General features: G+C 44.8%; 1 protein-coding gene across 3 annotated transcripts; it reads right to left on the bottom strand.

The window, feature by feature from the left end:
- Positions 1 to 5,137: 5,137 nt before the first annotated feature.
- Positions 5,138 to 67,486, bottom strand: LOC121269774 (cartilage intermediate layer protein 1-like). Of its 3 annotated transcripts, none has more exons than XM_041174681.1 (9): positions 67,408 to 67,486; positions 66,293 to 66,441; positions 59,821 to 60,090; positions 39,175 to 39,357; positions 31,735 to 31,803; positions 29,336 to 29,650; positions 17,730 to 17,838; positions 10,107 to 10,264; positions 5,138 to 7,905 (listed from the first exon to the last, which is right to left on the bottom strand). In XM_041174681.1, the coding sequence occupies exons 2-9, from the start codon at positions 66,360 to 66,362 to the stop codon at positions 5,516 to 5,518; spliced, it is 3,564 nt and encodes a 1,187-aa protein (XP_041030615.1). In that variant the 5' UTR covers positions 66,363 to 66,441; positions 67,408 to 67,486; the 3' UTR covers positions 5,138 to 5,515. The 3 variants fall into 3 exon arrangements, with proteins under 3 accessions (XP_041030615.1, XP_041030616.1, XP_041030617.1); XM_041174682.1 differs by having other exon boundaries at positions 66,293 to 66,461; positions 67,408 to 67,454; XM_041174683.1 differs by lacking the exon at positions 29,336 to 29,650.
- Positions 67,487 to 116,102: the final 48,616 nt, after the last annotated feature.

Here is a 116,102-nt window from a genome sequence, read left to right as displayed (position 1 = left end):
GTCATCAACAGTGCTATCAAGTGGCACTTGCTTAGCAATAACCTGCCCACTGACGCTCAGTTTGGGTTCTGCCAGGGCCACTCAGCTCCTGACCTCATTACAGCCTTGGTTCAAACATGGACAAAAGAGCTGAACTCCAGAGGTGAGGTGAAAGTGACTGCCCTTGACATCAAGGCAACATTTGACCAAGTGTGGCATCAAGGAGCCCTAGCAAAACTGGAGTCAATGGGAATCAGGGGGAAAACTCTCCACTGGTTGGGGTCATACTTAGCACAAAGGAGGATGGCGGTGGTTGTTGGAGGACAGTCATCTCAGCTCCAGGACATCACAGCAGGAGTTCCTCAAGGTAGTGTACTAGGCCCAATAATCTTCAGCTGCTTCATCAATGACCTTCCTTCCATCATAAGGTCAGAAGTGTGGATGTTCGCTGATGATTGCACAATGTTCAGCACCATTCACAACAACTCCTCCGACACTGAAGTAGTCCAAATACAGTAAAACCTGGACAATATCCAGGCTTGAGCTGACAAGTGGCAAGTAACATTCACATCACAGAAGTGCCAGGCAACGACCATCTCCAATGAGAGAGAATCTAGCTATCGCTCCTTGACCTTCAATGGCATTACCATCACTGAATCCCACACTATCAACATCCTAGGGGTTACCATTGACCAGAAACTGACTCGATCAGCCATTTAAATATTGTGGTTACAAGAGCAGGTCAGAGGCTGGGAATCCTGCAGCAAGTAACTCAGCTCCTCACTCCCCAAAGCCTGTCCACCATCCACAAGGCACAAGTCAGGAGTGTGATGGAATTCTCTCCACTTGCCTGGATGAGTGCAGCTCCCACAACATTTAAGAAGCTTGATACCATCTAGGACAAAGCAGCCCACTTGATTGGCACCACACCCACAAACATTTACTCCCTCCACTGCTGGCACAGTAGCAGCAGTGTGTACCATCAACAAGATGCACTGCAGGAACTCACCAGGCTCCTTTGACACCACCTTCCAAACCTACAACCACTACCATCTAGAAGGACAAGAACAGCAGACACATGGGAAAATCTGGAAGATCCTCTCCAAACCACTCACCATCCTGACTTGGAAATATATCACCATTCCTTCACTGTCACTGGGTCAAAATCCTGGAACTCCCTTCCTAACAGCACTGTGGGTGTACACCACATGGACTGCAGCGGGTCAAGAGGCTGCTCACCACCACCTTCTGAAGGGCATTTAGGGATGGGCAATAAATGCTGGCCTAGCCAGATACGCCCACATCCCATGAACGAATGAAAAAAATCCATGGACAAAGAATTTTTGGTCAATTGTACCTGTGCTGTCTCTTTGAAAGGCCTATTAACTTCAGAAAATAGGAACAGAAGGAGGCCATTTAGCCCCTTGAATCTGTTCCACCATTCAATGAGATCATGGTTGATCTGCAATTTAACTCCACTAGTGCCTTTGCTGCCCATCTCTTATTTTTTTTTGCTGACAAAAATCTATCAATCTCAGGTATAAATTTACAATCTAGCATCAATTGTCTTTTGCGGAAGTGACTCCCAAACATTTACCTCCGTCTGTGTGTAGAAGTGTTCCCTAATTTCACACCTGAAATTTTTGGCTCTAATTTTTAAACTATGGCCCATAATTTCCGCTGGAGCAGCAATTGAGTTGGATTGCCACTGCGCGCATAGCTACTTAGTTTGAAATCCAGCCGCTTCTATCATGCCTGACCTTCCGACACAGGCCAGTCAAGATCTGTGTAGCCCAGCGGGTTCCCAAGGCCTATAGTTCAGTTGAAGGTAAGTTTGCGATGTCCCCTTTCACAGCTTTAGCTGACGTAAAGGAGGTGAGTTTAAAGGTTCGACCACTGAGAAGCCAGGGAGAAGGTAAGTGTATAAGGTAAGTGGTTGGAGCAGGTTTGGTAGGGTGGGTGGTGAGGTAGTCAGTTAGGGGGTCAGGCAGCCAAGTGGTCATGGGTGGGGGGGGGGGGGTAGGTTGGGTGGTCAGTGGGGGGTGGGCCTGGTGGTCAGTGGGTGTGTCAGGTGGTCTGTGGGGGCGCTGTGGGTCAAGGGATCAGTTGGGGGGTTGGTGCTGTCTGTGGTGGGTCAGTAAGGGGTGGGCTGTGTGTTCCGGGGGCGGGGGGTGGGGGGGTGTGGTGGGGAGGGGTGGATCAGGTAGTAAGTGGGGAGTGGATGAGTCAGGTGGTCAGTGGGGAGTGGGTGAGTCAGGTGGTCAGTGGGGGAATGGGTCGGGTGGTTGGGTGTAGTTGCGAGGTCCCATGTGGGTCTGTGGAGGTCAGGGGTCCTGTGGGAGTTGGGGGGGCGGCAGGGATATGCGTGGTGTAGGTTCAGGGCTGTGCAGCGTGGGAGTGGAGGGGTAGTTGGATGTCCCGTGCTGGGTTGGGGAGGTGATTACAATAGCTACCCGGAAGCTAGAAGCAGTTTTAATTTTTCTAACTGTTTCTGGGTAACTATTGCAGTAAGACAGTCAGAATTGTCCGAAGTTTGTGATTCAAATCACATTTCCAATGGTTCCCAGTGCAGGGCAATTGCTCATTGGAAGTTTGAACTTGTGGGGCAATTGCTGTCCAGTCCCTACCTGGGAACTTCGGGGAGGGGGACGGTTTCCCAGCACATCAGTGGGTAGCCCCCCCAGATCCACTACCCTGGAGCTCAGAAACCATGAGCCTATGTCTCCTAGTCCTAGACTCCCCAATAGTGTAAATAGTTTCTCTTTAGCTACTTTATCAGTTCGCTTTAATATCTTGCAAACTTCAAGAAAATCACTTCCTAGACTTCCCAATTCAAGGAAATTCAACACTAGCTTCTGCAATCTCTCCTCATAATTTAACCTTTGGTGTCCAGTTATCATTCTAGTAAATCTATGCTGCTCTCACTCCAATATATTCCTTTCTAAGGTGTGGTGCCCAGAGCTGCTCAACGTAACTCCAGGTGTGGTCTTCCTAGGGTTTTGTGTAACTGAAGCATGACTTCCACCCCCTGTGTATTCTAGTCCTCGAGGTAGAAAGACCATTTCATCAGCCATTTTGATTATTTTTTATACCTGTGTATGACCTCCCAAAGCCTCTTTGAATCCCCACTGTTTCTCATTTTAACATTTAGAAAGTGTCCTGTTCTATCCTTTTGAGGTCCAAAGTGGATGATCTGACATTTTCCTAAATTGAAATCCATTTGTCACAGTTTTGCCCATTCACTTAATCTATCAATATCTTTTTGTAATCTTAGGCTTCCATCTACACTGATTACATATTCCACCTATCTTTGTGTCATTGGCAAATTTGCCTATGTGCCTTTCTATCCCATTATCTAAGTCCTTAATACATAAAGTGCATAGTTGAGGGACCAACACAGAACCTTGTGGAACACCATTAGTCATAAGCTGCCAATTAGTGTACCTGCCCATTATCTCTACTCTCTATCACCTGCTGTTCAGCTAATTTCCTAATAATTTTCCTTCAATTACTTGAGCTTCAGCTTTAGCCAACAGTCTATTGATCTATTTGGTCCCTGGGATGTGGGTTTTCCTATGATGAGAGGCTGAGTAGATTGGACCTATATTCTCTGGAGTTTAGAAGAATTGAGAGGTGATCTCATTGAAACATAGAAGATGCTGAAGTAATTTGATAGGGTGAACGCTGAGAGGTTGTTTCCATTGGTCGGGGAATCTAAAACACGGGGACACAGCCTCAGGATAAGGGGCTGATCATTTAGGATTGAGAGGAGAAATTTCTTCATTCATTACATTAATTTTGGTGAGTTGTGAATCTTTGGAATTCTTTGCCCCAGGGGGTTGTGGATGCTTCATTGTCAAATAGATTTAAGGTTGAGATAAGAGAGATTTTTGGTCTCTCATGGAATCAGGGGATATGGGGAGAGAGTGGGAAAGTGGAGTTGAAACCCAAGATCAGCCACGATCATATTGAATGTGGAGTAGGCTCAAGGGGCCCGAATGGTCTACTCCTATCTCTTGTGTTCTTACAAGGGACTTCCAGAAGGCATTGGATACAATATCCAGAGACATCATCATGTCCACTACTTTAATCACTCTCCAAAAAATTCAATCTGCTTCGTTAGGTGTGACCTACCATTTAAAAATCCACGCTAGATCTCTCTGATTAGCTGAAAATTTTCAAGGTGTTTAATCATTCTATTATTAATTAGAGATTCTAGTAATTTCCTGACATCAGATGTTCAGCTAACTGCTCCATAATTTTCTGTTTTTTCTCCTTCCATCATTCTGAAATAGCAGAGTGACATGCACAATTTTTCAATCTAAAAGAACAAATCCTCAATTGAGAAAACTTTGGATGATTACAGTTGAGGCATCTGTAACAGTCACATTTCCATCCTTTGAAATCTTGGGATGACAACTAATTGATCCTGGGGATTTGTCACTACTTAGTGGCAATCTTTTCCCCATGACTGTTAGTTTGTTTACATTAATTTTGGTGAGTCCCCTGAATCAATGTTAGTTTTCTTGAGATGTCTGGTACTCTGACCTTTTCCTCTACTGTAATAGTGTCACTAAATTATTATGCAGCATGTCCTCTATTTCCTTATTTTCATTGACAATATCACTGTTATTAGTTTTCACTGGACCCACACTGGTCCTGAGCACCCTCTTTTTCCTAATGTAATTGTAAAATTTCTTGGGTGGATTTTGATTCCCTTGCAAGTTTCTTTTCATAATGAATACAATTAGTTCCACTCGCCTGATCTTTTCCAACAGCCTTGCAGATTTTTGCTTTTGAAGTATTTATCCAATCCTCTTTTGAAAGTTACTATCGAATCTGTTTCCTTCAGTCTTTCAGGCAGCGAATTCCAGATCTCAACAATTTGCAGTTGTAAAAAAAAATCTCCCCATGTTACTTCTGGTTATTTTGCCAATTAGCTTAAAATCTGTTTTGTCTGGTTACTGACCTGCCACTGGTTCTCCTTTGTTACTCTATCGCTCATGATTTTGAACACCTGTATTAAATCAGCTGACAACTGTCTCCGTGCTAGAGAAAACAATCTCAGCAATCTCACCACATAACCAAGCCTTTCATCCTTAAATATGATTTTGTTTTGAAATAAATATTGACAAAAGAACAATATGTTAAGCAGATCTAAAATTCAAGCAATTTATTGTATAAAGAGTGCATATTCCAGAATACCAACTATAAGCAGAATACACCATCATGAAAAGAACAAAGATTGGAATAGCTGCAAGCTACAATTTATGCTTAAAGGTGTTTAACTGTGCTTTCAATATAGTTTTGCTATAGTACATTGTAAGTGGTGCAATGTCTACCTGTCCCCAAGGACCTTGATCCAAATGGTAAAGCACTGCTTTCAAATACTGCCCGAAATAAATAGGATTTATATTTATGCATTTTAAAAAGAATTGACTAATCATCTCAGTTCAATGGATAAACAGAATTGAATTCCTTCTTCAGGAAAGGCTGGTTTTGTGACTGGCTAATCACGTTTCTGAAGCTCGTTTGTTTAATCCATGTTACTGAACTGAGGGCTGTTCTGCCATTGCTCTCTGCGTGGTGCTCTCCTCTGTTTCCTTAATCTATTAAATGGACGAAGGCCATACAGATTGTCTCTCTGTCCCCTGCCTCTCTTTCTTTGACCCATCCACATGCTATTCGTCAGTGATTGCCCCGGCGAATTCTGCAGACTCTGGAATACATTCTGCTGACCCGCCTGCCTCTCATTACAGTTGAAGGTCAATGCCACACCTACATTAGACTTCATGACTCTGGAAACATTGTCTGAACTTCCATCAAAACATCTCCCCAGTGCTATTTCCTTGGCTGTCCTTGGATCCTGATCAGTTACTGTGTAGATTCCATAGTTGTGGCCAAGAGGATCGAGTGGAGCCAACATGGTAAACTCACTGGTGTCATTGTTGACAGCAAGAGGAAGATGGTTAACCAGATAGTCCTGTAACATATTGTTCACACTTTCTCTGTGGCAGTCATTTTGAGGGATAATCTTTACTAACGTGCGGTCAATACGTTCTTGGTCATAAAGCATTCCACTGCACTTGAATTCCAAGCAAACGGCAGAGACGCCCAACTGGTCCAGAGCACGAGTACTCCGCACATCTCGAATGCCGTAAATCTTTCCAACTGTCTGAGGATGAGTCCCTCCCATGTTTCGAGATCTCACAGTGATCTCTTGGGGGCCGTTGAGTTTCACCTTTATATAACAAGCTCTGAATTCCAGTGGTCTTGGCCACCAAGCAAGGTAATCTTCTGTCCAACTCATTGGGTCATCCTCATTGAAAGCTACAGTGTTATAATCATATCTATCTCCTTCTACTCTGTAAAATCGGAAATAGCCTGCACTAAATGAAGCCTCTTCACACTCTTTTAAGTTTTCATAAGGGTATATAGGACCATTCATTTCATCTGGAACATTGGGAGTGGGTTTGGCTACGTTAATTTTAAAAGCTGTCTTCTTAACTTTGGTATCTTCATGATCTGATCTTCTATATTGCAGTTTATTTAAGTAAGACTGCTGAACACCTATTGTATTCGAATTCATTCTGGGGGAGGATGCCACTGCCTCAAGTTCTTCTCCTCCTAGAGTTGCCATCACATAGGCGGAGTAAGCATCTGGCTGTTGGTCATCACAGAAAGCTGGCACGCAAGCTCCATTTGAACCAGTAATAACACTGTCAAAACGACCCCAAGCCCTGGGATTAGAGGAAAAGCCTTGCATGGGTTCTACATTAACAAGTGATACAACAACTCCTTCTATCTGATCACTTGACATAAATCGGTCACTTCGAAAGGTTCTGACTTTCACATAGCATCTTCTACTTTCAGGGACATCAAGGTTAAAAAGTCTTCTCTCTCGAATCTCCATATTGCCCACCAGGAAGGTTCTCTCTTCTCGTTTACCTCTTCGGCTTCTAATAAACGTAAAATCACCTTCTTCTTCCCAGAAGCCTGTTTCAGGATTGAGTGACCAGAGCTTCATTTTCTCCAAGTGTTGTGGCATTTTAACCTGTGCTGAGTCCAGAAAAATCTTTACTTGTCCTGCATTGAGGCTTTCCATTGTTGCTTCATCCATAAAATCTAGAGAAAACATGCCGTATGTCCTCAGAGGAAGAACATCACCTTCTTCATTGATGAAATTCAGATCACTCTGAGCTGCTGAAGCTAAAGAAATATCCCTTGGATCCAAGAAAGTTACACTGGCTTTGACTAAGCCCCTGTAGATTTCTCCATTCTGTCTGTAGAAGGAGTTGGGAGGAATCTCCAATTGCGCTACAGGATTTTGGCTTTCTATTTCCCCCAGGGAAATGGAATTGCTAACAGAACAATCCAGAGTGACGGCTGGCCTCTTCCTTAAAAGTTTAACCTCATGAAACACAGAGCCCCCTTTTTTGTTAAAGGGCAGAACCTTTGTTGTGTTCACAAACTTTTGATACCGATCCACAAAAGTGAGCACTAAGCGATCCACATGTGTAGGAACCTGAATGGAGAATGTTCCCCTGTACCCAGTCATACTGATCTTCTTTCCACCCATGAAAATCTGTCCAAACCTCATGGCTTCACCATTATCAGCAGCTATCGCACGACCACGGACAATTGTCCTGGTTTCAATGCACTTTTGACAGCCACAACTGCTGACCACCTTGATGGGAAGTGTGTATTTAGTGCAGGAGATCATCCTTTCCTCCAGTTTCACTGCCCCACAGCAGTGTGCAGTTGTATCTTTGCATCGTAACTCTGGCTCCTGCTCTCCTGCGCAAGTTACTACAGGACATTTGCCCACATTATAATAAAATGATTGAGTCAGATTCTGGTAACAGTCGTAAGGAAGTTGTATTAAGTGACTCTCAGGTTTGGGGTTGCAGGAAGGAGCACCGGGAGCTGTGAAAACAAGAACATTGACATTAAACCTGGGATTTTATTTTATATCACATCGCCATGAAGCATCTCAAAGCATTTCATACTGGATAATTTTTGGTATAGTTGATAAGGTGACACAGGAAGATTCTATAAAAGGTGACTGTGCATTTTTTGAAGATATGCTTTGAGGGAGCAATGCTGGGCATCATCCCATCAGAATTCACTGCTTTCCTTCAGAAAATGCCACAAGGTCTTCGACATCTAGCTGATCACAAAGAGTAGGAAAATGTTTCTATCTAAACTCTGTCAGTACTGCACTGGCATGTCAACCCAGGTTAGCATGCATTGTCCTGGAACCTAATCTTATTACTCAGAGGTGACCTAACTAAGCCAAATAAGCCAAGCAGTCACAAATTTAAATCTCAAAGGCCTTCAAATTTGGCCAGAGGCCATTTCTTGGACATGAGCTGGCCCACTAAGCCACAGAATGGCAGTCAGGAAGCACACACATTGCCACTGGAAGCGTGCCCACCATACTGAGAAAAAGATATTGAGGGCTGAAGCCTGAAGCAGACATTAAGTCCTTGGCACATGTAAATAAGGGGCTGAATGCTTGTTTAAGCCCTCACATCAGGATTAGTTCACGCTGAGGCAGCCAACACCATTTAATGTCAACCCGACCTGGGGAAACATTTCAATGCAGTACAGAGGGAGCGCTGCACAGTTGGAGGGACAGTAAACTGATTGGGCGCTGTCCTGTTGGACAGTCAGTAGTGAGGAAGGGCTGCAGTTGTATTTTTGTTGAACATTTTGAATCATTTCTTCAAATGTTTCCCGCTGTTTATCTAGCATCAAACCTTTTAGTCTATTTTACCACTCAAACACAGCTGGCTCTCCCCTCATACCTATGTAATTGGTTTTGTTTAAGTTTAAGATTCTTGTATGGGACTGGAGTATGTTGCTCTCAAACTCAATACAGAAGCCAATTTTATTATGACCACTCTTCCACAGAGGATATTTTACTGAGATTACTAATTAACTCTGCCTCATTACACAATACTAGAGCTAAAATAGTTTTATCATTAGTTGGTTCCACAATGTATTGTTCCAAGAAAAACTTTGTGAAAACTTTGTACAAACTCATCTTCTAGACTACCTTTGTCTTTACTGAGGGAGTGCTGCACTGTTGGAGGGCCAGTAATGAGGGAGTCTTGCACTGAAAAGAACAATACTGAGGGAGTGCTGCACTGTCAGAAAGTTAGTACTGAGGGAATCCTTAAGTGCTGGAGCCAATGTCACAATGAAGCCCCACCCACCCTCTCAGGTTGGTATAAATGTTACCAACGGCACTATTCAAAGTATATGATTCTGTGAAAACAGGGGAATTTTTTTGGTATCTTGCCCAATATTTGTCCCTCAACTACCAAGTAGAAGGATAAGGGCAGCAGATAGATAGGAACACCACCACCTGGAAGTTCCCCTCCAAGTCACTCACCATCCTGATTTGGAAATATATCACTGTCCCTGGGTCAAAATCCTGGAACTCCCTCCCTAACAGCACTGTGGGTGTACCTACACCATACGGACTGCAGCGGTTCAAGAAGGCAACTCTCCAGCACCTTCTGAAGGGCAACAAATTGCTGGTCTTGCCAGCGAAGCCCACATTCCATGAATAAAATTTTAAAAATCACTAAAACAGATTCTCTGATCCTTACCACATTGTTGATCGTGAGATCTTGCTGTGGTCAAAGTGGCCACCACATTCCATGAACTACACTTCCAAAGTGTAGAAAAGCAACATACTGCAAATGCTGGAAATCCGAAATAAAAACAGAAAATGCTGGACAAACTCACCAGGTCTGGCAGCGTCTGTGGAGAGAGAAACAAAGCTAACGTTCCGAACCCAATATGACTGCCAGGCCTGCTGGATTTTTCCAGCACTTCTGTTTTTACTTCAAAAGTAATTTATTGGCAGTAAGCACTTCAGGATGTGCCAAGGCTGTGAAAGATGCTATATAAATGCAAGTATGTCTGGCCTTCTTTAAAAAACTCTCTGGTCAATTTTTTCACTTGTGCACTAAGTAGAAACATGGGTCTAGATCTATTTCAGGCATTAACCAGCTTACTAAGGTCCCAATATCGGTCATAGGATAACCAAATTCCAGAACTTCTTACAAAATGATCTCCAGCTGTGATAAAAATGTGTTTAATTATTTACTTACCTATCACAGTAAGTGTCGCTGGCTGGGATTTAATAGAACCTGCTGTGTTACTAGCTCGACACATGTATTTCCCAGCATGTTGTGGCTGCAGCTGCTTTAACACAAGTGTACTGTCATATCGATGTGTCTCCACAGGTAGCAAAGAGCCATTATGATACCTGCAAAGATATGAGTGGGAGAGAAAGGAGAGAACCACACAGGATTTAAATGGAACAGACAAACACAATACATTGACTCAGAATTTCCCGCTGACACCTCAGATCTGGAGCAGGTTGGGCAGACATGGAGTCATAGGCCAGAATTTTCCAGTCCCCCTGGACAGGGCTGGTGAGCCATTGAAACCTCCATTCACGTCGGCAGGACTGGAAGATTGCGCTGGTGTGAGGGGCTGGAAAATTCCAGTCATAGAGTCATTTAAAGTAGGCTATTCGGCCCATTGAGTCCATGCCGGCTCTCTAAGGAAGAATCCAGTCAGTCCATTCCCTTGTCCATCCCCATAAATCTGAAAGTTTATTTCCTTATTTCCAATTGGGAATCTGGTTGCAGTGGATTTTTATCTGAGCCATGGTTCGAGCCCACTTTGGGGTTTCCCGACCAATTATTAAGAGCAGCTGGGGTAACACAGAATCTGTCAAAGGAAGTCATGCTTCAATGATACAAAACCCTGGTTAAACCACACCTGGAGTTACATGAGTAGCGCTGGATGCCATACCTTTGGGAGGATACATTGGCCTTGGATGAGTGCAGCATAGATTTACTAGAATGACAGCTGAACTCGGAGGGTTAAATTTTGAGGAGGGATGACACTCCTAGGGATCTATTCCCTAGAATTTAGATGGTTGAGGGCTGATTTGATTGAAATTTTCAAGATATTAAGGGGAACAGATAGAGTGAATAGAGAGAAATTATTCTGATGGTTTGGGAGTCTAGGGCTAGGGAGCAGAGACTAAAAATTACAGCCACAGATTTCAGGAGTTCAATTAGAAAACACTTCTTCACACAAAAGATGATAAAAACCTGTAACTGTCTTCAACAAATGGCAACTGATGCCAGGCCGCTTGTAAATATTGCAACTGAGATTGACAGATTTTTGTTACCTAAAGGTATTAAAGGATTTGGTGTAAAGGCAGGTAAATGGAGTTAGATTGCAGATCAGTCATAATCTCATTTGAATGGCAGAAGGGGCTCAAGTGACTGAATGACCTCCTTCTGTTCCTATGTTTAACATTTCTCAGCTCCATCTCCATCTCAACCACTGAAACCTCCATTCCCTTCTCTGTGACTCCTAGGGGGCAGGATTTTTAGCTCGGTGTGTGGGCACGCGCCTGACCCGCTCGAGCATAAAATAAGGTGTGATGACATCGGACGAGTGTCCCAACGTCATCCCACGCTCGCACGATATTTCAGTCAGCGGGGGCGCACGACAGTCAGAAGCATGTCTGCCGACAATTAAGAGGGCAATTAAGCCCAAAAGTTCTAATTGTTCCCGATTTTTCGTGGTGCGTCCAACCTTAACAGGAATTCAAGGGCAGGATGAGGTTTCTGTCATTAAATTAAAAAAAACGTCTGGACAGAATTTTGATCATTTATATGTTCAGGTGACTTATTCTGTTGCATGGACAATATTTTCCAGATTTTAAAATCTTTCTTTGTTGCTTTTAAACTCTTCAGCTCCCTGAGGCAGCCTTCAGGGAGCTTGCATTCAGCACTCCCCCATGTCTGCGCTGACATCAGCGCCTGTCCTCCTCCTGCCCCCACCCTGGCAGTGTTGAGCTTTCCAGCGCGCATTTCACACTGCCTGGCTGTTAATTGGCCAGCCAGCGTGAAATCGCGGTTGGGGGCCGATCGTGGTCAGTTGCCCAGCTGATTCCGGACCTGCTGACTGCGCCCACCTGCCAAACTGAAAATTCCGCACCTAAATTTGATCGCTTCAACCTCTCTTGAGCTTTCAACCTCCATCACTATAAAGTTCAGCATATAAAACTTGGTTGCCTGCATCCCATCCCACACACATGTTAATTTCTATCATCTCTTATGTTGACTCCTGGTTCCCTGATCTCTCATGTAAAATTCATATCATAGAGTCATAGAGGTCTACAGCACAGAAAAAGGCCCTTCGGCCCATCGAGTCTGCGCTGGTCAAACAAGTACCTAACTATTCTAATCCCATTTTCCAGCACGAGGCCCATATCCTTGTATGCCAAGGCATCGCAAGTGCACATCCAAATACTTCTTCAATGTTATGAGGGTTTCTGCCTCTACCACCCTTTCAGGCTGAGTTCCAGATTCCCACCACTCTCTGGGTGAAAAAATTCTTCCTCACATCCCCTCTAAACCTCCTGCCCCTTACCTTAAATCTATGCCCCCTGGTTATTGATTCCTCCACCAAGGGGAAAAGTTCCTTCCTGTCTACCCTATCTATGCCCCTCAATTTTATACATCTCAATCATGTCCCCTCTCAGTCTCCTCTACTCCAAGGGAAATAACCCCAGTCTATCTAATTTCCCCTCATAACTAAAACTCTCCAGCCCAGGCAACATCCTGGTAAATCTCCTCTGCACTCTCTCTAGTGCAATCACATCCTTCCTATAATGCGGAATCCAGAACTGCACGCAATACTCTAGCTGTGGCCTAACCAGCATTTTATACAGTTCCAGCATAACATCCCTGCTCTTATATTCTATGCCTCAGCTAATAAAGGCAAGTATCCCATACGTCTTCTTAACCACCTTATCTACCTGTCCCACTACCTTAAGGAACCAGTGGACATGCACACCAAGGTCCCTCTGATCCTCAGTACTTCCCAGGGTCCTACCATTCATCATGTATTCCCGTGCCTTGTTTGTCCTGTCCAAGTGCATCACCTCACACTTATCCGGATTAAATTCCATTTACCACTGATCAGCCCGTCCATATCCTCCTCACTATTTACCACCCCACCAATTTTTGTGTCATCTGCAAACTTCCTGATCAACCCTCCTACATTCAAATCTAAATCATTTATGTATACCACAAACAGCAAGGGACCCAACACTGATCCCTGTGGAATCCTGCTGGACACAGGCATCCAGTCACAAAAACACCCCTCGACCATTACCCTCTGCTTCCTGCCACTCAGCCAATTCTGGATCCAATTTGCCAAATTGCCTTGGATCCCAAGGGCTCTCATCTTCGTTATCAGATTGCCATGCGGGACTTTATCACAAACCTTGCTGAAGTCCAAGTAGATTACGACAAATGCATTGCCCTCATCTACACACCTTGTCACCTCTTTGAAAAATTAAATTAAGTTTTTCAGACATGACCTCCCCTTAACAAAACCATGCTGACTGTCCTTGATTAATCCCTGCCTTTCCAAGTGTAGATTAATTCTGTCCCTCAGAATTGCTTCCAATAGTTTCCCTACCACTGAGGTTAGACAGACTGGCCTGTAGTTCCCTGGTTTATCCCTTCCTCCCTTGTTGAAGAACGGTACTGCATTGGCTATCCTCCAGTCATCTGGCACCTCTCCTGTGGCCAGGGAGGTATTGAAAATTATTTCCAGCACCCCTGCTATCTCCTCCCTTGCCTCACTCAGCAGCCTGGGATACATTTCATCCGGGCCTGAAGACTTATCTACTTTTAAGCCCGCCTGACCACTTAGAACCTCCTCCCTTTCTATGCTAATTTCTTTAATTATATCACAGTCCTTCTGCCTGATTTCCATACCCACATTGTCCGTCTCACTTGTGAACACCGACACGCAGTATTCATTTAGAACCCTATCTACATCTTCCGGCTCCACACACAAATTACCACTATGGTCCTTAATGGGCCCTACTCTTTTCCTAGTTATCCTCTTACTCTTAATGTACCTGTAAAACAACTTTGGATTTTACTTTATTTTACTTGACAATGTTTTCTCATGCCCCATTTTTGCTCTCCTAATTTCCTTTTTAAGTTTCCCCCTACACATTCTATACTCCTCTAGGGCTTCCGCTGTTTTGAGCCCTTGGTATCTGCCATAAGTCTCCCTTTTTCTCTTTATCCAATCCAATATATCCCTCGACATTCAAGGTTCCTTGGATTTGTTGGTCCCACCCTTTATCTGGAATATGTTGACCCTGTACTCTCCCTATTTCCTTCTTGAATGAGTCCCACTGTTCTGACACTCATTTATCTAAAAGTAGCTGCTCCCAGTTCACCCTGGCGAAATCATATCTGATCTTAATAAAATCGGCCTTCTCCCAATTTAGAACTCTGATTTCTGGCCCATCCTTGTCCTTTTCCATAACAACCTTGAATCTAATGGAGTTATGATCACTAACTGCAAAATGCTCCCCACTGATACCTATCCGCTTGCCTGGCTTCATTCCCTAAAACTAACTCCAGGACCGCCCCTCCCTCTTGTAGGACCTCTTACATACTGGCTTAAAAAGCTCTTCTGGATTTTCAGAATTCCATTTCCTCTAAACCTATCACACTACGACTAACCCAGTTAATTTCAGGGAAGTTGAAATCCCCCCGCTATTACTGCCCTATTATTTTTATACTTTTGTGAAAATTGCCTACATATCTGCTCTTCTATTTCTCTGACTGTTTGGGGGCCTATAGTACACTCTCAGCAATGTGATTGCTCCTTTATTGTTTTTCCTTTCTACCCATATGGCTTCATTTGAGGAGCTTTCTAAGATGTCATCCCTCCTTACTGCTGTAATTGATTCCTTGATCAATATGCAATATCCTCTCCTCTTTTACCTCCTTCCCTGTTTCACCTGAAGACCCTATATCCTGGAATATTGAGCTGCCAATACTGCCCCTCTCTCAACCATGTTTCTATGACAGCAATGACATCATATTTCTATGTGTTAATTTGTGCCCTCAACTTATCTGTGTCAGACTCCTTGCATTAAAATAAATACCATCCAACCTTGCCAAACTCCCTTGTGCCTTAACTGGCCTATGATTTCTATGCCTTCCAGACTCACTTGCTCTCTCTTCTAATTTTGGCTGTTCATCTCCCCCCTGTGGAACCTCCTTTTGGGATCCCACCCCCCCTGTCAAGTTAGTTTAAACCCTCTCCAACAGCACTAGCAAACCTCCTGGCAAGGATGTTGGCCCCATTGTGGTTCAGGTGCAACCCGTCGCCTTGTACAGGTCCCACCACCCCCAGAAATGGTCCCAATGTCCCAGAAATCTAAAGCCCTCCCTCCTGCACCATTTCTCCAGCCACGCATTCATTTGGACTAACCTCCTATTTCTATACTCACTAGCGCGTGGCACCTGAAGTAATCCAGAGATTACTAACTTTGAGGTCCTTTCTTTAATCCACTTCCCAGCTCCCTAAATTCTGCTGGCAGGACCTCAACCTTCTTTCTGCCTATGTTGTTTGTACCAATATGTACCATGATCCTTGTCTGTTTGCCCTCCCCCTTTAGAATGTTCTGCAGCTGTTCAGTGACATCCTTGAACCTGGCACCAGGGAGTCATGTCTACGGCCTCAGAAACGTCTGTCTGTTCCCCTTACTATCGAGTCTCCTACCACTATTGTTCTTCCCCTCTTTTTCCTCCCCCCTGTGCGGCTGAGACACTCACAATGCGTGGCTGCACTCCCCAGAGGAACCGTCACTCTCACCGTTTTCCAACACAAAAAAATGGTTCTCGAGCGAGATGCACCCTGGGTTTCCTGACTACCTGCCTGACACTTTTCTTCTGACTGATGGTTACCTCTCTGTATGCACTTCTGTAAGCTATGGGGTGACCGTGTTCAAAAACGTGCTATCCATGAAACATTCAGCCTCGCGGATACACCTCAGTGTCTCCAGCTGTTGCTCAATCTCCGAAACTCGGAGCTCAAGTAGCTGCAGCTGGTGGCACTTCCTGCACACGTGGATGGTCAGAGCGCAAGTAGCATCTAGGACTTCCCACATGTTGCAAGCTGCGGTACTGAGCTGCCCTGCCATGCCTCTAGTTGAAAAAAAACCTTACTTTAAGTTATATACAATAAAGACATTAAATTATTTACGTACTTTAAATAAAAACTAGATCTCTTACCTTTCCTTCAGTTAATCTATTTTAAACTGAGAAAAACCTGGAGAAAAATACTTACCCACTACTCACCAATCAGCTCTCACCTTTGTGCTGACGTCACTTTTTGAAGCTTCTCCGCACTTATGCTGGTTCTGATCTCTCCACTGCTCTCTTGTGCTGTCTTGTGATATCATTCATTATTTTCAACAAGAAATGACTGCAGGACACTCTTCCCAGACTGCTTTGCCGTGATGCTGACTGCGGGATGCTCTTCCCAGACTGCTTTGCTGCGATGCTGACTGCAGGACGTTTTTCCCAGACTGCTTTGCTGCGATGTTGACTGCAGGACACTCTTCCCAGACTGCTTTGCTGCGATGCTGACTGCAGGACACTCTTCCCAGACTGCTTCGCCGCGATGCTGACTGCAGGACACTCTTCCCAGACTGCTTTGCCGTGATGCTGACTGCAGGATGTTTTTCCCAGACTGCTTTGCTGCGATGCTGACTGCAGGACACTTCCCAGACTGCTTTGTCACGATGCTGACTGCGGGATGCTCTTCCCAGACTGCTTTGTCACGATGCTGACTGCGGGATGCTCTTCCCAGACTGCTTTGCTGCAATGCTGACTGCAGGACACTCTTCCCAGACTGCTTCGACACGATGCTGACTGCGGGATGCTCTCTGTGGGATGCTCTTCCCAGGCTGCAAGACACTCTTCTCAGCCTTGTCATAGAAACATTACATATCCTTGTCATAGAGACATTAGAACTCAGAAGGAGACCATTCAGCCCATTGAGTCCATGCCAGCTCTCTGCTGAACAATCCAGTTAGTGCCATTCCCCCATTCTATCCCTGCAGCTCTGAAAGTTTATTTCTCTCAAATGCCCATTCAATTTCCTCTTCAATTCATTGATGGTCTTTTTTTTTTATTCATTCTTGGGATGTGGACATTGCTGGCTAAGCCAGCATTTATTGCCTATCCCTCATTGCCCTTGTGAGCAGCAAGTTCCCGGTCATTAAAGAAAATGTGTAAAAAGGTTCTTCCTCACATTTCCCCTGTAACTCTTGCCCAAAACCTTAAATCTGTGTCTCCTAGTCCTTGTACCATTAGCCAATGGGAATTGTTTTTCTTTGTGTACCCTATCTAAACCTGTCACAATATTGTACACCTCTATTCAATCTCCCCTCAATCCCCTTTGCTCCAAAGAAAGCAATCCCAGCTTCTCCAAGGTACCCTTTTGGCTAAGATTGCTCACCCCAGAACCATCCTGGTAAATCTTCTCTGCACCCTGTGTTCAAATCTCTCCATGATCTCACCCCTCCCAATCTCTGTAACCTCCTGACAACTGCCTCCCCACACGACACCTTCCCTCCCCCGCCACCCAATCCCTCCCAATCCAAACTCTTCAATTTTCTGATTTCAGTCTCTAGTGCATCCCCCTGTTCATTTCACCATTAGTGGCTGTGCCTTCAACTAGTAAGTGGCCATGTCCCAGAACAGTAGTTTGAGGAGGGTATTAGCTACAGAGATTGCAGAGATAGGGAGGGAAGAAACCATGAAGCAATTAAAAACCTAAATACGATCATTTTAAGTTTAACTAAAAAGGGTTCTTACCAGAAGTGCTTGTCTGGTGGGGGATTACACTCAACTTTGCAGCAGAAAGTTACACTTTGCCCCTCACGTCTGACTTTGCTCATCAGCTGTTTCCTGATAAACGGCTTTTCTGCACAAAGACCAAGATTTCGCAAAATCAAACAATTCTAATAGGCTGTGTATGATCCTGGAGTGATGGTAGCCTAAGCTACTGGTTACATTAATTGTTTCCTGGTTATATAGATTGGTCTAGGTGACTTTGTACTTATCTTCCAGCCCTTCCCCTGGCCCAACTAAGGAAGTCAAGGACAGTATTAAATTGAAAGAAAAGTCATAAAATACTGCGAAGACGTATGGCAGTCAGAAGATTGGATAAAATATAAAGAAGAGCAAAGAATATTAATAAAGAAGGGAGAAATTGGTGTTTGAGAGAAAGATAGCTAGAAATATGAAGAAGAATTTCCACAAGTATTTAAAAAGGAAAAGAGTAGCTAAAGTAAGTGTCGGTCCCTCAGAGAATGAGACAGGAATTAATAATGGAAAACTAAGAAATGATGGAAAGATTGAACAGGCATTTTGTGCCTTTCTTCACTGTAGATTACACAAAAATCATACCAAGAATAAATGTACCAACAAATTTGAAAAGCTTAGCAGTTAACTGTTCCCTGGTACATTCTCCATGGCAACACTTCTTACCAATTAGAGTCCACTTGCCAACCAATTAGCACCCTCTTCTCATGTAGTATACATTGTTGTTCCCTTCGAAATTTGGCATCTTGTGTCTGCCTGATGAGTGCAAGACAAAAAGCTTTGACAGCATGTCTCGTTTTTCAGCAATACTCAGTTCGGTACTACCAAGTGACTTTGTATACTAAGATCACTGAAAATCAAGAGGTAAAAGGGAGTGCAGAACTTAAAACAATCACAATCATCAAGGAAAGAACTAAAGGCTGATAAGTCCCCAGGTCCTGGTGGCTTTCATCCTAGGGCTTTAAAAGAAGTGGCTGCAGAGATTGTAGATGCATTGGTTCTGATCTTCCAAAATTCCCTAGATTCTGGAAAAGTCCCAGTGGATTGGAAAACTGCAAATGTAACACCTCTATTCAGGAAAAGACAGAGATGGAAAACAGGAAACTATAAGCCAATTAGCCTTTCAAAGGGAAAATACTAGAATCCATTATTAGGATTCAGGCAGAGTTATCATGGTTTTGTGAAAGGGAAATCATGGTTGACTAACTTATCAGAGTTTTCTGAGGAAATAACAATCAAGGTAGTTAAAGGGGAGCCTGTAGATACGGATTTCCAAAAGGCATTAGATAAGGTGCCACACCAAAGATTACTTCACAAAATAAGATCACATGGTGTAGGGGGTAACAAATTAGCATGGATAGAGGATTGGTTAGCTAACAGGGGGCAGAGAGAAGGGGTAAATGGGTCATTTTCAGGTGGAGTACCACAGGGATCAGTGCTGGGTCCTCAAATATTTACAATCTACAGCAATGATTTAAATGAAGGGACTGAGTATGTGGTAGCTAACTCTGCTGATGACACAAAGTCAGGTAGGAAAGTAACCTGAAGAGGACATAAAGGGAGGAATTTTCCAGTCCCACCAAGAGAAAGGCCGGAAAATTCTGGCCAAAGAGCCTACAAATAGATATAGAAAGTTTAAGTGGGTGGGCAAATGGTGCATAATGTGGGAATGTTATGAGACAATAGTTGGTAAAGCTGAACTTAAAAATCCCAGAGGGAAACTATCATAACATATATTTTTAAGTGGTATGTTTGACATGCAACTCTAAATTCAGGAATCAAACCACCAGTTCTCGAGAGATTTTATATTAAGGCTAATCTACACAAGTTAAGTATATACACATGGCTGCAAATTACTACTATCATAACTTTTAACAAATTCCCAAACTAATCTCCATTAAGGCAACAGCAACCCATTGACTGAACCAGACACCAGGCAAAGCATTTTCATCTTACCAATTCAAAATGAGGTCCCTCTCACTTTGGTTCCTGTGGAGACAGTTGTAGGCTTACAAACTGCTTTGATGTTACAATTGCCTCTGCCCTGTACACACGAAAACTGCCATTGGTTATATCCAGTACATCTTATTGAATGTAAATTCTCATTGTATCACCAGCCTCTTTGAATTCCGCCTCTTCTAACAATAAAACCCCTTTCATAGAACCAATTTTATTAGTAATATAATCATATTGCTTGGCCTTTGCTAGCTAGGTGCCAGATTTCACCCCACTTCTTGAATGCTCTATTCAAAAAATGCAAATGCACTCTAACTCTCTTACATCTCAAAATTAGTACGCATCAAAGCACCCAGGCTAGCTGGCTTTAATCCAATTAAGACCCACACACAGACTAAACCTCTATTTTTAAAATATTTTTCAATAATATTATATACATTAATAGCTTCATGACAGGAAAATGTGAACTTGTTCACTTTGGAAGGAAGAATAGAAGAACAGTATATTGTTTAAATAGAGAAAGATTGCAGAACTCTACAGTATAGAGAGATCTGGGTAACCTGGTATATGAATAACAAAAACTTAGTGTGCAGGTACAGCAAGTGATTAGGAAGGCAAAGTGGAATATTGGTGTTCATTGCAAGGAGAATTGAGTATAAAAGTAGGGAAGAGTTTCTGCAACTGCACAGGGTCTTAGTGAGACTGTATCTGGAGTACATAACATATGAATTAGGAGCAGGAGTAGGCCATTCAGCCCCTCGAGCTTGCTCCACCATTCAATAAGACCATGGCTGATCTGATTGTGGCCTTAACGCCACATTCCCTCCTACCCCTGAAAACATTTGACTCCCTTGTTAGTCAAGGGACTCGGCATTAAAAATATTCATTGACCCTGCTTCCACCATGCTCTGGGGAAAAGAGTTCCAAAGATTCATAGCCCTTTGAGAGTTGTTTTTTTCTCATCTCTATCATAAATGACAGTTGTGACAAATTGTGTTCCCTAGTTCCAGCCTCTCCCACAAGGGGAAATATCCTTTCAGCATCCACCCTGTCAAATCCCCTCAGGATCTTATATGGTTCAATAAGATCACCTCTCATTCTTTTGAACTCCAATGGACACAGGCCTATCCAACCTTTCCTCATAGGATAACCCCCCTCATCCCAGGAATCAGTTGAGTGAATCTTCTCTGAACTGCTTCTAACGCATTTATATCGTTAGTTAAATAAGGGAATCAAAACTGTATATAGTACTCCAGATGTGGTCTCGCCAATGCCCTATACAACTGTAGCAAAACATCCCTAATTTTATATTCTAGTCCCCTTGCAATAAATGCCAACATTCTATTTGCCTTCCTAATCACTTGCTGGACCTGCAGACTAACTTTTCCTGATTCATGTACCGGAACACCCAGATCCCTCTGTACCTAGAATTCTGCAATCTTTCTCCATTTAAATAATTTGCTGCTTTTCTATTCTTCCTGCCAAAGTGGGAAAGTTCAAATTTTTGCACATTATACTCTATCAGCCAGATTTATTTCCTACTCACCTAACCTATTTATGTCCCTCTGCAGAATCCTTTGGTCCTCTTCCCTACTTACTTTCCTACCTATTTTTGTTCATCAGCAAATTTAGCAACCATATATTCTGTCTCCTCATCCAAATCATTGATTTAAATTGTAAATAGTTGAGGATCCCTGTGGCAGTCCATTCGTAACACCTTGCCAACCCACAAAAGATCCACTTATTGCTACTCTCCGTTTCCTGTCAGCTAACCAATCCTCTATGCATGATAATATGTTACCCTCCTACACTGTGAGCTCTTATTTTGCATAGTAAACTTTGATCTGGCATCTTGTCAAATGCCTTCTGGAAATCCAAATACAGCACATCCACAGGTTCCCCTTTATCCATGTTGCTCACTACTTTCTCAAAGAACTCCAATAAATTAATCAAACGTAATTTCCCTTTCACAAAACTAGATTGACTCTGCTTTAGTGTATTGAGATTTTCTAAGTACCCAGCTATAATTTCCTTAATAGATTCCAGCAATTTCTCTATGCTAGATGTTAAGCAAACAGACCTGTAATTACCTGTTTTCTGTCTCCTTCCTTTCTTGAATCGAGGAGCCACATTTGCTATTTTCCAATCTGATGGGACCTTTCCAATCTATGGAATTTTGGAAAATTAAAACCAATGCATCTAAAATCTGATTAGCCACTTCTTTTAAGACCATAGGATGAAGTCCATCAGGACCTAGGGACTTGTCGGCTTTTAGTTCTAATAATTTTCTCAGTACCATTTCCCTGTGGATTGCAATTGTTTTAAGTTCCTCTCTCCCTTTCACCTCCACATTCATAATTATTTCTGGGTTGTTATTTGTATCCTCTACAGTGAAGACAAATGCAAATATCTGTTCAATTCACCCACCATTTCCTCATTTTCTAATATTAATTCACAATCCTCACTCTATGGAGGACCAACGCTCACTTTACTTACTCTTTTCCTTTTAAAATACCTGTATAAACTCTTACTACCTGTTTTTATATTTCTAGCTAGCTTTCTCCCATACTCTAAGTTCTCCCTCTTTATTAATCTTTTAGTCAATCTTTGCTGTTCTTTATGTGCTGTCCAGTCTTCTGACCTGCCAGTCATCTTTGCAGGATTATGTTTTATCTTTCAATTTGATACTATCTTTAACTTCTTTAGATAGCCACGGATGGTGTGCCCTTCCCTTAGGTGCCCTTCTCTCTCATTGGAATGTATCTTTTCTGAGTATTCTGAAATATCTCCTTAAATGTCTGCCACTGCATTGCTATTGACCTATCCCTTAACCTAATTTCCCAGTTCACTTTAACTAGCTCTGTCTTCATGCCCTCATAATTTCCCTTATTTAAGCTTAGAACACTAGTCTTAGATCCACTCCTCTCTCCCTCAAACTGGAAGTGAAATTTAATCATTATTATCATTGCTACCTAGGGACACCTTCACCATGAGGTCATTAATTACTCCTGTCTGGTTGCACACTACCAGATCTAGTATAGCCCGCTCTTCTGGTTGGTGCTAAAATATGCTGCTCTTAAAAAAACTGTGCCGAAAACACTCTATGAACTTATCATCCAGGCTGCCTTTCCAAACCTGATTCGTCCAATCTATATGCAAATTAAAATCACCCATGATTATTGCCGTACCTTTCTCACAAGCCCCCAATATTTTTTCCTGCCCCGTCCTACAGTATGGTTACTGTTGGGGGATGCCTATAAACCACTCCCACAAATGACTTTTTACCTTTACTATTTCTCATCTCTACCCAAACTGATTCTACATCTTGATTTCCATAACTAAGGTCTCCACTGTACCAATGTCATCCTTAATTAACAGAACTACCCCTCCATTTTTTCCTAGTTTCATGAATCAAAACCCTTGGGCTGAATTTTGCCCTTGTCAGGCGGGTGGGCCTGGGAGCGGCTGCAAAAGCGACTGCCACCCGCGATCAGACCCCTACGGTGATTTCATGCTGGGGGGCCAGTTAAGACCCGCCCAGCGTGAAACGCGGTTCGTCACTGGCCATGAAGGGCCGAGTGGGGGCAGGGTTCTTTTAGCTGCCGGGTCCAATGGTGACCCAGCAGCCGGTATAAAGAAGGCCCAGGCAGCCCCAGAAAGACTGCCAGGGAAGGATGTCTGGATGCCAGTTGGATAGATGATGCAGTTGAATGCGTCAGCAAATGCCAGGTGAGATGGCAGGTTGGGGGTTTTCTGATGAGTGTCCTGCCATCATCCTGGAGCGGGGGCTGCTTGGAGGGGCACCCTTGTCTCCAGAGATGGAAAGAGGCGGCCACCACACCTCACCAAGAAGGCATGGGAAGAGGTGACAGCCCTGGTGAGCAGCCATAACGTGGTATGGTGCATCTGGTTGCAGTGCCAGAAGCGCTTCAATTACCTGCTGCGCTCAAGAAAGGTGAGAACCATGTTGGCATGGGTCAGTATGTTGAATTGTTAAGGTGTGGCCATCATCTCTTGGAGCTCAGGGGTGCTAGAGTCTGAATGCCAATTGTCAATCATGCCAGAGCTGGCCAATGGGGTGAGCCCTGGCTGCTTGGACTGAATGCCTTGCATGACTCAGATGTACCCTGCAAGGTGTTCCTCAGCTGGGATTGACCAGTCTGCAATGGCGCTGCAGGTAGAGAGTGGACTAATCAATGCACCTCCGTTCTTTCAGGAGAAGACAAGCCATAACCAAGCAGAGAGGGCACGAACAGGCAGAGGCCCACCCAACCTTCTGCTGCTCACCAGGTTTGAGCAAGATGCCCTGGAGCTGGAGAGCTGGCATGCTCCTCATGCAACCGGGCGTGGAGACACAGGGGTGCCAGATGAAGGTAAGAGCGCAGGGCACAGAGGTGAGAGTTCAGACTGTGCAACCATTCTAGTGCAGTCTCCTTACCGACATGCCTTGAACCTGGATTCCCCATTGATCATTGAAAGACGAGGGCACCATGATACGGATCTCCATTGTCTCACTAGGGTGCCTGGCACACACAGTGACAGTGTGATGACTGTAATTTTTGACATGTCCTTCTTTTCACTTCTAGGTTCACCAGCACACATTCACTCAGGACTCCAGAGGGCCACCCCGATGCCAGAGGACCACCGGGCATCACTGTCACCTGCATCACACATGCTCTATGAAGCAGGCACCAGCACAGATACCAGCACCTTGGTGGACATTAGATTGGTGGCTAGTATCTCGGTGCACATTGGTGAGGGCACTTCAGACTAGCTTGAGGTGCAGGCGGAGGCAGAGAGTGCCCAGGGTGCCGGCAGTTGGAGGACCAGGACGAGGCTATGATGAGCCTGTGGAATTGTCCATTAGGCGACAGATGCTGGATGTCTAGCAGGACGTGCAGGAGGATACGGTGGAGATCCAGGAGGTTCCTGCGTACCACGGTCTCTGTTGTGTAGGAGTCCATGCGGAGCATGACCACTGTGTTGACCCTCATGGCCGAACGCACTGCCATCTCCATGGATAGAGTGGCAACTCTCATGGAGAGGTTGATCCAGGGACAGGATGAGGGGTTCCTGGGGTTGTACTCAGACCTGCGAGCCCTCACACCGGCAATGACCTTACGTGGTCAGTGTCAGTGTGGAGATGGATTGGGCACCCAGTATCCCAGGTAGGTGCCCATCCATCAAAGGTGAGCAGGGAGGTTGAGTGACCTTACGATGGCACATGAGCTGCCCATCATCTCTGCGGGCTCCTCTCAGGGCACTCTGGATGACGGCAGCAGCTCCTCTGCCCCTCTGCCAGTGACTGTAGCACCTGATGAGGCTGCGGTGATTGGGGAGATGCCAGCCATGGCACTGGCCATTCCCTCCCAAGTGGGGCCAGAGTGGGCTCCACTGGTCAGAGAATGACCAGCAAGGTCATCAAGGCCAACAAGACAGTCAGCAGAGTGTCTCCAATGCCGGTGCCAGTGAGGGGGGGAGCACCTAGATGTAGCACTCACAAATGTAAACTAAAAGGTACCATGAGCACAAGAGGGACAGCTCATGGGTGATTTTGTGTTCACTTATGTTTAGTTACGCTCTCCTGCTCTGGGACTTAAGACCAGAGAGGTTGATGTCAAGAGTCTGTATATGTGGAAATGAAATAAATCTGGTTTTGTCATCATGGCCTGAGGATGCTTCATCTTTTCATGTCATTGGTGAAGGAACACCAGTATATAATGTTGGATGTTGGTGGCTCTGAACTTTATTGCATGGGTACTGAGTGTTCTTTGGGTTGAAATGAAAGGGTCCTTTCAGACATCTGGGATGGAGGAGGCAGCCCTGGCATGTAGGTGAAGCTGATCTTTGGTATCCTAGCTGAAGGAGCGTTGGATCAAAGTGTCCCTGCCTCCCTGGTGGTTACCGAGGTCTGGCTCCATGCCCTCAGCATTCTCCTCACTTTGCTCCTCCTCACACTCACCACTGGACTCATTATCTGTGGCCTGTGGAGCTACATCAAGATCCTCTTCCTCCAGTGGGACCTCCTTTCCAGTGTCAGATTGTGGAGAGTGCAGCATGCAACCACTCTGGAAGGTATTGTAGCGCTCCCCCTGAACAGTCCAGGCATCAGAAACGCATCTTGAGGAGATCTATGGTCCTCTCTAGGGCCGTCCTTGTGGAGGCATGACTCGTATTGTAACGCTGCTCGGCCTCTGTTCTTGGATGGCGGAGAGGCATCATGAGCCACCTCTTCAACGGATAGTCCTCGTCACCCAGCAGCCATCCATCCAGTCGGGCTGGAGCACCGAAGAGTCTCGGCACCTGGGAGTGTCTCAGGATGTTAGCGTTGTGGGAGCTGCCTGGGTACCTTGCACAGACTTGCAGAATCAGCATCTTGTGGTCACACACTATCTGCAGATTAATGGAGTGGAATCCCTTCCTGTTGACAAAGGCTCCCGGCTCACCTGCTGGCCACATGTGTACAGTCTATTGCACCCTGGAGGCAGGGGAACCCAGCAATGCCCGCCTGAACAGAACTTCTGTCACCAGTTTGACGCAACTATGGACAGCTGATTGGGAAACTTCACATACATCCCCCACTGACCATTGGAAAGAGCTGGAGGCATTGGCATGGGGTGTCCACCCACACAGTCAGAGCTGATTTCAGACCCGATCAGCCAGCAAATGAAGGTGACTGTCTCCCTTGAGAGGCGGAGCCTCCTTTGGCATTGCACGTCGGACATATAAATGTAGCTGCATCGCCGCCTGTAAACCCTGGCAGCAGGATGGTGGTGCCTTCTGTGGCCCCTTCCTCCTTGATCTACTTGCTAACCCTGCGCCCCTTGTACCTGCGTCTCTCCTCCCACAGGTCCCTCCCTTGGAAGCTGCATTGGGACATCTGGCCTCCTCTCCCTTCTGCCCCTCTCTTCCCCCACAGAGGAGGTGCCTCCAGCAGAGACCACAATCCCCAGTGCCAGGGTAAGGGAAGGCTGTCTGATACCTGGAAGGATCCACATGGTCTGAATCCTCTGTGGGTCTGGCAGACACCAGTGAGCCTGAAATGAGGTCTGGAAATGCTAAGAATGAAGCCCCGAACAGAGATGAAGCTGCCAAGTACCAATAAGCGACCAGCTGCAAACTGTCTCCAAAACTGCTCATGACTCACACTGGCAATGCTGCTGCCCCTTTTGATCCCGCCCTCGGATGAGGTTTGAGGAAATGTCGGCTGGCCACCTGCCCGTTTTGCCCGTGCAACAAGCAGAAAATTGCACAGGCAACGTAAAATCTGAGACAACTGCATTATTAAGGTCAATAATAATTTATTATGGCGCGCACCTGCCGAGCAAAATATTGCGAGAGTGCGCGATGATGTCGGGACGTTCACCTGACATCATCATGCAATATTTTACTGTCCTTCGGGTTGGGCATATGCCCGCCCGACGAGGGTAAAATTCTGCCCCATTTCCCACACACTAACCTTTGAGCCACGCATTTAACTCGCTAATCTGATCTACCCTACACCAATTTGCTCGTGGCTGAGGTAGTAATTCAGAGATTGTTACCTTTGAGATTCTGCTTTCTAATTTAGCCTCTAGCTGCTCATACTCCCTCAGCAGAACCGCTTTCCTAGTTCTACCTGTGTCGTTGGTACCTACATAGATTATAACCACTGGACCCTCTCCCTCCCTCCCAAGGTCTTCTCCAGCCCAAAGCTGATCTGTGCTGTGTACAGTTTTATTCTCCTTACTTAGGGAGGGATATACTTGTGTTGGAGGCAGTTTGGAGATGGTTCACTTGACTGATTCCTGGGATCAAGGGGTTAGGTTTTGAAGAAAGGTTGGGCCTGTATCCATTGGAGTTTAGAAGAATGAGAGGTGATCTTATTGAGACATAAGAGGAAACTATGCAGAGGGAACTATGTGGCTTATAGAGATCATGCTGCTCCTATTTAACCCTTTTAATATTGGGAGCAATGTTTCAGGAAACTCGAGATTCATTGTTTTAACATCTTGAGCTGTTTTACCTGTTCCAGTCTATGTGAAAGTGATCTCATTTTGTAATCATATCTTTACTCCCATTCCTTCTCTATCACATCTTTAGATTATTGGTTTTACCATTATATCTACCCAAACCCTCTTCATTGGTTTCAAATCCTTTCTCCAGCTGTATTTATCCTTTTTGTGGGGAGCTGGGCCCCAGCCCAGTTCACCCAGTACATCTGCTTCCTGTTTCAGTACTGGTGCCAATTTCCTATGAAATGGAATTGCTTCTTCCCACACTAACCTTTCAACTTATCACTTTGCTGAATGTTTGTCCCTGTCTCAATTAGCCTGTGGTTCTGCTAATAATCCTGAGATTATAACCCTCGAGTCCTTTAATTTAGCCCCAGAACCTGTTCCCTTTTCCATTGGTCCTGACAGAGATCTGACAACCAGATTTTTTTCCCCTTCTTTTCCAGCAGCATTTAGATATCTCTTAGCCGGACACCAAGTGTGCAGTACACCCCTCAGGACTGTCAATCATGGTTGCAGAGGATGCTGTCTATCCCTCTACAGTAACCTTTCTATTCTTCTCTCTGCGCCCTTATACTGCCTGATGCTCTATTGTGTCTCGATTATCTTTCTGGTTCTCCCATCCATAGGCCAGAATTTTTACCTCAGTGGGCGGGCTCGGCGGGTCCGGGGCAGTCGGGAAGCTACCCGCAATTGGGGCTGGACTGCAATTTCATGCTGGCGAGCCTATTAAACCCCACCCCCCACCCCCCCCAGTATGAAACGCGTGTTGCAGCGGCTGGCTGGGCGGGGGGTAGTGGGGAGGGGAGGGGGGCGAGCAGGGGGCTTCATGCATGCGCACAAATGAGGAACAGAGCTGACTCAGGGAGATTAAAAGATATAAAAAATTAAAAATAAAGGATTTTAAGATGTTAAAAACATGTTCCCTCATGTGACTCTATCACATGAGCAGGGACATGTTAGAAATTAGTATGAAAATTTTAAATTTTTTTTAATGACAGATCAAAACCTCTTCCCGCCCGTGGATGAGGCTTCGCAAAAAATGCAGAGGCTGCTTGGCCTTTTCGCCTGCTCCCCAACCACAAGGTTGGATGGGCAGCAAAAAATTCAATTCAATTACATTGTTAATGGCCTTAGTCCGGCTTTTAATTGTTGGCAGGCACATGTGCCCGCTGACTGAAATATTGCGAGGGCGCGATAATGTCGGGATGCTCACCCGACATCATTGTGTGTCACTTTATGCTCATTTGGGTCGGGCACGCGCCTGCCCGACAAGCGCAATATTCTGCCCATAGTCTCTCTCCTCATTCCCACAAGTAGTGAGTAGATCCTACCTGTTGGACACAACCAGGTTCTATGGTTCCTCCTTCCTTGTTGACTGTCAGGTACCCCTCCCTTTTCCTAAACCTCCTCCTCTCTCTCTCTCTCTACATAACGCAACTACTAAAATGCAGGTGCTGTAATAGTGAAGGGTGTGTAATAACGTGGAGTTATATTATTGGGTTATGTACTAATGTTGGATGTAAAGTGAGCAAGTGTATTAATAGGTTGTGTCTTATAATGAAGAGAGTAATACTGTGGAAGATATATTACTGTTGGATCTACAGTGTAATTTGTGAAATCTATATTTTGAGTAATAATCATTACCAGATCTTTTGAGCTTCACTTCAATGGTAGGCATTTTGCTGTAGTTTACACTCAGTGTGACAACTGCTGTTCCATAATAAGCCTTCTTAATTTTTAATGTTGTTTTGCCATCAGGGCAAAGACCAGTAATTTGAAATCTTCCCTGTTCATCACAGTCTGTAAGGACTTTATCCGAATTTCCCCACAGGTGGACAGTTGCCTTGGTGGCAGGAGCACCATCTTGAAGATGTACAGAACCATAAAGTAGATGCTCTTTGCATATACATCGACTGCACTCCGCATTCACATGACCCATAGCACATCTCAGCTCACAACCTGCAACACAGTGTTCAATGCTGGACAGACTCAATTGATTCACATCAACTGTTCAAATACAAAGGGTTCAACATGTTTAAGAATGATGAAAATTCAATATTTCATATTTTCTACAGACAGGAAAATAATCATTTTATCAAATGAAGATATCTGCTCATTTAGAATATTCAGCTCATTTGAAAAGTATAAAGTCGGAAATTATTCACTACACATTCAGTTGCCTACTGCAATGAAAGGGATGAGATTTTCACCTTTCCATCTGAGTGTTAAGTGTTACCAAAGTGATGGGGAGATTGCCATAAGAGCTCCCATTGGTTCATTTCAGTGGAATGAAATCAGTTGCCACTGGTTACTGGCCTAGTGATAAAGAGGGAAAATCATTCCAGGGCAACGTTTCCTCAAAGCTCGAGAGATGTGTGGTTATGCAGCAATCTGCAATGCACAAACAGACTGGACACAAAATTCGCTTTAACATGCAAGTAAGTGTGACTGCACAGTAGTCTTACAGGGACAATGTAGTGTAACAAACAGACACTCTGGAGTTTGCCACTCTACAATACAGCAACATCTCACAGGCTCTCTCTTGCTTGCACGAGCCAGTGCTGTGTGTGATAGCTTGACTGGGATCTGTGGCAGATCCAGGGTGCAGTGGAATAGGGGAAATCTATCTACGCAGCACGATCCTGACTCCTACTTCTCAGCTCTCAGACCTGTGGAACCTGGGAGGTCAGGTCAAGAGGCTGCCAGGAACGAACTCTTGAGATGCAGAAAGCAGTTTTTCCCAGCCAGGATTACCCTGCCATGAGACCAGAACTTCCTTAGCTTCTGATCATGAGTAGCCTCAGTGATATAGACCCCACAATGTGATGACCCCCAGTGTCATGATCCCCCACCCAGAGTCATGACACTACTGCAAGGGTCCCCCTGTGTGCTGATCTCAGAGCCAGAATTAAATGCAGGTCTTGGCAGTAAAGAAATGCAAATTTAGAAGCACTCCTGAAGCATTTCCAAAACATTCTAGATTTTTCTAGCTGTCAGGCTCCTCACTACCTCAATCAGCTATTCCTACAATGAGGAAAGGTTGGGCCTATAACCTTTGGAGTTTAGAAGAATAAAAGATGATCTGACGGAAACATATAAGATCCTGAGGGTTCTTGATAGGGTGGATTCTGAGAGGATGATTCCCTTTGTAGGGGAGCCTAGAACCAGGAAACACAAAAATTAAGGGTCTACCATTTAAAATGGAGAGGAGGAGAAATTCTCTTTTTCAGAGGATCATTATTGGTCTGTGGAATTCTTTTCCCTAAAATGCAGTGGAATCTGAGTCATGGAATATACTCAAGGCTGAGTTAAACAGATTTTTGATTGATAAGGGAGTCGAAGGTCATGGACGGGCAGAAAAGTGGAGTTGAGACCACAATCAGATCAGCCATGATCTCATTGAATGACAGAGCAGGCTTGAAGGGTGTATGGCCTAATCCTGCTCCTAATGCTTATGTCCTTGTGAGGTACACTTCAGTCTAACTTACCCAGGGTGCATTCGTTGTGCAAACCCAGGAATCTTAAAGGCTGCTGTGCAATTGCTCCTCCATCTGAAATTTACACATGAACTAGGAAGGAATCAGTGGGAAGATTGTAGGAAGAATAAAAAAAACAGGAGTAAACTTGGGGAAGCCTTTGAAAGCTTCAACAAGTGGCAGAAATGGCTTCCTCAAGTTTCCATACAAAAATAGTTTCCTGTAGCGTTCTTCCAGATAAAGACATCAATAAAGCAAGGACATTCATCCCAATATATTTTTAAACTGATAAATATATGGGCAAGGATAGATTTGATATATTTTGACCGTTTCCACGAGTTCTTAAGAGAGTTAAGAAATGGGAGGATATTTTGAGAATTCAAACTGATTTTGGGCAAAATTCAGGAGTATTATAGAAAGAATTTAGGATAATCTACAGTTTGACTTTGCAAACAAAATAATCTGACTGGAATTTCATCTCAAAATGAAATTGCAAGATATGACTTAGCGAGTGAGATTTATTTTTCATGCCTACATTCTAGAAAAGGTGAGTAAATCAGATATTACCAGCTGGCTGCCCTTCTCTGCTACTTGTCGTTGGAATGTCCAGTGGTCTGGTGGTGGTTGCAGGAGTTGCTGTGAGCAGAATACAAATAGGAAAAATTAATGGGACTAAAGGAAAAAAATCCCCTGGACTTGATGAAATAGCAGATGTATTGTTGGTCACCTTTCAAAACTTGATAGGCTCTGGAATTGTTCCTGTCAATTGGAAGGCAGCAAATGTAACCCTGCTATTTAAGAAAGGAGGGAGAGGGAAAATGGGGAACTGCAGAGCTGTTTAGCCTGGTGTCAGTAATAAGGGAAATGCTAGAATCTATTATAAGGGGTGCGATAACTGGACAAAATAATGGTAGGAGTGTGCAGTGTGCATGGATTTATGAAAGGGAAATCATGTCTGACAAACCTTTAGAGTTTTTGAGGACGTAACTAGCAGAATAGATAAGAGGGAATCAGTGGACGTGATGTATTTGGGTTTTCAGAAGACTTTCAATAAGGTCCCATACAAGAGCTCACTAAAGAAAATTAGAGCACATGGGATTGGGCGTAATGAACTGGCACAGATTGAGAATTGGCTAACAGACAAAAAACAGAGAGTAGGAATAAATGGGTCATTCTGAAGCAGTCCATGTCCAAATGCAGCAAGACCTGGACAATATTCAGGCTTGGGTTGACAAGTAGCAAATAACATTCATGCCACCCAAGTGCCAGGCAATGACCATCTTCAACAAGAGAGAATCTAACCATCGTCCTTTGACATTCAATGGCATTACCATTGCTGAGTCCCCCACTATCAACATCCTGGGGGTTACCATTGACTGGAAACTGAACTGGACTTGCATTGTGGTATTGTCACTAGATTGGTAATCCAGAGACCCAAGGGAATGCTTTGGGGACCTGGGTTTGAATCCCACCCATGGCAGATGGTGGAATGTGAATCCAATCTAAATCTGGAATTAAAAGCCTAATGATGACCATGAAACCATTGTCGTAAAAAAAAAAAAATCTGGTTCATTAATGCCCTTTAGGGAAGGAAATCTGCTGTCCTTACCTGGTCTGGCCTACATGTGACTCCAGACCCACAGCGATGTGGTTGACTCTGAAATGGCCTAGCAAGCCACTAAGTTGTAACAAACTGCTACAAAGTCACAAAAAAGACCACCTGGCATCAACCTAGGTACTGGAAATGACAATGGCAAGCTCAGTCCTGCCTCCCTGCAAAGTCCTCCTCACTAACTGGGGCTAGTGCCAAAATTGGGAGCGCAATCTCACAGACCAGTCAAGCAACAGCCTGAGAGTCATCCTCACGGAATCATAGCTTATAGATCACGTCCCAGACACCATCACCACCATCCCTGGGTATGTCCTGTCCCACTGGCAGGACAGGCCCAGCAGAGGTGACGGCACAGTGGTATACAGTCAGGAGAGAGTTGCCCTGGGAGTCCTCAACATCGACTCTGAACCCTATGAAGTTTCATGGCATCAGGTCAAACATGGGCAAGGCAACCTCCTGCTGATTACCACGTACCACCCTCCCTAAGCTGATGAGTCAGTACTCCTCCATGTTGAACACCACTTGGAGGAAGCACTGAGTGTGGCAAGGGCGCAGAATGTACTCTGGGTGGGGGACTTCAATGTCCATCAAGAGTGGCGCCACTACTGACCGAGCCCTAAATGACATAGCTGCTAGACTGGGTCTGCGGCAGGTGGTGAGGGAACCAAGGAGAGGGGAAATATACTTGACCTCATCTTCATCAACCTGCCTGCCACAGATGCATCTGTCCATGACAGTATCAGTAGCAGTGACCACTGCATAGTTGTTCTGGAGACAAAGTCCTGTCTTCACATTGAGGATACTCTCCATCGATTTGTGTGGCACTACCACTGTGCTAAATGGGATAGATTTCGAACAGATCTAGCAACTCAAGATTGAGCATTCATGAGGCGCTGTGGGTCATCAGCAGCAGCAGAATTGTACTCGAAAACAATCTGTAACCTCATGGCCCGGCACATCCCCCACTCTACCATTGCCATCAAGCCAGGGGATCAACCCTGGTTCAAAGAAGAGTGCAGGAGGGTATACCAGGAACAGCACCAGGCATACCTAAAAAAGAGTTGTCAACCTGGTGAAGCTACAACACAGGACTACTTGTGTGCCAAACTGCATAAGCAGCAAGTGATAGACAGGGCTAAGTGATCCCACAACCAATGGATCAGATCTAAGCTCTCTGGTCCTGCCACGTCCAGTAATGAATGGTGGTGAACAATTCAACAACTCACTGGAGGAGGAGGCTCCACAAATATCCCCATCCTCTACGATGGAGAAGCCCAGCACATCAGTGCAAAAGATAAGGCTGAAACATTTCTTACAATCGTCAGCCAGAAGTGCCAAGTGGGTGATCCATCTCGGCCTCCTCCGGAGGTCCCCAGCATCACAGATACCAGTCTTCAGCCAATTCGATTCACTGCATGTGATATCAAGAAATGGCTAAAGACACTGGATACTGCAAAGGCTGTGGGTCCTGACAACATTCCGGAAATAGTACCAAAGACTTGTGCTCCAGAACTTGCCGCACCCCTAGCTAAGCTGTTCCAATACAGCTACAACACTGGCATCGACCCGGCTATGTGGAAAATTGCCCTGGTTTGTCTTGTACACAAATATTGTGGATAAATCCAACCCAGCCAATTACCACTCCATCAGTCTACTCTCCAACATCAGTAAAGTAATGGAAGAAGTCATCAACTGTGCTATCATGTAGCACTTACTTAGCAATAACCTGCTCACTGATGCCCAGTTTGGGCTCAGCCAGGGCCACTCAGCTCCTGACCTCATTACAGCCTTGGTTCAAACATGGACAAAAGAGCTGAACTCCAGAGGTGAGGTTAGAGTGACTGCCCTTGACATCAATGGAATCAGGAGGAAAATTCTCCACTGGTTGGAGTCATTCCTAGCACAAAGGAAGATGGTTGTGGTTGTTGGAGGTCAATCATCTCAGTTCCAGGACATCACTGCAGGAGTTCCTCAGGGTAGTGTCCTCGGCCCAACCATCTTCAGCTGCTTCATCAATGACCTTCCTTCCGTCATAAGGTCAGAAGTGGGGATGTTTGCTGATGATTGCACAATGTTCAGCATCATTCTGAAGTAGTGCATGTCCAAATACAGCAAGACCCGGACAACATCCGGGTTTGGGTTGACAAATGGCAAATAACATTCGTGCCACACAAGTGCCAGGCAATAACCATCTCCAACAAGAGAGAATCCAACCATCGCCCCTTAATGTTCAATGGCATTACCATCACTGAATCCCCCACTACTAACATCCAGGGCGTTACCATTGACCAGAAACTGATCTGAACTAGCCGTATAAATACTGTGATTACAATGGCAGGTCAGGCGCTCGGAATTGTGTAATGGGTAACTCATCTCCTGACTCCCCAAAGTCTGTCCACCATCTGCAAGGCACAAGTCAGGAGTGTGATGGAATACTCCCCACTTGCCTGAATGAGTGCAGCTCCAACAACACAAGAAGCTGGACACCATCCAGGACAAAGCAGCCCACTTGATTGGCATCACATCCACAAACACTCCCTCCCTCTACCACTAATGCACAGTAGCAGCAGTGTGTACCATCTACAAGATGCACTGCAGGAATTCACCAAGACTTCTTGGACAGCACCTTCCAAACCCATGACCACTAGAAGAACAAGGGCAGCAAACACATGGGAACACCACCATCTGGAAGGTCCCCCCCAAGCCACTCACCATCCTGACTTGGAAATATATCGCCATTCCTTCACTGTTGCTGGGTCAAAATCCTGGAATTCTTTTCCTAACAGCACTGTAGGAGTATCTAAATCACACGGACTGCAGTGGTTCAAGGCAGCAGCTCACCATCATCTTCTCAAGGGCAACTAGGGATGGGCAATAAATGCTGGCCCAGCCAGTGAAGCCCACATCCCATGAATGAATTTTAAAAAAGTAACAGAATCTAGTAGAAGTCTGCATGGAGACAGCTCATGGCTAGGTCTGAAGGAGCTTATATCCTGTATATACGTATGTAGTTATCTTTAATAATAAATGGTTACTGTTGAGACATAGAAGCCTCGACCTCTTCCTTCGACAAAATACAAATATACAACAGCAGGATTGTCGTATCAGGAGAGATTGAGGAAACTGGGCCTATATCTCTAGAGTTTGGAAGAACGAGAGGTGATCTCATTGAAACATGCAAAATTCTTCCAGGGCTCGACAGGGTAGATGCAGAAAGGACGTTCCCCTGGCTCGAGCCAGAGGATACAGATTCAGACTAAGGGGTGGGCCATTTAAGACTGAGGTGAGGAGGAATTTCTCCATTCAGAGGGTGGTGAACCCTTGGAATCTCTACCCCAAAGGGCTGTGGAGGCTCAGTCATTGAGCATGTTCAAGGCAGAGATCGATAGATTTCTACATATTAAAGATATCAAGGAATATGGGGAGATGGTGTTGAGGTGGAGGATCAACCATGATCTAGTTAAATGGTGGAGCGGGTCTGAAGGGCTGAATGGCCGACTCCTGCTCCTATTTCCTATGCTCCTGCATCAGTCATCATAAAGTAATTTTTAACATCACAGTAATTAGTGGTCAATTCAGAAGCAAACTTGTGCAGCGTTAGTGACGGGTAATGGCTAGAGTGACAAGTATAGGGGCTGTGGGCCATCAGCAGCAGGATTACATTCAACCACAATCTGTAACCTCATGGCCCAGCATATCCCCCAATCAACATTAATATCAAACAGAGTTTAACTTTTTCTTTCATCAGAACTGCCTCTGCACTGAGTTCTGATGAAAGGTCACAAACTTGAAACATTAACTCTCTTTCTCTCCACAGATTTCCAGTATCTACAGAATTTTGTTTTTGGAAAACTCTGACTAGCATGAGGAAGACACTTGTGGTTGTTAGAGGCTAATCATCTGACAACCCAGGAGTTGCAGGAGTTCCTCAGGATAGTGTCCTCAGCCCAACCATCTTCAGCTGTTTCATCAACGACCTTCCTTCCATCATATGGTCAGAAGTGGTGATGTTTACTGATAATTGCACAACGTTCATCACCATTCACGACTCCTCAAGTACTGAAGTAGTCCATGCCCAAATGCAACAAGACCTGGATAATATCCAGGCTTGGGCTGACAAGTGGCAAGTAACATTCGTACCACACAAGTGCCAAGCAATGACCACCTCCAACAAGAGAGAATCTAATCATCTCCCTTTAACATTCAACCACATTATCACCACTGGATCCCCATCATCAGCACTCTGAGGATTACTTTTGATTAGAAACCTAACTGGTCCAGCCATGTAAATACTGTGGCTACAAGAGCAGGTCAGAGGATGAGATAAAAGCAAATTACTGCAGATGCTGGAAATCTGAAATACAAACAGAAAATCTGTTGAGAGAGAAACAGAGTTAATGTTTCAATTCCGTATGACTCTTCATCAGAGGCTGGGAATCCTGCGGTGAGTAACTCACCTCCTGACTCCCCAAAGACAGTCCACCATCTGGCACAGGTCAGGAGTTGATGGAATATTCTCCACTTGCCTGGAAGAGTACAGCTCCTACAACACTTAAGAAGCTAGACCCCATCCAGGACAAAGCAGCCCGCTTAATTGGCACCACATCTACAAACATTCACTCCCTCCACCACCAACGCACAGCGGCAGCAGTGTGTACCATATACAAGATGCACTGCAGCAACTCACCAAGGCTCCTTGGACAGCACTTTCCAAAGCTGTGATCTCTATCATCTCAAAGGACAAGGGCAGGAGGCACATGGGAACACCACTACCTGCAATTTACCCTCCAAGTCACTCACCATCCTGACTTGGAAATATGTCGCCGTTCCTTCACTGTCACTGGGTCAAAACAGGCGTGACTAGTGCTGATGGGCAGAGGATGGAGTGACCATGTAAAGGGTAGTCATTGGCATTATCTGTACCCATAATTAATAGTTAGAATAACCAGCTAATTGACTGCAGAACCCACAGTGATGGTAACTGCTTAAAGTTATAGGCAGTGGTTGACTTGCACTGCTGATAGGCAGTGGGAGTGGTTAGAGTGAACAGGGCAAGAGGTTGGAGTGCCCGGTGCTGATGGGCAGTCGCTTTGTTAATTTTACTAATGAATAGCCATTGAAGTGCAAAGTGATGGATACTGGCTAGAAGAAGCAGTGGTCAGACAGAAACTGGAACAATGAGTTTATTGGTGCTCTTTGATTCATCTTCTAAAACATGCGTTGTTGCTGTAGCTTGCCTTCAGGCTGTGATGCTCATTACAGTAGAAGGAGCTGCTTGAAACTACTGGCACCAAACATTGGGTTGGATTAAATCATTGTTTGTTTCTTAAAAAACATTTCCTACTCTTCACTGAATGATTGAATGTTAGGGTGGAGAATCCCTGGCGTGGATTTCCAGACAGACACAACACTGGACGATGCCATATCAGACAGTGCTCTGCAAAACACTCTTCAGATAAGTTCTGAGGCAGACAGTGTTAGATTATTTTACACACTGCAACACTGAATTCTATTCTGACCAGAAACATGCATTAACATACAATTTCCATTCTCCAACTTCAGTTCCTGAAGATCGATCCAACATAAATTTCCCATACCACATGGACTGCAGCGGTTCATGAAAGCAGCTCACCACCGCCTTCTCAAGAGCAAGTAGGGATGGGCAATAAATGCTGGCCTAGCCAGCGAACACATTAAAAAAAAAGAATGGTTCTGAATTCATGTTTGCTGCTATTGAAAACTTAGAACTCTGTAGGTTACTCCAATTAATGTCAGGAAGATGAACTCGTCATCTCCAAAGAGCAGAATGCAGCATTAAAGAGCTGGAACAGCAATGGTTAATAACAGATTTTCTTAAAAGATTCTGTTCCTGTCTTCCCCTTCAACGTGATTTCAATGCCAAGGCTCCAACTGTTACCTTTTGATCTAGTCATTGAGGACACAAAGACAACAGCGACATGGGTTTGAGTTTGATTGCAGCTGTTACATGACACGTCTTGGTTCAATTAAAATGGAAGTAGTTTGGCTGGAGTACGTGCATGTTGTTAAATAATATAAATGACAGTCACATTTCATATTCGACTGGAGAGGAAAGGGAGCAGTGCCAGTAAAATTAACGTAAACATGATTACTGCTTTAGATGGTTCCAGCTTTGTAAAGGGAAAAGATGCCAAACAAAATAATTAGAATCTACAGATGAAACCTAAGAAATAGGGGCAGAAGTAGGTGGATAGCCCTGGAGCCTGCTTAACCAGTTTAATTTGAATTATGATAACTTTGGAATTCTTCTGTCATTTCTGAAGCAGGTAAATATTTCCACTGTAGCTAACCAAGCATCACTGAAGTCTCCCAAAAAGTGTTACATTTGGAACATTAAAGAAATTCTTTGCACATACTTATACAAGCTGGGCCTTTGCACAGCTTCCCCTCCTCCACAGGGCCTGGACACTGCTGCTCGTTGCTCTGTGTGGAACAGGTCCGCCGACGAGTCTGCACTCCTGTCTCTCCACAGGATGCTGTGCAGGGGCCCCAGTCTGACCACTGGGACCAGGAACTCTGAGCTACAGCAGCTATGGATCCTGAGGAAAGGATCAATAGTTAGAAATTGTTGCCCTGCAATATTAAACAATATTACTTCACATTTTTTTTTACCCTTTTTTAAAAAAAAAAACTCTCCTTACTTCTTTCCACATGATCAAATCATTCTCTTCCCAATAAGTTAGGAAGTCAATCTCTTACTGTCAAATAAGGTGGCCAAGGATGACTACATCCACAGGTGCCTGTTTAAACTTTTGGGAAAAAGAGAAAAAAGTGAGTTAAAAAAAAAGCTGATTTTTAAAGAAGCCATTCTAAGGGAGGGATTTTCTGGTCCTGCCCAAAAAGTCAATGGCTCTCCAAATTTTCCTGTCTCACCCATGATGATGCCACTGCTGACAGGACCAGAAAACCCTTGAACAGCCAGGAAACCATCTAGTGCTGTCATCAGAAGGGCCACCAGCAGAAAAGATTACCCCGGAGGTCAAATCTGGTTATACTGAGAGTTGATTAATTATGACTGATATTCATACCAACCAAATAAATCCTTGATTGATAACTTTGCTAAAAGGAAATGATAGCATAATAAATAGGAGAAGGAATAGGCCATTTGGCCCCTTGAACCTGTTGTGCTTTTCAGTAAAATCCCGGCTGAACGTTTACATTACCTGCACTTTATGTCCTATTCCCACAATTCTTGATTCCCACACTGTCCAAAGATCTATCAATACCAATCTTAAATGTACTCAATGACTGAGCGCTCACTCCTCTGGGGTAGAGAATTCCAAGGCCATAATTTTTCCCTCTTTGTGCGGGCTTGGCGGGAGTGGGTGGGAAGCCGATCGCTTCCTGTGATTGGCTTTGCGCTGCAATTTCATTAAAAAATTAATAAAGACAAAATTTAATGAAACGTCCCCTCATGTGACTGTGTCACATGAGATGGGACATGTTTTTAAATTCAAAATGAAGTTTTTATTTAATTTGTCCGTTGCTGGATGAGGTTTCCTAAAAAATGTAAAGGCCGCTTGGCCTTTTCGTCTGCTCGCCAACCATTAGGCTGGACGGGCAGCATGAATTTCAAGTTAATTAGCTCATTAATGGCCTTAATAGGCCTTTCGATTATTGGCGGGTGCGCAGCCGACTCCGGTGTGCGCCCAAGTGAAATATCGCGTGAGTGGGCGATGTCGTTAGGCGTGCATCCCAAGGTCATCACATGTCATACTACACTCGTGCATGTCGGCCACGTGCCTGCATGCCGAACATAAAATTCTGGCCCAAAGATTCATAACCTTCTTAGTAAAGTTTCTCCTTATTTCGGTGGTGACAGAGGAAACAAAGACTAGAATAAAGGGTTCCCAAACCATGGGTTGTGAGACCCATTGGGGTCATGGGCCAATCAGGGATCACGTGCAGCAATGGCGACTGTTGAGCAGAGACTCTAGCCAGGCCGTGAACTCTTTTCCCCCAAATGGCTTGTCAATGGGACAGCTTTGCACTGCCCTGATTGGCTAATCAGAGGGTTCCTTGAGCGCAGAGAAACAGACTTAATGTTTCGAGTCCAATATGACTCTTTTTTGGAAGAAGAATCATATTAGAAACATAGAAAACAGGAGCAGGAGTAGGTCATACAGCCCTTCGAGCCTGCTCCACCATTCAATATGATCGTGGCTGATTCCCTATCTCAACGCCATACTCCAGCACTCTCCCCATGCCCCTTGGCACCTTTAGAGTCTAGAAATCTAGTTATTTCCTTCTTAAATATATTCAATGACTTAGCCTCCACATCCCTCTGTGGTAGAGAATTCCACAGGTTCACCACCCTCCGAGTGAAGAAGTTTCTCCTCATCTCAATTCTAAATGGTCTACCCCGTATCCTGAGACTGGGACCCGTTGTTCTAGACCCCACACCCTCCCCAGCCAGACAAAACTTCATCTCTGCATCCAGTCTGTCCAGCCCGATCAGAATTTTATGTTTCAATAAGATCTCCTCTCATTCTTCTAAACTCCAGTGAATATAGACCTAGTCGGCCCAATCTCTCCTCATATGACAATCCTGCCATCCCAGGAATCAGCCTGGTGAACCTTCACTGCACTCCCTCTATGGCAAGTATATCTTTTCTTAGGTAAGGAGACCAAAACTGCACACAATACTCCAGGTTCTCTCCAAGGCCCTGTACAGCTGCAGTAAGATATCCTTGCACCTGTATTCAAGTCCTGTCACAATGAAGGCTGACATACCATTTGCCTTCTTAACTGCTTGCTGCACCTGCATACTTGGTTTCAGTGATTGGTGTACAAGGGCACCCAGGTCCCTTTGTACATCAACATTTCCCACTCTATCACCATTTAAATAATACTCTGCCATTCTGTTTTTCCTACCAGAGTGGATAACTTCACACTTATCCACGTTATAGTGCATCTGGCATGTATTTGCCCACTCACAACCTGTCTATATCACCCTGAAGCCTCTTACCACCCTCCTCACTATTCACATTCCCACCAAGTTTTGTGTCGTCAGACTGTAAGGGACCTACATTTGTCTTCAATAATCTTTTTCCATAATTATTGAAGCTTTTACAGTCTGCTTTTATGTTCCTTGCAAATATACTCTCATATTCTATTTTCCCCTCTTAGTCAATCTCTTGGACACCTATGAAGAGTCGAGAAACTCTGTTTCTCTCTCCACAAATGCTGCCAGACCTACTGAGCTTTTCCTAAACTTTGTCTTTATTTCAAGTCTCCAACAATTGCAGTAATTTGATTTTAGTTCCTTGAACGCACTCATGTCCAAAGCACCTTCAGCATTGCAAGTTGTGGTGAATGGTGGGATAGTCCTGGGCTTGGCACCAAGGCTCCATTTCGTATGCACACATGATTCTTAGCTCTGAGGCCCCATCAGAAAATCAAACATTTTGTGGACAAAACCATTTTCCCCTACTCAACACGCAGGATCTTTAGGTTGGTGAGCAGGAGGCGGAACTCCCGATGTCACCCCGCGTCATTTCCATTTTCAGGTCGGCGGGGGCACAGCTGAGTCAGCTGTGTGCCCGTCGACCTGTCAATGGCCTATTGAGGCCATTAATAAAACAATTTAGGTAATTGACAGAGCTGCCCTTAGGGTTGGTGGGCAGGCTGGAAGCCCTGGCGGGCTTTAGAAAAAGCCTGAAACCTCATCCACGGGTGGGATGAAGTTTCATGAGGGTTTTAAAATCTTTAATAAAAGGTTTGAGTTAAAGTCATGGACATATCCCAACTCAAATGACAGTGTCACATGAGGGGAAATGTCAGGGAAATTTTTTAAACAGTTACCTTAAAAGTTTTGATTCTGAGCTGATCTCCCCGAGGCAGCACTTAGCCTCAGGGAGATCTGTGCGCTCTTTCACACGCATGTGCGAAAGAGCGCATTCCCAGCTGAGGGAATCCCCCCACCCGCACAGGGAGCGCAAAGTGCTTCCTGGCGGACATCACGCTGGGTGGGCCTTAACTGGCCTACCCACGTAAAATGGCAGCACTCCCCCCATTGGAGGCATCGATCAGAGGCGCGCCTACCCGTGCCAGCTCCTGTACTTCCACCCCGACGGGGGCAAAATTCTTCCCAACAACTCTCCCCTGCACCCCCTCCTGCTCTCATGTGGGGTCATTCTGATTTTAAAGCACTTAATGTTCTTAACTTTCTGGGGAAAAGGGTTCAGATGGCAGCTGCTGGCATTTGAATTCAAGTAATAATCTGGAATTGAAAAGTTAGTCTCAGAAATGTTGATCATGAAACCATTGTTGACTGTCATAAAAACCAAAACCCATCTGGTTCACTAACATCCTAGAGGGAAGGAAATCTGCTGTCCTCACCTGGTCTGGCCTACACGTGACTCCAGACCTACAGGTGTGGTTGACTCTTAACTGCCCTCTGAAATGGCTTGGCAAGCCACTCAGTTCAAGGGCAATTAGGGATGGGTAACAAATGCTGGCCTTGCCAGCGATGTCCACATCCCATGAAAGAATGAAAAAAGGGCCACAGTAAGAAAATATCTGGGAACCACTGGGCTACAAAATAGATATCGAATGAGTTGAGCATTGATAAATGGTACATTTGAATACAATGGGCGGAATTATCCATAAATCAGACTAAGTGCAGTGGCGGGCAGTTTTGGCAGCGCCCAACCTGCTGTCTGGAATGGCGGGAACTCACGCCCAATTCTGCACCCGGAGCCTCATTATTTATGCAAAGGCGCATATCAGTCCGAGTCACCTGGCGGCTCAGGATTTGGGTCGTGTGGCTGCCGTCAGCCGGCGGGTCTGAAGGTCTGGGCGCCATATTTAAAGGCCAGTCCAACACCCAATCTCACTCTCCTCAGCCCACCAGAGATGCCTGGCAGCTAGAAGAGGAAGACTGAGAAGGCAGTGCCCCGCTTCATGCACCAGGCCCTCCAGGCCTTGATCAAAGTGGTGCAGGCACACGGGCAAGCACCCTATCCCAGGGATAACTTCAGGAAGCACAGCAGCTTCACCTTTCTGGCTTGGGAGGCCGTCATAGAGCAGGTCAGCATGGCTGGCACCCGTGCCTGAAATGCCACCCTGCGCAGGAAGAGGATGAATGATCTCATCCTCTCCGCCAGGATAAGTCATCCTTCAACTCCCTCCAATATCAAACTCTCATCATGGCATCTTGCACTTAAATGGCTGCTCTCTTCAGGGATCTCACACAACCATTAGTGGGGGACACATATCAACACTCATTCTCTCACCGAGACTTTCACATCACCACCATCCCAATGATCATGTTGCTCACACTCCACCCTCTGGCCCTTCTGGGGAGGGCTCACCACACACACAGGGCACAAGCATCTCACCCGACCTCTGCTTCATCCCTTCTCATCACATGCCTTTCTTTCATCTTCATACAGGCCAAGCTGGCGTACAATAGGCATGAGAGAGCACAGGCCCTGGGGAAAGATGGGCGACATCATCATCCTCACTGAGTTTGAGGAGGTTGCTGCCGAGCTGGCTGGGAAGGACAGGGATCACTGCTGTGGGGGAGGGGAGATCTCACCAACCCAGTATGGATCACAGCTCCATCACTTCATCAAATCCTGACATAGCACATGACTCACTGTGAGTCTTATCTAGCTCATGCTCATTAGCTGAAACTTTATTTTCTATTTTCTAGGCACCAGCAGATCGAGGCCCCAAAGCCAGTCCAGCACCACCCGTGCAACCCCCAGATTTCATCTGAAGAGGAAGCTCCAGAAGAACCATCCCGGCGTTCACACGCACCCTCCGCCAGCTCCGAGACAGACAAGTCGGTGGGGCACAGATAGAGATTAGGCTCGGGCTCACTTTCTGGGGAACACGTCGCTGACACGCCCCTGCAGCAGTTGGAGGCAGGGACAACCCAGGTCTCCGGCCCTCGGTGGGATGCTGGAGACCATACACCCACTTAGTCCGAGTCAGATGATGAGCCTCTGGAAGCAGCTGCCAAATCTATGCTGGAGATGCAATGACAGGCAGCAGAACATGTTGAGCCAGTGCATTATGCAGCAGACTAGATGGAGGAGCCTGTCCGTGTTCTGTCTCATGTCATGGTTCCACACATGAGCACCTTGAGGGTCACAATGGGAAGACTGGCGACCACCATGGGGACCTTGGTGCAGCAGGTTTTGCCGGATTTGCGCTCGGCCCTGCACTCCATGGCCACACACCCTGGTGGGCACCATCAGGATGTAGGTGACCTGGGGTGAGGCACCTTGACCTCCCTCCAGGTGCACCATCTCTGGCAGGAATCAGGGCGGGGTCCTCGGGCACCTGCAGGGAGGATGAGCCTCAGTCGGACACCCCGGGGACCACTTCTTAGGACACTCCAAGGATGTGCAGCCGCTCACAGCCCCCTCTGCCAGTGACCCCATCCACTCCAGCTTCTCAGGCTACCGAGGGAGCTTCTGCCCCTCAGTAGGTGACTCTCAAAAGGCCGGGACCCTCCAGGCCTCCGGCTAGCAGATGGTATCCACTAAGGTCATCACAGACATCAGGACGTAGTGGTCAGCAGCTGCCTCCACCTCTGCTGCAGATGTCAGGGCTGTCCCCAGGTGTAGTACTAGAGTTAGGAAAGTTAAGAAAAATTGATGTCACTTTCGGGTCATGGGTGTGCTAGACATGTAAATAAATTGCACTTTTGTTAGGAACATTCATATAACTATAAAATGTATTGTCAATTGAAGACATTGTGATTTTGCACTTTGGAATCCTCTTATTTTGAGGTTTAGCCTTCCTCCCGCTCAGTGATAGTGTTGCACTGTGACATTCACATTCCTGTGATGTCAACCTCAGTTGAACTAGTCTCCACACCCTTGTATGATGTCAGGGAGATGTGTTTACATCTTTATGGGAAATGTCTGATGTAAGCGTTTCTAACCCTTCTTCCTCAAAGAACACCGTTGAGTGAGGGCAGCTCATCAGCATTGATAATCTGGTGGTATGTGTGTCTCCTCAGTTCAAAGCCACTGGCAGGGGATACCCTCCAACCCCACATGGTGTCAGGTCTTCACGAAGAATGTGGCATATGTGATGTACCAGGGCTCGGGACAAGCGCAGATGTGCATGACATTGCCTGTCACTCATTTGTAAATAGGAGACTCTTGGACAATTAACCCTAGGCCTGATGAGTTTCCCCCATTGTCTGGGTCTCTCCTCCTGACCCTCCCATTCATGCTGTGGCTCCGCTTGACCATGTTCCTCCTGCTGGAGCTGTGTGCAGAGTCGCCTTTCCCTCCTTTCCCTCCTCCATTACATTAGGATCCATATCTGCTTTTGCCTTCTCTTTGAAAGGAAACATTGAAGACATTAATGATTTAAGGGGCAAGAAAGCAAAGCTCAGAGGATGACATGTTTGGAGACTGTTAGGGTCCGTGGCTTTTCCTGCCCCAGTTGCATGGTGGCTGATTCTGCCCTGTCTCAGAGACACTAGTTCACACATTGAGGTGACCAAGTTGGCATCACCAATGTAAAATTTTGAGCCCTGCGTGGGATGCCAAAGTTTAAGTGAGATGATTGACCCAATCCAGCACTGTGCTCCAATCTCTGATGTGACGTATTAATGACCAATCAGTTGCTCATGGTCAATGCGTGGATGCCCTTTGGTCCATTAGGAGTGTCACATCTGGTGAACATGTGTTGTCCATCATTATTGCCTGCATTTCAAAATTCTACATTCCTATGGGTTACTCTTGAGATGCAGCAACTGTGATGTGAAGCCACTGAGTTCTGAGCAGCCCTTTGATAGCACTAATGAAGCCATTGGCTTTCATCACAAGGTGGTCTTCCTCCTTTCTTTCTAAGCAAGACTCCTGCTCACTCTGGTGGCAACAAGAGGTCAGAGGGCAACACCAGAAAGGCCTCCCTTGTGTTTGCCCTTCTCTCTCACTGCCTTCCCTCCCATTACCCCCCTCCTGATGGTCAGGCCTACCCCTCACCTCACAGCCCATCCCCGGTTGAAGTGCTCATCTCTGAAAGTGGAGGCCTTGCATGAGTACCACAGCACACTGGTGTTCCTCAAGATCATGAAAGCAAAGAGAAGGTGCAGTTCAACCCTACAGCCCCGGCAGAGTGGCATTCATCGCAACAAGATCGGCACAGCGCTATGGCAGGTATGTTCCACTCACCTTGAAGTTACCAGTTAACTGAGGCACGCCACTCCTTTATCAAACGGGTTTGAGGTCGATGTAATTTCCTGCTGGTGTGATGGAAGATTGGAAGGCTTGGCAAGATTCCGGCAAGCAGCTGTTTTAATGAGCATTCATGACATGTTAATGAATGCAAATGGTATTCGCGCCACTAGTTGGCAGGATGACTGACCCACGATGAACACACTGTTGGGAGAATTGCAACCTGTTTTAAGCTGGTGGATTTGCGACTTTTTGCCTCCCGCTGGATTCTCCGCTCCCGCCCGCCACAAAACCAACTGCAGGTGGGATGGGAAAACTCCAGCCTATGAGTCCAGTGAATAAGGAGGTTATAGATAGGCATTGGAAATATGATATCAAAGCTATTGCTGAAACATGGCTTAAAGGGCTTGAATCACAGATCAACATTCCTGGACACAGTTTTCAAACAGGATAGAGAAGGAGATGGAAAAGTGGGAGGGGTTAGCAATATTGGTTAGAGAACAATTGCAGCTGTAATGAGGGATGACATAGAAATTTGCAGAAAGAGGCTGGTCGGTCCATTAAGTTTATGCCAGTTCTCCACGGAGTAATAAGTAAGACCCATTCCTCGCTCTATCCCCTTAGACCTGCAGGTTTATTTCCTTCCAGTATCCATCCACTTCCTTTTCACAGAATTGATTGTTTGTGCTTCCACCACCCTCATGGGCAGCGAGTCTCAGGTCATCACTGTGTAAAAAAAGTCCTTCCTCACATAATCCTTACACCTCTTGCCCAAAACCTCATATCTGTGTCCCCTAGTCCTTGTATCATCAGCCACTGGCAACAGTTTTCCCCTTTCTACCTTATCTAAACCTATCATAATCTTATACATCTCTATCAAATCTGCCCTTAATCTTTTTTCCTCCAAGAACAACAACCCCAGCTTCTCCAAGCTAACCTTGTAATTAAAATCCTCTCAAGGCCCTGTACATCCTTCCCAACATGTGGTGATCAGAATTGGATGCAATACTCTCGCTGTAGCCTAAAGAGAGCTTTTTAAAGGTTCAGCATAATTTCCCTGCTTTTGTAACTAATTTCTCTATTTATGAAGCCCAAGATCCCATCTGCTTTGCTAACCACTCTCCCAGTTTGTCCTGCCACCCTCAAAGATTGATGTACATGAACTCCGAGGTCCTTCTGTTCCTGCATTAAACCCACATCCTTTAGAACTGTACCATTGTGTCAATATTGCTTCTCCCTATCATTTCTGCCAAAATGCAACATCTCACACTTTTCTGTATTAACTTGTCTGTCCATTCTGTTAGCCTATTTATGTCCCATTTCAGGCAATTGGTATCATCCTTACTGTTTGCCACTCCTCCAAGTTCAGTATCAACAGCAAATTTTGAAACTTTACTCTTATTCCAAGATCCAAGTCATTTGCATAGAGCAAAAAGTCAGTGGTCCTAGTACTGACCATTGGGCTACACCACCGTCTACCATCCTCCAGCCTGAAAAACAACTATTTACCAACACTTGCTGTTTTCTGTCCTTAAGCCAATTGTTTTTTATCCAATTGGGCACTGATCTTCCTATTCCATGAAGCTTCAGTTTTGTTGACCAGCCTTTTATGTGGTACTTTGTCAAGCGCTTTCTTAAAACGTATATAAACAACTGATGGAATTTTTGATGCCTGTTGGTGGCAGGCGTACTTGGTGGCGTGAGTAGACAACATGGCGAGAAGGCCAAAAATTGCTTTCATGCCATCGTGAAACATGTTTGCAACTGGCGGTTTGGCCATCAATGGTAGGCTGCGTTTCTCGCCGCTGCATGTTGGGAACTTCGTTGTAATACATCTACATATTATTATAAGCCCAGATTGCCGGAATCATATCCCCGCACTGAATTGTCTGGGCATGGCTGCTTGATTTCATGCCAACATGTTTCACAACTGAACATAAGTGATGTGCACTTGGGACTTTGAAGTTTGTCTGCCTACCTTGCTTCGGGCAACACTCACAGTCGTCAATGCCAGGCTTTGCAGGCAGCACCACATCACTTTTAGGGGGGCTCATAGGCAGGTCTTTACTTACGAGGCCAACCGCAAGACTTTTCAATGGCAGCGGGGCTAGGGCTTGCTTGGGGATGGGGATGTGGTATCCAAGGTGTGTGTGGGGGTGCATGCTGATCTGTGCAAGTGGCCTCAAGATGGTGAGCGCTGAGGAGGCAGTCTCTAGAGGAGATGATGCCAGATGGAGATGTGAGGGTTTGTGTGTGAGAGAGAGAGAGAGAGAGAGAGAGAGAGAGAGAGTGGTGATGTCCCTTGAGCTGGCAGTGAATGAAATGCCAGTGAATGTGTGAAAGCCTTGTCAGTGTGTGAGTTTAGAGTGATAAGATGGTTGCCTTACCCTGGCAGCAAGGATGAGATCATTCAACCGTTTTTTTGCACTGAATGGCTGACCTCTTCTGTGCATCACTGGCATTGACCACCTCTACCACCGCCACCCAAGCCGGAGTGAGTGGTGAAACTGTTGAGCCTCCTGCAGCCAGAGTGGGGGTAGAGGACATCACGGCAGGCTCCAGCGGTGTCCAGAAGGCAACTCAAGGATGCATCACTGATTCGGGGGGTTGCAGTCTTCTTGCCTTTCAGGGCCATGTCTTTTGTGCTGCAGTCCTGGGCTGGAAGCTCTGAGAGGCGTGCGCGCAGCTGCACTTTAAATATGGCACCCGGCGTGAGGAAGTGGCGAGGTGATGGTGTGATGGGTGAATGAGAGCCAGCCCGCCATCAAAATGGCACATTTCCTGGGAATGCATGATTAATGAGGCAGGATTGGGATGATACGGCATGAAAAGCTGCCATTGCAGCTGGGAGGTAAAATGTTCTATTTCCCACCCGCTACTGCACTTAGTGCAAATCTGGGATGGTTCCACCCAATATTCCCTTCATCAAATTTCTCTGTTACTTCATCAAAAAATTCAATTAGATTAGTCAAACACAATCTGTATTTTACAAATCCATGTGGCTCTCCTTAATTAACTTGAACCTCTCCAAACGCCTGTTTTCTTTGGAGCATTTAATTGAGGCGTATAAAATTATAAAAGGCCTAGTGGATAAAAAGAACCTATTTCCCTTAGCCAAGTGGTCATAGGTTTAAAGTAATTCTTAGAAGGATTAAAGGGGAGTTGAGGAGAAATTTTTCACCCAGATGGTGCTGGGGATCTAGAAACCACTCTTTGAAATGGTGGTAAAGGCAGAAACGCTCACTGCATTCAAAAAATACTTGGGCATTTTTCTGAAATGTTGCATCCTACAGATGGCTATGGACCAAGAACTGGAAAGTGGGATCAGGCTAGATGGTCCTTTCTTGGCCAGCACAGGAACAATGGGCCAAATTTCCTTCTGTACTATAAATTTCTATAATTCAATAATTCCTAAATTATTTAGGCTTTATCCTGAGACTATGCCCCTGACTCTCTCACCAGGGAAAACAGCCTCTAAGCATCAACTCTGTCAATCCCCCTAACAATTTTACAGGTTTCAATGAAATCACTTCCCATTCGCCTAAAGAATCTAGGCCTATTCTATTGATCTCTTCTCATAGCATCCCAGGAATCAATCTAGTGAACTTTTGTTGCACCCCATCTATGGAAGATATATATCCTTCCTGAAGTCAGGGGGCTAAATTTGTACAAGGTTCTTGAGGTAACAAATAGATACTGCGGTATTGTCTCTGGGCACAAATTAGGATTACAGCAGACATCGGGACTCACGTGAAGGAATATTATAAATTAACCATTTTATACCCATAAGCAATTTCAGTGATTTCTTGCTGAAGTTATACCAGTGAAATGACTGTAGAATTTTGTGGCCACTCCAACCCCTATCCCTCAAATCATAACCACACTTTTCCTCCTCACTAACTGAACTTGGGACTCTCCCCTCCACCGCTGACAACTCATCCCCACCCTGCCCTCCACCCCCATGCCCTAGTTATGCAGGTTCTCCATTTCTACTCCCCACATTCAAGCTGATACGCAGCTTCCCTACTGACAGAGGAACTCTCACCTCCACCCCCGCCACTTCAAATGATCCCTCCTCATCTCCTCAAATCACCACCGGCAGCTTTTCTCATAGATACGATTGTGCACCTCTCCTTCATTAATACCTATGGTCAGGATCTTGTCCTTGTCGGGCAGGCTTGGTGGGGACAAGTGGGAGCAGTTGGGAAGCTGACTGCAATTTTACACTGGCAGGCCAATTAAGGCCCGCCCAGCGTGAACCATGCGCCGCAGAGCTTAGCGCAGACTGTGTGGGGGTTTGGGGGGGATGGGGGAGGAGGGTGAGTGCAGAAGTTGGCGGATGCGCTAGTGTGCGCAATGAAAACTCCGAGCTGCCTCAGGGGGCTGAAGATTTAAAAAATTAAAAGTAAAGAATTTTGAAATGTTATAAGACATGTCTCCTTATGTGACTCTGTCATGTTATGAATGAAATTTAAATATTTTTATTCAATGCCAGAAGCCTCATCCTGCCCATGAATGAGGTTTCCTAAAAAGTCCAAACGCCGCTTGTCCTTTTCACCTTGCTGCCAACCGTAAGGTTGGACAGGCAGTGAAAAATGTAATTTAGTTACTCTAATGGGTCTTTTAATTGTCAGCGGACACGCTGCTGACTCCCGCCCATGCCTGCCGAATGAAGTATCGTGCGAGTGTGCCATGACGTCAGGAAACTCGCCCGACTTCATAGCACATCATTTTACACATGTTCAGGTCAGGTGCATGCCCGCCCAGCGAACGGAAAACTCTGCCCTATATCTATCTATTAATATCTTCCCCTTTACCTTACCTGGCGAATTCCACCAGTGCAGCGATAGCATGCTCATTAAATCAAGTTAAGGCAATCAGAATAAAAAAAATTCAACATCTCATAAAAAAGACTGCTCCTAGCCTTGAAAAATGTAAAATAACTGATGAACATGCCTCATTAAATTTTTTTTGAGGAAGATTAAAAGATTTTAAAAGCTGCATTTGCGATTCCTTTGTTTAACATCTGCTGGAAACAAACCATAAAAACTGCAGTTAACAAAAACTACCAGCTCTCCTTAAAATTTTTCTGCCTTAAGTTTTGTACACAATCAAAAATGGACATAAAATTCATTTTAAGAGACTTCAGTTGTCTTTCTAATTGATCAGTTTGGGTCTGATAATACATAGTTGTACATTCATTGACCTGAAACATTGGCCCGGATTGTTCCTATGGTGGGCAGGCTGGGCAGGAGCCAGCGCGCAGCAGATCGCCACCCACAATTGGTTGCGCGCCGCCATTTTACGTGGGTGGGCCAATTAAAATCCGCCCAGCGTAACGCACGCCCAGTAGTGCTCAGCGTTAAGGTTGGATGGGCAGCGTTCTTAAATACTTTAATTAATCTCCTTATGGCCTTAATAGGCCGTGGACATTTTGGCGGGTGCGCACGCCCGAGTGAAATATCACGATGGCGTGCGATGACATCATCATGCCTCATTTTATGCGATGGCGTGTCGGGCCCATCCCAGTACACTGACTGGAAGATTCTGCCCGTTGGGCTAAATGTTAACCTACAAAAATAGGTGGGTTGGGGTCTGATCAGATACAAAATGTTTTAAATCTCAAACTTGACCTGACCCCCAACATGGTCACCACCCCCCCCACCCACCCTAGTTAAATTTTTAAACAGAGGCAGAATAAGAAATGGGCACTGCAAAGATTGTGCTGGGAACTTAATATTTTAATCAGTCTGGCAGCCTCTATTTTAACTTGTTTTAAAGGTTTAATCCTGGTTGACTGGGTTTGACAGGCTTGAGAGAACCAGCCAGCTTCAGGGAAAATTGAAATGCCTTTACAGCACTGCTTGTGGACCAAGGGCCTCCAAGCTTCCTCATCAGATTACCCAGACAAAGACATCCCAGGAGCAGTGATTGGATCCCCCAGCCCTCATCCTGGGATTGGGTCTACCTGCTCCTATGGAATGCTCCAAAGAGCTCTCCACTCAACTGGAAATTAAGTCTGTCAATCAGGCTTAATTTAGGCAGGAAATGTGAGGTGGACAAAATCCACAGCATGGAGAAAGATACCGAGTTCAGCATTTCCCATCCAAAACTGTAGCCCCCATTCCCCTCCCCACCTACATAACCTGCTGTTGTTAATATCCCTGCCATTAACTCTGTTTTCCTCTCTCCACAGATGCTGCCTGGCCTGTTAAGTATTTTCAACGTTTTCTGTTTGTCATTTTAGATTTGCAGCATCGGCAGTGTTTTGGTTTCCATATTGACCTGATTGGTTCACGTTGACAATTTTCAATAAAGTGAAATACGTTGATTTTTCTGACTGACAGGCTGACACATGGGTTAAAAATTGCCACATATGTTGAGAATAGATGAATTATTTGATATATTTGCTTGAGGAGAGAATGGTTTGGCTGGGCCTGTATTCACTAGAGTTTAGATGAATGAGAGGGGATCTGATTAAAATGTATAAAATTCTAACAGGGCTGGACAGACTGGTTGCAGGGAGGATGTTCCCCCTGGTTGGGGAGTCTAGAACCAGGGGCCACAGTCTCAGGATACGGGGCAGGCCATTTAGGACTGAGATAAGGAAAAATTTCTACACTCAGAGGGTGGTCAACCTGTGGAATTCTCTACCACAGAAGGCTGTGGAGGCCGGGTCACTGAGTATATTCAAGAAAGAAATTGATAAATTTTTGGATATTAGGGGCATCAAGGGATTATGAAGAGAAAGGGGGATTATGGCGTTGAGATAGAGGATCAGCCATGATCATATTGAATGGCGGAGCAGGCTCAGAGGGCTGAATGCCCTACTCCTGCTCCTAGTTTCTATGTTTAAAGACATAACTACTCATAATTTTTTAAATTTATACTTGGCATGTGAACATTGCTGACATGGCCAGCATTTATTGCCCATCTCTAATTGAAAAGGTGGTGGTGAGCTGCCTTCTTGAGCCACTGCAGTCCATATAGTGTAGATACACCCACAGTGCTGTTATTACTGTAGTGGTTTGATACTACTAAATTGTTTGCTAGGTCATTTCAGAGTGTAATGAAGAGTCAACAACATTACTGCGCATCTGAAATCATACGTAGGCCAGATCGGGTAGAGAAGGCAGATTTATGAACATATGACTTAGGAACAAGAGTTGGCCATTCGGCCCCTTGAGCTTTCTCCATCATTCAATAAGATCGTGGCTGATCTTATTGTGGCCTCAACTCCACCTTCTGCCTACCCCGATAACCTTTGGCTCCCTTGTTAGTCAAGAACCTATCTACCTCTGCCTTAAAAATACTCATTGACTCTGCCTGCACTGCTGTCTGGGGAAAAGATTTCCAAAGATTCACAACCTTCTGAAACAAAAAATGTCATCTCATCTCCCATTTTAAATGGGAGACCTTTTATTTTTAAAATTGTGTTCCCTAGCTCTAGTCTCCCACAAGGGGAAACATCCTTTCAGCATCCACCCTGTCAAGTCCCCTCAGGATCTTGTATATTTCAATAAGATCACCTTTCACTCTTCTAAACTCCAGTGGACACAGGCCCAGCCTGAAAATCCTTTCTTCACAAGATAACCCCCCGACATCCCAGGTATCAGTCAAGTGAACCTTCTCTGAACTGATTTTAATGCTTTTATATCCTTTCTTAAATAAGGAGTTCAAAACTGTACACAGTGCTTCATATGTGGTCTCACCAAGGCCCTGTACAGCTGCAGTAAAACATCCCTACTTTTACATTTCATTCCCCTTACAATAAACAACAACATTCCATTTGCCTTCCTAATCACTTACTGTATCTGCATACTAACTTTTCCTGATTTATGTACCAGGACACCCAGATCCCTCTGTATCTCAAAGTTCTGTAATCTCTCCCCACTTAGATAGTTTGCTGCTTTTCCATCCTTCCAGCCAAAGTGGACAAGTTCACATTTCCCACATTTACTCCATCTGCCAATTTCTTTCCAACTCACTAAACCCATGACCCTCTGCAGACTCCGCGGCCCGAATTTTTAGCTCATCAGTTGGGCACATACGGGAGTTAGCAGTGCGCCCGCTGACAATTAAAAGGCCTATTAAGGTCATTAACAATGCAATTGAATTACATTTTGCACTCTCCATCCAACCTTATGGTAGGCAGGCAGGCAGAAAGACCAAGCGACCTTTGTATTTTTTGCAAAACCTCATCGACAGGCAGGATGAGGTTTCCATCCATCATTAAATTTCACCCTAATTTCTAACATTTTTCTGTCACATGAGGGGACATGCTTTTTAACGCTTTAACATTTTTTTATATGTCTATCATCATCTCCCTGAGGTAGCTCTGTGCCTCAGGGTGCTTTTCCTGTGTGCTAGACCTCCTCGACACAGGCAGCACTGAAGCACGTGTTTCACGCTGGGCAGGCCTTAATTGGCCCATCAGTGTGAAATTGCAGTCCGGCCCCGATTGTGGGCGGTGGTTGGCTTCCCAACTGCTCCTGCCCACCCATGTCAATCCTGCCCACTAGGGCAAAATTCTGCTCCTTATGTCTTCTTCACTACTTACTTTTTTACCTTCCTTTCTGTCATCAGCAAATTTAGCAATCAAAATTCAGTCCCTTCATCCAAGTCATTGAAATAAATTGTAAATAGTTTTGGCCCCAGCACTGATCCCAGTGGCACTCCACTAGTTACATCTTGCCAACCCATAAAGGACCCACTTATCACTACTTTCTGCTTCCTGTTAGCTAACCAATTCTCCCTCTATACTAATATGTTATCCCTACACCATGAGCTCTGCTTTTGCATAGTAACCTTTGATGTGGCACCTTGTCAAATGCCTTCTGGAAATGTAAGTATACCACTTCCACAGGTTCCCCTTTATCTACATTTCTTGTTACTTCTCAAAGAACTCCAATAAATTAGTCAAACATGATTTTCCTTTCACAAAACCATATCAAATCTGCCTGATCGCACTGAAATTTTCTCAGTGCCCCACTAACCTCCTTAATAATAGATTCCAGCAATACCCTCCCTCTCAAGTGGGAGGCAATGGTGTGGCAGTATTATTATTGGATGAATAATTTAAAGACCCAGGGTAATGCTCTGGGAACCTGGGTTCGAAACCTGCTATGGCAGATGGTGGAATTTGAATTCAGTGGCAATAGTCATCCTCATGGAATCATATCTTACAGATAACGTCCCAGACATCAACACCATCCCTGCGTATGTCCAGCAGAGGTGGCATCACAATGATATACAGTTGGGATGGAGTTGCCCTGGAAGTCCTCAGAATCGACCCCATTAATGTACTCTGGGTGGGGACTTCAATGTCCATCACCAAGAATGGCTTGGCAGCGCCACTACTGGAGGAGTCCTAAATGACATAGCTGCTAGGTCTGCAGGTGGTGAGGGAACCAACAAGAGGGAAAAACATACTTGACCTCATCCTCACCAACCCACCTGCAGCAGATGCATCTGTCCGTATCAGCAGGCGTGACCACCGAACAGTCCTTGTGGAGATGAAATCCCGCCTTCACATTGAGGATACCCTCCACTGTGTTGTGTGGCACTACTGCTGTGCTAAATGGAATAGATTTCGAACAGATCTAGCAACTCAAGACTGGGCATCCATGAGGCACTGTGGCCAATCAGCAGCAGCAGGATTGTACTCAACCACAATCTGTAACCTCATGACCCAGCATATCCCCTACTCTGCCATTACCATTAAGCCAGGGGATCAACCCCTGGCTCAATGAGGAGTGCAGGAGGGTATGCCAGGAGCAGGAGGCATACCTAAAAATGAGATGTCAACCTGGTGAAACTATAACACAGGACTACTTGTGTGCCAAACAGCATAAGCAGCAAGTGATAGAGTTAATTGATCCCACAACCAGCTGATCAGATCTAAGCTCTGTGGTCCTGCTTTCCCGTCATGAATGATGGTGGACGATTAAACAACTCAATGGAGGAGGAGGCCCTGATGATGGAGGAGCCCAGCATATCAGTGCAAAAGATAAAGGCTGAAGCATTTACCACAATCTTCAGAAGTGCCGAGTGGATGATCTATCTCGGCCTCCTCCGGAGGTCCCCAGCATCACAGATGCCAGTCTTCAGCTAATTCGATTCATTCCGCGTGATATCAAGAAACGGCTGAAGGCACTGGATACTGCAAAGGCTATGGGCCCTGACAACATTCCAGCAATAGTGCTCCAGAACTTAGCCAAGCTGTTCCAGTGCAGCTACAATACTGGCATCTACCCAGCTATGTGGAAAATTGCCCAGGTATGTCCTGTACACAAAAAGCAGGACAAGTCCAATGTGACCAATTAACGCTCCATCAGTCTACTCTCCATCATCAGTAAAGTAATGGAAGGGGTCATCAACAGTGCTATAAAGCAGCACTTGGTTAGCAATAACCTGCTCACTGATGCCCAGTTTGGGTCCTGCCAGGGCCACTCAACTCCTGACCTCATTGCAGCCTTGGTTCAAACATGGACAAAAGAACTGAGCTCCCGAGGTGAGGTGAGAGTGACTGCCCTTGACATCAAGGCAGCATTTGACTGACTGTGGCATCAAGGAGCCCTAGGAAAATTGGAATCAGGGGGAAAACTCTCTGCTGGTTGGAATCATACCTAGCACAAAGGAGGTCAGTCATCTCAGCTCCAGGCATCACTGCAGGAGTTCCTCAGGATAGTGTCCTGGGCCCAACCATCTTCAGCTGCTTCATCAATGACCTTCCTTCCATTATAAGGTCAGAAGTGGGGATGTTTGCACAATGTTCAGCACCATTCACGACTCCTCAGACACAGAAGCTGTCCATGTCCAAATGCAGGAAGACTTGGAAAATATCCAGGCTTGGGCTGACAAGTGGCAAGTAACATTCGGGCCACACAAGTGTCAGGCAATGACCATCTCCAACAAGAGAGAACCTAACCATCGACCCTTGATGTTCAATGACATTACCATCACTGAATCCCCACTATCAACATCCTGGGGTTACCATTGACCAGAAACTGAACTGGACCAGCCATATAAATACTGTGGCTACGAGAGCAGGTCAGAGGCTAAGAATCATATGATGAATAACTCACCTCCTGACTCCCCAAAGCCAGTCCCCATCTACAAGGCATGGGTCAGGAGTATGATGGAATATTCACTTCTTGCCTGGATGAGTGCAGCTCCAACAACACTCGACACCATCCAGGCCAAAGCAGACCACTTGATTGGCACCACATCCACAAACATTCACTCCCTCCACCACTGATACACAGTAGCAGCAGTGTATACCATCTCCAAGACACACTGCAGGAATCCACCAAGGGTCCTTAGACAGCACCTTCAAACCCATGACCACTACCATCTAGAAGGACAAGGACAGCAGATAGATGGGAACACCACCACCTGGAAGTTCCCCTCCAAGTCACTCACCATCTTGACTTGGAAATATATCACCGTTCCTTCAATGTCACTGGGTCAAAATCCTGGAACTCCCTCCCTATCAGCACTGTGGGTGTACCTATACCACATGGACTGCATTGGTTCAAGAAGGCAGCTCACCACCACTTTCTCAAGAGCAACTAGGGATGTGCAACAAGTGGTGGCCCAACCAGCGAAGCCCAGATCCCGTGAATGAATAAAAAAATTAATTGTAATAATTTTCCTGCAATAGATGTTAAGCTAACTGGCCTGTAGTTTCCTGCTTCCTTCCTTTCTTGAATAGAGGAATCACATTCACTATTTTCCAATCTGCTGGGGCCTTTCCAGAACCTAAGGAATTTTGGAAAATTAAAACCAATACATCTATCATTTCAGCAGCCACTTCTTTTGAAACTCTAGCATGAAGTCCATCAGGACCTGGGGACTTGTCAGCTTTTCATTTAATAATTTTCTCAGTCCAGTTTCCCTGGTGATTGTACTTGTCTTAAGTTCCTCCCCCACTTTCACAATTACTTCTTGGTTGTTATTTGTATTCTCTACAGTGAAGACAGCTGCAAATATCTGATCAATTCATCCACTATTTCCTTATTTTCCATTACTAATTCCACCTTCTCACTCTAAAGAGGATCAGTATTCACTTTACTTACCGTTTTCCTTTTAAAATATCTGTAGCAGCTCTTACTATCTGTTTTTATATTTCTAGCTGGCTTTTTCTTGTACTCTAATTTCTCCCTTCTTACTAGTCTTTTAGTCATTCCTTGTTGTTCTTTATATTCTGTCCAATCTTCTGACTTGCCACGCCTCTATGCAGAAATATACGTGCTTCTTTCACTTTGATATTACCTTTAAAGTTCTTTAGTTAGCCAAGGGTGATGTGATCTTCATTTAGAGTGTTTCTTTCTCTCTGAAATATATCTTTTCTGAGTATTCTGAAATATCTCCTTAAATATCTACTGATCTATTCCATAACCTAATTCCCCAGTACCCACTGGAGAGCACTGTCTTTATGCCCTCATAATTACATTTGTTTAAGTTTAAAACACTAGTCTTAGAACCACTCCTCTCTCTGTGAATGTGAAATTCAATAATATCATGATCACTGCTATTTATGGCCACCTTCACTATGAGGTGAAAGACATTAATTACCCACAAATGGGTTTTTAAATCACAATCCAGTAGCTTCATGATCATCAATAGGAATCAAACTTTTTATTCTAGATTTATTAATTAATGGAATTTAAATTTCTCCAGCTGCCATGGTGGGATTTGAATTTATGTCCCCAAAGCATTAGCCTTGGTCTCGGGATTACTCGCCCAGTAATCTTACTATTATGCTACCATCCTCTCAAATCCAATACAAACCATCTGTTCAACTAGATTGCTAAGTAATTTTCTGCCTAACTTGAGTGTACTGCTTACGTTTGGGACATCTGAATCGGACAGCATAATTTGAACAGCGTTTCCCTGAAATTTGCTCCTTGTTGAGACACCAGAAGCCAAGGTGAGGACTGAGGTGCACTGCCTCTCCAGTGAGTGTGGCAGGAACTCCATGTACGGTGCGGGCTTCAATAGCAGATGGTCTTGGACATATTCGTTCCTTGTAATAACGTTGGATTGCATCAAGCTGCTCATAGTCTCCATTCCCACCAGGATGATCAATATTAAACCAAGATGTCCATTCCCAATGACCTGAAAAAAGAGAAGAATTATTGCTATAGCAACAGAGAATGGATTGATTCCCTGGAATTAGTCTCATGCACAGACTGTCAAGGACCTAGAGATCAGAAAACTCTAGATAAATATATGAGTGAACAACAAGAAAAAAAAAACACATTAATGAATTAGAAAGACAATAAGATTCTTATTCTTTGCTGTGTCATTTTAGGTGCAAACACAATGTTTTAAAAATTAATTCTTGGGATATGGGCATCACAGGCAAAGTTGCCATTTATTGCCCATCTTAGCTGCCCTAGAGAAGTGGTGGTGGGTGTTACAGACAGGAGGGGGATTAATTTAAAAAGCCCAGATTTCTCCTCTCACTACCCGTCCGTAAACAGAAAACATTTTTGGTTTTTGATTTCCCTTTTATGAGTGATGACATGTTTTCCACATGTTTTGGAGGGATCCAATCCTCTATTACTAACTCCGCAGCAAACTCAAGATAAGGTAAAATAAGTGGGGTAGCTTATTTTACACACACACACACAAAAGCTGGAAAGCGGTTTTGCTACATCTGCCCCTTTTGCATTCATGCATTAAAAGAAGGATAAGGGAAAGAAAGGGGTTCAGGGAAAATACCACGATAAAAATAAGAATGATGGCTTCGCATGAGTCCAGAATCAATGTCCAAGCAAGGTTCTTTTAGGTGGACTACACAACAATTTATACCACATGTGGAGAGAGTTGATTAGTTGGCAAGTGGACTCTGATTGGTAGAGGCATTGCCATGGAGAATGCACCGACCATGGAAATGTGTCTCACTTTAACATTATCAATATGTTTGGAAATGAAAACTGGCACAACTTTGGGTTTAATACATGCTTGGAAGAATTCAATAGATAGCTTACCTGTTCTTAACTTACCTGTTTCACGCTGCTGTTATGCAGTAGCAACACAAGTGGTTTTCGACACTAACAGGGTGCTGCCTTCAAGCCAAAAAGATGTTCTGGCTATCACATAAATGAGTAATGTGGCATATGAATTTCAGTGCCAGTGTGATGTTAGGTATGTAGGCCATACATCCTATAGGCTGGCGGGTCATATCAAACAGCATGTTCCAGCTGCAGTTTTCAACGGGCAGGGTACAGACTGTACCCAATTAGCTCGTGCTTGCAAAACTCAAAACAGTGTCCAACATTAGATATGATTCTGTGATTGGACAACATTTGCTAAATAACCCTCAGTGTGTTAAGAATTACACTAACAATTTAAGACTATCAGTCAAGCTCGCAGTGTGGCAAATTTGCATGTACTGGAAGCTACATGTATTAATAAACAGGGCCCTCTTCTTTCTGTAAGCACATTGCACCTGTTTCAGCTAAACAAAATAAGTGACAACCATTTGCTGACTTATTCCTCAGGGCAATGCCTTAACTAGTCAGGGTCAAGCTGCCTGTTTTAAATTTCAACAATATTTTGCAGTTAACTTTCAGTCACCATCACTCTCCATGGCAATGCCTCTACCAATCAGCATTCTCTTCACATACAGTATAAATTGTTGTTTTCCCCTTATTTTGGTAATTCTTGCCGAGTGTCCTGATGAGTGCAAGATGAAAAGCTTTGGCATATCTCTTTTTTCAAAGGTAGGAAAAGAAGAGAAGGGAGGGAGGGTGGCAGTATTGATTAAAGAGAGCACTGCAGTGCTAGAGAAAGAGGATGTCCCAGAAGGATCAAGGACAGAATCTATTTGGCTAGAGCTAAGGAACAAAGTGTGCGAATACATTATTTGGTGTAGTCTATAGGCCACCAACTAGTGGATGTAGCTTAACAAATTTGTAAGGGAATCACAGAGGTGCAAGAATTATAGAGTAGTTATAATGCAGCGCTTTAATTATCCAAATATAGACTGGGATAGTAGTAGTGTAAAGGGGAGCAAGAATTCCTAGAGTGTGTTCAGGAAAATATTGTAAACAGTATGTTTCCAGTCTATCGAGAAAGAAGGCACTGCTAGACCTGTTTCTCAGGGATGAGGTGGGCCAAATGGGTCAAGTATCAGTAGGAGAACATTTAGGGGACAGTGATCATTGTATCATAAGGTTTAAGTTGGCTACAGAAAAAGACAAAGAATAATCCAGTGTAAGAATAATTAGCTGGGAGAAAGCCAACTTCAATGTATAAAAACGGACATGGACTGAATAAATTGGAGTCAAAAGTTGGTGGGAAAAACAATGGCTGAACAATGGGCTACCTTCAAAGAAGAGATGATTCAAGCACAGTCAAGAGGGGAGGCAATGGCATGGTGGTATTGTCACAGGACTGGTAATCTAGAGATCCAAGGTAATGCTCTGGGGACCTGGGTTCAAATCCTACCATATCAGATGTTGGAATTTGAATTCAATAAATATCTGTACTTAACAGCCTAATGATGACCTTAATGATTGTCATAAAAACCCATCTGGTTCACTAATAGGGAAGGAAATCTACTGTCCTCATGTGACTCCAGGCCCCTTGACTCTTAAGAATGCCCTCTGAACAAGGGCAATTAGGGATGGGCAATAAGTGCTGACCTAGCCAGTATGCCCACAAACTAATTAAAAAATATATTCCCTCGAAAGGCAAACAAATCCAGAACTCCCTGGATGATGAAGGAGATGGAAATTAAGATAAAGCAGAAAAAGTTGCTTATGACAGGTTAAAAATACAATTGAAAACCAAGCTGACTATACAGGAGTATGAAAAGAAATTGGACATAAAAGGGAATCACAAAGTCTTCTATTCACATGTAAATATTAAAAGGACTTGGGCCAATTAGGGACATGAGGCATTAAATGAATACTTTTCATCTGTCTTTACCAAGGAAGAAGATGTTACTCTGACCATGTTAAAAGAGGGGGTAATTCAGACCCATAGATGGGTTTAAAATTGAAAAGGAGGCAGTACTTAAAGCTCCTGAAGATGTACCCAAGGATACTGAGGGGAGAGAGTGGAATTGCCCGGGCACTGCCCATAATTTTTCAGTCTTCCCTAGATGCAGGGGTTGTCCCAGAGGACTTGAGAATTGCAAATGCTATCATATTCAAAATAGCAACTACAGGCCAGTTAGTTTAATCTCAGTGGTGGGAGATATTTTAAATATGATAATCTGGGACAAAATTAACATTCACTTAAGGAAAGCCAACACAGTTATGTTAAAGGCAAATCACATTTACTGTGATGCACAATCTCAAAATGCTAGTTACATTCCCAGAACTGAGTGTTTACAAGCGGAAGGATGTGTGGAAAAGCAGCTCCAACAAACTGTAATGGTATTTAGGAGGGGGGCTCGGACATTCTTACTGCATCTCATGGGAAACAAACATCTGCCAAAGAGTTGTATTCCTTACTGATAAATTATAGGCCATTTCTAATCGATGGAACAGATACTTTTGGGGGAAAATTTAGAAATCAGTCAGTTCTACAGAAACATATCGTGGAGAAAATGAAGATTTCGGCTGTTATGAAGAGGTTGGAAATCTCAAAGCCATATCCTGTCAATGTTCTCACTGAGATTAAATTCATTTAGTTACAAGAGAACAAGTTCACGCATTACTCTATAAATTAACAATTCACCCAAGCAAGAATGCAAAAGGAAGGGGTTATGAAGTTTGGACAGATTTCGGTTAAATAAAGCAATATAGCCCCCCCACCACCCCCCCACCACCAGCACCACCTCCCCCTACCCGACCACCCCCCCAAAAAAAAAAACCCTTTCCCCAGCCTGGTTCCTAAACTCGCCCTCTCTCCACACAGGCTGTATCACCGGCTGTCTACACTTCCCTCCTCACCCATTCCCTGCAGATTCCCACTAATGATTGCTGGGAACAGTGAATAAATTTATGTGAAATTCCTGAGATTTTGAAAAGGAGTATGATTGCCAGTTTTTTGGTGTGTGCGATCCCCTTTCCTGAGGCACTAAAAGGGGCTTTATTAATGCAAGTTTGTTGCTCTTTGCCCTCAGTTCTGGTCATCTCATTACAGGAAAGATTGGATAGGCTGGGGTTGTTCTCCTTGAAACAGAGGATCTGAGGGGAGATATAACTGAAGGCTATAAAATTATGAAGGACCTCGACAGAGTGGATTGGAAAGACCGGTTTCTAGTAACAGGGAGGTAAATAACCAGGGAGAATAGATTGAAAGTGGTGGGAGGGAAGTTGAGGAGAAGGTTTTTACTCCCAGAATGTTGGGGGGGGGGGGGGTTCTGGAACACTCTGCCTGAAAGGGTGGGAAAGGCAGACACTCTCACCTTATTTTAAAAAAATTACTTTGCTATGCACCTGAAGTGCCATGACCTACAGGACTACACACCTAACATCCTAATATGGTATTAAGCTGGATAACTCTTTTTCAGCCGGCACAGACATAATGGGCTGAATGGCCTCTTTCTGTACAGTAAATTTTCTATGTCTTTACAGTTCTGTATTTCACACACCTGGGAGTGAAGGTATGAAAATAGTAGCAACAGTAAACTGAGCCCTGAATTTATTTTCAGTTTGAATTTCTTACATAGGTTCTGAACAGTTAGGGAAGTCAGACAGTGCTTCTAGAACCTTTACACAAAGCTGCAACCCATTTCTCATTCTAGTTATTATGGTACGTTTTGTTTAAAACTGTGCGGCAATCTTTGTTGCCCATGAGTATTATGACACAGCTGATGGCAAAGGCTGAGTTGCTCAAATCCCAGAGGGAAACTTGAAACAACTGTCATAAATCATTTTTGCAATTCTGTATATTTTGAGATGTAGGCTTTGAATCTAGTAGTAATAAGACCACTGAATCACAAGAGGTTTATTTATAAAACTAAATTAAACATTTATTAAAACAAGAAAAATTGTAAGCACATACATATGTCTACAAAATTACTATCATAATTACAAAAATCCCCTAATTAATCTGACTCCCGGTTACACCCCTGTTAAGGCAACTCAGATTTAAAGAGACGCCTGGCAGAGCACACCCTGGACAATCACATTCAAAATGAGTTTTTTGCAGCTCTGGGTCCTTGCAGACAGACTTGTGGTTTACAGGCTGGAGGCTTCTCACACTTGATGGATCTTAAAATGCCTCCGCCTCACACACAATCTCCTTTATACATATCTTTCTCTTTGAATGTAAATTTTCCATTGTATTATTAGGTTTTTAATTTTACCTCTTCTCACAATAACATATTTTGATTCCAATAATTTTATTGGTAAGCTGAAAAAATAAATATATTGCTTGGTGTCTTCTTGTTAGGTGCAAGGTTTCACCCATTCTTTTGAATGATTTATTTAAAAATGCAAATTGCCCTCTTGACACCTATGTTTCTAAACTTCTCCACGTTTACCTAATTACCATTTCAAACCTACTTCTTTCTATACATCAAAGCTTCTAGAGCAGCTGGCTTTAATCCAATTCACTCTCACACACGCATGCACACAGCAACTATACAGGGCCTTGGTGAGACCACACTTGGAATATCGTGACCTCATAGGCACCTATAAAATTCTAACAGGATGAGACAGGGGAGATGCAGGAAGGATGTTCCCGATGGTGGGGGAGCCCAGAACCAGGGGTCACTATCTAAGGATACGGGGTAGGCCATTTAGGACTGAGGTGAGGAGAAATTTCTTCACCCAGAGAGTGGTGAGCCGTGGAATTCGCTACCACAGAAAGTAGTTGAGGGCAAAACATTGTATGTTTTCAAAAGAAGTTAGATATAGCTCTTGGGGTGAAAGGGATCAAAGAATATGGGGAGAAAGTGGGAGCAGGCTATTGAGTTGGATGATCAGTCTTGATCATAATGAATGGTGGAGCAGGCGCGAGGGCCGAAACATTTTCTATGTTTCATGACAGTGAGAGAGAGATTAGATTTTAAAAATTGGTTCAGTATAAATTTTTATGAAAAAATAATTAAAAATAAAATGACATGCACCCTGAAGTTGAATCTTTGTAAGGGTGGGATTTGGCTGTTGATCATCTCCCAGCTCAGAAGGTCCAGGTAGGAAAGGAAAACAATTGAGAACCATGAGGAAACCAGGAAGTATATTTTCTGTTTATGGAGTTTTGGAAATGCAAATATTACAACATTACAGGAAAGCTTTTAAAATGGTTGGTTAATACATCACATCATAATACTTTTATCTGAAATTTAAGAACTTAGATATTTAATTGTCACATTCCTAAACTAAAGTCTGTGTGACAACTTGATACTGACCTTGCGATAAACCGCAAATCATCCCAAAGAGGAGAAGGATTGTGGTCCAGTTTGAGTCCATTTCTTTCATGCTGATCTTACAATAGGTGCAGATTAAATGTATCTTGTAGATTGTGGATCTTCAGATAGTGCTGCTTCAGGAGCAGTTCCTGATAAAAAAGAATAAAATCTGAAATAAAAACAGAAAATGCTGTAAGCACCCAGCAGCTCAGGGACGTGTGTGTGGGGAGGGAAACAGTTAATAGGCCAAATATTCATGGGGCCACATGTTTGGAGCTGGGGGGCAAGGATTAAGGATGGAAAACTTAAAGTGCAGATTCCTGAAAATCCTACTTGTTTTAATTGCAGGATGTCTTAAATATTTTCCTCAGGTTTTCTGCCCAACAGCCAGGCTAAGTGACAGATTGACAGGCTGGCTGCCTGTTGGGTGCGAAAATCTGAAGGGCAAGGACACCGTGAAGGAGCAGGTAGGGAGGCAGAGAGAGCTTGTGGTCGAAGGTTCTAAATCTACGCCAGGAGAAATTGGGGCAAGAGGCAGATGGTAGTCACGGAACTCGTGGTGGTAATAATCCTGTTGTCCAGCTTCTCCGGACATCTTTTGCTTAAAATGCCATCCCCTCTCCTCACTTCCACTCAAACACAGACTTCCTGTTTCCCTGCCTCTGGACTTGTTTGAAACCTGTTACATCTCTTAACCTTTTCCAGTTCTGGTGAAAGGTCATCGACTTGAAACGTTAACCCTGTTTCTCTCTCCACAGATGCTGCTGAGTTTTTCCAGCACTTTCTGTCTTCAGTCCTCACGTGGCTCAAGGTTTAACTTTCATTTCGGGTCTGAACTTCATTCCTAGTGTCATAATAATTCCCGGGTGGGTTACAGTTCTGTCATTCCACACTTGGGACAAAGTTCAGCTCTGAAGGCATCTCAGGAAGACTGAAGCCTCGTCCCGCTCAAAGCGGCAAATCCCTGAATCTGAAAACAGAGCTCCCGGTCACCTCTAGGCAGAGGTCCGGACAGAAACTTAGCTCAAACATCTCGGTAGATATCCCGGACCGTTCCTCCGGAATCCTGACAGAAACAAACAGTTACAATTGCAGAAAGAAACATCCACGCTTACCTCTAAACACAGATCTCCAAAGACCCGCTCTAACAAGCCTTGCGTTTGCTGTTATATATGGTTTGGGATCCGTTCACTCAGAGAGACGGGTCACGCCCAGGAGACATAACACCTGCCGTGGATTAGTAACAACTCCTCCAAAAATAAAGTCATTCCTTTGATCAAAGCGTGAACCCTGCCGAACAGTTGTGGGAAACTGCAGCATCGTAAAAAAAAAGACTTTTAACGGAACTGTTGGGAACTTATATACGAACAAATAAAGAAAAACTGAAGGAGTTGATTCAGAATCAAAAACAGAGTGAATATAGGGCTGCTGCGGGTAGAGAATGTGAGAATATCGAGAGGGTGGGGATTAATAGGGAAAGGGGTTATAGAAAGGCTGTGGATACAGGGACAGTGCAGATAGAGGGCGTGGGTACAGAAAGGGTGCAGGTACAGAGATGGTGACAGAGAGGGAACAGATATTGAAAGGTCCACAGCCTCTGATTGGCCTACAGCCCCGAGTGGGTGACACTTTGTGCCCCATGGTCCTTGATCCTGTTGGAGATCTGCCGATGGCCTGTCAATTGCCTGATTGGCTCGAATTTCCCCAAAGGATGCAATGCAGGCCTCTCGCCGGCTCTACACCCGGTGGCTGAGACTTTTAAAGCCTCCATTAAATTCCCCCTTTGTGTCCTCCTCACAGCTTGCATTCCCACCCAGCTTTGTATTGTCAGCAGATTTAAATATATTACCCTCTGTCTCTTTGTCTAAGTCATTAATATAGATTGTAAATAACAGCCCTCAGCACTGATCCTTGTGTCACTCCACCAGCCTGCCAACCTGAAAATTCCCCATTTATCCCTACTCTCTTCTTCCAATCTGTTAACCAATCCTCCATCCATGCTAATATATTACCCCCAACTTATTTTGTGTAATAACCTTTTATGTGGCATCTCACTGAATGCCTTTTGGAAATACAAGTCTACTACATCGATTGGTTCCCCTTTATCTACCCTTCTAGTTACGCCCTCAAAAAATGCTAATAAATGTGTCAACCAGGATTTCTCTTTAGTAAAACCATGTTAACTTTGTCTAATTATACTTTGATATTCTAGGTGAATTCTTAAGACTTCCTTAATAGTAAATTCCAACATTTTCTCGATGACTGATGTTAGGCTAACTGTCATGTAGTTCCCTGTTTTCACTCTCCCTCCTTTTTTGAATAACAATATTACTTCAAACCTGCTGGGGCTGTTCCAGAATCAAGGGAATTTTAGAAAATCATAGCCAGTGCATCCACTATCTCTGCAGCTACCTTTTTTAGAACCCTAGGATGTAGGTGATCAGGTCCCAGGGATTGTCAGATTTTAGTCCGTCAAGTTTCTCTGGTAGCTTTTCTCTGCTGATAGTAATTATCTTCATCTCCTCACTTTTATTAGCTCAAAGGTTACTTTCTATTTATGGTATAACTTGTGCCTTCTACAGTGAAGACAGAAGCAAAATATTTGATCATTATTTCTGCGATTTCCTCATTCACCATGATAATTTCTCTTGTCTCCGCTTCTACATGACCAACTTCAGCTACTCTTTTCCCTTCCATTTACTTGTAAAAGCTTTTCCAATCTGGTTTTGTACTTCTGGCTAGTTTACCCTTATATTTTATTTTTTCCTTTTTTAATCAACTTTTTGTTGGCCTGCTACTAAAACACTCTCAATTCTCAGACTTGCTACTATTCTTTGCAACATTATAAGCATCTTCTTTTAATCTAATGTTATCCTTAATCTCATTAGTAAGCTATGGATTGATCTTTCTTGCTGAGTTTTTGTTTCTCAATGGAATGTAGTTTTGAACATTTTGGATCATTTCTTTAAATGTTCCCCACTGTTTATGTAGCTCCATACATTTTAGGTTATTCACTCAATCAACCTTAGCCAGCCTGCCCTCATACCAGTGTAATTGACTTTGTTTAAGTTTAAGATTCTTATTTGTGATTGGAACATGCCATTTTCAAACTTAATGTGGAATTCAATTGGATTATGATCACTATTTCCCAGTGGATCTTTTACCATGACATTACTAATTAACCCTGCCTCATTGCACAACACTACATCTAAAATAGCTGGTTCCAAAACACATTGCTCCAGGAAACTGTCAGAAAGCATTCTACAAACTCATCTTCCAGACCACCTTTGCCAAATTGATTGGTCCAGTCTATATGAAGATTAAAGTCCCCCACAACTAGTATATTGCCTTTGTTACATGCTCCAATAATTTCTTGTTTAATGCCCTGTCCAATGGTATAGTTACTATTGGGGGCCTATAAACCATTCCCACCAGTGTTTTCTGACCCTCACTATCCCTGATCTCCACCCATACTGCTTCTACTTCCTGATTTTCTGAACCAAGATCTTTTGTCACTAATGTCCTTATGTCATCCTTTATCATCAGTGTTACTCCTCCCACTTTTCTATTCTGTCTGTCTTCAAAATGTTGTTTACCTGGAATATTTATTTTTCAAACTTGGTCACCTTGTAACCATGTCTCTGTAATGGTGATTGTATCTAAACCATTCATCTCTATTTGTTCCTTTCTTCATCTATCTTATTGCAGATGCTCTGCACATTAAACAAAAGTGACTTCAGTTTTATTTATTTTTCTTTTATTCCCTGCAAGGGCCTTACTCTCTGATGCACTATTATTGTTAAACTCTCCATTCATGTCCTACTCAGTTTATTTTTATCCACATCAATATATTTTTCAATTGCCTCAGCTTTTATCTCCAAAGTCTCCCTTTACCCAAACCCTCCTTCCTCTCTATTAGTTTAAAGCCATCTTTCCCTACTCTGATCACATTTGTCTTATGTTTGTATGCTCTGTCCTTTACTGTCACACTCTGGTTATCATTACCCATGTCGCTGCACTCACCACTGCCTTATTGGACCTTTCTCTTTACCTTTCCAAATCTGCCCTCATGTGAGCTCCCACCCCCTCCCAATTATTTAGTTTAAAGCCCTACAACCCTAATTATATGACTCATTAGCATACTGGTCCCAGTATGGTTCAGGTGAAGTCTGTCCCAGTGGAACAGTTGCCACTTCTCCAACCTGATGCCAGTGCCTCACGAATCAAAACCCATTTCTCCCACACCAATCTTTGAACAATGCATTCAACTCTCTGATCCTAGTTTCTTTATGTCTACTTGCTTGTGGCCAGGTAGTAAACCAGAGATTATTACCTTTGAGGTTCTGCTTTTAATTTAGCCCCTTGCTGCTCATACACCCTCAGCAAAACCTCTTTCTTAGTCCTACCTATGTTGTTAGTACCCACTTGGACCATGACAGCTGGATCCTTCCTGTTCCATGCCACATTTCTCTCCAGCCACAAAGAGATGTCCTTAACCCTGGCACTGGGCAGGCAACCCAGCCTTCGGGACTCACACTCGCGGCTGCACAGAATGGTATCCATCCACCTAACTTTTTATTCATTCGTGGGATGTGGGCTTCACTGGCTGGGCCAGCATTTATTGCCCATCCCTAATTGCCCTTGAGAAGGTGGTGGAGACCTGCCTTCTTGAACTGCTGCAGTCCATGTCATGTAGGTACACTCACAGTGCTGTTAGGAAGGGAGTTCCAGGATTTTGACCCAGTGACAGTGAAGGAACAGCGTTATATTCCCAAGTCAGGATGGTGAGTGACTTGGAGGGGAACTTCCAGGTAGTGGTGTTCCCATCTATTTGCTGCCCTTGTCCTTCCAGGTGGCAGTGGCCTGGGTTTGGAAGGTGCTGTCTAAGGAGCCTTGGTGAATTCCTGCTGTGCATCTTATAGAGGGTACACACTGCTGCTGTGTGTGTCGGTGCTGGATGGATTAAATGTTTGTGGATGCATTAAATGTTTGTGGATCAAGCAGACTGCTTTGCCTGGACAGTGTCCAGCTTCTTCAGTGTTGTAGGAGCTGCACTCATCCAGAGAAGTGGAGAGTATTCCATCACACTCCTGACTTGTGCCTTGTAGATGGTGGACAGGCTTTGGGGAGTCAGGAGGTAAGTTACTTGTCACAGGGTTCTTGGCCTCTGGCCTGCTCTTGTAGCCTTTGTATTTATGTGGCCAGTCCAGTTCAGTTTCTGGTCAATGGTAACCCCTAGGATGTTGATGGTGAGGGATTCAGTGATGGTAATGCCAGTGAACATCAAGGGGTGATGGTTGGATTCTCTCTTGTTGGAGATGGTCATTGCCTGACACTTGTGTGGCGCGAATGTTATTTGCCACTTGTCAGCCCAAGCCTGGATAATGTCCAGGTCTTGCTGCATATGGACATGGACTGCTTCAGCATCTGAGGAGTCATGAATGGTGCTGAACATTGTGCAATTATCAGCGAACATCCCCACTTCTGAACTTAAGATGGAAGGTAGGTCATTGATGGATTAGCTGTAGATGGTTGGGCCGAGGACACTCCCCTGTGGAACTTCTGCAGTGATGTCCTGGAGCTGAGATGACTGACCTCCAACAACCACAACCATCTTCCTTTATGCTAAGTATGACTGCAACTAGTGGAGAGTTTTCCCCCTGATTCCTATTGACTCCAGTTTTGCTAGAGCTCCTTGATGCCACACTCTGTCAAATGCTGCCTTGATGTCAAGGGCAGTCACTCTCACCTCACCTCGGGACTTCAGCTCTTTTGTCCATGTTTGAACCAAGGCTGTAATGAGGTCAGGAGCTGAGTGGCCCTGGCGGAACCCAAACTGGGCATCAGTGAGCAAGTTATTGCTAAGCAAATGCCACTTGATAGCACTGTTGATGACCCCTTTCCATTACTTTACTGATGATGGAGAGTAGACTGATGGGGCAGTAATTGGTCGGTTTGGATTTGTTCACAATTTTTGTGTACAGGACGTACCTGGGCAATTTTCTACATAGCTCAGCAGATGCCAATGTTGTAGTTGTGCCGGAACAGCTTGGCTAGGGCTGCGGCAAGTTCTGGAGCACATGTCTTCAGTACTATTGCCAGAATGTTGTCAGGGCCCAAAGCCTTTGCACTATCCAGTGTCTTCAGCCATTCCTTGGTATCATGTGGAGTGAATCGAGTTGGCTGAAGACTGACATCGGTGGTGCTGGGACCTCCAGAGGAGGCCGAGGTGGATCATCCACTTGGTACTTCTGGCTAAAGATTGTTGCGAATGCTTCAGTCTATCTTTCACACTGATGTGCTGGGCTCCTCCCTAATTGAGGATCGGGATATTTGTGGAGCCTCCTCTGCCAGTGAGTTGTTGAATTGTCCACCACAATTCACGACTGGATGTGGCAGGTTTGCAGAGTTTAGATTTGATCCATTGGTTGTGGGATCGCTTAGCTCTGTCTATCATTTGCTGCTTATGCTGTTTGACACACAAGTAGTCCTGTGTTATAGTTTCACCAGGTTGACACCTTATTTTTAGGTATGCCTGATGCTGCTCCTGGCATGCCCTCCTGCACTCTTCATTGAACCAGGATTGATCCCTTGGCTTGATGGTAATGATAGAGTGAGGGATATGGTGGGCCATGAGATTACAGATTGTGTTTGAGTACAATTCTTTTGCTGCTGATGACCCACAGCACCTCATGCATGCCCAGTCTTGAGTAGCTAGATCTGTTCAAAATCTATCCCATTTAGTATGGTGCTAATGCCACACAACACGATGGAGGGTATCCTCAATGTGAAGGCTGGACTTAGTCTCCACAATGTTTGTGTGGTGGTCACTCCTACCAATACTGTCATGGACAGATGCATCTGCAGCGGGCAGTTTGGTGAGGATGAGGTGAAGTATGTTTTTTCCTCTTTTTGGTTCCCTCACCATATATATCATCTATACTATCCCCTACAACAACTACATTCCTTTTTACCACCACCACCCCCCCCACTTCAATTGTCACTGACACAATGGTGCTGTGGTCAATTTGTTCTTTCACCCTGCCGTCCCTGCTCCCATCTGCTCAAGCTGCAGAAGCCTCGAATCTGAGGCTATTCCATTTCCACCTGGGATTAATTGAGCTGCTTTTGCAGAGCACTGGCAAGGACACAATGGGCTGAATGGCCTCCTTCTGTGCTGTAACTATTCTATGATCCTATATATGCGTGTATTTGTTTCTTTGTTTGTGTGCATGTATAGATGTGCACCTGCATAAACATGTATATACGTGTAGATGTTTATTCACATATGTCGATTTGCATTTCTAGCAATAATATAAGAGGTGAAATTAACTAAGCATAAGTTTTATTTTAATCCACTCTCAGGGTGTGGGCATGGATTATTGCCCATCACCAGTTGCCCTGAGAACGTGGTCCTAATTCTTCTGCTTGAGCTGTTGCTAACAAACTGATAAAAAGAAAGAATTATTAGTTTACTTCAGAGAACATTGAAGAGTCAGCCATGTTGATCCAGGACTAGAGTCTTTCCCTACTCTGACCACATAAAGGACCAGCTCCTTCCTTAAAGAGCATTCCTGACACAAGTTGGGTTTTTAGGACATCAGCAAAATTATGGAAAATGTTGTCGACAGTGTTATCAAGAGGCACTTACTCAGCTCACTGACGCCTAGTTTGGGTTCTGCCAGGGCCAATCAGCTCCTGACCTCATTACAGCCTTGGTGCAAACATGGACAAAAGAGCTGAACTCCGTGGTGAGGTGAGAGTGACTGCCCTTAACATCAAGGCAGTATTTGACCGAGTGTGGCATCAAGAAATCCTAGCAAAACTGGAGGCAATGGGAATCAGGGGAAAACTCTCCACTGGTTGGAATCATTCCTAGCACAAAAGAAGATGGTTGTGGATTTTGGAGGTCAGTCATCTCAGTCCTGGGACATCACTGCAGGAGTCCCTCAGGCTAGTTTACCTAGACCCAACCATCTTTAGCTGCTTCATCAATGACCTTCTCACTATGATAAGGTCAGAAGTGGGGATGTTCACTGGTGATTGCACAATGTTCAGCGCCATTCACGACTCCTCAGATACTGGAGCAGTCCATGTCCATATGCAGCATGACCTGGACAACATCCAGGCTTGGGCTGATAAATGCCAAGTAATATTTGTGCCACACAAGTGCCAGGCAATGAGCATCTCCAACAAGAGAGAACATAACCATCTCCCCTTGATGTAAAATGGCATTACCATTGCTGAATCCCCCACTATCAACATCCTGGGGGTTATCATTGATCAGAAACTGAACTGGACAAGCCATATAAATACAGAGGCTACAAGAGCAGGTCAGAAGCTGGGAATCCTGAAGTGAATAACTCACCTCCTGAGTCCCCAAAGTCTGTCCACCATCTACAAAGCACAAGTCAGGAGTGTGATGGAATACTCTCCACTTGCCTGGATGAGTGCAGTGCCAACAACACTCAAGAAGCTTTGCACCATCCACCACCTTCAACATTCACTCTCTCTTCCACTAATGCACAGCGGCAGCAGTGTATACCATCTACAAGATGCACTGCAGGAACTCATAAGGCTCCTTTGACAGCACCTTCCAAACCCACAACCTCTATTGTCTAGATGGACAAAGGCAGCAGACATATGGGAATACCACCACCTGCAAGTTCCCCTCCAAGTCACTCACCATCCTGACTTGGAAATATATCGCCATTCCTTCACTGTCGCTGGGTCAAAATCCTGGAAATCCCTCCCTAACAGCACTGTGGGTGTATCTACACCACATGGACTGCAGTGATTCAAGAAGACAGCTCACCACCACCTTCTCAAGAGCAGCTCAGCTAGGATTGGGCAATAAATGCTGGCCTAGCCAGCAACACCCATATCCTGTGAAAGAGTAAATAAAAAAAATACAATCTGATATCTTCATGGTCAGTTTTACTGACAGATTATTTTTAAACAGAATTCAAATTCTTAAACCGTGATAGTGATATTTAGAACCATAGAAAAGTTATGGTGCAGAAAGAGGCCATTCAGGCCATCATGTCTGCGCCAGCCAAAAGATGAAAAGAAACTAGCCGCTCATTTTAATCCCACTTTCCAGCACCTGGTCTGTAGCCTTGTGGGTTACAGCACTTCAGATGCAGATCCAGGTATCTTTCCAAATGAGTTGAGTGTTTCAGCCTCAGCCACCGATTTAGGCAGTGAATTCCAGACACCAACCATCCTCTAGATGAAAAAGTTTTTCCTCATGCCCCTCTAATCCTTCTACCAATCATCTTAAATCTGTGGCCCCTGATAATTGACCCCTCAGCCAGGGGAACCAAGTCTTTCCTGTCAACCCTATCTAGGTCCCTCATAATTTTGAACACTTCAATTAAGACACCCCTCAGTCTCCTCCATTCTAAGGAAATCAACCCCAGCCTATCCAATCTTCCCTCATAGCTGGGATTTTCAAGCCCTGGCAGCATTCTTGTAAATCTTCTCTGTACTCCCTCCATAGTAATTATATCCTTCCTGTAATGTGGTGACCAGAACTATGCACAACATTTCAGCTGTGGCCTAACCAGCATTTTATGCAGTTCCATCATTACACTCCTGCTTTTGTATTCAATACCTCATCCAACAAAGGAAAGCATTCCATACCCTTTCTTTATCACCTTATCTACCTGTCCTGCCAAGTTCAGGGACCTGTGGACATGCACTCCAAGGTCTCTCACTTCCTCAAGCCCCCTCAATAACTTCCCATTTATTGAGTATTCCATTGCTTTGTTTGCCCTCCCCTAATGCATTACCTCACACTTTTCCGGATTGAATTCCATTTGTCACTTTTCTGCCCACTGAACCAAACTCAGACTTTCTAGATTATTTGTTCAGTAACAGAACCACTGTGCTGCCATAACCCCAACCACTACTTTACTCAACCCTCTAATTACTGTACGAATGTACCCAGTGGAGGCTGACCCTGGAACCCAGAAGCCTCAACAAGGCTTCTAACTCAGTCTCAGCATTTGCACCTCACAACTGGGTTTCCTAATCAATAGGAGTCTGATGATGACTCACCGAAGTCTGTTTCAATTTCTCCACTTAAGCAGAAGTTGTGAGGATCTGAATGGCAGCATTGTAGAAGTGGCGGAACTGAACTAGCAACTGGATAAATGGAGGGTTAGTGTGCAAAGATTGCACAATGGTCTCAGATACATATCTGGACATGATGTTGTCAGCTATAAGGGGCCAAAATGGGTGGGGAGTCTGTTCCCTGCCAATGGAAGGAAGCCAGGAGATGCAGAGATTAAGCAGCCATGGGTGGAAGCAGCAGAGAAGGTCAGCTGTGTGGTGCCTCACTCCTAGCTACAGAGATGGAAGAGGGTTAATGACCTGGTCAAAGCTGAAAAAGTGAGGCAATTCCACCCTTAAGTCCAAACCCCCTCACTCTGTCCTCCCCAATACTTCCTGCAGATGAATTCATCCCTCCATCTTGCGACATCTCCTCACATCCTGATCTGACCAGGCACCAATGACATGCACCCTCATCCTTCACATTGACACACTACCCTCTCAGAACATTCGACAGCTCACACTCATAGATCTCATGATTCTCTCCTTGCAGGAGAAAGCTACAATGAACGAGGCAGGAGGATGGCCCTCCAGGCTTGACTACTTTGACAGTTATGGAGGAGGATGCACTGGAGATAAGCTGGGTCTTTGCATGCCTGTCATTGGCAATGCAAAGATGGGGCTGTTCCTGCTACATGGTGACAGAATTAACTACCACAGAGCCACATGGTATAAAACACTCACTCACTCACTGATGATGATTTGAGTTCACCAGCCACTAAAGTATGACTATCTGCACAAGGATGACTTAGAACCCTGTCAACCTGTCGGTTCTATTTCATGTCTTTCATCTCCCATAGGCATCCCTTAAGAACTGACACAAGAGCAGGAGGTTAATCCCTGAGAGGAAGCACCTGCAATAGGTCTCATGCACCCTGCACCAGTTCAGATACACACATCTTGGTGGGGCCCTTAAAAAAGATATCGGGCTGTCACATGCCAGAAGGTATTTGATAAGGTGCTACATCACATGGTGTAGGGAGTAACATATTAGCATAAATAAAGGATTGGTTAGCTAACAGGAAGCAGAGGGTAGCGATAAATGGGTGGTTTTCGGGTTGGCAAGCTGTAACATGTGGAGTGCCACAGGTATCAGTGTTGGGGCTTCATCTGTTCATAATCTACATCAGTGATTCGGATGAAGGGACTGAATGTATGGTAGCTAAATTTGACGATAACATCAAGATAGGTAGGAAAGTTAGTTGTCAGGAGGAGGTAAAGAGTCTGCAAAAGGATATAGACAGGTTAAGTGAGTGGGAAAAACTTTGACAGATGGAGGTGAATTTGGGAAAATGTGAACTTGTCCACTTTGGCAGGAAGACTAGAAAAGCAGTATGCTATTGAAATGGAGAAAGATTGCAGAACCTGGTACAGAGGGATCTGGGTGTTTTGGTACATGAATCACAAAATGTTAGTATGCAGGTCGTGCAAGAAGTGCCAAACACTAGGGTTGGGGGGCTAGTGGGGCCCAGACTCATTGCCCTAAATGGCATTCCTCGTTGAGCAGCCAGAGGCAGAGCTGAAGACTGACTTTAAAAAGACTGACTTTAAAAAAAAAATCAGAACTCTGGCTGAGAGTTCCGATTTTTAAAAGCCAGTCAGGTCAGTCTCACTAATTGCTGCACTGCTGCTTCCAACCTTTGGGCTTTGGGCAGCTTTATGGTTCCAATTATTTTTTTGAAAAACCCACTAGAAAACTATGAAGCTGCCTGAAGGTCAATAGCAGGGAAGTAGGAGATGGGGGGCTGCTTGGATAGGTGCGGTGGAGGGAGGTTTGGAGGGGGTTAGGGAGGTGGAGGGCAGAGATGGCATGGGGGCGGTTGAGGGATGGAGTGGGATGGGGTTGGTGTGGGATAGGGGTGTCACTCTTTTGCTATTGGAGTTCCTTATTTATTAATTACATTTTTCCATTTTAGGCTGTAAATTCACAGTGTATAATACAATTTGTATGCCAGCTTCAGGGGAAGGAGAATCAATCCAATTCTTGAGTTAAGGCCACACTGAATTTATCTACCATGTGTCATTGTTCTCTGAAAAATTCGGACCAACAAATCAATCTACATTGTTCCTAAACTGCTGGTAGATGTCTGACTAACCAAATCCGAGGGATAGTGCCATGAGCGTAAAAGGAGCAGATGCCATTTATGGTATATTGTGGATTGGTACCAGAAAAGTCAGAATTGTAAGGTTGTACTAGCTATAGAGTTGAATTGTTTTGTAAATGCAGTGATTTCTTTGTAGTCACTTTCCTAACAGCAGTTGATTGCTCTCTGATTAATTATTCTGATAGAATCAACAGTGGGTCTCCAATTTCACCATTGCTACAGTCACTCTGCCAACTGCATGTAGATGTAATGAAAGAAAGACAAAACCTACATTTATATAGCACCTTTAATGATGCCTCAAATTGCTTTACAGGTAATTAAATACCTTTAAGTTGTAATCACTGGTATAATATAGGCAATGTTATCAAATGGCGGAGAAGGCTTGAGGGATTGAATAGTTTACTCCTGCTCCTAATATGTATGTATATCATTCTGGATGAATGAGATGAGCTGGGCTTGAACACCTTTGTTATCCATGATTATCTTGTGAACAGAGGGTGGAATCATGGCTGATGTTCTGTTTATTTTATTGCTAATGGAAGTTTACTGTGAGCAGGCTTTGTGGGGTGAGATTGCCAGGACAGGAGGGTGTAATGGGCTCATAGTGAATCAGTAACCTGTTTTATCATGCACATGATTCTGAAAAATCTTCTCCATTGACTTCAATCTTGTTCTTTTGTCTACTTACCTATCATCCCACTCTATCTTGGTGCTTTTATGAGTATTTTTTGAGGAATGAGATATTGCGATAAAGTTGTTGATATTGAAAATATATTGTAGTGAGAAGCAGCAATCAGCAGAGTCTTCAGACTTGCTGATCTAGAAAACACAGATACAATTGTAAACCATTCAGTCTTTGTCCTCTGGCCTCTTAAAAGTTGTGTCACACAGAGACACCTGATGGCTCCAACACTTCTCACTGACAGTGAAGACCTATGTCATTCAATCATTCCACTTTGTTGCTTAGGAGTCATTTGATCTTTCTACCCTGTGAGATTACTGATAAAATAGAATCCAATTACACCCCTTGTGTGAAATTATTATATTGAATAATATCATGCACCCAGGCATGGAAAATATTCTAATTCCTCTACAGAATGGAAAATATCTTGTGCAGCTTACCTGGGTTGCAAGTATGGAATTTTTTCCCAATTATGAATTTACTGTCACCGTGTTCAGATGGTGCAATGTGCAGAACATGTTAATGAGGGCTGAGACAGTCTCTGAAATCAGTGTTATCGTTTGCACAGTGTTATAAATAACTAATGGGATATTTTCCTGTCAAATTAACAGTATTGCAAGATGCTGATAAAGAAAAAATTCTACTCTCCAGTTTGTTTAATAGACATGGTGGGATCACCTATAGATGCGCACAAACTAACACTGCATTATATCGTTGCTGCTCTTAATATTAATGACCAATGCAGCATATATATGGGATGATATTTGTAAGTAGATGCCAGCAATAGGCATTATCATTTTACAAGGACCTTTCCGTGATTGGTTAATTGACTCGTGAATCTTGAAAGGGGGAAAAATATCATGATTGAGGCGGAGGGTTAAGTGGGTGGGCGGGTGGGGAATAAAGGGCCCAGAAAGAGGAGAAGCATCAGAGCTAATGATTTCTCTCCCTGCCCTGATGGAGCTACAGGAAATGATTAGGTACACAAGTAGAATATTGGCATTTTTTTTTACTCTTTCATGGGATGTGGGTGTCGCTGGCTTGGCCAGGATTTATTGCCCATCCCTAATTGCCATTAATAAGCTGGTGGTGAGCTGCCTTCTTGAACCGCTGCAGTCCATATGGTGAAGTAACACACATAGTGCTGTTAGGGAGGGAGTTCCAGGATTTTGACCCAGTGACAGTGAAGGAACAGTGATATATTTCCAAGTCAGGGTGATGAGTGACTTGGAGGTGAACTTCCAGGTGGTGGTGTTCCCATGTATTTGCTGTCCTTGTCCTTCTAGATAATGGAGTTTGTAGGTTTGGAAGATGCTGTCAAAGGAGCCTTGGTAAATTCCCGCAGTGCATTTTGTAGGTGATACACACTGCTGCCACTCTGCGTCGTTGTGGAGGGAATGGGTGTTGAAGGTGGTGGATGGCATGCCAATCAAGTGGCCTGCTTAGAGTTAGGGTTAGGGTTAGGGTTAGGGTGCCAAGCTTCTTGAATGTTGTTGGAGCTGCACTTATCCAGGCAAGGGGATGCACTCCATCACACTCCTGACTTGTACTTTGTAGATGGTGACAGGCTTTGCGGAGTCAGGAGGCGAGATATGCTTCGCAAAATTCCCAGCCTCTGACCTGCTCTTGTAGCCACAGTATTTATATGGCTGGTCCAGTTAAGTGTCTAGTCAATGGTAACCCCCAGGATGTTGATAATGGGGGATTCAGCATCAGTAATGACATTGAATGTCAAGGGGGGGATGATTGGATTCTCTCTTGTTGGAGATGGTCATTGCCTGGTACTTGTGTGGTGTCAATGTTACTTGTCACTTATCAGATCAAGCCTGAACATTGTCGAGGTCTTGCTGCATATGGGCATGGAATGCTTCAATGTCTGAGGAGTTGCGAATGGTGCTGAACATTGTGTAAACATTAGCGAACATCCCCACTTCTGACCTTACAACGGAGGGAAAGTCATTGATGAAGCAGCTGAAGATGGTTGGGCCATAAGATCGTAAGACCATAAGACGTAGGAGCAGCAGTAGGCCATTTGGCCCATTGAGTCTGCTCCACCATTCAAAGGGATCATGGCTGATCTGATAATCTTCAACTCCACTTTCCTGCCTCTTCCCCATAACCCTTGATTCCCTTACTGATTAAATATCTGTCTATCTCAGCCTTGAAAATGCTTAATGACCCAACCTCTACAGCCCTCTGCGGTAAAGAATTCCACAGATGCACTATCCTCTGACAGAAGAAATTCCTCCTCTTCTCTGCCTTAAACGGGTGACCCCTTATTCTGAGATTATGCCCTCTGGTCCTAGACTCATCCACAAGAGGAAAAAAACCTCTCAGCATCAACCCTGTCAAGCCTCCTAAGAATTTTACAAGTTTTAATAAGGCCACCTCTCATTCTTCTAAATTCCGCTGCATACAGGCCCAACCTACTCAACCTCTTCTCATAGGAAAATCCCTCCATATCCGGGATCAACCTAGAGAACCTTCTGTGGACTGCCTCCAATGCCAATGTATCTTTCCTTAGATAAGGGGACCAAAACTATTCACAGTATTCTAGGTGTAGTCTAACTAGTGCCTTGTATGGTTTTAGCAAGACTTCCCTATTTTTATACTCCATTCCCTTTGAAACGAAGACCAAGATTCCATTTGCCTTCCCTATTACCTGCTGAATTTGTATGCTACCTTTTTGTGATTCATGCACGAGGACTCCCAAATCTCTCTGTGCTACAGCTTTCTGCCATCTTTCTCCATTTAAGTAATATTCACCTCCTCTATTCTTTCTGTCAAAGTGCATAACCTCACATTTTCACACATTATCTTCCATCTGCCATGTTTTTACCCACTCACTTAACCTGTCTATATCTCTCTGTAGATTCTTTGTGTCATCCTCACCACTTGCCTTCCCACCTATTTTTGTGTTATCCGCAAACTTGGTGACAGTGCATTCACTTCCATCATCCAAGTCATTGATATATATTGTGAATAATTGTGGCCCCAGCACTGATCCCTGTGGCACTGCACTAGTTACAGATTGCCATCCTGAAATTACCCCCTTATCCCAACTCTCTGTCTTCTATTAATTAGCCAATCCTCTATCCATGCTAATATACTACCCCCAGCAACATGGGCTCTTATCTTATTAAGTAGCCTTATTTGTGGTACCTTATTGAAAGCCTTTTGGAAATCCAAATATATTACACCTACTGGTTCCCCTTTATCTATCCTGCTTCTTACCTCCTCAAAGAATTCTAATAAATTTGCCAGGCATGATTTCCCCTTCATGAAGCCATGCTGATTCTGCTTGATTATATAATGCATTTCTAAATGCTCTGCCAATACATCATTTATAATAGACTCTAAAATTTTTCTAATGATGGATGTTAAGTTAAGTGGCCTATATTTACTCGTTTTTGTCTCCCTCCCTTTTTGAATAAGGGTGTTATGTTGGCAGTTTTCCAATCCTCTGGGCTTTTCCAGAATCTAAGGATTCTTGGAAGATTACTACAGTGCATCCGCTATCTCTGTAGCTATTTCTTTTAATATCCCAGGATGCAACCCTTATCAACCTTTAGCCCCATTAGTTTCCCTAGTACTTTTTTTCTAGTGATGGTTATTTCCTCCCCACTGCCCCCCACCCCCCAACTTTTTCGGCTTGATTAATTAGTATTTTTGGAATGCTATCAGTGTCTTCTACTATGAAGACTGATGCCTAGGACACTACCCTGAGGAACTCCTGCCATTATATCCTGGGACTGAGATGATTGACCTCCAACAACCTCAACCATTTTTGTGTGTACTAGGAATGACCCCAACTGCACTTGGATGTGGAGCGCTTCAGTATCTGAGGAGTCGCGAATGGTGCTGAACATTGTGCAATCATGAGCGAACATCCCCACGTCTGACCTTATGGTGGAAGGTCATTGATGAAGCAGCTGAAGATGGTTGGGCTGAGGACACTACCCTGAGGAACTCCTGCAGTGATGTCCTGGAGCTGAGATGACTGACCTCCAACAATCACAACCATCTTCATTTGTGCTAGGTATGACTCCAGGCAGAGGGCTTTCCCCCGATTTCCATTGACTCCAATTTTTCTAAGGCTCCTTGATGCCACACTTGGTTAAATGTAGCCTTGATGTCGTGGTCATTCTCACCTCACCATTAATTGCAAGGGGAATGGAGTATAAAAGTAGGGAAGTTTTACTGCAGCTGTACAGGGCATTGGCGAGACCACATCTGGAATACTGTGTACAGTTTTGGCCTCCTTATTTGAAAAAAATATATAATTGCATTAAGAAATAGTTTAGAGAAGGTTCATTTGACTCATTCCTGAGATTGGTGGGGGGGTGGGCGGGGGGGAGTTGGGGGGGGTGGTGCTTATGCTTTGAGGAAAGCTTGAATAAGTTGGGCCTGTATCCATTGGATTTTAGAAGAATGAGAGGTGATCTCATTGAAACATATAGGATCCTAAAGGGATTTGCTAGGCTAGGTACTGGCAGGATGTCTCCACTTGTGGGAGAGACTAAAATCAGGGGACACAGCTTAGAAATAAGAGGCCAACCATTTGAGATGGAAATGAGACTTATTTTCTCTCAAAGGGTTGCTTGTCTCTGGAATTCTCTTCCCCAGAAAGTAGTGGGGGCTGGGTCATTGAATTTATTTAAGGTAGAGTTAGATAGATTTTTGGTAGACCAGGAAGTCGAGGGTAATGGGGGGGCAGACAGGAAAGTGGAGTTGAGACCATGACCAGTTCAGCCATTATCTTATTGAATGGTGGAGCAGGCTCGAGGGGTTGAATGGCCTACTCCTGCTCCTAAGTCCTATGTTTCTACGTGTGTTAAATGGATGGAAGCCAAATGGTGAAATATGAAACAAGACACAATTCTTTTCCTTGATAGTAGGTTTATTCACAGGATGCAGCCTTACAGATCTTTGCCTCCTAACTACAAACCCAGTGTCCCACTTGATTCTTTGTACTTTTTTGAGTAAATCAAATAAACCAATTAACCAAAGAACCATCTCTTAAAGGGGCACTGTTACAAAAAACAAGAACTTTTAAAGGAAACGTATATAAATAAATTAAAATGTTGTTTCTAGGGTTGATGAAGCACTCAATTGATGCTCTTTATACTCTTTATCAGTACATCACGTGAACAAATTAAATGTCTCTTTCCAAGCTTTTGAGTAAACCAATAAAATAAAATAAACTAATTAACAAATTAACTAATTAAACAAATTGACAGCCCTTTATAGGGGCACAATAACAAAAGACAAAACTTTAAAGGAAACTTATACAATTAAATTAAAATGTTTCCAGGGCTGATGAAGAACTCCACTGATGCTCTTTATACCTTATTCCAGCCCTTAATCAATCTATCACTTCAGCGTCTTTAACAAAATAATCAACAAATGATTAACAAAATAGTCGCAAGTGTGCAGGAGTAGGTGGTGGACACAGACACAGCAGTAGAGAGCATTAGCTGGAGGACACAGGACCCTCCAAGCTGTGCTCGGTTGGATCCAGAGGCTGAGCCTTGGGTGTCATCAGGAACAGGATGATTCTGGAACAGCAGCAGAAAATGAGTGGGGTCTGTCAGCCTTTTCAGAGACATCCACGCACAATTTGGATTGGAGGAGTTTGTCTCTAGTCTGAGTGCGATGATGTCTCAGTCCTTGGTGCTTATGTTCATGGAAAGAGCGGCCACCTGCATGGAGTACCAGACATGATCAGCAACTAAATGTACCCTGGCCTTAATGAATTCCGCACTCAGTCTGCTACCTTAAGCAGGATGGAGGCAAGCCCTCATGTTGGTCATTCAGCATCTCACTGCAGTGCAACAAAATGCTCTCCAGCTCCTGGCAGGTAGGGAAACGCAGGCAGGCTATGAAAGGGAAGATGGAGAAAGGATACATGGAAGTGAGGACTCTGCACAAAGTACTTCCATTCCTCACCCCCTCCACTGCTCCCACCCACCGCCAGTCAAAGCCCCAAATGCTGCTTCCTGTCCGGATGACTGACTCTGCCTCTAGACAGGTGCAGGCTGGGTAGTCTTTTGGCACGAACCACATGGGCTCCAAAACCATGGGGACAGCGACTACGAGCATCTGAACAGTCAGAGGAGGGGGATGAGCAGCCTGACTCTAGCTCTACTGAAGTCACAGGGGCTGCAGTACATTGCATTAATAGGGGAAAGAAGAAAGGGATTTGTGACTGCACAAGGGTGTTCACTTGGCTGTATAACTGTATTAAATTGTCACATTTCTGTTCCAAGTTTATCAGCCCTAAACTTTACTTCAAAACACCATTGTCCCATCTTCCCCAATTGTTTCCGTCTCCTAACAAAAGGCATTTTGCCTTGTGAAGAATGGTAAGAGTTAAAGATGAGCATTGAGTGTCTGTGAGGTTGGGGGGGGGTGGGGGGGGGGGGGGGGGGGGGGGTGGGGGGGAGGGGATGGATAGATGATGGTTGGATTGCTTTGTCTTGGGGGCTGGGGATGGGGAGACATTGGGTTCAGAATTGGTGTGCCAATGACTACATTGCCTCAGATTAGCTGGTGTGTCTGAATCAGTTTGTCCTGGGCATCCTAGGCAGCTAAATGAGCAGGTACAGGTGCCCCTCTACATCAGGCTCCTGCTCCTCCTGTTTCTTCCCTCCTCCTTTGCTGAAGATGCAGAGTGATTATCACCTTCCTCCTCTTGCAGCACCAGTACTCTTTGCTGTGCTATGTTCTGCAAGGTGTAGCTCAGCACTACCATTCTGGAAACTCTTGCTGGTGCATATTGAAAGGTGCCACTGTTCAGGCATTCCAAAGGCTGGCTCAATGACCACACTTGTGCTCATGTGGCTTTTGTGGGTAACAGTGATAAGACTCCTCATGGGCATTATCAGTCATGTCAAGGGTAGCCTTTGTTTCTAAGGAACCATCTGCTGACCTGTGGTAGACCTGACTAACATGGGATGAAGCATGATGACAGCTTCCTGGGTATCTTGATTTTTTGGTGGTCACATACCAGCTGAATATTAATGCAATGGGGCCCCTTTCAGTTATTCAGGATGAATACTGCTGGGTGATCTGAAAGAGCTTTGCTTGCAATATCTGAGCGAGCTATGACTCCATTTACCCTGGGGTTCCAGGCAGAGCGGCTGAAGACACTCTCGTTCCGATTGTAATCATCTGTAGCAAAGTGGTCATAGAGGCTTTCATGGATTGTGAGATTCTGTAAAGATCGCCAGTAGATCCTTTGAAGGATCTGGACCTGATAAAATGAAGGGATGTGATGACTTTGACAACCACTGGCAAAATGTGTCCTGGTCCACTGGGAAGGAACAGGTATCAGCAACCAGTTGACGGGAAAGTCTGAGGCTCCTGAAGTACTGCTGATCCCCAAAATGGAACCTCTGCCTAAAAATCTATACTGGGAATATCGCTTCCTGAAAGAGCAGATCTCTGTTTTATTCCACCTGCTCTGTGGAGAGGGAGAGAAGCGAGTGCTGCTGCAGTTGGTAACTGCTCCTACTCTTGTTCCTCGAAGGCCAAGGTCAAACTTCCCCGCTATCTCCCAGACTGCTGAGAGAACTGATAGTTGGCAAGTGCAGATCAAAGCCAAATGCCTTCAAGGTAGTACAAGTGACCTCCAAAGTATTGGAAGTCACTTCCTCGACACTGAAACCAGACACTCAGAATAAACCTTTCGCTTTGACAAAAAAAAAGCAGCTGTTGTATCTCTGTATTTAAAGGCTTTCTTGCTTTTCAGAATTGCAGCCCTGTCAATTCCTGCTGTCCTCTCTTTCTTGCTTAGTTACTGGCGAGCTCGCGAATCCTGTGCGCAGAGAGTTAAAATCGGAATTCTGTGTTAAAATTCCAATCAATTGACTTTGAACATAGGCAAATATCAGACCCGCCGCCCCTCTGAGTGTTTCCAGGGCGTGAGTGAACGCGCTCGGGTTAAACACGGATATAGGCGGGATTCTGTCGGCTCTGGACACGCCAACAGTTTTAATTCTTTTAACCTGCTTTCCGCACAGACACCCACCCAGGCAGATAAGAAATTCCCCCTGTGAGTGTGAGTCAGAGAGTGTGCACATCTGTGAGTAGCCGAGACTGTTTCCTGTTCTTTAGACAATACCAGATGTTGTAACTCTTGCTGGATGTATCCAGGTTGCTCGAGTGTAAGATCTATTTCCACCACAGCAACGCAGCCACTTGTGGAATTTCTTTTGGGGAAATAATTATTTCCATCTGCCTTTCATTTGCTTTTTTGTTGACCTGTGCTTTGTTGCAGCATGCACGTAAGTACGTAGGAACAAGGAGCAGGAGTAGGCTATTCGGCCCCTCGAGCTTGCCCTGCCACTAAATAAGATCATGGCTGATCTGATAGTAACCTGAAATCTGCATCCCATCTACCACCTCCCCCACCCCCGATAACCTATCACCCCCTTGCTTACCAAGAATCTATCCACTTCTGCTTTAAAAATATTCAAAGACTCTGCTTCCACCACCTTTTCAGGGAGAGAGTTCCAAAGACTCATGACCTTCTGAGTGAAAAAAATTCACCTCATCTCTGTTTTAAATGGGTGACCTCTGATTTTTAAACAGTGACCCTGGTTCTAGATTCACCCACAAGAGGAAACATCCTCTCCACATCCACCCTGTCAAGACCCCCCCAGGATCTTATATGTTTCAATCTAGTCACCTCTTACTGTTCTAAACTCCAGCAGATACAAACCTAGTCTGTCCAACTTTTCCTCATCAGACAACCCACCCATTCCAGTTATTAGTCTGGTAAACCTCCTCTGAACTGCTTCCAATGCATTTACATCCTTCCATAAGGTGAACAATACTGTACACAATATTCCAAATGTGGTCTCACTAGTGCCCTGTATAACTGAAGCATAACCTCCCTACTTTTGTATTCAGTTCCCCTCGCAATAAATGATAACATTCTATTAGCTTTCCTAATTACTTTCTTTATCTGCACACTAGTCTTTCGCAATTCATGCACTAAGACATCCAAATCCCTCTGCATCTCAGAGCTTTGCAATCTCTCACCATTTAGATAATCAGCTTCTATTTTATTCTTCCTGTCAAAATGGACAATTTCACACTTTCCCACATTATACTCCATTTACTGGATCTTTGCCCACTCAATTAACCTAGCTACATCTTTTTGTAGCCTCCTTATGACTTCTTCACAAATTTCTTTTCTATCTATTTTTGTGTCATCAGCAAATTTGGCAACCGTCCCATCCATCCCTTCATCCAAGTTATTTATATCAATTGCAAACAGTTGAAGTCCCGGCACTTGCATTGATCCCTTTGGCACACCACTTGTTACACCTTGCCAACATGAAAAAGACCCATTTACGCCTACTCTCTGTTTCCTGTTAGCTAGCCAATCTTCTATCCATGTCAATATATTACTCCCTATACCATGAGCTTTTATTTTCTGCACTAACCATTGATGTGGCACCTTATTAACAGCTTTCTGGAAATCTAAGTACAGTACATTCATCAATTCCCCTTTATCCACAGCACATATTACTTCCTCAAAGAACTCCAAATAGTTGGTAAAACATGATTTCTCTTTCACAAAACCATGTTGACACTGCCTGATTACCTTGAACTTATCTAAGTGCCCTGCTATTACTTCTTTAATAATAGATTCTAACAATTTCCCTATGACAATTGTCATGCTAACTGGCCTGTAGTTACCCGCTGTCTGTCTCCCTCTCTTTTTGAATAACAGAGTTACATTTGCTGTCTTCCAATCTAATGGGACCTTCCCTGAATCTAGGGAGTTTTGGAAAATTAAAAGCAATGCATCAACTATCTCACGGGGCACTTCTTTTAAGACCCTAGGATGAAGTGCAGTAAAATTCAGGTTAATTACCTGGTTAATGGCCTTAATAGGCCTTTCAATTATTGGCGGGTTCACACTAACTCCAGCGCGTGTCTGCCGAATGAAATATCGTGCAACTTCGCGATGACATCGGGATGCATGACTGTTGCCATCACGTGTCATTTTACATTCCGGCTTGTCAGGTGCACACCCGCATGCCGAATGTAAAATGCTGCCCATAAAAACTCTTGCTATCTGTTCTTCTATTTCTTGCTAGCAGTGGCATAGTGGTATTGGCACTGGACTAATATTCCAGAGACCCAGGGTAATGCTCTGGGGACCTGGGTTTGAAACCCTCCATGGCAGATGGTGAAATTTGAATCCAATTAAAACCTCGAATTAACAGTCTGATGATGATGATGAAACCATTGTTGATTGTCATAAAAACCCATCTGGTTCATTAATGTCCTTTAAGGAAGGAAATCTGCTGTTCTTACCTGGTCTAGCCTACATGTGAATCTAGACCCACAGCAATGTGGTTCACTCTTAAATGTCCTTCAAACAAGGGCAATTAGAGATGGGCGATAAATGCTGGCTTAACCAGTGATGCCCACATCCCATGAATGAATAAAAAAAGGACTCTAATTTTTCCCTCCTTATTAGTCTTTTAGTCATTCTTTGCTGTTCCTTATATTCTGTCCAATCATCTGGCCTTCCACCTGTCTTTGCACAATTATATGCTTTTTCTTTCAGTTTAATACTATATTTAACCTTTTTAGTTAACCACAGATGGTGAGTCCATCCCTTGGACTTTTTCTTACTCATTGGAATGTATCTATTCTGTGCATTCTGAAATATTGCTTTAAATATTAGCCACTGCAACGCTATTGACCTATCTCTTAACCTAATTTGTCAATTCACTTTAGCCAGCTCAGCTTTCATGCCCCCATAATTGCCCTTATTTAAGTTTAAAAACATAGTCTCAGACCCACTCCTCTCTCCCTCAAACTGAATGTAAAATTCAATCATATTACGGTCACTGCTACCTAGGGGTGCCTTGACTATGAGATCATTAATTAATCCCATCTTGTTGCACAATACCAGGCCTAGTATAGCCTGCTCTCTGTTTGGCTCCAGAACATGCTGCTCTAAGAATCTATCCCTAAAACATTCAATGTACTCCTCAACCAGGCTATCTTTGGCCATCTGATTTTCCAGTCTATATGTAAATTAAAATCTCCCAAGCTCCAGTTATTTCTTCCTTTAGGCTCAACCCCACCATGTGGTTACTGTTCGGCGGCCTGTACACAACTCTGACAAGTGACTTCTAGCCTTTACCATTTCTCATCTCTATCCAAACCATTTCCACATCCTGGTTTGCAGAACTTAGGTCATCCCTTTCTATTGTGCTAATGCCATCATTAACTAACAGAGCAACCCCTCCATCTTTTCCTCACTTCCTGTCCTTCCTAAATATCCTGTACCCTTCAATATTCAGGTCCCAATCCATGTCCTTCTGCAACCATGTCTCCGCAATGGTTATCTAATCATAATTATTTATTTCTATGTGCATTCTCAGTTCATCTGTTTTGTTTCGAATGGCACATGCATTCAGACACAGAGATTTTAGTTTTGTCCTTTTATTCTTTACATAACTTCTAGTTTCATCTGCTGATTTACTGTTAGATTTGTATTCTCTATCCCTTCATGTTGTGGTCTGTTTTTTTATTTAACGTAATAATACCTTTTTCTTTTGATTTGTCTCTACTCTTTGATTTATTATTTGATTTTGAGCCCTTGTCCCCACTATTTAGTTTAAAACCCTCTTTACTTCCCTAGTTATGCAGCTCACAAGAACACCGGTTCCAGCACGGTTTGGGTGTAGACCGATCCAACAGTACAGATCCCACTTTCCCCAGTATAGAGCCAGTGTCCAATGAACAGGAATCCACTTCTCCCACACCAGTCTTTGAGCCACACATTCATCTCCCTAATCTGATTTGTCCCATGCAAATTTGCAAGTGGCTCAGGTAATAATCCAGAGATTATGCCCTTTGAGGTTCTGCTTCCTAATGTCGTGCCTAGCTCCTCATACTGACTGTGCAGAACCTTCTTCTTTGTCCTGCCTATGTCACTGATACCTAAATGGACCATGATGACTGGGTCCTCCCCCTTCCACTGCAAGTTCCTTTCCAACCCCGAGCAGATGTCCTGAACCCTGACACCGGGCCATCTCTGCTGCAGAGGATGGTGTCAATCGCCTTGGCTATACTGTCCCCTACCACCACGACATTCCTTGTAACTCCCCCCACTTGAATGGTTCCCTGTACCACAGCACAATGGCCAGTTTGCTCATCCTCCCAGCAGCCCCCACTCTCATTCAAACAAGCTGAAAATCCTCAAACCTGTTGGACAATTTCAAGAGCTGAGGCTCCTGCACTAACCTCTTTGAGTTCCCTTACCTGCCTCACTGGCAGTCACACTCTCCTGTCCCTGACCACTGACCAAATCAGAAGACCCTGTCCTAAGAGTGTGACTGCCTCCTGCTACAAAGAATCAAGGTAGCTTTCCCCCTCCCTGATGTGTCACAGTGTCTGTAGTTTAGCCTCCAGCTCATAAACTCTGAGCAGAAGCTCCCCCCACTGATCGTGTGCCTCTTACATTACAAGGGATAATAAAAAAAAAACTGAAAACAGAAACAAAGTATTTAATTTAATTTGTGGCAATTAACAATCCTACTGTCACTTTGAAAGGGTCTCTCAGTTGGATGGGAAGGGGCTGGGTTGCCTGCCTGTATCTTTAAATCAGAGCCCCATTTCATACACAGGAGCCCAACTGCTATTTTAGGATTATTTTAGGATTGCCATCACCACAGGCAATAGAGGCCCTGAAAATATCAATTTTAAGTTAGATTTGTGGAGCAAGGAAAAGCAGAAATGATCCCATGGAACACTCCAAAATGATCTGACTGCTGCCACTTCGGCTTCCCACCCCTCTGCATATCCCTCCTTTAGTTGACCACTTCTTCAACATGGCCCTCTTGGCACACCCTCTCTCTCTGAACCTCCTTCGTCAGGAGCCCTTCCTCCTTCTACATCCCCTCCTCCTCCCTAAGCATCCTCCCTCTGCAGCCCCTTCTGCTGCACCTCTTCTCTATGCACCCCCCCCACCTTGACTCCTCTAAACTCCTCATCCTCTGCCCCCAGCTCCCACTCAGCCTGCCTCTTGCTGCTGGGAAGTCTGTGGGATCTGATTGCGCTGATCCTTACTCCAGTGAGCTCAGCATCTGAGCTGCGAGTTGTTGTGTCAATTGATTGGGCAGAGAAAAGTGGAATGGTTGAATGAAAAGGTAATTAACTGAAATTCCCATCTACTTGATCGTTATTGGGATATTTTCCGAAGGGAATTGATTCCCTTTGACCGCTAAAGATGTGTCCAGTCTTTGAGTGATTTCCTTGTGACATAATCTGTTTCTTTTAATATTCTTGCTGAATGGAAAACATAGAAACAAGGACAGCAAAATATTTTCCAGTTATTTCAATCCTTTAAAAAAAGAAACAGATTCATGTTCACTAGGCTGGCAGTACATTAGATGTGGTGAGCCGGATCAGACTGCACAGCAGAAATCTAACTTAATTTACAACCAACATTCAATCTAACATCCACAGACAGATGAAGATATGAGTAATGAAGAGCGGTTTCTTATAGCAACAATTCGCTCATGTCTAAAACAGCTGTTCCCACTTGGTATGGGCTAATAGACAAGTGGGCAGGATCCAGACAGAAACTTCATTGTTCAGGGGCCAAATAAATCTGGCTCATTCAGTCTGAGAGAAAATGTCCTGCTTCCATGCTTCAGTTCCCCGCACACCCACATCACTCCCAGACTAGCTGTTTCAAGCTGGACCAGTTATATTTTTCCTACAGCTACAGATGTTTATCGCAGTGTAACTCTAATGCATATAACAGCTGAATATTAATCTCACTGCAGCTACCTGGGGATTTGTGAAGTTTTGTGTGTCAACATGCGTTAGAAATAGCTGCAATTAAGTGTGGCCTGGGTTTCCCTTGTCCTGATTTTATCTCACCCCTGCCTGATGGACGGCGAGCCAGAGGCAGTGCCCCCTGATTCCTGTCTGTTGTGTCCTGGCCTTAATCTGTGCTCTTGAGAAGGACACCTATTCTAAACTGGTGGGGTTTCTGGTGGTGACAGATTGAGGCAGCACTATGTCAGAAAGCCCTGGCCTGCTATTTTAGTCAGAGGTCTGAGTGAGGGACAGGGAGGCCTGAACAGGGGGTGGGAGGCTGGGGTTGGAGTCTTGAACAGGGGAATGTGAGGCCTAAGCGAGGGAGGGATACTGAGTGAGTGAGAGGAGTTCTGAGTGTGGGAGGGGGGATGGGGGTTGCTGGTGGGATTGAGTGGGGAGGGGAGCAGTGACAGCTTCATTGTCAGGCCAGCCCGGATGGCAGGGAAATCATGGACAGGAAGGTCGAGAGAGGTCAAGAAGGGTCAAGCGGAGCCTATGATGTATCCCAAGGGATCCTTGGGCCTTACTCCACTGGCTGAAATTTTATATCTTACTTGAATACCTGGTTGAATCCTGCTCCACCCCCCTCCCCCCCACTCCCCTTGCCCGCAGTTCACAGGCAGTGTGTGTGGCTGGTTCAGAACAGACTCTAATGAAGATTATAGTGACAAAGCCCAGATTCTCTGTGCGTTTCAAGATCACACTCAGTGTACCCCACCCTTAAAAATCCGGGGCTCTGTGCTTATCATTTCACTGACAAAGAGAGCCAAACAGCACCTGGCAGTGAAATACAGAGCCAAATAGATTCAACCAGAGGAAACAAACCGAGCCTGGCAGAGCCAATACAGGGCCAAACAGAGCCTAGCAGATCCAGTCTGAGTCAAACAGATCCAAATAGAGCCTGGAAGAACCAAACAGAGCCAAACAGTACCAAACAGATTGAAATGGAGCAAAACAGTGCTGGCAGTGCCTAGCAGAGCAATACAGAGGCAAACACCGCCAAATACAGCCAAACAGAGCTGAGCAGAGCCAAACAGAGCCAAACAGCACCTGGCACATCCAAACAGAGCCAAACAGAGGCAAACAGTGCCTGGCAGAGCCAAACAGAGACAAACAGAAACAAACAGTTTGAAACAGATCCAAACAGAGGTTGGCAGAGCAAAACAGAACAAAACTGGACCTGGCAGAGCCAAACAGCGCCAGACAGAGCCTGGCAGAACAAAACAGAGCCTGGCAGAGCTAAACAGAGCCAAACCAAACCAAACAGAGCCTGGCAGAACCAAACAGACACAGAGGCAATCAGAGCCGAAAACAGCCAAACATAGCCAAACAGAGCCTGGCAGAGCCAAAGAGAGCCAAACAGAGCCAACTAGAGCTTTAAACATCCAATCAGAGCCAAACAGAGCCAAACAGAGTCTGGCAGAACCAAAACGAGACAAATAGTACAAAACAGATCCAAAGGGAACCAAACAGAGCCTGGCAGTGCCTGGCAGAGCAATACAGAGGCTAACAATGCCAAACACAACCAAACAGCACCTGGTAAAGCCAAACAGGGCCAAAAAGAGTCAAACAGAGCCTGGCAGTGCCATACAGAACCAAATAGAATCAAACAGAGCCAAACAGAGACAAACTGAGCCTGGCAGAGACAAAGAGAACCAAACAGAGCCTGGCAGAACCAAACAGATCCAAAGAGCACCAAACAGATCCAAAAGGAGCCGAAAAAAGCCTGGCAGTGCCTGGTAGAGCAATACAGAGGCAAACATCACCGAATACAGCCAAACAGAGCCAAACAGAGACAAACAGAGCTAAAAAGAGCAAAGCAGAGCCAAACAGAGTCAAACAGAGTAAAAGAGAGCAAATAAGAGCCAAACAAAGCAAAACAGAGCTAAACAGAGCACAACAGATCCAGACAGAACAAAACAGAGGTCAACAGAGCAGAACAGAGCAGGATAGAGCAAAACAGAGCAAAACAGAGCCAAACAGAGTCAAACAGAGACAAACAGAGCTAAAAAGAGCAAAGCAGAGCCAAACAGAGTCAAACAGAGTAAAAGAGAGCAAATAAGAGCCAAATAAAGCAAATCAGAGCTAAACAGAGCACAACAGATCCAGACAGAACAAAACAGAGGCCAACAGAGCAGAACAGAGCAGGATAGAGCAAAATAGAGCAGAACAGAACCAAACAGAGCCAAACAGAGCAAAACAGGAGCAAACAGAGCAAAACAGAGCCAAACAAAGCAAAACAGATCCAAACAGAGCAAAACAGGAGCGAACAGAACAAACAGAGCCAAATAAAGCAAAACATTGCCAAACAGAGCCCAACAGAGCCAAACAGAGTCAAACAGAGCCAAACAGAGCACAGCTGAGTCAAAAAGAGCCAAACATGGCCAAACTGAGACAAGCAGAGCCAAACAGAGCAGAACAGAACCAAACAGAGCCAAACAGAGCAGAACAGGAGCAAAAAGAGCACAACAGGGCCAAACAAAGCAAAACATAGCCAAACAGAGCCAAACAGAGCACAACAGAGCAAGACATAGCCCAACAGATGCAAGCGGAGCCAAACAGAGCAGAACAGAGCCAAACAGAGCAAAACAGAACAAAACAGAGCCAAACAGAGCCAAACAGAGTCAACTGAGCCAAACAGTGCCAAACAGTGCAAAACAGATCCAAACAGTGCAAAACAGGAGCAAACAGAGCAAACAGAGCCAAATAAAGCAAAACATAGCCAAACAGAACCAAACAGAGCACAACAGAGCCAAACAGAGCCAAAAAGAGCAAAACAAAGCCGCCAGAGCCAAACAGAGCTAACAAAGCACAAGAGAGCCAGAAAGAGCAGAACAGAGCAAAACAGAGACAAACAGAGTCAACGGAGCAAAACAGAGCAAAACAGAGCAAAGGAGATCCAAACAGAGCAAAACAGGAACAGAGCACAACAGAGCCAAACAAAGCAAAACATAGCCAAACAGAGCCAAACAGAGCCACATAGAGCAAAACAGAGCCAATCAGAGCACAACAGAGCCAAACAGAGCCAAACAGAATCAAACAGAGCAAGACAGAGCCAAACAGAGACAAACAGAGTCAACTGAGCAAAACAGAGCCAAACAGAGCAAACAGAGCCAAACAAAGCAAAAGAAATCCAAACAGAGCAAAACAGGAGCATACAGAGCAAACAGAGCCAAATAAAGCAAAACATAGACAAACAGAGCCAAACAGAGCACAACAGAGCCAAACAAAGCCAAACAGAGCCAAACAGAGCACAGCTGAGCCAAAAAGAGCCAAACATGGCCAAACTGAGACAAGCAGAGCCAAACAGAGCAGAGCAGAACCAAACAGAGCCAAACAGAGCAAAACAGGAGCAAACAGAGCACAACAGAGCCAAACAAAGCAAAACATAGCCAAACAGAGCAGAACAGAACCAAACAGAGCCGAACAGAGCAAAACAGGAGCAAACAGAGCAAAACAGAACCAAAGAAAGCAAAACATAGCCAAACAGAGCCAAACAGAGGAGAATAGAGCAAAACAGAGCCATAGAGAGCACAACAGAGCCAAACAGAGCAACACAGAACCAATCAGAGCCAAACAGAGCAAAACAGATCCAAACAGAGCAAAACAGCAGCAAACAGAGCAAAACAGAGCCAATCAAAGCAAAACATAGCCAAACATAGCCAAACAGAGCCAAACAGAGCCAGATAGAGCACAACAGAGCTAGACAGAGCAGAACGGAGGCAGACAGAGCCAGACAGAGGAGAACAGAGGCGAACAGAGCAAAACACAGCTAAATAGAGTCAAACAGAGCCAAACAGAGCCAAACACAGGAGAACAGAGCCAAGCAGAGCACAACAGTGCCAAACAGAGTCAAACAGAGCCAAACAGAGCACAGCAGAGCCAAAAAGAGCCAAAGATGGCCAAGCTGAGACAAACAGAGCCAAACAGAGCACAACAGACCACGTCATAGCCGAAGAGATGCAAGCGGAGTCAAACAGAGCGGAACAGAGCCAAACAGAGGCCAACAGAGCCAAACAGAACAGAACAGAGCCAACAGAGCACAAGAGAGCCAGAAAGAGCAGAACAGAGGCAAACAGAGACAGACAGATGAGAACAGAGCCAAACAGAGCAAAGCAGTGCCAAACAGAGTCATACAGAGCTAAACAGAGCAAAACAGAGCCAAAGAGAGCAAAACAGAGCTAAACAGAGCACAACAGATCCAGACAGAACAAAACAGAGGCCAACAGAGCAGAACAGAGCAGGATAGAGCAAAACAGAGCAAAACAGAGCCAAACAGAGTCAAACAGAGACAAACAGAGCTAAAAAGAGCAAAGCAGAGCCAAACAGAGTCAAACAGAGTAAAAGAGAACAAATAAGAGCCAAACAAAGCAAAACAGAGCTAAACAGAGCACAACAGATCCAGACAGAACAAAACAGAGGCCAACAGAGCAGAACAGAGCAGGATAGAGCAAAACAGAGCAAAACAGAGCCAAACAGAGTCAAACAGAGAAAAACAGAGCTAAAAAGAGCAAAGCAGAGCCAAACAGAGTCAAACAGAGTAAAAGAGAGCAAATAAGAGCCAAACAAAGCAAATCAGAGCTAAACAGAGCACAACAGATCCAGACAGAACAAAACAGAGGCCAACAGAGCAGAACAGAGCAGGATAGAGCAAAACAGAGCAAAACAGAGCCAAACAGAGTCAAACAGAGCCAAACAGAGCAAAACAAAGACAAACAGAGCCAAGCAGAGCAGAACAGAGCCAAACAGAGCAGAACAGAGGCAAGCAGAGCCAAATAGAGCGGAACAGAGCCAAACAGAGGACAACAGAGCAAAGCAGAACCAAACAGAGCCAAACAAAGACAAACAGAGCAGAACAGAGTGAAAAAGAGCCAAACAGAGCGAAACAGAGCCTAGCAGAGCCAAACAAAACCAAAAAGAGCCATATAGAGCAGAACAGAGCCAAACAGAGGGAAACAGAGCAAAATAGAACCAAAACAGAGCCAAACAGAGCCAAACAGAGCAGAACAGAGCCAAACAGAGCAGAACAGAGTAAAGCAGAGCCATAGAGAGCAGAAGAGAGCCAAACAGAGGACAACAGAGCAAAACAGAACCAAACAGAGCCAAACAGAGCCAAACAGAGCAAAACAGAGCCTGGCAGAGCCAAACAAAGCCACACAGAGCCATAGAGAGCAGAACAGAGCCAAACAGAGGGAAACAGAGCAAAACAGAACCCAACAAGCCAAACAGAGCCAAACAGAGCCAAAGAGAGCCAAACAGAGCAAAACATAGCCTAATAGAGCCAAAGAGAGTCGAACAGAGTGAAACAGAGCCAAACAGAGTAGAACAGAGCAAAATAGAAACGAACAGAGCAAGACAGAGCTGAACAGAGCAAAATATAGCCACCAGAGCCAAACAGAGCCAACAGAGCACAAGAGAGCCAGAAAGAGCAGAACAGAGGCAAACAGAGACAGACAGATGAGAACAGAGCCAAGCAGAGCAAAGCAGTGCCAAACAGTCAAACAGAGCAAAACAGAGTGAAACAGAGCCAAAGAGAGCCAAACAGAGCAAAACATAGCCTAATAGAGCCAAACAGAGTCGAACAAAGTGAAACAGAGCCAAACAGGGTCGAACAGAGCAAAATAGAATAAAACAGAGCAAAACAGAACCAAACAGAGCAAAACATAGCCACCAGATCCAAACAGAGCCACAGAGCACAAGAGAGCCAGTAGGAGCAGAACAGAGGCAAACAGAGCCAAACAGATGAGAACAGAGCCAAACAGAGCAAAGCAGTGCCAAACAGAGGCAAACAGAGCAGAACAGAACCAAACAGAACCAAACAGAGCCAAACAGAGCAAAACAGGAGCAAACAGAGCACAACAGAGCCAAACAAAGCAAAACATAGCCAAACAGAGCCAAACAGAGCCAATCAGAGCACAACAGAGCCAAACAGAGCAAATCAGAGCAAAACATAGCCACCAGAGCCAAACAGAACCAACAGAGCACAAGAGAGACAGAAAGAGCACGACAGAGGCAAACAGGGCCAAACAGAGGAGAACAGAGCCAAACAGAGCACAACAGTGCCAAACAGAGCCAAACAGAGCCAAACAGAGCCAAACAGAGCGAAACAGAGCGAAAGAGAACCAAACAGAGCAAAACATAGCCTAATAGAGCCAAACAGAGTTGAACAGAGTGAAACAGAGCCAAACAGAGCAAAACATAGCCACCAGAGCCAAACAGAGCCAACAGAGCACAAGAGAGCCAGAAAGAGCAGAACAGAGGCAAACAGAGACAGACAGATGAGAACAGAGCCAAACAGAGCAAAGCAGTGCCAAACAGAGTCAAACAGAGCCAAACAGAGCAAAACAGAGCCAAAGAGAGCCAAACAGAGCAAAACATAGCGTAATAGAGCCAAACAGAGTCGAACAAAGTGAAACAGAGCCAAACAGGGTAGAACAGAGCAAAACAGAACCAAACAGAGCAAAACAGAGCCAAACAGAGCAAAACATAGCCAGCAGAGCCAAACAGAGCCAACAGAGCACAAGAGAGCCAGAAAGAGCAGAACAGAGGCAAACAGAGCCAAACAGATGAGAACAGAGCCAAACAGAGCAAAGCAGTGCAGAACAGAGGCAAACAGAGCCAAACACAGGAGAACAGAGCCAAACAGAACACAACAGTGCCAAACAGAGTCAAACAGAGCCAAACAGAGCAAAACAGAGCCATAGAGAGCAGAACAGAGCAAAACAGAGCACAACAGTGCCAAACAGAGCCAATCAAAGCAAAACATAGCCAAACATAGCCAAACAGAGCCAAACAGAGCCAGATAGAGCACAACAGAGCTAGACAGAGCAGAACAGAGGCAGACAGAGCCAGACAGAGCAGAACAGAGCCGAACAGAGCAAAACAGAGCTAAACAGAGCCAAACAGAGCCAAACAGAGCCAAACACAGGAGAACAGAGCCAAGCAGTGCACAACAGTGCCAAACAGAGTCAAACAGAGCCAAACAGAGCACAGCAGAGCCAAAAAAAGCCAAACATGGCCAAACTGAGACAAGCAGAGGCAAAACAGAGCACAACAGACCACGTCATAGCCGAAGAGATGCAAGCGGAGTCAAACAGAGCGGAACAGAGCCAAACAGAGGCCAACAGAGCCAAACAGAACAAAACAGAGCCAACAGAGCACAAGAGAGCCAGAAAGAGCAGAACAGAGGCAAACAGAGACAGACAGAAGAGAACAGAGCCAAACAGAGCAAAGCAGTGCCAAACAGAGTCAAACAGAGCCAAACAGAGCAAAACAGAGCCAAAGAGAGCAAAACAGAGCCAAACAGAGCACAACAGAACCAAACAGAGCAAAACAGAGCCCAACATAGCAGAACAGAGCAGGATAGAGCAAAACAGAGCAAAACAGAGCCAAACAGAGTCAAACAGAGACAAACAGAGCTAAAAAAGAGCAAAGCAGAGCCAAACAGAGTCAAACAGAGTAAAAGAGAGCAAATAAGAGCCAAACAAAGCAAAACAGAGCTAAACAGAGCACAACAGATCCAGACAGAGCAAAACAGATGCAAACAGAGCCGAACAGAGCAGAACAGAGCCAAACAGAGCAGAACAGAGCCAAACAGAGTCAAACAGAGACAAACAGAGCTAAAAAGAGGCAAAGCAGAACCAACAGAGTCAAACAGAGTAAAAGAGAGCAAATAAGAGCCAAACAAAGCAAATCAGAGCTAAACAGAGCACAACAGATCCAGACAGAACAAAACAGAGGCCAACAGAGCAGAACAGAGCAGGATAGAGCAAAACAGAGCAAAACAGAGCCAAACAGAGCTGAACCGAGCCAAACAGAGCAAAACAGAGACAAACAGAGCAAAACAGAGTCAAATAGAGCCAAACAGAGCAGAACAGAGGCAAGCAGAGCCAAACAGAGCAGAACAGAGCCAGACAGAGGACAACAAAGCAAAACAGAACAAAACAGAGCCAAACAGAGCACAACAGAGCACAACAGAGCCAAACAGAGCCAAACAGAGCCAAACAGAGCCTGGCAGAGCCAAACAAAACCAAAAAGAGCCATATAGAGCAGAACAGAGCCAACAGAGGGAAACAGAGCAAAATAGAACCAAAACAGAGCCAAACAGAGCCAAACAGAGCACAACAGAGTAAAGCAGAGCCTAACAGAGCAGAACAGAGACAGACAGAGGCAAACAGAGCAAAACAGAACCAACAGAGCCAAACAGATCCAAACAGAGCAAATCAGAGCCTGGCAGAGCCAAACAAATCCAGACAGAGCCAAAGAGAGCAGAACAGAGCCAAACAAAGGAAAGCAGAGCAAAATAGAACCAAACAGAGCCGAACAGAGCACAAAAGAGCCAAAGAGAGCCAAACAGAGCAAAACATAGCCTAATAGAGCCAAATAGATTCGAACAGAGTGAAACAGAGCCAAACAGAGTAGAACAGAGCAAAATAGAAACGAACAGAGCAAGACAGAGCTGAACAGAGCAAAATATAGCCACCAGAGCCAAACAGAGTCAACTGAGCACAAGAGAGCCAGAAAGAGCAGAACAGAGGCAAACAGAGACAGACAGATGAGAACAGAGCCAAGCAGAGCAAAGCAGTGCCAAACAGTCAAACAGAGCAAAACAGAGTGAAACAGAGCCAAAGAGAGCCAAACAGAGCAAAACATAGCCTAATAGAGCCAAACAGAGTCGAACTAGGTGAAACAGAGCCAAACAGGGTAGAACAGAGCAAAATAGAACCAAACAGAGCACAACAGAGCCAAACAAAGCAAAACATAGCCAAACAGAGCCAAACAGAGCCAAACAGAGCACAAGAGAGCCAGAAAGAGCAGAACAGAGGCAAACGGAGACGAGCAGATGAGAACAGAGCCAAACAGAGCACAACAGTGCCAAACAGAGTCAAATAGAGCAAAACAGAACCAAACAGAGCCAAACAGAGCAAAACAGGAGCAAACAGAGCAAAACAGAGCCAAACAAAAGCAAAACAAATCCAAACAGAGCCAAACAGAGCCAATCAGAGCACAACAGAGCCGCACAGAGCCAAACAGAGCAAAACATAGCCACCAGAGCCAAACAGAACCAACAGAGCACAAGAGAGACAGAAAGAGCACGACAGAGGCAAACAGGGCCAAACAGAGGAGAACAGAGCCAAACAGAGCACAACAGTGCCAAACAGAGCCAAACAGAGCCAAACAGAGCCAAACAGAGCCAAACAGAGCGAAAGAGAACCAAACAGAGCAAAACATAGCCTAATAGAGCCAAACAGAGTTGAACAGAGTGAAACAGAGCCAAACAGAGTAGAACATAGCCACCAGAGCCAAACAGAGCCAACAGAGCACAAGAGAGCCAGAAAGAGCAGAACAGAGGCAAACAGAGACAGACAGATGAGAACAGAGCCAAACAGAGCAAAGCAGTGCCAAACAGAGTCATACAGAGCTAAACAGAGCAAAACAGAGCCAAAGAGAGCCAAACAGAGCAAAACATAGCGTAATAGCGCCAAACAGAGTCGAACAAAGTGAAACAGAGCCAAACAGGGTAGAACAGAGCAAAACAGAACCAAACAGAACACAACAGAGCCAAACAGAGCAAAACATAGCCAGCAGAGCCAAACAGAGCCAACAGACCACAAGAGAGCCAGTAGGAGCAGAACAGATGCAAACAGAGCCAAACAGATGAGAACAGAGCCAAACAGAGCAAAGCAGTGCAAAACAGACTCAAACAGAGCCAAACAGATGAGAACAGAGCCAAACAGAACACAACAGTGCCAAACAGATTCAGACAGAGCCAAACAGAGCAAAACAGAGCCATAGAGAGCAGAACAGAGCAAAACAGCAGCAAACAGAGCAAAACAGAGCCAATCAAAGCAAAACATAGCCAAACATAGCCAAACAGAGCCAAACAGAGCCAGATAGAGCACAACAGAGCTAGACAGAGCAGAACAGAGGCAGACAGAGCCAGACAGAGGAGAACAGAGGCGAACAGAGCAAAACACAGCTAAACAGAGTCAAACAGAGCCAAACAGAGCCAAACACAGGAGAACAGAGCCAAGCAGAGCACAACAGTGCCAAACAGAGTCAAACAGAGCCAAACAGAGCACAGCAGAGCCAAAAAGAGCCAAAGATGGCCAAGCTGAGACAAACAGAGCCAAACAGAGCACAACAGACCACGTCATAGCCGAAGAGATGCAAGCGGAGTCAAACAGAGCGGAACAGAGCCAAACAGAGGCCAACAGAGCCAAACAGAACAAAACAGAGCCAACAGAGCACAAGAGAGCCAGAAAGAGCAGAACAGAGGCAAACAGAGACAGACAGATGAGAACAGAGCCAAACAGAGCAAAGCAGTGCCAAACAGAGTCATACAGAGCTAAACAGAGCAAAACAGAGCCAAAGAGAGCAAAACAGAGCTAAACAGAGCACAACAGATCCAGACAGAACAAAACAGAGGCCAACAGAGCAGAACAGAGCAGGATAGAGCAAAACAGAGCAAAACAGAGCCAAACAGAGTCAAACAGAGACAAACAGAGCTAAAAAGAGCAAAGCAGAGCCAAACAGAGTCAAACAGAGTAAAAGAGAGCAAATAAGAGCCAAACAAAGCAAAACAGAGCTAAACAGAGCACAACAGATCCAGACAGAACAAAACAGAGGCCAACAGAGCAGAACAGAGCAGGATAGAGCAAAACAGAGCAAAACAGAGCCAAACAGAGTCAAACAGAGACAAACAGAGCTAAAAAGAGCAAAGCAGAACCAAACAGAGTCAAACAGAGTAAAAGAGAGCAAATAAGAGCCAAACAAAGCAAATCAGAGCTAAACAGAGCACAACAGATCCAGACAGAACAAAACAGAGGCCAACAGAGCAGAACAGAGCAGGATAGAGCAAAACAGAGCAAAACAGAGCCAAACAGAGTCAAACAGAGCCAAACAGAGCAAAACAAAGACCAACAGAGCCAAACAGAGCAGAACAGAGCCAAACAGAGCAGAACAGAGGCAAGCAGAGCCAAATAGAGCGGAACAGAGCCAAACAGAGGACAACAGAGCAAAGCAGAACCAAACAGAGCCAAACAAAGACAAACAGAGCAGAACAGAGCGAAAAAGAGCCAAACAGAGCGAAACAGAGCCTAGCAGAGCCAAACAAAACCAAAAAGAGCCATATAGAGCAGAACAGAGCCAAACAGAGGGAAACAGAGCAAAATAGAACCAAAACAGAGCCAAACAGAGCCAAACAGAGCAGAACAGAGTAAAGCAGAGCCATAGAGAGCAGAAGAGAGCCAAACAGAGGACAACAGAGCAAAACAGAACCAAACAGAGCCAAACAGAGCCAAACAGAGCAAAACAGAGCCTGGCAGAGCCAAACAAAGCCACACAGAGCCATAGAGAGCAGAACAGAGCCAAACAGAGGGAAACAGAGCAAAACAGAACCCAACAAGCCAAACAGAGCCAAACAGAGCCAAAGAGAGCCAAACAGAGCAAAACATAGCCTAATAGAGCCAAAGAGAGTCGAACAGAGTGAAACAGAGCCAAACAGAGTAGAACAGAGCAAAATAGAAACGAACAGAGCAAGACAGAGCTGAACAGAGCAAAATATAGCCACCAGAGCAAAACAGAGCCAACAGAGCACAAGGGAGCCAGAAAGAGCAGAAGAGAGGCAAACAGAGACAGACAGATGAGAACAGAGCCAAGCAGAGCAAGCAGTGCCAAACAGTCAAACAGAGCAAAACAGAGTGAAACAGAGCCAAAGAGAGCCAAACAGAGCAAAACATAGCCTAATAGAGCCAAACAGAGTCGAACAAAGTGAAACAGAGCCAAACAGGGTCGAATAGAGCAAAATAGAATAAAACAGAGCAAAACAGAACCAAACAGAGCAAAACATAGCCACCAGATCCAAACAGAGCCACAGAGCACAAGAGAGCCAGTAGGAGCAGAACAGAGGCAAACAGAGCCAAACAGATGAGAACTGAGCCAAACAGAGCAAAGCAGTGCCAAACAGAGTCAAACAGAGCAGAACAGAACCAAACAGAACCAAACAGAGCCAAACAGAGCAAAACAGGAGCAAACAGAGCAAAACAGAGCCAAACAAAGCAAAACATAGCCAAACAGAGCCAAACAGAGCCAATCAGAGCACAACAGAGCCAAACAGAGCCAAACAGAGCAAAACATAGCCACCAGAGCCAAACAGAGCCAACAGAGCACAAGAGAGCGAGAAAGAGCACGACAGAGGCAAACAGGGCCAAACAGAGGAGAACAGAGCCAAACAGAGCACAACAGTGCCAAACAGAGCCAAACAGAGCCAAACAGAGCCAAACAGAGCCAAACAGAGCGAAACAGAGCACAACAGAGCCAAACAGAGCAAAACATAGCCTAATAGAGCCAAACAGAGTTGAACAGAGTGAAACAGAGCAAAACATAGCCACCAGAGCCAAACAGAGCCAACAGAGCACAAGAGAGCCAGAAAGAGCAGAACAGAGGCAAACAGAGACAGACAGATGAGAACAGAGCCAAACAGAGCAAAGCAGTGCCAAACAGAGTCAAACAGAGCTAAACAGAGCAAAACAGAGCCAAAGAGAGCCAAACAGAGCAAAACATAGCGTAATAGAGCCAAACAGAGTCGAACAAAGTGAAACAGAGCCACACAGGGTAGAACAGAGCAAAACAGAACCAAACAGAGCAAAACAGAGCCAAACAGAGCAAAACATAGCCAGCAGAGCCAAACAGAGTCAACAGACCACAAGAGAGCCAGTAGGAGCAGAACAGATGCAAACAGAGCCAAACAGATGAGAACAGAGCCAAACAGAGCAAAGCAGTGCCAAACAGACTCAAACAGAGCCAAACAGATGAGAACAGAGCCAAACAGAACACAACAGTGCCAAACAGATTCAAACAGAGCCAAACAGAGCAAAACAGAGCCATAGAGAGCAGAACAGAGCCAAACAGAGCACAACAGAGCCAAACAGAGCAAAACAGAGCGCAACAAAGCAAAACATAGCCAACAAGAGCCAAACAGAGCCAAACAGAGCCAGACAGAGCACAACAGAGCTAGACAGAGCAGAACGGAGGCAGACAGAGCCAGACAGAGGAGAACAGAGGCGAACAGAGCAAAACACAGCTAAACAGAGTCAAACAGAGCCAAACAGAGCCAAACACAGGAGAACAGAGCCAAGCAGAGCACAACAGTGCCAAACAGAGTCAAACAGAGCCAAACAGAGCACAGCAGAGCCAAAAAGAGCCAAAGATGGCCAAGCTGAGACAAACAGAGCCAAACAGAGCACAACAGACCACGTCATAGCCGAAGAGATGCAAGCGGAGTCAAAACAGAGCGGAACAGAGCCAAACAGAGGCCAACAGAGCCAAACAGAACAAAACAGAGCCAACAGAGCACAAGAGAGCCAGAAAGAGCAGAACAGAGGCAAACAGAGACAGACAGATGAGAACAGAGCCAAACAGAGCAAAGCAGTGCCAAACAGAGTCATACAGAGCTAAACAGAGCAAAACAGAGCCAAAGAGAGCAAAACAGAGCTAAACAGAGCACAACAGATCCAGACAGAACAAAACAGAGGCCAACAGAGCAGAACAGAGCAGGATAGAGCAAAACAGAGCAAAACAGAGCCAAACAGAGTCAAACAGAGACAAACAGAGCTAAAAAGAGCAAAGCAGAGCCAAACAGAGTCAAACAGAGTAAAAGAGAGCAAATAAGAGCCAAACAAAGCAAAACAGAGCTAAACAGAGCACAACAGATCCAGACAGAACAAAACAGAGGCCAACAGAGCAGAACAGAGCAGGATAGAGCAAAACAGAGCAAAACAGAGCCAAACAGAGTCAAACAGAGACAAACAGAGCTAAAAAGAGCAAAGCAGAACCAAACAGAGTCAAAAACAGAGTAAAAGAGAGCAAATAAGAGCCAAACAAAGCAAATCAGAGCTAAACAGAGCACAACAGATCCAGACAGAACAAAACAGAGGCCAACAGAGCAGAACAGAGCAGGATAGAGCAAAACAGAGCAAAACAGAGCCAAACAGAGTCAAACAGAGCCAAACAGAGCAAAACAAAGACAAACAGAGCCAAACAGAGCAGAACAGAGCCAAACAGAGCAGAACAGAGGCAAGCAGAGCCAAATAGAGCGGAACAGAGCCAAACAGAGGACAACAGAGCAAAGCAGAACCAAACAGAGCCAAACAAAGACAAACAGAGCAGAACAGAGCGAAAAAGAGCCAAACAGAGCGAAACAGAGCCTAGCAGAGCCAAACAAAACCAAAAAGAGCCATATGAGCAGAACAGAGCCAAACAGCGGAAAACAGAGCAAAATAGAACCAAAACAGAGCCAAACAGAGCCAAACAGAGCAGAACAGAGCCAAACAGAGCAGAACAGAGTAAAGCAGAGCCATAGAGAGCAGAAGAGAGCCAAACAGAGGACAACAGAGCAAAACAGAACCAAACAGAGCCAAACAGAGCCAAACAGAGCAAAACAGAGCCTGGCAGAGCCAAACAAAGCCAAACAGCGCAATAGAGAGCAGAACAGAGCCAAACAGAGGGAAACAGAGCAATACAGAACCAGAGCCAAACAGAGCCAAACAGCGCGCACCAGAGCCAAAGAGAGAAAAACAGAGCAAAACATAGTCTAATAGAGCCAAACAGAGTCAAACAGAGTGAAACATAGGCAAACAGAGTAGGACAGAGCAAAATAGAACCAAACAGAGCCAAACAGAGCTGAACAGAGCAAAATATAGCCAAAAGAGCCAAACAGAGCAACAGAGCACAAGAGAGCCAGAAAGAGCAGAACAGAGGCAAACAGAGACAGACAGATGAGAACAGAGCCAAGCAGAGCAAAGCAGTGCCAAACAGTCAAACAGAGCAAAACAGAGTGAAACAGAGCCAAAGAGAGCCAAACAGAGCAAAATAGAAACGAACAGAGCAAGACAGAGCTGAACAGAGCAAAATATAGCCACCAGAGCCAAACAGAGCCAACAGAGCACAAGAGAGCCAGAAAGAGCAGAACAGAGGCAAACAGAGACAGACAGATGAGAACAGAGCCACACCGAGCAAAGCAGTGCCAAACAGAGTCAAACAGAGCCAAACAGAGCAAAACAGAGTGAAACAGAGCCAAAGAGAGCCAAACAGAGCAAAACATAGCCTAATAGAGCCAAGCAGAGTCGAACAAAGTGAAACAGAGCCAAACAGGGTAGAACAGAGCAAAATAGAACCAAACAGAGCAAAACAGAGCAAAACATAGCCACCAGAGCCAAACAGAGCCACAGAGCACAAGAGAGCCAGAAAGAGCAGAACAGAGGCAAACAGAGCCAAACAGATGAGAACAGAGCCAAACAGAGCAAAGCAGTGCCAAACAGAGCCAAACAGAGCAGAACAGAACCAAACAGAGCAAAACAGAGCCAAACAGAGCAAAACAGGAGCAAACAGCGCAAAACAGAGCCAAACAAAGCAAAACATAGCCAAACAGAGCCAAACAGAGCCAATCAGAGCACAACAGAGCCAAACAGAGCAAATCAGAGCAAAACATAGCCACCAGAGCCAAACAGAGCCAACAGAGCACAAGAGAGCGCGAAAGAGCAGGACAGAGGCAAACAGGGCCAAACACAGGAGAACAGAGCCAAACAGAGCACAACAGTGCCAAACAGAGCCAAACAAAGCAAGACAGAGCCAAACAGAGCCAAACAGAGCGAAGAGAACCAAACAGAGCAAAACATAGCCTAAGAGAGCCAAACAGAGTTGAACAGAGTGAAACAGAGCCAAACAGAGCAAAACATAACCACCAGAGCCAAACAGAGCCAACAGAGCACAAGAGAGCCAGAAAGAGCAGAACAGAGGCAAACAGACTCAGACAGATGAGAACAGAGCCAAACAGAGCAAAGCAGTGCCAAACAGAGTCAAACAGAGCCAAACAGAGCAAAACAGAGTGAAACAGAGCCAAAGAGAGCCAAACAGAGCAAAACATAGCCTAATAGAGCCAAGCAGAGTCGAACAAAGTGAAACAGAGCACACAGGGTAGAACAGAGCAAAACAGAACCAAACAGAGCAAAACAGAGCCAAACAGAGCAAAACATAGCCAGCAGAGCCAAACAGAGTCAACAGACCACAAGAGAGCCAGTAGGAGCAGAACAGATGCAAACAGAGCCAAACAGATGAGAACAGAGCCAAACAGAGCAAAGCAGTGCAAAACAGACTCAAACAGAGCCAAACAGATGAGAACAGAGCCAAACAGAACACAACAGTGCCAAACAGATTCAGACAGAGCCAAACAGAGCAAAACAGAGCCATAGAGAGCAGAACAGAGCAAAACAGCAGCAAACAGAGCAAAACAGAGCCAGTCAAAGCAAAACATAGCCAAACATAGCCAAACAGAGCCAAACAGAGCCAGATAGAGCACAACAGAGCTAGACAGAGCAGAACGGAAGCAGACAGAGCCAGACAGAGGAGAACAGAGGCGAACAGAGCAAAACACAGCTAAACAGAGTCAAACAGAGCCAAACAGAGCCAAACACAGGAGAACAGAGCCAAGCAGAGCACAACAGTGCCAAACAGAGTCAAACAGAGCCAAACAGAGCACAGCAGAGCCAAAAAGAGCCAAAGATGGCCAAGCTGAGACAAACAGAGCCAAACAGAGCACAACAGACCACGTCATAGCCGAAGAGATGCAAGCGGAGTCAAACAGAGCGGAACAGAGCCAAACAGAGGCCAACAGAGCCAAACAGAACAAAACAGAGCCAACAGAGCACAAGAGAGCCAGAAAGAGCAGAACAGAGGCAAACAGAGACAGACAGATGAGAACAGAGCCAAACAGAGCAAAGCAGTGCCAAACAGAGTCATACAGAGCTAAACAGAGCAAAACAGAGCCAAAGAGAGCAAAACAGAGCTAAACAGAGCACAACAGATCCAGACAGAACAAAACAGAGGCCAACAGAGCAGAACAGAGCAGGATAGAGCAAAACAGAGCAAAACAGAGCCAAACAGAGTCAAACAGAGACAAACAGAGCTAAAAAGAGCAAAGCAGAGCCAAACAGAGTCAAACAGAGTACAAGAGAGCAAATAAGAGCCAAACAAAGCAAAACAGAGCTAAACAGAGCACAACAGATCCAGACAGAACAAAACAGAGGCCAACAGAGCAGAACAGAGCAGGATAGAGCAAAACAGAGCAAAACAGAGCCAAACAGAGTCAAACAGAGACAAACAGAGCTAAAAAGAGCAAAGCAGAGCCAAACAGAGTCAAACAGAGTAAAAGAGAGCAAATAAGAGCCAAACAAAGCAAATCAGAGCTAAACAGAGCACAACAGATCCAGACAGAACAAAACAGAGGCCAACAGAGCAGAACAGAGCAGGATAGAGCAAAACAGAGCAAAACAGAGCCAAACAGAGTCAAACAGAGCCAAACAGAGCAAAACAAAGACAAACAGAGCCAAACAGAGCAGAACAGAGCCAAACAGAGCAGAACAGAGGCAAGCAGAGCCAAATAGAGCGGAACAGAGCCAAACAGAGGACAACAGAGCAAAGCAGAACCAAACAGAGCCAAACAAAGACAAACAGAGCAGAACAGAGTGAAAACGAGCCAAGCGGAGCAAAAGAGAGCAAAGCAGAGCCAAGCAAAACCAAAAAGAGCATATAGAGCAGAACACAGCCAAACAGAGGGGAACAGAGCAAAATAGAACCAAAACAGAGCCAAACAGAGCCAAACAGAGGCAGAACAGAGCCAAACAGAGCAGAACAGAGTAAAGCAGAGCCTAACAGAGCAGAAGAGAGCCAAACAGAGGACAACAGAGCAAAACAGAACCAAACAGAGCCAAACAGAGGACAACAGAGCAAAGCAGAACCAAACAGAGCCAAACAAAGACAAACAGAGCAGAACAGAGCGAAAAAGAGCCAAACAGCGCGAAACAGAGCCTAGCAGAGCCAAACAAAACCAAAAAGAGGCCATATAGAGCAGAACAGAGCCAAACAGAGGAAACAGAGCAAAATAGAACCAAAACAGAGCCAAACAGAGCCAACAGAGCAGAACAGAGCCAAACAGAGCAGAACAGAGTAAAGCAGAGCCTAAGAGAGCAGAAGAGAGCCAAACAGAGGACAACAGAGCAAAACAGAACCAAACAGAGCCAAACAGAGCCAAACAGAGCAAAACAGAGCCTGACAGAGCCAAACAAAGCCAAACAGAGCCAAAGAGAGCACAACAGAGCCAAACAGAGGAAAACAGAGCAAAACAGAACCCAACAAGCCAAACAGAGCCAAACAGAGCCAAAGAGAGCCAAACAGAGCAAAACATAGCCTAATAGAGCCAAACAGAGTCGAACAGAGTGAAACAGAGCCAAACAGAGTAGAACAGAGCAAAATAGAACCAAACAGAGCAAAACCGAGCCAAACAGAGCAAAACATAGCCACCAGAGCCAAACAGAGCCAACAGAGCACAAGAGAGCCAGAAAGAGCAGAACAGAGGCAAACAGAGACGAACAGATGAGAACAGAGCCAAACAGAGCAAAGCAGTGCCAAACAGACCAAACAGAGCAAAACAGAGTGAAACAGAGCCAAAGAGAGCCAAACAGAGCAAAACATAGCCTAATAGAGCCAAGCAGGGTCGAACTAGGTGAAACAGAGCCAAACAGGGTAGAACAGAGCAAAATAGAACCAAACAGAGCAAAACATAGCCACCAGAGCCAAACAGAGCCATCAGGGCACAAGAGAGCCAGAAAGAGCAGAACAGAGGCAAACAGAGCCAAACAGATGAGAACAGAGCCAAACAGAGCAAAGCAGTGCCAAACAGAGGCAAACAGAGCAGAACAGAACCAAACAGAACCAAACAGAGCCAAACAGAGCAAAACAGGAGCAAACAGAGCACAACAGAGCCAAACAAAGCAAAACATAGCCAAACAGAGCCAAACAGAGCCAATCAGAGCACAACAGAGCCAAACAGAGCAAATCAGAGCAAAACATAGCCACCAGAGCCAAACAGAGCCAACAGAGCACAAGAGAGACAGAAAGAGCACGACAGAGGCAAACAGGGCCAAACAGAGGAGAACAGAGCCAAACAGAGCACAACAGTGCCAAACAGAGCCAAACAGAGCCAAACAGAGCCAAACAGAGCGAAACAGAGCGAAAGAGAACCAAACAGAGCAAAACATAGCCTAATAGAGCCAAACAGAGTTGAACAGAGTGAAACAGAGCCAAACAGAGTAGAACATAGCCACCAGAGCCAAACAGAGCCAACAGAGCACAAGAGAGCCAGAAAGAGCAGAACAGAGGCAAACAGAGACAGACAGATGAGAACAGAGCCAAACAGAGCAAAGCAGTGCCAAACAGAGTCATACAGAGCTAAACAGAGCAAAACAGAGCCAAAGAGAGCCAAACAGAGCAAAACATAGCGTAATAGAGCCAAACAGAGTCGAACAAAGTGAAACAGAGCCACACAGGGTAGAACAGAGCAAAACAGAACCAAACAGAGCAAAACAGAGCCAAACAGAGCAAAACATAGCCAGCAGAGCCAAACAGAGTCAACAGACCACAAGAGAGCCAGTAGGAGCAGAACAGATGCAAACAGAGCCAAACAGATGAGAACAGAGCCAAACAGAGCAAAGCAGTGCAAAACAGACTCAAACAGAGCCAAACAGATGAGAACAGAGCCAAACAGAACACAACAGTGCCAAACAGATTCAGACAGAGCCAAACAGAGCAAAACAGAGCCATAGAGAGCAGAACAGAGCAAAACAGCAGCAAACAGAGCAAAACAGAGCCAATCAAAGCAAAACATAGCCAAACATAGCCAAACAGAGCCAAACAGAGCCAGATAGAGCACAACAGAGCTAGACAGAGCAGAACGGAGGCAGACAGAGCCAGACAGAGGAGAACAGAGGCGAACAGAGCAAAACACAGCTAAACAGAGTCAAACAGAGCCAAACAGAGCCAAACACAGGAGAACAGAGCCAAGCAGAGCACAACAGTGCCAAACAGAGTCAAACAGAGCCAAACAGAGCACAGCAGAGCCAAAAAGAGCCAAAGATGGCCAAGCTGAGACAAACAGAGCCAAACAGAGCACAACAGACCACGTCATAGCCGAAGAGATGCAAGCGGAGTCAAACAGAGCGGAAACAGAGCCAAACAGAGGCCAACAGAGCCAAACAGAGCAAAACAGAGACAACGGAGCACAAGAGAGCCAGAAAGAGCAGAACAGAGGCAAACAGAGACGAACAGATGAGAACAGAGCCAAACAGAGCAAAGCAGTGCCAAACAGAGTCAAACAGAGATAAACAGAGCAAAACAGAGCCAAAGAGAGCAGAACAGAGCTAAACAGAGCACAACAGATCCAGACAGAACAAAACAGAGGCCAACAGAGCAGAACAGAGCAGGATAGAGCAAAACAGAGCAAAACAGAGCCAAACAGAGTCAAACAGAGACAAACAGAGCTAAAAAGAGCAAAGCAGAACCAAACAGAGTCAAACAGAGTAAAAGAGAGCAAATAAGAGCCAAACAAAGCAAATCAGAGCTAAACAGAGCACAACAGATCCAGACAGAACAAACAGAGGCCAACAGAGCAGAACAGAGCAGGATAGAGCAAAACAGAGCAAAACAGAGCCAAACAGAGTCAAACAGAGCCAAACAGAGCAAAACAAAGACAAACAGAGCCAAAACAGAGCAGAACAGAGCCAAACAGAGCAGAACAGAGGCAAGCAGAGCCAAACAGAGCGGAACAGAGCCAAAGAGAGGACAACAGAGCAAAACAGAACCAAACAGAGCCAAACAGAGACAAGCAGAGCAGAACAGAGCCAAACAGTGCCAAACAGAGCCAAACAGAGCCCTAGCAGAGCCAAACAAAACCAAAAAGAGCCATATAGAGCAGAACAGAGCCAAACAGAGGGAAACAGAGCAAAATAGAACCAAAACAGAACCAAACAGAGCAAAACAAAGCCAAACAGAGCAAAACAGAGCCTGGCAGAGCCAAACAAAGCCAAACAGAGCCATAGAGAGCAGAACAGAGCCAAACAGAGGGAAACAGAGCAAAACAGAACCAAACAGAGCCAAACAGAGCCAAACAGAGCCAAAGAGAGCCAAACAGAGCAAAACATAGCCTAATAGAGCCAAAGAGAGTCGAACAGAGTGAAACAGAGCCAAACAGAGTAGAACAGAGCAAAATAGAACCAAACAGAGCCAAACAGAGTAGAACAGAGGAAAATCGAACCAAACAGAGCCAAACAGAGCCAACAGAGCACAAGAGAGCCAGAAAGAGCAGAACAGAGGCAAACAGAGACAGACAGATGAGAACAGAGCCAAGCAGAGCAAAGCAGTGCCAAACAGTCAAACAGAGCAAAACAGAGTGAAACAGAGCCAAAGAGAGCCAAACAGAGCAAAACATAGCCTAATAGAGCCAAACAGAGTCGAACAAAGTGAAACAGAGCCAAACAGGGTCGAACAGAGCAAAATAGAATAAAACAGAGCAAAACAGAACCAAACAGAGCAAAACATAGCCACCAGATCCAAACAGAGCCACAGAGCACAAGAGAGCCAGTAGGAGCAGAACAGAGGCAAACAGAGCCAAACAGATGAGAACAGAGCCAAACAGAGCAAAGCAGTGCCAAACAGAGGCAAACAGAGCAGAACAGAACCAAACAGAACCAAACAGAGCCAAACAGAGCAAAACAGGAGCAAACAGAGCACAACAGAGCCAAACAAAGCAAAACATAGCCAAACAGAGCCAAACAGAGCCAATCAGAGCACAACAGAGCCAAACAGAGCAAATCAGAGCAAAACATAGCCACCAGAGCCAAACAGAGCCAACAGAGCACAAGAGAGACAGAAAGAGCACGACAGAGGCAAACAGGGCCAAACAGAGGAGAACAGAGCCAAACAGAGCACAACAGTGCCAAACAGAGCCAAACAGAGCCAAACAGAGCGAAACAGAGCGAAAGAGAACCAAACAGAGCAAAACATAGCCTAATAGAGCCAAACAGAGTTGAACAGAGTGAAACAGAGCCAAACAGAGTAGAACATAGCCACCAGAGCCAAACAGAGCCAACAGAGCACAAGAGAGCCAGAAAGAGCAGAACAGAGGCAAACAGAGACAGACAGATGAGAACAGAGCCAAACAGAGCAAAGCAGTGCCAAACAGAGTCATACAGAGCTAAACAGAGCAAAACAGAGCCAAAGAGAGCCAAACAGAGCAAAACATAGCGTAATAGAGCCAGAGTCGAACAAAGTGAAACAGAGCCACACAGGGTAGAACAGAGCAAAACAGAACCAAACAGAGCAAAAAGGAGCCAAACAGAGCAAAACATAGCCAGCAGAGCCAAACAGAGTCAACAGACCACAAGAGAGCCAGTAGGAGCAGAACAGATGCAAACAGAGCCAAACAGATGAGAACAGAGCCAAACAGAGCAAAGCAGTGCAAAACAGACTCAGACAGAGCCAAACAGATGAGAACAGAGCCAAACAGAACACAACAGTGCCAAACAGATTCAGACAGACCCAACAGAGCAAAACAGAGCCATAGAGAGCAGAACAGAGAAAAACAGCAGCAAACAGAGCAAAACAGAGCCAATCAAAGCAAAACATAGCCAAACATAGCCAAACAGAGCCAAACAGAGCCAGATAGAGCACAACAGAGCTAGACAGAGCAGAACGGAGGCAGACAGAGCCAGACAGAGGAGAACAGAGGCGAACAGAGCAAAACACAGCTAAACAGAGTCAAACAGAGCCAAACAGAGCCAAACACAGGAGAACAGAGCCAAGCAGAGCACAACAGTGCCAAACAGAGTCAAACAGAGCCAAACAGAGCACAGCAGAGCCAAAAAGAGCCAAAGATGGCCAAGCTGAGACAAACAGAGCCAAACAGAGCACAACAGACCACGTCATAGCCGAAGAGATGCAAGCGGAGTCAAACAGAGCGGAACAGAGCCAAACAGAGGCCAACAGAGCCAAACAGAACAAAACAGAGCCAACAGAGCACAAGAGAGCCAGAAAGAGCAGAACAGAGGCAAACAGAGACAGACAGATGAGAACAGAGCCAAACAGAGCAAAGCAGTGCCAAACAGAGTCATACAGAGCTAAACAGAGCAAAACAGAGCCAAAGAGAGCAAAA

The sequence above is a fragment of the Carcharodon carcharias genome, chromosome 26 (assembly GCF_017639515.1).
Source record: "Carcharodon carcharias isolate sCarCar2 chromosome 26, sCarCar2.pri, whole genome shotgun sequence".
Taxonomy (NCBI): domain Eukaryota; kingdom Metazoa; phylum Chordata; class Chondrichthyes; order Lamniformes; family Lamnidae; genus Carcharodon; species Carcharodon carcharias.
This window is presented reverse-complemented; position numbering and strand designations above follow the sequence as displayed.

Coding starts and splice junctions, on each gene's coding strand:
- LOC121269774 (XM_041174681.1), bottom strand. CDS start 66,362: ATGAAAGAAATGGACTCAAACTGGACCACAATCCTTCTCCTCTTTGGG. Junction 17,839..29,335: donor AGTGAAGCTCAAAAGATCTG/GTAATGATTATT, acceptor GTCTTTGTGCAG/AAAAGCCGTTTATCAGGAAA. Junction 10,265..17,729: donor CCACCAGACAAGCACTTCTG/GTAAGAACCCTT, acceptor ATATCTTTGCAG/GTATCATAATGGCTCTTTGC.